This window comes from Muntiacus reevesi, chromosome 22 (assembly GCF_963930625.1).
Source record: "Muntiacus reevesi chromosome 22, mMunRee1.1, whole genome shotgun sequence".
Classification (NCBI taxonomy): domain Eukaryota; kingdom Metazoa; phylum Chordata; class Mammalia; order Artiodactyla; family Cervidae; genus Muntiacus; species Muntiacus reevesi.
This window is the reverse complement of record NC_089270.1, coordinates 48,579,331-48,705,054: the sequence shown is the minus strand read 5'-3', so window position 1 is coordinate 48,705,054 and position 125,724 is coordinate 48,579,331. Positions and strand designations below refer to the sequence as shown.

The 125,724-nt window shown below is 39.9% G+C and overlaps 2 protein-coding genes and 1 non-coding gene across 3 annotated transcripts; all 3 read left to right on the top strand.

Moving 5' to 3' along the window:
* The first annotated feature begins 29,979 nt into the window (after positions 1-29,979).
* LOC136152771 (uncharacterized) lies at positions 29,980-84,657 on the top strand. The gene is made up of 5 exons (XM_065914142.1): positions 29,980-30,064; positions 30,518-30,748; positions 35,798-35,899; positions 79,739-81,458; positions 84,619-84,657. Exons 1-4 carry the CDS (start codon positions 29,980-29,982, stop codon positions 80,191-80,193), a joined length of 873 nt encoding a protein of 290 aa, XP_065770214.1. The 3' UTR covers positions 80,194-81,458; positions 84,619-84,657.
* A 59-nt stretch (positions 84,658-84,716) lies between these two features.
* Positions 84,717-122,097, top strand: LOC136152994 (exocyst complex component 1-like). The gene is given in 19 exon segments (XM_065914612.1): positions 84,717-84,912; positions 86,710-86,937; positions 87,148-87,280; positions 87,863-87,975; positions 88,764-88,817; positions 92,693-92,842; positions 93,716-93,804; positions 99,353-99,456; positions 100,470-100,496; positions 105,550-105,713; positions 106,281-106,388; positions 108,444-108,520; positions 109,038-109,266; positions 112,819-113,002; positions 115,230-115,345; positions 115,347-115,430; positions 117,844-117,874; positions 117,877-118,037; positions 120,495-122,097. Coding segments are annotated over 19 exon segments (2,289 nt in total). The 5' UTR covers positions 84,717-84,828; the 3' UTR covers positions 120,648-122,097.
* TRNAG-CCC (transfer RNA glycine (anticodon CCC)) lies at positions 113,189-113,261 on the top strand. Its single transcript has one exon. It is a non-coding gene; the product is annotated as a tRNA-Gly (tRNA).
* Positions 122,098-125,724: the final 3,627 nt, after the last annotated feature.

The window sequence follows — 125,724 nt, the reverse complement described above, 5'->3', positions numbered from 1 at the left end:
TCAGTTACCAAACTCTGTATGCCTGGTTTGTGTAGTATTGATGAATTTACACTCTCTTTGGCTTATATAAAACTGAGAATGAGGATGAACGATATTGTATATATTAATAACCAAACATTAAAACAAAATAGACTTATTGCAGATCAAGACTGCCTCCTCCCCTCAGCCTACGATAGCAGATGCAGTTTCTACATAGAGAACATAGTTTTAAAATCTTATCTCAAATGTCCAAGTCTAACTCTTGAGAAAGATAGGTTTGGCACTAAGAGTAATAGCATTTTTTTAACATCCAATATCTTATCTCATCAATTATTTTAGTAAAGTTTGCTCTGCAACTGTATTCTCTTCATTCCCAAAATGTCACTGGCAGACTGTAATACAGTTCCTGAACCTTGATTCAAAGCTGGGCAGAAATCTCATGAAAGCTATTTTTTCCCCCCTATAATGTGTAACGTGTGGGTTTCTTGGCTTACAAAGAGACTTCAAGAAGGCATGATTCTTTAATAATATACCATAGAGAAAATGTTACTTAAAGTAAGCTTTAAGATAAAAATAATCTAATTATGTAATTATGGATAGAGAAAGAGCTCTCTGTGGTTAGCCTGGATCCAACTATGATAATATGATTTTCATGAAATTGGCACAGTTGACAACTGAGACTGCAAATGTTAGATTGCTCATCATTGGTGGGCTTTCTGTAAGATTTTAATCATGAACAGGCAATGACTACATCAAATACCACTTAAGTTTGAAATCAAACAGACTGTTTCCTATATTAAGTACAATTTAAGGAGACATCACCTTTGATTCATATGTAAATATCTGGCAAAAATCCTTAAGCTACTTGTTGACCCATTTTTCATCTTTGGTAGATGGGAGCATAGTTTGCCAATATAAGAAGCTACTGAATCGCATTGACTTAGGGATCCAATCCAAATCCAGAAGATACTTTAGTTTTTGATATTGTTTACATTTAGCAAAGCACAATTCCCAGTTTCTACCAGGAAAAAAAAAAGGACTTACAGCCCTCTCTATAACAAAGAAACATAAACTACTCAAAAGATTTAGGGAGCCAAAAAAGAGGGGAAAAAAAGCCTTCGAATTTCTTTTTGGTGCATGAAGTATACATAACTTTAAAACTTAAGGATTTAACTTTCCTAAATATATGCCTGGATTTAAAGATCACAGGGGGAAATGTGGTAAAAAAATAAGTTTGAGGTTTTATTTCAACTATATTATTTATAAAATAATTCATGAAGACTGATGATTTCAAAACAGAGCCGTGTCATCATTTTCTAATTCATGTAAAACAAATGGCAACATTTTGAACATGTGTCTGTCTTTCATAACATTATGCATTTTCCCCATCCCCGTAAAACCTCACTACATATATAACAGTATCTTTAACTAATGAAATTGCAGTCATCCAAAAAAATTGAGACAACTACAAACTTACTAAAAACTAACTGAATGGGTAATTTTTTCATTGGACATTATTTAAAAATTAAGGTTAGAAAAATATGAATTGGGGCTATTTTCCCTAGAGTCACACTATTCTAACCTGTATTTGTAAGGAATGAGAAATGTACGAAGAAATTCTTTCTTGCTCAAAGATTTACAATGAGGCAGTAACTAAGAAAGAATCAGTCATCTGTGGCCACTTTGAAGTGTCGCAACCTTTTAGTGAAAATGTTTATCTCATTGGAATGTTTATCTTGTTGGAATAAAAATGTGTGTATCTGGACACAAGAAAATTAACTGTGGATATAGAACAACTGTAGATTTACTTTTTGAAACAAAACGTTTTTAGTGAAGAAATACATATGCGAATAAATAGATGGTGGTCAAAAATATGTGGCCTACAGTTTAAAAAAATAGGGAAAAATTACTGTTCTTGTTTCATATTCGAGAATGGCAACCACAGATAAAGACAATTTGAAGCCTTTATTCCCCCAGTTCTGTCAAATATTTGGTTTGTTAATTTTACGACACTTCAAACAGAAGCCTCCATTGTATAACATTTCATAAAATAAAATTTCCAAAACTGATCTCAATTTATTTGTCCAGCAAACTCTGACTCTTTTATAAGTTGTAATTACTAACACTTTCGAGGACGGTTAAGTTTAAAAGAAAGAATTTCCACATATATGACCTGAATTTGAAGTTTTTTCCTAAATTAATTTCCATGGAAAATATATCACACATTGGAATATAAATTGATAGATTTTTATAGTTAACATCTATTCTTTTCAAAAATACTTCCTAGACTAGAACCAGTCAGTGATTTTCAGTTTTACCTCTTAGTGCCAGATAATAACCCTTCTTTTTTTTAAATTTTGGGAACACCTTACTATTGATTTACATATGGCTGTGCTGGGTCTTCGCTGCTGGACGGGCTTTTCTCTCATTGCGGTGTTCAGGGTTCTCATTGTGGTAGCTCCTCTTGTTGCAGAACATGGGCCCTGGACACTCAGGATGCAGTAGTTGCAGCATCAGGGCTCTCGGGCACAGGCTCAGTGGTTGTGGCTCATGGACTTAACTGATCTCTGGCAGGTGGGATCTTCCCAGACCAGACCCTGAACCTGTGTTTCCTGAATTGGCATGTGGATTCTTTACCACTGACCCACCAGAGAAGTACGACCCTCCATTCTTATCTTTTGACTTTGTCCAAGTCCATCCACATAACTATGCTTCAGTGAAATTTCACTTTCTTTTATATATTGTTCAATACAATTTATTTCCAGAGAGATACATAGCTATTTTTCCATGGATTAGAAAGAATGACTATAACATTTTTCCCAGTTTTTTTTTTCCACTTGATTTGTAAGATTTGTTTTGTGACTCAATATATTAAGTAGTTGTGACATTGGCCTATTAAAATCTAAATACTTTAAGGTCAAGCAATATTTAAAATAAGTAATTTCATTAATTCCTTAGCTTTTAGAGGAAAACAAGGTAAAGAAATAGCATTTAGAGTTTATATCAAACTGCCAAGGAAAGGCACCAGGCCTTCTCAAAGCCAACCGCTCTCCTCCATGATTAAAGTAAGATAGCTGACCTGTTAGTTCGGTTCCATTTTCACTTTTAGCAATGTCTTAATCGGGAAATTGCAAAACAATGTTGTCATGCAAGACTTCCAGGAGTACATCTGTTTCTAATGTACAGTGCATAATTTAATGACGAGACACTTCAGTGGTCTACCCACTGCGAATCTCAGTTGTTAAATATGTCTGGAGCAAGACATCTTTAAACAGTAGGCACTATTTTGGTACATTAATTTTCTCACACTCAGAAGCGGAAAATATAATTCTAACTGTCACTTTGTATGAAGCTCTGTTTACTTTAAAATGCTATTTAGAGCTTAAATGTCTTGTTCAAACTGATTAACTATAGTGGAATTTAAAACTTTTATAAAACCTATTTATTATGGTTAATGTTTTTAGAAATTTTTTCTCCCCTTTAGACTATAGTTTAAGAAACCTATCTAATTGGCAATGAAACACAGACTCTCAAGGCAAACCTTGAAAAAGATAAACCAACCGATTTCCAGAAGACACTAAAATCTAAAATGCAAGCCACAACTTGGTGTAGAACTAGAAGTGTAAACAGAGAAGGTAAACACTTCTCCAAGAGATTAGGAATGGAGAGCCAAAGCCTAAATAACCGTCCCCAGACCACAATGGCCTGGTGCTTACCAACAGTATCTTCAGTGATTCAGCTTGGCTAACCACACGCTTGCTAAGTGGTTTGGTATCCAACAAATCTCTTACAGTGTATAAGATCTAATGATATGTGTTTAAATGTGGGTATCCTGTTTAGAACTTGTCTGACCAGTATCCCAAAGAGATAACAAATGTATGGTAAGGGGAAAATATCCCACTGAAGAATTTACAAGTAGAAGAACTTTTATTAAAATTGTTTCAGTATTAGTATCAGCCTCCATTTTCAATTATAGATAGTACCTTGAAACAATCAACTCCACTCTTCATTTAGACTATCAAATAACTCCTGTATTCAGATTTAGTCCTAACCTATTTAAGATTGAAAAAATGTTTCCCAGTGAGATCTTATTATTATTTTATTTTTTTGCAGTAGTTGACTATGGGATAAATAAGACTCTCTAGCAAAATGTAATGTAAAGACTTTGAAGAGAGCTTTAAAATTAAATGAATGATTATGTCACTTATAACTGTGACATAACATTACAAGAAAAGTATTTGAACTTCTAACCCTTGAGTCATTGAAAACTATTGCAATCAGAAGTTTCTCCAGAGGAATTGAGAGATGACAGATGAAATGACTTTAGAGATTCATTTTGTCCTTGTTTCTCTAATTCAGGCTCTAACACTCCTATTTTTAAGGGCACCGTAAGGCTCTCCTACATAGACTGTTGCTTGTCAAATACCTAAGACATATAATTTTTCTGTAATCATGTCTTCCCCAATAATTTAAATTTTTCCTGATCTCCCTTCTCTGACTTCCAGCCACTAGGTACACAGAAAATACACCCAAATCTTTAATGAATGACTAAATTCTTACCTGAGAAACTTAATTTTGCTGGGAAAAGACATAATAAAATTTTCAATGAAATGTAGATTTATTTTTTAAATCATTTTCTTATTTGGGTGACTATTAAAGACATAAATTTGGATACTGTCAGCATGTAGGTGATATTTAAGCCAGTATTTGGATGAGATCTTAAAGGGAGTGAATGTAAGTAAAGAATCAGAACATCAAATTTTGAACTCAGGACCACAGCAATGAGAATCAAAGAGATAAGGAGAAGCCAGCAAAGGAGACGGGGAAAAGAATAATGAGTGAGGTGGCAGGAGAAAGCAAGCTGTGTGGTGACTTATAAGCTAAATGAGACCATCTAATCATGGAAGATGGTGTGATCAACACTGTCAAGTCATACAGTGAGACTAAATGGCATGAGAACCCCAAACCAGCCACTCATCTAGCTGTAATGAAGGTTATGTGTAAGCTCCATAATATCATTTTTTTTTGGTGGAGTAGTGGAGACTGGTAAAATATTAATAGAAGTTGGAGAAACCCATACAGTCATCTCTTTTTAAGAGTCTTAGTATAAAGGGGAGCAAAGAAATGTGATGGCAGCTGGCAGGGGAAGTGTGGTTAAGAGAAGTTCTTGTTTATGCACAGTAGTCTGTTATCTGTTATTCTCAAACTCCTGGTTGATCACTCCCCCATCCCTTTCCCCTTTGATAAACATAAAACAAACCATAAATTTGTTTTCTACGTCTGTGAATCTGTTTCTGTTTCATACACGGATTCATTTGCATTATCTTTTTAGATTCCACATAAAAGTGCTATCATATAATATTTGTCTTTGTCCTGACTTACTTTGCTTAGTAGGGGATACTATATTCAGTATCTTGTAATGACCTGTAATGCAAAATAATCTGAAGGATATACAGAATTGAATCACTTTGCTATACCTAAAACTAGCACAATATTGTAAATTAACTATATTTCGATTTAAAAAATATAAAAAAGAGAAGTTCTTGTTTAAGATGAGAGAAATAATAGCACAAGAGTAATCAAGAAGAGAGGGAAGACGATAATATAAGAAAGAAAGGAGAAAACTGATGGGAAAATGTCTCTGAGTAGACATAAGGAGTTTGATTATCTAGGCTACAAGTTGAGGAACTGTATTTAGAAACATGGAAGGAAGAGTAGGTGGGGAATATGAGGACAGATGCCAATGAAAATCTGTTCTGATTGCTCTAAATGTTTTAACCCGAGAGTAAGCATGGGAAAGGAGGAAAGAGGATAAGGTATAAAAATTTTTGGAAGAAAGTAGAATTAACGAACTAGACATATATTTTATGGCTGCCTAACAAATTGGTTTGAACATTATTTAAAAAGTTGCCTCTAGTTAAAGAAAATCCTTTCTCAAGATGAGAGAATTTTAAGAAGCCTAACTGTACTATAGCATTAGAGTCTGCATTCCTTTTATTTCTGTTTGATTATAGAATATTTAAACACATACACATAGAAAAGTGTTTCAATAATTATCAACCTAAAGGTCAGTCATTATTCTCTAGTTGCATATAAACTATAAAGTATATATTTAAAGTTCTACATGCTGTTAATATATACTATCTGGCCTTTTACAGAAAAGTTTGTTGCTCCATGATCTAGGCAGCTAACCTCATAGATCATGCTCTTATTTTAGCATTTGACAACTATTGTGATGTAAATGCCTACATCATGCAAACTACAAGACACCAATGTGATAATCACTGAAGTCAGAGCAGGAAAGACCTGCAAATCCACACATTGCTGTTTCTATTTTTACTATATAGTTATAAATCCTATAAGTAACTTCGCAGCACAGATAATAGCAAATTGTAGTTAAATCAGGAATTGATGAATTTTAAGAATGCATTTCTTTTGCTTTTAAGATTATTTAACTGTAAGTTTATACAATTTTAGTAATGGCTTTGTGCAACAACTTGCTCACGAGAGTACTGAGAATTTAACAATCTGCTTTCAAAGACTGATATAAGGTAGCTCCAGTTCATCACTTCTCTCATCCCCCAACCATCTTTTTTTTTTTTATGATGTATGAGGAGTATCTTTTTTTTTTTTTTTTTTTTTTTATTAGTTGGAGGCTAATTACTTCACAACATTGCAGTGGGTTTTGTCATACATTGACATGAATCAGCCATGGAGTTACATGTATTCCCCATCCCGATCCCCCCTCCCACCTCCCTCTCCACCCTAACCATATTTTTAGCTGAAGTCTTTGAGCTTTGATTTTGAGCCCCTAGTGGAGACACACCACTGCCCTATTGATAGTATATTTTATTGTCTGGAAATCTAGCTATGAATTAATAGCCTCAAACATTAAACCTTACACAGAAAAATTAAACAACCCAAATACTTCAGTCTGATTACAGTTTAAGAATATACGTAGTCGGCCTTTCCCAGGACTCCCAGAAGGGAGAATGACCCTCCTCACCTCGCTTTCCCAACCCACCCTGGCTCGCCTTTCAGCCCCTTTCTGCACCTCCTTTTCCCTTCAAGTGAGAAAAGTCTAGTTCCCAAGCTGCCGGAGTCGGTTCCCTCGCCCCTCCCGCTTCCACGCGGGTCTCCCCCCACTCCCCCAACCATCGTTACTGCCACCACCTGGGTCCCACTCAATCGATTTTTGCTGCAGGTCAACATTTATTACCGCAGTCCCCCCTGCAGGCAGTCCTGGGCAGGAAGCTTTATCTTCGTTCCTTTGGGGAGATGAGACCTGGAGTCATTTGTGCTGTCCCTGAAAAGTCGGTGGAACAGCATATGGAACGTGACTTGGAACCACGACTAATGGTAACCTGGTTTGGGGGCCCTTTCTCCGTTCTGGTTAGTATCAACAACCCAGCCCACTCAACCCTGCTTCTCTGGGCGGATATCTGGGTGGGGTTACTGCACCCAGATGCAACTTGATGGCGTCTTTCTCGGTCCTCCCGGATGAACTGGCACAGCCTTCTCCAATGTCACTTCACGCGGCCGCCCGTGTTGGATGGACCGTGAGTCTGACTGATACACCCCTGCATGTGGGCACGGCAGAGGTGGAGACCCTGCCGGCTGTCCCCAGCGCCACAGAAAGGGATTTGCCAACTGCCAGAGCCCAGGGCGACAGAGGACAGGTCACTTTGTTAGGAAATAAGATAATATCCAACAAAAGAAAGTAAAATAAAACCCTTCTTAGGCGGGCGCTGGGCCTCCGGGGGATGTTCATTCACAGGGCTCTCCTAACCTCAATGCCTCCACCCCAGCCTAAAACCCGTGAAATCACAGGAGCCACTCTTATCTGATGCGGCAGGATCTTGGTTGTCAGATTCTCCGACAGGGGCGAAAAACTCCGGTCTGCAAATTCAGGGCTGCAGCTCCCGGCGCGAAGCTCCCCTCCCCAGCCCGGAGCCTGCTTGCCTCAAGCGCCCCGCGCCCGGAGTGCCAGCCTGGACAGCTGGCCCGGGCCTTCTGGACCCCTGGATTCTGCAGGGCCACGCGGCCCAGCCCTGCGGGGGACCCGCGGAGCCGCCGCTCCACCCGAACGCGCGCCGGGGGGCGGCATCACCCTGGGCCTCCCTGCCGCCCGAACTGTGGCTCCGGCACCACTTGCTATTGACCACAACAGCTGCTTTATCTTGATGTTCCACTTTTTTGGCCGGCGACGTGGGAGAAGGGCGGTGGCCAGACGTGCCGCCTCGCACGACCCTGACGGTATTTTCAGAGGCACCCGGAGAAGCGGCGGCCCAGAGGGCAACCTACGCACCTCCGGGGACTCTTCTCGGCTCCCTCCCGACAACAAAACCGGAATCTAATCCGCAGCTGCCGCCGCCCCCCACCCCCACCCCGCCTCCCGCGGCGTGCCTAGCCTGCCTGCCGCCCCGGGCGAGCGTCGGACCCAGGCGGCCCGGGAGCCGCAGCTTTGCCCTCAGAGTCCCGCTGGGCCGAAGCGCCCGCCGCCCCTGCACGCGCCGCTCAGGGCCTGGGCGGCGGCGTCGTGGGCGGTCGGGCCGGCCAGGGCGCGGCCTCCCGGGTGCGCTTCCAGGGACGCGCGCTGGGCTCTGACCGCGGATCCGCCTGCTTGTCTGCCCTCTGGGAGTCGGCTTAGCGAGGCCCTGGCCGGAGGAGAGCCCCCCGACCCCGCCACACCGCATCCCCCTCACCCTCTCTGGGGCTTCTTCGCCTTCCTCCCAAGCTGCCAATTCCTTGAATGGGTCTTCCCTGGCTGCCTCCCTCCAAGCTGCCCCTCGAAGCCCCGGGGTTGAACATTAACCAGTCGGAGCTATAGAGTGGGGTAAAACATTACGTATAAAAATGAATCATCTATCAGATCCTGGGAAAGAGCACCTATAGCGAGCTCGGCGTCCAGTGCTGCCTCGGCCATGTTACCGGTCCGACGCACCGACCCTCCTGGCGGCCACTTCCCCAAGGACGGCTGCCGGCGGCCGGGGTCTAGTGGGGGCTGCAGGGCTCAGAGTTCCCGGATCAGTCTCTCTCCTTGAGGAGCCCAATGTCTACACCTTCTAACACAAGCTCACGTCCTTTCCTCCCACACTTGAGGTACACAGAAAGGTCTGGAACAGTTTTTTCTCTCTTCCAAAGGTTAGTGGGAGCAGCTACGGTTCCAGGAGGAGCCGCAGCCCAGGGGATCTGGACCGCCCAGGCTGAGCGGTTGATTCCGGAGATCAAGCCCCAGCTCCGGCGCCTCCAGGTGGACCCCGGAGGCAGGGCTGGGTGTGCAGGGAGCTGAGCGGGAGCTGGGCCCGAGTGGAGGCGTGCAGTGGGCGGCGCAAGGGGCGGGTGTCCGGTCCCGAGTCTTGAAACCGCGCAAGCCCTGGCCAGAGGTTTCGGGCTGAAATCCCAAGTTCAGATCCCACCGCAAGCCGCACTCGCCCGGTCCTGCCGTTTTCCTACTCAGACCTCTTGTTTCTTTAAACATACATGATAGATACGTGTTAGATCCACGTGCCCAGTCCAATGTACAGAACTTGCAAGAAGATAACAAGAGCTGGAGAAGCGGTGCACCTCCTGAGTTCTTGTGCCCTCACCTGAAAACGTTAGCAAATCCCTGAATGCAAAGGTGATTCCCTTTCTGTATGTCTGTCTCTGCCTCTCTGACTCCTTTCTCTCTCCCCGATTCAAGGAAAGAGATAAAGTGGGTACAAGCAGGAGAAAGATGTGATGTTACAAAAGCTTTCAGGAATCGCCAACCAACGTGCACAACAGTTCTTGAACCTCTTAAGAAGATTGGTTTATTTCTATGTAAAATAGCTGCTTTACTCAAAATAGAGTGCCTGACCCATAATAACCTCTCAGAAAATATTTTTTGAACAGGTAAACTTCCCTCCCCTCCCCACCTCCACCGTATGAGCTCATAATTTTTACTGAGAGCATTCACCCAAATCTTTGTGTCTGGGTGTGTGATAAAGTGGCTGTGGTGGTTTGGGTGTCTGGGGTGAACCCTGCATCATTCCATTACTCTCATGGTCGTGTCCTAGCTTCGTGAAAGGCCACTGCTTCTCCTTCAGTGTGTTCATAGTGATCCCGAGAGTTTCCAGGGGTGGGGGAGGGTGGCAGCTGAGACACGGGTGAACAAGGTTTTTCAGAGAGTCAGCAGGCATCAAGCATGTGGGAGTATTATTATGTGTATGTATTAGTTGGGTACTAATCAGTTCCAGAAGAAATGGTTTTGAATTTAAGATGTGGTTGCAGGATGTCCATTGCTTCATGCAGTGTCACAGCTCTAACTTCAGCGCACACGACATTCTTTGTGATGCCCATCGAGCAATACAGCCCACTTTATCATCACCCAGCTTTGTGTTACTCCTCTTCCCCCAAGACAAAGAGAATTGACTCAAATGTTCTAGCCATTAGCTTCCCAGAGAGAATGAACAGATCAAAGGAAATGAATTTTTTAAAAGATAGGAATCACACTCAATTGCCCTCTGGTGACTTGGAGATACAGAGAAACATAGATGGATAAAGGACATTTATTGATACTTTAAAGGATGCATATGGTGGGGGAAAGGGGCATTACTGTGCTCCAACTGTCTTCTCCCTCACCAAATTACCATGTTATCTGACACCGTCAATCTATTTGTGTCCTGGGTAACAGACAGTTTGACCAAGAGGTCATAGACTCACAGGGCTTGGGTGATTGGATACAAGTTTGACAAGAAAGGAATCTGGGTGAGGGCCACAGTGATGGCAGAGAAAAGATGAGGCCACAGTGGCTGGAGCAGCCTGGCAGCACCAAATCTCTGCTGGGCCTTGCATCACATGCAGGGCTTTGTCAGAGAACAGGGAAGTAGGAAGAGCTAACAGTACAGCCTCATCCATGGAATTTCAGTACCTCTCCACATCCCTTTCTTTGCCTTCCTACTATTTCCTGCCTTCTTCATGTATTCCTGTTTTGCTCTGGAGCCTCTCCCCAGAATTCTAGCTGCTACTGCAGCAAGTAACCTCTGCTTGTCCCCATTTGAGTTAAGGCTTCAGATTGTTTGTAGTATTTACTCTTCCAGATAGGAAATGTTTTATTTAATTGAGAGTCTTCTTGTAAACCATTTGTATTTATAAATATGGAGTGCTTGGGAAAACAGTAAATGTGTCAGAGCCAATACACGTGGTGTGAGTCTGTCTTTTCCTAGCATCAGAGGCACTGTGCACATTCTTGTAAAAAGCCGCGTTGCATCCTGGGTATCCTGGAAGGTTCACTGAGCACACTCCTTTCATCCCAGGCAGCATTAACCTCAGCATTATGACTACCAAAGTAGTAAATCTCAGTTCAGTTTACTATTCTCATTTTGGAAGCAGCTTCTCTGCCTTAAACTATCACTTGTGGGTTTGTACACATTGTAAAAATTATACGTTGCAGGAGAAAACATAATAGCCCTGTGTAGAGTTTATATGCTACTGTGAGTTCTCTGAATTTTTCCACTTAAAAAGGCATTTAATTTTCTTGTGTTATATCCTCTTGTTATTATCTTGGCAGTATTTGTGCTGCAAAAGATGCTTAGCAGTATTTTTTTTTAAATAGTAGTGTGTATATGTTAATCCCAAACTCCTAAGTTATCCCCCGACTTTCTCCTGTGGTAACCAAAAGTTTGTTGTCTATGCCTGTGGTTCTACTTCCGTTTTGTAAGTTAGTTCATTTGTATCACTTCTTTTTAGACCCCACATATAAGCAATATCACATGACTTTTTGTCTTTGTCTGTCTGGCTTACCTCACTTCGTGTGACAAATTCTAGTCCGTCCATGTTACTGAAAATGGCATTATTTCATTATTTTTATGGCTGAGTAATATTCCATTGTAGAAAACTTTTCCCCCCATATTATGCCTTTGTCAATTACTTTGTGGGATGTTTTAATGTGAGTTAAGATTTCAGGGGTCATTTCTTTTAAGCTTTTTGTGGGAGCCTGGTATAGTACTTGCTATATAGTAGATGTTCAATAAATGCAAATTGATCAAACAGTATAATTAAAACTTTGTTCACAAAATTAAAGTTCAAAGATATTAAAATGTTAAATTGTCATAAATTAAATCTCAGAGTAATTCTAATTGATCTCTAATCTTTTCTCAACAGATCAAATATGTAAAGGAATTCTATAGAAGAAATTTCATCTTAATCTTTTTTATCATCACTACTGTCATATTTATGTCAGCATTTTTAGGATGATGATGAATCATGTTTCTTACCAGAGTTCATAAGATACTTTAATGTAATGTTTAATGTAGATATTTTAATGTTTAATATATCTTTATTAAAATAAAAAAAAAAAGAATATACGTAGTCATAAAAGTGCCTCTTGCAGAAAAAGAACAATTTGGCTACCTCTGAAGGGTCTTTGAGATTTGAGAAGACTTGGTTGAGGGGAGGTATTGACGAATTTAAGAAAAAAAATATGTATTGAGACTTTGAAATTCTCTTTTTGCCAGCTGGTTAACATATGCACTTCACCACAGGTCTATCACAAGCAGTTTCCTAGGGTCCGAGTGAAGGCTGTGGGGTATGAGCTATAGTTCCACCTTCTACTAAATAACAAACACCATTGGTTTACCAATGAACTTGCACTTTCAGAGGCTGGTCATAGCCTGTCCGCCTCAACGTGGATCCTCAAGCACATCACTAGTACTTAATTGTAACTGAATATGAGATTAAGCCTTGGGACCATCTCTGGGTATAATATCACATAGACATTTACATATAGACTTTTTTTCTGTTTTCAATATGCTGTAGACTTTTTAAGGATTTTGTATAGTTCCAGAATAACTTTTGAAAAGTCTTAAGCTTTTCTTGATAGAAATAAAATAATGCTCAGAGTTCCTGAATTTCAACATTGGGCAGGTATATATGAGAGCAAGCAGCCAGTGCACCTAATATTATGGGAATGCAGAGCACAGTTGGAACCTGCAAGTGGAAATATCACTCAGATTTATCACAGGCTTGATTTATGGTAGGCATCGTTTAATTTACCCACATATCCTTCCACTTGTTAAATGTAGTAGACCAAATATCTGGGCTGAGAGAAAGAGTTAGTAAGTTCTTACCTTGGCTATATTTTCAGTAATTCATCAGACAAAAATGTGAGAAACCTTTCTACATTATAACTTATGATCCAGGAAAGTCAAGGGACAGTACCTTCATTCTGAAGACCTGACAAAGTGGTTTACTTTGATCAAAAAATGAATGAGACACTAAAATATGGTCATGGAAGAACTTAAGACAGGGAGGTGCTCAAACCCTCCCCGAGTCTGCTATTCATTCCAGCACCTGGAAAGAAATTATTCAAATACAAAGGAATGACCTGTGAATGGCGTTTCCGCACAAGTTCTGCATATGCTGCCTTGCGTTTTTATCAAGACGACAAATATACACCAGCGTGAGAAAGCAGATGCCTTTTCCCCCCATATCTTTTGAACATCAGTATTTCCCAGCAGTTAACTGCATGTGATAATGGCCAGCACACAGAAACGTTTTGATTTAGATCCAAACTCTTCACCCAGAAGCAGCTTTTTGTTGTATATTTTAAGCTTGGAGCTTTTGATGCAGATTTTATTATATGGCAGATCATTTAAATAAGAAGGCAAGGAGGCTGATTGAGGGGGAACTTCATAAGATGTTGGAGTCTCAAAGAATATTTCAGCTCAGAGGGATTTCTTTTTCGAAGCCAAATTCAGATCCCACCTACTGAGTTAAAGTAATTAATTATTAACCAGAGACATATTAAAATTACAAGATATCAGGTTGACAGCACATTGCAAGGAGCCTTAGGATTGCGATTTCCCAACCTAATGATGATGACAAGATAGGACTGAATGGCAAATTGCTATTGCTTTCAGTTGAAAATTTGAAAGTGCTATGCCCTGATCACTTGTTACAGAGAACTGCTATTCATTCAGCCACACTCCTAAAGGAAATCAACCCGGGGTCTTGTGTGGTGGCAGCTGAGATGTTAATTCACAAGACAGCAAGCAGAGAGAAGCTGCTAAGTGGCTCAGTGGGTTAATGACATGCTACAGTGCTTCACCATGGGAGACGTATGGGTTGAATTCTGGCATTGTTCACAAGTGAAAATTGGTCTGCCAATCTTAGCTTGGTCCCTGGTGGACGGTTGTCCTTGTCCTAGACCTCCTCAGATGCTGTCTTAATTTTCTGCACAGGAGAGGTTCAAGCCTGGAAGAGCAGGACGGTTACTTATAAGAGTGCAGTTGGTTTGGCAGAGTCAGAGGAGGAAATGGGCCCAATATCCTCCTCCTTTTAATCTGGTCCCTGCCAGTATCTCATTTTCACAAGCATGAAAATCCACTCGGGGCAGCAAAAGAAAGAAAGCAATAAACAAGGTCAATTTCCTTTCTGAACAAAACTACATTCCCAAAGAGCAAAGAGGGCTTAGCATTAATTTATTAAAAAGCGGATATTTGTTTGCAACAAGTCTTGCCCCCAGTTGAGGATCATGGAACCAAATGCTTAAGATATGGGTGGAACAGTCTAATGAAAACTATATACATCTGCTAGAATAATAGTATAATATATGACTGTGTATAATTTTTCTCACTATAATACTCATGCTCTTAGTATCAAGAGAATGTATACAGTATTAATAATTTTCTAATGTATTTGTGTATTTTAGATTATAAAGAGCCTTCCCTTTAAGAGAAAGACTTTCACTTAATTTACTGTCTCAGAAAAAATAACCAGGAATAGACATTTAAAAATTGCAAACAAAAGAAAATGATGAGAGAAAAAGAAACTTAATTAAAAACTTCATACACAAGGAAGTCAAAGGGGAAACAGGAGGAAATTACAGAAGTGGCTAATACTAAATATTTCCAATTTAGAAAATTTAGAAAAGGTATGGAGTAGAAACTAAAGCATTGAGGAGAAAATGGAATGAAATATAAAAAAGGATTAGGAAGGAATATCTAGAACAAAAAAAAGGTTTAATGTTTAACGAAAATTAGAGGTAAATACCTATAGAAGACTTTTTAAACTGGCACACAGTAAAAATTGAAATGTTGAAATCATCTTTGTGGATTTCAAGCTGTCCAGATATTCCAACCTCTGTAATCACTACTTTCTGGGATTATTTAATATACTCTTTCATTAATTCTGCCTTTAGCCAATTATTCCTTTTCAAATCTTTCAACTGGTATTAGGAGTGGCTCACGGAATCAATATTAAAAGAATACACGAAAGAGGGAGCTGCTACAGAAAGAATTAAATGAAGGTGGGATTTATTAGCATCATATTAAAGTAGAAAATAGAAGAAAAGCTGAAATGCAAAATTGCTTGAATAAAAATTTACTTTTAATTAATTATTTCCAGCAGCCATGATCCCTAAAAGATAGATGCATCAAGCCCACATTTTTCTTTCTTTGGAATTTTGGCTCATCCTTTCTAAAAACAGTCAATATCAGGAAGCAAACTCTATCCATTAGTCACTCCAGCAAGACTCTTTCATTCATTCATGGTCAATCTGTCCCCCATTTCCCACTTTCATTCCTCTACTCACAGCAAGTTTCCAAATGAGCTTTTAAAATTCTGTTCTCACATCAGTCTCAGCCCTCTTTGGATTGTCTCCGCCCTTTCAGCCTATTCAAGTCTAATTCATTTTATTTCCTCCATACAAAGGCTTCACTGGCGCCTGTGGTCCCTGTGGTCTCCTACTCCCATAACAATTACCTCATTAGGAATTGTCAGTTCAGTTCAGTGCAGTCGCTCAGTCATGTCTGACTCTTGGCGAACCAACGGACTGCAGCAACCAGGCCTCCCTGTCCACCACCAACCACCTGAGTTCCCTCAAACTCATGTCCATTGAATCAGTGATGCCATCCAACCATCTCACCTTCTGTCATCCTCCTCTCCTCCCGCCTTCAATCTTTCCCAGCATCAGGGTCTTTTCCAATGAGTCAGTTCTTCGCATCAGGTGGCCAAAGTATTGGAGTTTCAGCTTCAGCATCAGTCTTTCCAATGACTATTCAGGGCTGATTACCTTCAGGATGGACTGGTTGGATCTCCTTGCAGTCCAAGGGACTCTCAAGAGTCTTATCCAACACCATAGTTCAAAAGCAGCAATTCTTCAGTGCTCAGCTTTCTTTATAGTTCAACTTTCACATCCATACATGTCTGCGAAGAGCTGACTCATTGGAAAAGACCCTGATGCTGGGAAAGATTGAGAGCAGGAGAAGGGAACGACAGAGGATGAGATGGTTGGATGACATCACTGACTCGATGGACATGGGTTTGAGTGGACTCCGGGAGTTGGTGATGGACAGGGAGGCCTGGCGCGCTGAAGTTCATGGGGTCACAAAGAGTAGGTCAGACATAACCGACTGATTAAACTAAACTGAACTGATGGGAAAAACCATAGCTTTGGATAGACGAACCTTTGTTGGCAAAGTAATGTCTCTGCTTTTTAATATGCTTATTAGGTTGGTCATAGCTTTTCTTCCAAGGAGTAAGCATCATTTAATTTCATGGCTGCAATCACCATCTGCAGTGAATTTGGAGCCCCCCAAAATAAAGTCTCTCACTGTTTCCATTGTTTCCCCAACTATTTGCCATGAAGTGATGGGACCAGATGCCATGATCTTAGTTTTCTGAATGTTGAGTTTTACACCAACATTTTCACTCTCCTCTACACTTTCATCAAGAGGCTCTTTAGTTCTTCTTCAATTTCTGCAATAAGTGTGGTGTCGTCTGCATATCTGAGGTTATTGATATTTCTCCCAGCAATCTTGATTCCAGCTTGTGCTTCATCCAGCCCAGTGTTTCTCATGATGTACTCTGCATATAAGTTCAATAAATAGAGTGACTATATATAGCCTCGATGTACTCCTTTACCAATTTGGAGCCAGTCTTTTTTTCCATGTCCAGGTCTAACTGTTGCTTCCTGAGCTGCATAGAGACGTCTCAGGAGGCAGGTCAGGTGGTCTGGTATTCCCATCTCTTTAAGAGTTTTCCACAGTTTGTTGTGATCCAAATAGTCAAAGGCTTTGGTGCAGTCAGTAAAGCAGAAATAGATGTTTTTCTGGAACTCTTGTTTTTTCGATGATTCAGCGGATGTTGGCAATTTGGTCCCTGGTTCCTGTTCCTTTTATAAATCCAGATGGAACATCTGGAAGTTCAAGGTTCATGTAGTGTTAAAGCCTGGCTTGGAGAATTTTGAGAATTTCTTTGCTAGCATATGAGCTGAGTGCAATTGTGTGGTTGTCAGCATTTTGTGGGATTGGAATGAAAACTAACATTTTCCAGTCCTGTGGCCACTGCTGAGTTTTCCAAACTTGCTGGCATACTGAGTGCAACACTTTCACAGCATCATCTTTTAGGATTTGAAATAGCTCAACTGGAATTCCATCACCTCCACTAGCTTTGTTCATAATGATGCTTCCTAAGGCCCACTTCACATCACACCCCGGGATGTCTGGCCCTAGGTGAGTGATCACACCATTCTGATTATCTGGGTCATGAAGATGTTTTTGTATAGCTCTTCTGTGTATTGTTGCCACCTCTTATTAATATCTTCTGTGTCTGTAGGTCCATGGAATTTTTGTCCTTTCTTGTGTCCATCTCTGCACAAAACATTCCCTTGGTAGCTCTCATTTTCTTGAAGAGATCTATAGTCTTTCCCATTCAATTGTTTTCCTCTATTTCTTTGCACTGATCACTGAAGAAGGCTTTCTTACCTCTCCTTGCTATTCTTTGGAAGTCTGCATTCAAATGGGGATATTTTTCCTTTTCTCCTTTGCCTTTTGCATCTCTTCTTTTCACAGCTATTTGTAAGGCCTCCTCAGACAACCATTTTGCCTTTTTGCATTTCTTTTCCTTGGGGAAGTTCTTGATCCCTGCCTCCTGTACAATGTCAAGAACCTCCATCCATAGTTCTTCAGGTACTCTTGTCTATCAGATCTAATTCCTTGCATCTATTTCTCACTTCCAATGTATAATTTTAAGGGATTTGATTTAGGTCATACCTGAATGTTCTAGAGGTTTTCCCTACTTTCTTTAATTTAAGTCTGAATTTGGAATTAAGTAGTTCATGATCTGAGCCACAGTAAGCTGCGGGTCTTGTTTTTGCTAACGAGAGCTTCTCCATCTCTGGCTGCAAAGAATGTAATCAATCTGATTTCAGTTTTGACCACCTGGTGATGTCCATGTGTAGACTCTCCTCTTGTCTTGTTGGAAGAGGGTGTTTGTTATGACCAGTGTGTTCGCTTGACAAAACTCCACTAGCCTGCTTCATTTTGTACACCCAAGCCGAACTTGTCTGTTACTCTAGATATCTCTTGACTTCCTACTTTTGCACTCCAGTCCCCTATAATTAAAAGGACATCTTTTTTGGGTATTAGTTCCTGAAAGTCTTGTAGGTTTTCATAGAATTGTTTAACTTCAGCTTCTTCAGCATTACTGGTTGGGGCGTAGACTTGGATTACCATGATACTGAATGGTTTGCCTTGGAAAGGAACAAAATCATTTTGTTGTTTTTGAGATTACATCCAAGTCCTGCATTTTGGACTTTCTTGTTGACTGTGATGGCTACTCCATTTCTTCTAAGGGATTCTTGCCCCCAGTAGTAGGTATAATTGTCATCTGAGTTAAATTACCCCATTCCAGTCTGTTTTAGTTCACTGATTCCTAAAATGTCAGTGTTCACTCTTGCCATCTCCTGTTTGACCACTTCCAATTTGCCTTGATTCGTGGACCTAACATTCCAGGTTCCTATGCAGCATTACCCTTCACAGCATCGGACTTGACTTCCATCATGAGTCACATTCGCAACTGGGTGTTGTTTTTACTGTGGCTCCATCTCTTCATTCTTCTGGAGTTATTTCTCCACTGATCTCTAGTAGCATACTGGGCGTCTACCAACTTGGGGAGTTCATCTTTCAGTGTCCTATCTTTTTGCCTTTTCATACTGTTCATGGGGTTCTCAAGGCAAGAATACTGAAGTGGTTTGCTATTCTCTTCTCCAGTGGGCCACATTTTGTCAGAATTCTCCACCATGACCTGATTTTAAAGCAGCCAAAATCCTGCCATGGAATCCCCTATGTGACTTTAAATGGATATGAATTGTTTGTGTATATTTAGTTTCTTCAAATAAACTTAAGATTAAGTAACAACACACACAAAGTAGTTTTTCAACAAATAATTTGAGATTATATTTCTCTTTTGCATACATGTGTGCTCAGTCTAGTCCAACTCTTTGTGACCCCATGGACTGTATCTCACCAGTCTCCTCTGTCAACGGGATTTTCCAGACAAGAATACTCAGGGGAATAATCATTCCTTTCTCCAGGGGATATTCCTGACCCAAGCATCGAATCTGCATCTCCTGAATCTCCTGCATTGGCAGGCAGATTTTTTACCACTCAGTCATCTGAGAAGCCCATATTTCCCTTTTGACTTATATATTCATTTTGATATACCAGAAGAGCTAGCATACTGCCTTTCTCAGAGTAGTAATTTAATAAATATACCTGAAAAAATGCTCACTATAAAATAATTACAACTTCTTTTTCTTTGTTAACAGATTGTCCTCCCCAATTCTAATATTGAAGTAATTCAAAAAAATTAAATGTTTTTTTTTTTTATTAGTTGGAGGCTAATTACTTCAGAACATTTCAGTGGGTTTTGTCATACATTGATATGAATCAGCCATAGAGTTACAACAGTAAGCAGAATCATTAAATTATCTATTCTTAATTTGATGAGGACACATTTTAAAATAATAAGACTGCATTTTGATTTTAAAATACTTCATTCAATACTTGGAAAATTGGGATATAACTCAAGTACAATTTTGGATTCTTTCAAAACAAATTGTGACAAATTAAAATTCTTTAAGACCCTCCAAGACCCTTCCTACAGAGCATAAAATCAGTTTACATTTAATTTTAGGCATAGTAGAATGTCAACTAGAAATATTTATGCTTCAAAGTAGTTGGAAAAACAACATGCCAAAATATATCCCACATTTAGATTATTTGAAACACTGAGATGTTAAGAACCTGGAGCTCCACATTGGTGGGATGGTGGTCCATATGAATTCTTCCAGTCAAGTAGTTTTGAAGAGAATAAATAAGGGAACTACTCATAGAATAATTTTACTGGAATAAAAGAATGTTTGAAGAGCTACATCCCCATCCCTTCTCTGTGTTTTTTGTCTACTAATGCTTAAAAACTAATCAAAGCAGGAAAATTACCATGTTCCTCTTCACTTTCTCTTCCTCGTTTAGAACCATTCAGTCTATTTCTCCTAAAATAAAGGAAAGTCATCCTTTCATGTGATGGTCAGTTTCTTGAGGGGGGAAGAATGCTGTCTATGCCTGTCTTAAAGTTTAATGCTTCTCCTCTGATCTTTGATGCTCTGACTTTCTGCCCAAGAAAGAGAGACAGATGGACATGGACACACACACAAGAAACAAAGTAGAAATGACTGAAGGGAGAAAGGAAGAAACTCAAGGGGAAAGCGGTGGCCACTACTGGTACAATACATTTTGAGGGATGTATCAACAAGGGCTGCACTGTAGTTGTGGCAGGAGACAGCAGACTGAGAACACACATAACTCTGTCCATGGGAAAGCATTTGGTCTGGATGGATTGCTTCAAGAATCTGGTGTCACAAAGAAAAATGACAATAACAACAAAGACGTGAGCTATGAAATTTCCATACGACAAGGGAAAATAAATACGATTCGAGATGAGTGTCTATAGCCAAGATTACAGCCAGTGTGCTGGCACTCATCTAGATGTGGCACGCAGACTACAAGTGGCAGAAATTTATTCTTTTCAGCTCTCAGAGTAACCAGGGAGAACCTGACATATAGCTGGAACCCATGAGCACTCAAGTTTGCCCTGATTCAAATGTCCCTTTTCTATGTGTTTGAAGAACGATACCAGAAAAAAACAAAAGAAATGATAATAAAATTATTCACTATCCCTGTAGTAAATAAAATGGCATGATTTTCATGAAAAAGAAGGAAAAGACGATTAAGTATTTAATGTCTATATTTGTTAATGTTACCATCAATTCAAACATGAGGTTTCTGGATCAAGACAGATTGTTATTACTGATAGTAATACTTGTGTCAGTTCACTACACAACAATTTCTACCTTCTTCTGGGGTGACGCTATATGGACAAGCTGGTGTGTTTGGGTGTCACATAACAGGAGAGAAGCCATGAAATTAAGAATCAGGGATTCAATACACATGCTGTCCAGTTAACATCCTTCCTTCCTGAGAAGAGAAATGATTCTCCCTTATGCAAACAAATTCTCCCAGGGTAGAGAAAGGGAAGTTCCCTTGTGGGAAGTAAGTAGTGGTCTCTAGACGAACTGTAAGTCAAGTGTCTCCAGGTTTATATATCCTGGTATACACCCAAGGTTCCAGGTTTCCTTCCCTTTTGGAATGTAAATATATAGTTTGGGGAGGTAAAGTTCTCTTTATGGAAAGCACAATCACAGAAAACTTACCAAACTGATTACATGAATCACAGTCTTGTCTAAATCAATGAAACTATTAGCCATGCAGTGTAGGGCACCCAAGATGGACGGGTCATGGTGAAGAATTCTGACAAAACGTGGTCCACTGAAGGAACGGAAAGCCACTGAAGATTGTTGCATTGAGAACCCCATGAGCAATATGAAAAGCCAAAACTATGACACTGAAAGATGAACTCCCCATTTTGCTCGGCGCTCAATATGCTACTGGAGAAGAGCGGAGTAATAGCCCCAGAAGGAATAAAGAGGATGAGCCAAAGTGGAAACAGCCAGGTGTGGATGTGTCTGGTGGTGAAAGTAAATTCTGATGCTGTAAAGAACAATATTGCAATAGAAACCTGGAATGTTAGGTCCACACATTCAGGTAAATTGGAAGTGGTCAAACAGGAGATGGCAAGAGTGAACATTGAAATTTTAGGATTCAGTAAACGAAAATGGGCCGGAATGGGTGAAATTAACTCAGATGACCATTGTATCTAGTACTGTGGGCAAGACTCCCTTAGTAGAAATGGAGTAGCCCTCACAGTCAACAAAAGAGTCCAAAATGCAGGACTTGGAGGTGATCTAAAAAATGACAGAATGACCTTTGTTTGTTTCCAATGCAAACCATTCAATATCACAGTAATCCAAGTCTGTGCCCCAACCACTCATGCCAAAGAAGCTGAAGTTGAACAGTTCTATGAAGACCTACAAGACTTTCTAGAACTAACACCAAAAAAAAAAAAAAAAAAAAAATATCCTTTTCATCACAGGGAACTGAAATACAAAAGTAGGAAGTCAAGAGATACCTGGAGTAACAGGCAAGTTTGGCTTAGAGTACAAAATGAACCAGGCTAACAAAGTTTTGTCAAGAGAATGTACTGGTCATAACAAACACCCTCTTCCAACCACACAAGAGATGAATCTATATGTGGAGGTCACCAGATGGTCAATACCGAAATCCAATTGATTATATTCTTTCCATCCAAAGATGGAGAAGCTCTATACAGTCAGCAAAAATAAGACCAGGAGCTGACTATGGCTCAGACCATGAACTCCTTATTGCCAAATTCAGACTGAAATTGAAGAAAGTAGGAAAACCACTAGAGCATTCAGGTATGACCTAAATCAAATCCCTTATAATTATACAGTAAAAGTGACAAATAAATTTAAGGGATTAGATCTGAGAGAGAGAGTGCCTGAAGAACTATGAACAGAAGTTCGTAAGACTATATAGGAGGTGGAACTATATCCAAGAAAAGAAATGCAAAAAGACAAAATGGTTGTCTGGGGTGGCCTTACAAATAGCTGAGAAAAGAAGAGAAGTGAAAGGCAAAGGAGAAAATGAAAGATATCCCCAGGTGAATGCAGATTTCCTCAGAACAGCGAGGAGAGATAAGAAAGCCTTCCTCAGTGTTCAGTGCAAAGAAATAGAGGAAAACAATTGAATGGGAAAGACTATGGATCTCTTCATGAAAATTAAAGATACCAAGGGAATATTTCATGCAAAGAGGAGAACAATAAAGGACAGAAACGGTATGGATCTAACAGAAGCAGAAGATATTAAGAGTAGATGGCAAGAATATACAGAAGAACTACACAAAAGAGATCTTAATGACCCAGATAATCACAATGGTGTGATCACTCACCTAGAGCCAGACATCCTGGAGTGTGAAGTCAAGTGGGCCTGAGGAAGAATCACTACAAACCAGGCTACTGGAGGTGATGGAATTCCAGCTGATCTATTTCAAATCCTAAAAGATGAGGCTGTTCAAGTGCTCAACTCAATATGCCAGCAAATTTGGAAAACTCAGCAGTGGCCACAGGACTGGAAAAGGTCAATTTTCATTCCATCCCAAAGAAAGCAATCCCCAAGATGTTCAAACTACCACACAATTGCACTTAATTCACATGCCAGCAAAATGATGTTCAAAATTCTCCAAGCTAGGCTTCAACAATACATGAATCCAAAACTTCCAGATATTTTAGCTGTATTTAGAAAAGGCAGAGGAACCAGACATCAAAATGCCAACATCCACTGAATCATAGACAAAGCAAGAGAATTCCAGATAACCATCTACTTCTGCTTTATTGACTATGCACATGCTTTCAGTTGTGGATCACAACAACCTGGACCATGTTTTAAGAGACAGGAATACCAAACCACCTTACATGCCTCCTGAGAAATCTGTATGTAGGTCAAGAAGCAAGATACAACCAGACATGGAACAATGGACTGGTTGCAAATTTAGAAAGGAGTACATCAAGACTGTAGATTGTCACTCTGGTTATTTAACTTATATGCACAGTACATCATGTGAAATGTCAGGCGGCTGGATGAAGTACAAGCTGGAATCAAGATTGCCAGGAGAAATATCAATAACCTCAGATATGCTGATGACACTACCATTATGGCAGAAAGCAAAGAGGAGCTAAAGAGCCTCTTGACGAAGGTGAAAGAGGAAAGTGAAAAAAACTGGCTTAAAACTCAACATTCAAAATAAATGGATTTAAAAAAAAAAAACCTCAACATTCAAAAAAATGAAGATCATAGCATCCAGTCCTATCACTTCATGCAAGTAGATGGGTAAACAATGGAAACAGTGACAGACTTTCTTTTCTTGGGCCCCAAAATCACTGCAGATGGTACTGCAGCCATGAAATTAAAAGACGCTTGCTCCTTGGAAGAAAAGCCATGACCAACCTAGATGGTCTATTAAAAAGCAGAAGCACTACTTTGCGGACGAAAGTCTGTCTCGTCAAAGCTGTGATTTTTCCAGTAGTCATGTTTGGATGTGAGAGTTGGACAATAAAGAAGGCTGAGTGTCAAAGATGTGATGCTTTTGAACTTTGGTGTTCGAGAAGACTCTTGAGAGTCATTTGGACAGCAAAGATATCCAACCAATCAGTCCTAAAGGAAATCAGTCCTGAATATTCATTGGAAGGTCTGGTACTGAAGCTGAAGCTATAGTACTTTGGCCACCTGATGTGAAGAGCTGACTCACTGGAAAAGACCCTGATGCTGGGAAAGCTGAAGGCAGGAGGAGCAGGTGACAACAGAGGATGAGAGGGCTGGATGACATCATTGACTCAATGGACCTGAGTTTGAGCAAGTTCTGGGAGATGGTGAAGGACAGGGAAGGCTGACTTGTTACTGTCTGAGAGGTCACAAAGCATCGGACACAACTCATTGATGAACAACAAAAGCTTTCTAGATTTCTCACTAGAATGCCTGAAAGAAGTATGTATGGACAGGTTTATAAGACTATATAGGAGGTGGTGATCAAAACTACATATTGTCACACATCTTTAACTTCCATGGCTTGCTTATTAACTCTTGTTCCATTAATTCCTTGCTTAGAGGGCCCTAACCTTGCAGAAACATGAAAATATTTACTTGTTGGCAAAGAAAGAGAAAGAAAAAACTGAGGTAAAAAGATGGCAGAATACAATAAAAAGCGGGGGGGGGGGGGTTACAACAAGTAATCAAATTCTAGGAACTAACATAAATGTTAGTCTGAGCAAGACAACCTATAGTACTCATTCAAAACTGCGTGAATCAAGGTAGACCTGTGGGATTAAATATGAGAAGGCAGCTAAAATAATACAAAAGATGTAAGTAATGAGCTGAGGCACTGTGAAGAGAGCCCCGAGGAACATGAACTTGTATGAGAAGAAGACCATTGCAAGGATCCCAAGAGAGAATATCCATAGGACTAGAATAAAATCAAAGGAATCTGTAGTGTTACAAAAAGTAGAAAATTTTAAGATGAGCAGGACTGTCAAATATTCTTTTAAGCAATTTAACAGAGGCAAAATATTGCTACGAAGTATAATAGATAAGAAGATATTGGCTAGAGATGTTCGTAGGAACACAAAATGTGTTCAAGCTCTTTGCGGAATGATTGGATGGCACTGATGGGGTGATACAAATTTAATTTTGGAAAGTTATTAAGAGACAGGAAAGAGTAAATAAATAACTGGAAAAAGAAACTGTGTTATGCTGACATGTTTGAAACTTCATAAATGTTGTTAACTATATAATTCATAGAGTAAGGGTCCTGAGAAGGGCTGGAGATGGCATAGGCAGAAGCTATCAATGGACAGGCAGAAGAGTCCTTCTTTAATAATATAAAAAGAGGAAATGTCAGGCAGATATGTTCTTAGGTTCCAGGACAGAAATTTGAGAGACTTATCTTCAGATGCTTTGATTTTCTCCATGAATTAGAAGGTGGGTGATGAGGGACAAAATGGAATCATAATAAGAGTGGGTAACTACTTCAGCAGATGCTATAGAGAATTGAAGAGTGAAGAGTAAAGATACAAGGACACTTGGCTAGGCAGCGATAAATTTTGAAACCATTGTGTGATTGTTTTTTTAAGCATCACTCAGAAACCCAGCAATGGGAATAAAGAAGATAAAATGTTGAGTGTTCAGGATTGGTGTGTCTCAGTGTGTCTGTGACAGATGGACAATGGGTAAACAGACATAAGGATATCGGCAAGAAAAAAGGTTGACATTACAAATTTTCATGAGGCAATTTTGTTCCCCAGAGGACATCTGATAATCTTGGAGACATTATTGATTGTCATAAGAATAGGCTATGGGTGAAATAGCAGTTATTTTAAATTATAGCTCTGATATAAACTTTAGTACAAGGAACTAGTGGTCACTGTTGGCAGAATTGCCAGAAGCCCAACTTTAGGCTTGCCCTGACATTCAAAAGGAATTCCTTAGCTAAAATAGATCTAGGACCTTCCAAAATTGGTCTAGAAGTTCAGTAAGGAAGAAATAAACATGAACACACTTATCAATATGATTTTCCCACCCTCTGCGGGGCTCCCTTCTGGCTTCACTCTTTGTAGAAAGACTTGTACTTTTACAGAACTGTGGAGCTTTTGATGAATTTCTTCACCACCAAGGATCATGACTTTTTTTGTTGGTTTTTTTTTTTTTTTTCAGATTAAAAGCTCATCGATCATTTCTGTTGGATGAACCTCTCTGGTATACCATCTGAAGGGTATTAGGGAAAAAAATGTCATATTCCTCTAAAGACTGAAAAAGAAACATAATATTACTGATTCAACATGTTAGCTGTTTCGAAGGCAGAATTAAAGGAACATAATTTCAGCAGCTTCCTCTTTTCCTCTAATCCCAGAGTTCATTGTTATTTTATACACTGAGGCACTTTGGAACCTCTCAGATGCTTTTAATCCGGCACTTCCTAGTTGGCAATTACTACTTCATCCTCGGTCTTTATGTTCTCAAGAATTTGAGCTCATAAAACAACATTGTTCTTATAATTGTGGAAAAACCACAGGAAAAGAAAAATTCCCTGTCTTGATCAAGCCCCACTTGTGAACATTTCTATATTTATTATACTTATTATACTTTAACATGTTTTAAATTTAAGGTGGAATTGCACTCTCTTTTTGAAAAAGGGGGAGAAATCAAGAAATCATTCTCACTGAACTACACTGGGAACATACATTAAGGGGTGTAAAAAAATTAAAGCGACTCCCCATGTTGCAAAATGAAGTTTAAAAGGCGTCTGAACTAAAGCTAACATCGCATGCGGCCAATCCAATGCCCAGGCAGAATGGAGGGATGCTAACCATGCCTGCCTGCAGTGTCACAGGAGCCAATTCATGGGAGAAGAATGAAGGGACTTAATTAAAGGTGGATGATGTCACTTGAAACAACTTTTGGAGTGAGGTTAGGTCAGGGTTAAGTTCAATTCTATGAGGAGTCCCTCTATGCCATGTCAGTGGACAGTTCAAACAAAGTTGATAGAAGGGAGGTAAAAGCCAAGAAGTTAAAAGTCGCACAGTAAAATAAGTATCAATGTGTAAAAAAAATGATGACAGTTTAAAGCATTTTGAATGCTGAAAATGTTTAAGCAGGAGCATCAGAAACAGGCTTACAAAAGCTGTTAGACCCCAGTAAGGGTGGAGCTTTTATAAGATATATCCAATGAATCCTGGCTCTTTGAAAAGGGCTCCATTTCAAATGAGTCACTTACATACTTTCCCCTGCACATCAAGAGCACCATCTTAAAAGGACCAAGGAACACTAGAAAAATCTCGTGGATAGTACACATTTTAATAGCATGTTAAGATTATGTAGGCAGGGTACACGGTTGAGAAATGTGAATTTGATCTACATAAGTAAATGATGTTTGTAAAATAATTTTAAGGAAGAAAAATTTACTCTTGGTACTATGAATTTTGCCTAAAATGTTTGACAAACAAGATATATCAATGTAATAGTCAAGAAATATGTATTGATTTCCCCATTGATAGACATTAATATAATGTCTGGAAATGTTTTAGAAAATGTAAAGATGAAATGGACATGACCATATCTTTAACAAGTAAGAGAAACAGGTATTAAACAAATGGTAACAATTAATTTAGGTAGGCATAGATATAAGAAGTCTATAACAGGTATAATCAATGTCATGAGGAATGATAGGTATAATCAATGTCATGAGGAAAAATGATAGGTATGATCAACATCATGAGGAAAAATTATGGCCTCCTTCACCTAGGAATAGTAACAATTATATGATAGGTATAACCAAAGTTGTGAGGAAAAAAAAACAACAACCAGTATCCTTCACCTTATTTAGAATTATAAACATGGATTATAAGCCTACCCCAGTAAGACTGGTGCATCTAACCACATGAACCAGGTCTAATCACATGGTTCCTCTAACCACGTGGACCACACTCTTGTCTAACTTAATGAAACTATAGACCGTGCCAAGTAGGATCACCCAAGATGGACGAGTCATGGTGAAGAGGTCTGACAGAATGTGGTCCACTGGAGAAGAGAATGGCAAACCACTTCAGTATTCTTGTCTTGAGAACCCCATGAACAGAATGAAAAGGCAAAAAATATGGCGCTGAAAGACGAACTCCCCATTCGGTAGGTGTCCGATATGCTACTGGAGATCAGTGGAGAAATAACTCCAGACAGAATGAAGAGACAGAGCCAAAGCAAAAACAATAGCCAGTTGTGGATGTGACTGGTGATGAAAGAAAGGTCTGGTGCTGTAAGAGCAATATTGCATAGGAACCTGGAATGTTAGGTCCATGAATCAAGAAAAATTGGAAGTGGCCAAGCAGGAGATGGCAAGAGTGAACGTCGACATTTGAGGAATCAGCAAATTAAAATGGACTGGAATGGGGGAATGTCACTCAGATGATCATTATAACTGCTACTGTGAGCAAGGATCCCTTAGAAGAAATGTAGTAGCCATCATAGTCAACAAAAGAGTCTGAAATGCAGTACTTGGATGCAATCTCAAAAACAACAGAATGACCTCTGTTGGTTTCCAAGGCAAACCATTCAATATCACGGTAATCCAAGTCTATGCCCCAAACCGTAATGCTGAAGAAACTGAACTTGAAGAGTTTCTTCAGCAGAAGAACAGAAGAAACTTGAACGCTTCTATGAAGACCTACAAGACCTTCCAGGACTAACACCCAGAAGGATGTCCTTTTCATTATAGGGGACTGGAATGCAAAAGCAGCAAGTCAAGAAACACCTGGAATAACAGACAAACTTGGCCTTGGAGTACAGAATGAAGCAGGGCAAAGGCTAATAGAGTTCTGCCAAGAGAATGCACTGGTCATAGAAAACACCCTCTTCCAAAAACATAAGAGAAGACTTTACAAATGGACATCACCAGGTGGTCAACATTGAAATCAGACTGATTATATTCTTTGCAGCCAAAGATAGAGAAGCTCTATACAGTCAGCAAGAACAAGACCGGGAGCTGACTGTGGCTCAGATGATGAACTCCTTATTGCCAAATTCAGGCTGAAATTGAATAAAGTACAGAAAACGACTAGACCATTCAAGTATGACCTAAATCAAATCCCTAATGATTATACAGTGGAAGTGAGAAATAGATTTAACGGACTAGATCTGATAGACGAGGGCCTGTGTTTCTCCACTTCCCCCTCCAGCCTGTGACCCTGGTGCTTCTTTTCATCACAGCCCCCACTGAATGCTCAGGGCACAGCTGGTAAGTGAATAGATCAGAGGCTCCATTCCTCCACTGAGAAGCTCGGATGCTAGTAGGAGGAGGTATAGGCCAGGTCAGGGGCAGGGGAATGTGTAGGAGTGCAAGGGCCACTCTCCTCGTCCCCGCACTGGACACATGACCCCTTTGATGGGAACCTCTCATACTGCACACCCAGCAGGGAAAGCACAGCACAGACCCTACCTCTGAGAGACTTCAGGACACCAGCATTCCGTGGGCCCCAGGAGGGAATGTGAGAGGATCCACAGGAAGCAGGGGCTTTGAGAGGGACCTTGAAGAGGACCCTCAGCCTCCTCTTGTCCACTTCAGCCGGGGGGTGTCTCATTCGCTTCTCAGGACTCCTCACCACAGCCAGTGCAGATGTCCTGACCTTGATTCCATACGAGGTCCAACAAGGTGGTCTTTGCCTCAGTCCAAGGAGAAATGACGCATGTTTCTGTCACCGTTGCCACCCCAAGGTCCACCCCTCCCCTGACCCCACTGCCTATGCTCCCTTCCTCTGACGTATGTCAGTGTGTACTTGTGTGCACACGCAGAGAATCTGCTCCACATTGCCAAAATATCCTGGGGTCTCAGGACCTCTAGTTCCCACGGCAAACTACGTGGCAGGGAGACAGCGCTAGCCTAGGAGATCCTAACTCTCCCTTCATCTCAAGACTCTGCCCCTGCCGAGGCTGATTAGTAGTAACACACACACACACACACACACACACACACACACACTAAATAAAACTTCACAGGCTAAAACGTATTGACTGAAAATTTATAGAAGCAATAGATAAGTTTGGTACCTATTATCTGACTCAGGTGACCAAGTAGAAATTATTATTCTTAAATCTTACAAAGACAGAATCTATAGTCATGAAATGATGATTAGGATAAGAAAACTTGACATTTATTTTTTTAAACAACTGATATCAAGTCCAACACTCTAAGGAAATGTAAAGTCAGGATTTTCCAGCCAGGAGTCCTGGGGCTGACAAACGCCCCTCCCCGCCCCCACTGGGCCTGGAGCGAGTGCGCAGGCGCGAGAGGCTGCAGGTGCGAGTGCGCAGGCGCGAGCGGCCACAGGCGAGTGGGCGGAGGCACAGGGACGCCAGAGCTCCCGGACCGCTCCTGAGGGGAGGGAAGGTGGAGACTGGGTCGGTCCCCACTGCGAAAGGCCCCGGACCGGGGAGCAGGACAGACACGAGTAAGTGCAGCTCCATCCGCAGCCCCTCACCGCGCGCCCCCGCCTGCCCAACGGCCAGCGGCCCCCGACTCCTCCAGCCTCGGGGAGCGCGAGCCTCGCTGGGTCCTCGGGTCCGGGGTCGCCGCCACCGGCCGCAGGGTGAGGACCCCGGGCCGGGGCCCAAGACGGTCGTGGAACTGTGGGCGCCCCGCGCGCTCGCAGCCCTCCCTGCTCGGCGCCCCTCGACCGCGGGGGGCGGCCTCTGGGTCTGTGGGCGCCGCCTGGACCCGGTCGCCGCGGGCTCGCGGGTTCGGGAAGGGGAGGTGCCTCCGAGGAGCCCGAAGTCGGGGCCGCGGGGTGCGCGTCGGGCGCGTTGGGTCCGCGGGTGTGAAGAGGTCTCTGCTCCCGGATGCGCGCCGGTGATGGGGGCGCCCAGCTCGGGATCCTGTTCGCTGGCCGCCAACAGCGGGTGTTCAGATGGGACTCTGTGCTCTTTGCTAAAGCCTTCTGGAGGATAGGCTACAAAAGGTTATTAACGTTCACTTTCAGCGTTTTCAGGCTTTATTGACGTCACTGACTCTAAGAGCGCGTCTTGGAGGGCAGTTTGTGACATACTAACATCTAAGCAAAGTTTGAAATAAAACTATTCCCGCCTTTGTATGTTTTGGGGTATGGTGAAGAGTTTTTCTTGATTCCGTTAGGCTTTTCAAGCCTAACGACTTTTGGCGACTTTTGGCGGAGCTGCACTGCTCTTAAATGGTGACAGTATTGTCGCTAAGTCATGTCCCAACTCTTGGGACACCGTGGACTGACTGTAGCCCTTCAGGCTCCTCTGTCCGTGGAATTCTCCAGGCAGGAATACTTGAGTGCGTTGCCATTTGCTTCTCCAGGAGATCTTCCCAACCCAGGAATCGAAGCCGAGTCTCTGGCATTGTAGGCAGATTCTTTAGCAACTGAGCTACTAGGGAAGCTCCTAAGTTAAATGAGCATTTAAAAAATACTTCTTTGAGCAGTTACCATAGACGCTCAAATATTTGAGAATTTTAGTTATAGTAATGGGCGTGGTTTCTTTGGTTTTTTGTTTGGTTTGGGGTCTTTGGTTATTTTTTGTTGTTGGTTGGCTGGTTTTGGGATTTTTGGATTTCTTTGGGTCGGGGTAGAGTTTGCATCAGGAGGAGATGGTATCCAAATCAGGAGAAATGTTTATTTCATGGTGTTCTGGTATGCAGTGTTGCAGTTTAAAGTATCTAATCCTGGTTAAATCTCAGATTGGCTCCAGCAAATGGATATTTTTATTGAGAATAGTTTGGGTTTTGTTCTGTGGGTTTTTTATGTGCTTTTCTTTTTTAGTACAATCTGCTTATTTAGCATGCTTCAAATCATAATAGATTGTAGTTAACACTGGTGGTTGATGCAAGGAACAATGCTTTGTAACACAGAGATGGGTTGTCTTTTTCTACAGAAATTTGTTCTTGAGTCAGTAAATTTCCACGTAAAACTCTCAGGAGTGACTTTTGCTATAGCACTTTGGTCTCTGTAATGAGGAATAAAGCATATCATTTCACTGTTGAAGATAATGGCATATACTATAAAGATAGGCATCGGGTACATAAAAGGAATTCGAGCCTTGAGTTTGGTGAATTAGTGTCCTCAATGAAACGGCTTGTCTCTTCGAAGAGAAGGAGAGCGATAACCACATGGTGATGACCAGGGTTCTTTCCCTACCTTGAACACCAAGAGGAACGGGAGGAGACAGAGTGATTTTCAGAAGAACTGACGTTCATTTATCAACCACGTACCCTCGTTCCTTGCTGTTTCTTAATTCCCAGAGAAATTAAAAAACGTGGTTCCTAACCAGGATATTTGAATGGGAAAGGTCCTTTCAGTTCCCAGGCAGGTAACTGAATCCGTTGTATAAGCGTTCATCTGCCTGTACCTTGGAAGTAACACTGAGAAAATCGTCTTCTCTAATGGATGAAGTGGGCAGAATAGGAGGGTGGTGGAGCTTTTTGGGGCAAGTTTTCCAAAAGTTGGAGCAAAAGTAAATCAGTCTCTTCAAAGGAACAGACTCATTAGATACCAGCATTTGGGCCTTAAGGTCTTTTGCAACATCATGTAGCTTGTTAGTAAAAATACTCCAGACCAGAGAAAAATCCACGTGGTCAAATGCTTATTGGATGAAAAGTAATGAATGAAAAAGAACATGCTGAAGATTTTTAATATCTGGTATTTGACCCAGATCAGTTGACTGAGTACAAATAAAGGTCAGTCAAGAAATCTTCCAGAGAGAGAATTTAGTCATTCAGCTGTGATGTGGACAAGAAACCTGCTATTTATTTGTTAAAAATTAATCCCAACTAAAATACTTTGTTAATTAGCAATAAATATGGATAAACTGCAAGTAGTTTACTATGCTGTGTTTTCAAAGCAGGATCAAGGAATTAAAAGTTACTGAAGTTTTCTCTGGAAAGTACTTTCTCAACATTATTTTTCAAATATTGTAATTCTGATTGCAGTGTGTATGAATCTCAGAGTAAAATCTGTTGAGGAATTGATATTCTCTGAGGTCAAATGACTGATTCAGAAGAGCAGGGTTAAATTGGAGGGTAAAAGTGTCAATAACACAAATTGATATCTGTCATTTTAAATGTACTAGATTGAGGGCCATTTAAGTGGATCGTATAATTAGCATAATTGTGCGTATAATGGTTTATGCTAAATTACCACACAACTCCCCAAATTTCAGCAGCACAGCACTATGGTTCCCACATCACAGCCCTGGGTGGGTATTCACTTTGGGGAGACTGCACTCCTTCAGATGGTCATTCAGGAACCCAGACTCCTCCCATCCTATACCGTCTCCCTTCCCTTAGACCTCATCCCCATCTGCATCCATCAGCAGAAGGGGTCAAGAATATGGAGAAATGCATATGGAAGTTTCTGATGAGCCAGCTCTGGAAGGATCCAGGTCAGTTTCTCTGCTGCTGTTTTGGCCACAGTCCATTTCTGTGGCCACAAGAGAGACTGGGGATTCTTCCAACTGTTCTCCCCAGGAAGGGAGAACAATTAAAGTTGTCAGCAACTTTATGAATGTCAGTCATTCATTTCGATTTAATTCGTTTTCAAATCTTTATTGGCTGTTTGCCATACACCAAGCGCTGTGCAGAGTGTGACCTGAGAATTGGTTGAGCAGCATCTTGATCTTGGAGGAGTTGTGAATCCTCAGGAGAGAAGACAGAGTATGAAGTGCCTGCCATCCTAGGAGAAAGGGATTAAGAGAACCTGCTTTGAAAGTTCAGGGAATGATTCTAGATTTGAAAGCTGCCTGGAAATGATTGATTTGGATTCCACTTTCAGAGATGAACAAGATATGATTGTGAAAGAAGCTGGCATCAGGAGCCGTAGAAACAGGTCCTGCGATACAGGGTATCATAAAGAATATCATGTCGTCATTGTTCAGTTGCTAAGTTGTGTCGGTCTCTTTGCGACTCCATGGAACTAAGAACAGATATATCATTTTACAGCTAAAGCAGCTGAAGCCTAGAGTAGGAAGGTGACCATCCAGGTCAGGTAAAGGGGTTGAAGATCAGGTTTCAAGCTGAGAAAGAGTCCACGGGGACTCAGTCTGAGCAGTTCCAACACTGAAAGGAGACCACTAATGTTCTGGGAAGGCTGGCATCTGGCCTCAGTGTGGGATTTGAGACAGAGAGTGGGCCCAGGGGGAACTGAGCCTCCGCAGTGGGCAGAGGAGGCCACCCCATCTCCGAAAAGTGCCACTGACCTCAGAGTGGGTGGAATGAGCAGTGAATTCTAGTCCACCTGAGAAAGCAGTCCAATCTGAATAACTCTGAGTTTAGGTTTATCTTACAAACTTCTTAAGAAAGAACTTGGACAAGGCCAAGTCAAGTGCAGCCTCTTGAATTCCACACCCAGTATTCATTGGTGGAAGTGCTTAAACCCTCCAAGTGATTCCAGTATTTTAATTTTACTCTGTATTTAATTCCAACAGTCCTATGATTACTTAATGAGCAAATAACTGGAATCAAAAAGAGTGTGAATGTATTTTTAATGTGAGGACAGGTGAAGTGAAGCAGTCTGGAAGAGGGAACCAATAAAAAGGGATCTTGGTAAATAAATAAAGACATCGTTTAGAAATGGAGAGGTATTTGGAAGGAAATTAGTGCCTGACACCATACTCTGCTCTTTGCATGTTTAGGAGCTAGTTTCTGATGTTATTTTCACCACAGATCTCCCTGTGGTGAATTGTATTTGACCTCCACACTGTTAATCTCCTGGACACATTGTGAAATTTTGAGAAGAAGCAGGTATTAGAATTTGTCTTGAGAGCAGCTATAAACATTTCCTGGAACCCCTCTAGGGTAGAAGAAAAAGGAAAGGAAAATGGAAACAAGGGATAAAGACAGCTAATAATGTTGGAGATACCACTGGGATTTGTGGTCTCTTTTTGAAATGGCTTCCCTGGTGGTTGAGACAGGAAAGAATCCACCTGCAATGCAGAAGTCCTGGGTTCGATCCCTGGGTTGGAAAGATCCCCTGGAGAAGGGAACGACTACCCATTCCAATATTCTGGCCTGGAGAATTCCATGGACAGAGGAGCCTGGTGGGCTACAGTCCATGGGGTCACAAAGAGTCGGACACAACGGAGCACTTTCAATTCACTTTTTGAAACTAAATAGAAGAAGTCAGAACGTGACTGTTTCTTGATCATGGTTTGTTTTCATTTTTGTCTTTTTTTTCTTACTCCTTCATCAGTTATTCCAGTTGATAGAACATTATGTCATCTTCAGTTTCAGTGTGAGTGCTTGTCTTGCTTCCATTTGTATTATTCATGCAAACGTTGATTGAACTGATGACCCCAAGTCATCAAGGAAACATTAAATACACTGATGAATACATTTCTTAATTTTAGAAAAAATTAATGAGTGAAGGTTAAAATACTCTTCTTAAATTTGTCATTTAAAAAATTCTCATATGCATACCTCATTGCCCAATACTGCCAGAAAAATGAAGAATTCCTATGTGTTAATGAGCCTGTATATTTTTTTACAGGTATGACTATTACCGAGTGTAAGAGCCCAGTTTGCTGGCCATGTCCTGTCTCCAGGAAAGTTGTAGCTGCTGTTGTTTCAGGTAGTCCCTTGGGTACCAGAGGTGAGTTTATGAAGCTATACGACCTTTTACACTTATTTAAAAAAATTGAAGTGTCGTTGATTTACAGTGTTGTATGTCAGCTGTACAGGTAAGTAATTCAGTTGTGTGTGTGTGTGTGTGTGTGTGTATTCTTTTCCATTACCGTTTATTACAAGGTATTGAGTAAGTTCTCTGTGCGATACAGTGGGTTCTTATTGTTTATTTTATATATAATATGCCTTGCGTGATTCACGCTGGTCAGACAACATGATTATGTTCACTTCTGATATAATCTTTTTAGGTACAGCCTTAAAGTCTTTGATAAGATATTTTAAAATAATTTTAGCATGTGTGTGTTCTAATTCCAGTGGTAGTTATTAGAGATATGATTTTGCATGAAGTATTTCTCTTTTTGTTCTTGACCAATTAAAAAAATTGTTTTTATTTTCTGATTGGTTTGCTAGATATTTGTGACTACATTAAAAATGTTAACTTTTGTCTCATCTTAAAATACGATCTGAATTAGCAATGAATATTGTGCTATACATAAGGGCTGTGACATAAATCTAGTTTCTAACTTCATAAACACATAATCTAGAAGGGAACACAGACACATATGTAACAACTGCATTTGTTTACTGAGTGAAATAGTGAGATGGATAAAGTTCTAGTAAGCCTTGAACAGCCAAATCAGCTTCAGAAATAGATGTGCAGTTATTTTAAAATGTTTTAAACATTTTCCAGCTACATGCAGAAAATAGTGTGAAAAAGGTATGGTTTTTACTATAAACAATTTAGCATTTTGACATTCTGAGCATCCTCATCATGAAATTAAGTCCAGAAGGAGTTTTTCCCATGTCTCTTGAAATGGTCCTTGTTCGTCCACAACATTTCCCATAATAACAGAGGTGCTTCCAAGGGCAGGAAACGTCAACATTATTAAAGTTTCACAAAGCAAAGTCAATTTTAAGAATATGATGTCCCCAAACTGACAGAGGTCTTGAAAAATAATTTCAAGGGAGGCATAAATTATTTTCTGCTTGTCAAAGGGCAAAAATATTTAGGTTGAGCTAATGAATGGTTGAGTTTTAGAGTGGAGAATATCCTTAAAATATTACATAGATTTATACTGTCAGTAGATGCTACCTACATGAGGTTATTTGTATTTAAACAAATTTTAAAATTAAAACTGCAGTTTCTCAGTTGGATTTGCCATATTTTAAAGATGTTTATTAGCTACATGTGGCTAGTGAATACTGCACTGGATAGTACAGATACAAAACATTTTCATTATCATAAAAAATTCTATTGAGCAATACTAAATATATACCCAGATATTCATAGAGGAGGCAACCAAGTCTCAAGGAAGTAATAAAACTTCCAGAGGTCACACAGCTGTGTTTTTAAAGAAACGCATAATGATGCAAAGCAAGTAATAACAGAGGCATTAAAGAAACCCAGGAGGTTTCTGGAACAGATAAAGTAGAGTTTAACAGTGCAGGCTTAGTTGTTAGCAGGGTTGAAGCTCATGATCATTAGGACGACCTACCTGATTGAATGTGGACAGATAAAATTTTATGCAGTGAATTAAAAGCAGAAAAATATTTCAATTTCAATCAAAAGCTGCCAGCTCCATATTTTTAGCCTGTGCTGTGCTTCCAGATTATGTTTATCACTTTAGTATACAGGGCACCACTCAAACCAAACCCGAAGTTTGGTTTGCCTGGCCCCAAGAAATGAAACAATCTTGAGGGGTTATGGCTATATTTGAAAAGGTTGATTTTTCAATGCATCATGCAGACTGGCCCTGTTTTAAAAGGGACTCCTGCCACCACATAGTCGAAATGTGAACTCTTTTCTCACTTGGCAAAAGTCAAAGATAGGCCCTGCATTTTTATTATTTCATTAAAATCCAAATATTATTTTTCCATTTTCTACCTTGTTTTCATCACAGTGTGATCAACTGTGGTCAAGAAAGGAAAGGTTAGATTTATCAATCGAAGTGTGATAAAGGCCCTCTAAATAATTGAACCCTCAGGAGAAACAATCCTCGTGTATTCTTTTTCTGTTGCTTCAATATCTTCATAAAAAGTCATTTCAGTATGTTTGGTCCTGTAGCAGAGATTCTGTGAAGTGCTTATCTTCCTCGGAGGTCCAGAAAGCCTGTGAGTGTGTGGATAAAGGTGGGTCTTAGAGAGAGAGAGGGAGGATGGAGAGAGACTTGATGCTGAGAGAGGACAGTGTTCTAAAACCTCCTTGGGTTGAATGTAGGGGAGCAGAAATACCCATGAGTAATCTAGAGTAAAAGTTAAATAATCAAGGAGATGAATACTCTGAAGGAATATGGTAACTTCCCTCCTAGAAATAAAAGTTACCCTTATTAATTCTCTTCCTTTTGCCCCAGAAAAGCATTAGTTAGGTCTAGAGAGGGGTATTATTGCCAGAAATGGAAAAGGCAGTTTGAAGAGACTAGCCTGGAGCAGAGAGAGCAAGAAAGCTGAGCCAGTAGATGGAAAGCAGACTTCATGGAAGTCTCCAGCTCAAGTTCTGGGAACACCAAGTTCAAGTCCAAAAGGGCCCACATGGGAACTGAGGAAGACTGGCAGAGAGGGCAAAGTTACACTGAAGGTACAGTATTTATTATGGGATTGAACTCCTGAAAGGCCTTCCAGTAGCTTCCGATCTGTTCAAGAATCCTTCATGTCCTGCTGCTTCCCAGTGAGTGGCTCACAGCTTCAAGACCTCTTCTCCAGGCTAAAGAACTATTTGTAATATACCCTGCCTGTATTTTTTACTTTGGCAACCCAGACAAGGAAAGTTGAACAATTTTCAGATTCTAGAGCTTTTGCCCCAGCCCTGGAAATGCTGCAGACAGCCAATCTCAGCTAAAGGGAGCCACTTAGCCCAGGGTCACATCACCCCTTCGTACAATGCCCTTCATCCAATGACAGGTGTAAGAATATAAAAGTTAAGACATCCTCCTGAATTGGGACATCCCCCTGAAGGGGTCATCTCATTTTAAGAACTCTCCCCCAAAGGGTCACCTGAGGTTTCCTGAGGCTGCAACACAACTTTACTTCTACCTTTGCCCAATCTGATGTCCTTTTCTTCCATACGTTGTTGATGCCAAGAGTTGTCCCTAATTAATCTCTTAGACACTAATCACTGTCTCAGGGTTAGCTCTGAACATGGTGGCATTTGTTTATGATTTGGAGTGCATACCTAGACTTTAAAGTGCAGCAGTGCCCAATTGCACAAATATGTCTTTCTATTTCTCTCTCTCATCTCTGTTTTCATTTTCTCGCTGCTAGATTAGTCAGGGGACTCCCAAGTTCTTCATTGTGTCATCCTGGTACCAAGATTCTCCTGGAAATTATAAAGTTATTCACCTTCTACATCAAGTACTTCTTATTTTTTCCCTAGAAACATAAATCATCCTTAAAAGGAATTAGAGTGTCAAATCTTAAATATATTTTAGTTTCTCCACCACTTTATACATTAAATGCTTTTTCCTGGAGACTGCTTCTGACATTGGCGTTCACTGTGCTCTCAAACTGCCTAATTTGGAAGCTACTCCTGTTTCCAAATGCTGCCTTCTGCTGGTCTCCTGAAGTTCTGAAGTCTGCCCTGCCTCCACTATTAGGTATAGTTCAGTAGTTGTCTACCTCAAGGTAATAGGGTATCTTTTGGAAGCTTTATTCTTTTTCCATTTACACAACACACACACACACGTATATGATTACATATATTATATAATTCTAATACTTAAGCGTCTATGTGACCACAGCTTTATCTGCAGCCCACAGGTTTTGCTACAGTATATTTTCATTCAGTTCAGTTCAGATGCTCAGTCATATCTGACTCTTTGCGACCCCATGAACTGCAGCATGCAAGGCCTCCCTGTCCATCACCAAGTCCCAGAGTCCACCCCAACCCATATCTGTTGTGTTGGTGATGCCATCCAACTGTCTCATCCTCCATCGTCCCCTTCTCCTCCTGCCCTCAATCTTTCCCAGCATCAGGGTCTTTTCAAATGAGTCAATTCTTCACATCAGGTGGCCAAAGTATTGGAGTTTCAGCTTCAACATCAGTCCTTCCAATGAACACCCAGGACTGGTGTCGTTTAGGATGGACTGGTTGGAGCTCCTTGCAGTCCAAGGGACTCTCAAGAGTCCTCTCCAACACCACAGTTCAAAAGCATCAATTCTTTGGTGCTCAACTTTATAGTCCAACTCTCACTTCCATACATGACCACTGGAAAAACCATAACCTTGACTAGACGGACCTTTGTGGCCAAAGTAATGTCTCTACTTTTTAATACGCTGCCTGGGTTGGCCATAACTTTCCTTCCAAGGAGTAAGTGTCTTTTAATTTCATGGCTGCAGTCACCACCTGCAGTGATTTTGGAGCCCAGAAAAATAAAGTCAGCCACTGTTTCCACTGTTTCCCCATCTATTTGCCATGAAGTGATGGGACCAGATGCCATGATCTTCGTTTTCTGAATGTTGAGCTTTAAGCCAACTTTTTCACTCTCCTCTTTCACTTTTATCCAGAGGCTCTTTAGTTCTTCTTCACTTTCTGCCATAAGGGTGGTGTCATCTGCATATCTGAGGTTATTGATATTTCTCCAGGCCGTCTTGATTCCAGCTTGTGCTTTCTCCAGCCCAGCGTTTCTCATGATGTACACCGCATGTAAGTTAAATGAGCAGGGTGACAATAGACAACCTTGACGTACTCCTTTTCCTAATTTCCTAATTCTGGAACCAGTCTGTTGTTCCATGTTCAATTCTAACTGTTGCTTCCTGACCTGCATACAGGTTTCTCAAGAGGCAGGTCAGGTAGTCTGGTATTCCTATCTCCTTCAGAATTTTCCACAGTTTATTGTGATCCACACAGTCAAAGGCTTTGGCATAGTCAATAAAGCAGAAATAGATGCTTTTCTGGACCTCTCTTGCTTTTTCGATGATCCAGCGGATGTTGGCAATTTGATCTCTGGCTCCTCTGCCTTTTCTCAAACCAGCTTGAGCATCTGGAAGTTCACGGATCAGGTATTGCTGAAGCCTGGTTTGGAGAACTTTGAGCAATACTTTACTAGTGTGTGAGATGAGTGCAATTGTGCGGTAGTTTGAGCATTCTTTGGGATTGGAATGAAAACTGACCTTTTCCAGTCCTGTGGCCACTGCTGAGTTTTCCAAATTTGCTGACATATTGAGTGCAGCACTTTTACAGCATCATCTTTCAGGATTTGAAATAGCTCAACTTGAATTCCATCACCTCCACTAGCCTTGTTCGTAGTGATGCTTACTAAGGCCCACCTGATTTCATATTCCAGGATGTCTGGCTCTAGGTCAGTGTTTCATTATCATTCAATTAATAAAATTCTAATTCCTATTATGACTTTATCTTTGACATCCATATTTATCAGAAGTATGTTTTGGTTTTTTTTTTTTAATTTAATTTGTTTATTCAGCTGCACCTGGTCTTAGTTGTGGCTTTCAGGATCTTCAGTCTTCATTGTAGCATGCAAGGTCGTTTAGTTGTGGCATGAAAACTCTTTGTTTGTGGGAACCAGTTCCCTGACTCGAGATGGGATTCAGGGTCCCTGCATTGGGAGTATGGAGTCTTAGTCACTGGACCACCATGGAAATCCAGAAGTGTGTTTTTAATGTCCAAATATTTGATAAAATATTGGTTATACATTTTTAAATTTCTTGATTATTCTGAGTCTTGTTTTATACCCAGCATTCAGTCAACTTAAAAATGTGCCATGTACACCTCAAAATTTGTATGTAAATGTGCATTTCATTCTTGTTAATGCAGTGTTTTATGCAAATGTAGGCCAAAGATTTTTTCAATTTATTTATTTTAATTGGATATAGTTACATTAAGGATATTGTGATGGTTTTTGCCATAGGTCAACATGAAATGGCCACAGGTATACATGTGTCCCCCCCAATTCTGAACCTCCTCTCCCATTTCCCACCCCACTGTATTCCTCTGGGTTTTCTCAGAGCACCGACTTTAGGTGCCCTGGTTCATGCATCAAATTTGCACAGGTCATCTATTTTACATATGGTAATGTACATGTTTCAATGCTCTTCTCTCAAATCATCCCACTCTCATCTTTTCCCCCTGAGTCCAAAAGTCTGTTCTTTACATCTGTGTCATCTTTGCTGCCATGCATGTAGGATTGTTGGTACCATCTTTCTAAGTTCTCTCTATATGCGTTAATATAGAGTATTTGTCTTTCTATTTCTGGCTTACTTCACTCTGTATAATAGGCTCCAGGTTCATCCACCTCATTAGAACTGACTCAGATGCATTCCTTTTTATAGCTGAGTAATATTTCATTGTGTGCATATAGCACAACTTTCCTATCCATTCATCTGCTGGTGGACATCTAGGTTGCTTCCTTGTCTAGCTTTGTAAATAGTGCTGCAGTGAATGTTGGGGTACATATGTCTCTTTCAATTCTGGTTTCCTTGGGGTGTATAGGCCAAAGACTTTAACAATGGTATTCAGATCTTCTGTAGTTTACTGATTTGTTGTTGTTCTGAATTATTGATCTAGGTAATTTAGATTTTATTTCTAGTTAGTTTTCAGAATTTCCCTTCATATATTGCCTCGAAGTTTAGTTTTATGACATGTTCCTTGTAAAGTAATGGTTGGTGTTATTATCCTGTCTTATCTCCAGTGATACTTTTTGCTTTCAAATCTCCCATTATTTTTTTTTTCAGTTTTGCTTATTGTTTTTATGACATAAGTTTTGCATCCTTTAACTTGCAGTCTGACTATGGTGTCTTGTAAGGGGCATAGAATTAAGATTTTTGTTTGTTTCAAAAAATCTCTGCCCTTTAATGTGACTATTTACAGTTAACGTATCTTATTATAGACCTTTTACTCCTTGTTTTCTGCTTGTCCTTCCTTTTTATGTTCCTCTGGCTCTTCCTTTTAAATTCATCAAACTCCATTTTCCCTTTATTAGCTCACAATGCTTATATAGGTAGCAGTTACACATGCACCGTGACTTATTAGCTCTTTTACTGCTTCTCAAGCAGTGCTGAGACCTTAAATTTATTTTATTACTTTTTCCTCTTCCTCTTGTTTTAATGCATTCTAATTTTTATATATTTCATTATTACTCTTATGTGCAGTTAGATTTTATTCAGATTTATTCACTTACGCTTCCTTTCTGTTCTATTTAATTCCTTTGTCAAGTCCTTATTTTCCTCTATGATAATTTTCCTTCTGCCTGCGGGTCTCCCTTTCAGTTGGTTCTGATGAGAACATATTCTCTAAATTTTGTTTGTTTGCAGATTTCCTTATTTCGTCTTCCAAACAACATTTTCTCTGCCTCTAGAATTCTCAGTGAGCAGTTATTTTCTTTAGCACTTTCCATTATTTTCTAGTATTAATCATTTTTGCTGAGAAGTAAGCAGTAATCTTAATCTCATGCATTGTTGAAAGGTCAACTGTTGTTTTTCCTCTGGTTACTTCTAAGGTGTTCTGTTTTTCTTTGCTATTTGTAAATTGTACTCTGGTGGTGTTAGATATGGTTTCTTTATATTTACTCTTGTTGCGTTTTTTAGTGCTTGTTGAATTTATGGCTTGATATATTCTTTTTAGTTTTTGAGAACTCTCAGCTATTATTTCTAAATATTGTTCTCGCCCGAATCTCTCTCTTCTTTTCCCTTTGGACTCCAATGTAAACATATGATGAAAATGTTTACTGTGGCCCATATGTTTCAAATGCTCTTTTCTGTACTTTTTTATCCTTTTTGTTTTCCACGTTTAGTCTTCCTATTTTTACTGCTACTCTGTCTTCCAGTTCATTTATCTTTCTTCACCTGTGTTCGGCCCACTACTGAGTTTAATTTTGAATTCTGTCAGTTCAACTTTAATCAGTTTCTAGTTGTCTAGTTAAATTCTCTACCTTGTCATCTATTTTCCTGAACTTGGTAATATTTATCAAAATATATTTGAACTTTAATATCTAGGTCATCCATGATTCTGATTCTGTTTTTTATTCTAATTCTCCTTTTCTTGGGAGTCTTGGTGGTTCTTTGATGAACACCAGACTTGGGATATGACAAGTTGTAGAGAATCATAATGACATTCCAGTTGACCTTTGAACAACCTGGATTTAGATTGCACAGATCCACTTATATATGGATTTTTTCCCAACAACTGCAGCACTGCATGATCCGTGGTTGGTTGAATCCTCAGATGCAGAACCATAGATAGGAAGGGCCGCCTATCAAGTGACATGTGAATTTTTGACTGCATAGGGAGTCGGTGTCTCTAAGTCTTGTATTGTTGAACGGTCAACTGTCCTTTTTTCAAGAGAGAATTTCCTATTCCCAGGTAAGGAGCAGAAGGAAAGATCAGCTTATTGATCTTCAGTCATTGCACAAGCTTCATACTCATTTTCCTTCTTTATAGATGTTTCCATCAAGGTAGCTGTTTCATCAGCCTTCCTAACACACATTCACGTGGACACAGATACATATAGAAACCTCCAGTGTCCTAATTCATATCATTAGCCTTCCACCGGGCCACTATTCTTTGGTGGGTTCTGAACCTCAGTTTTATCTCCTCAGCATTACAAGACTCCTGAGTCTTTGCTTTGACTTCAGTTAGCTTTTGTTTGACTTCTTAACATCTTGCCTTGTCTACCTACGTGGAAAATGTGATAACGTCAAGGGACCACTGTTGCTGAATTGAGCTCGAGTCTCTGAATCTTTCCCATCTCTGGGATTTTGATCCTTAAAATTCTAGCTGCCTTGTTATTTCTAAAAGTCCAACCCTGCTCTCTCCTCAGTCCTCCAATATTGTCCTAAGATCTACTGGCTTTTCTGCCTCTTAGGAGCCATATTTGGTTTCTCATGCTTTTGATTTTCATCAATAGTTTCTAAATGACTGGATTAGATAAAGCATGTGCAGAATACTGTTCTTACTTCTATGAGTTTCTTTTCTATTTTATTTTTCTATGTCATGGCTACCTCATTAGCTTTATAATGCTCACAGTCAAATGTTGCTTATGATTTATCTGACCTTTCTAGTATGGTTTCCTAAGGTAAACTGATATAGTTGGAAGCAGAAGTCCTTACCTACTATTGAAAAATTCTGTTTTAGCTTTCTATGAATTCTTTGATTTATTTTATTTTGTCCCATCTTCCATCACTTTTTCCTACCAGAAATTCCGATTCTCACAGTTAATTTTAAAATTAAAAATTATAATTAAGCTAATATGTTAATAGTCAAGGGATTAATTTTGCTTTGAAGAAGAACACAGATTGATGAATGGAATATGGAGAATTTCTTAAGACCTTTGTCATTTCTAAGCATGGGAATCAGCCATCTGCACCATGATAAATTAGTCAGATATGTAAGGAAGCACTCATTATAAAATCAGCATTACTCAGTAACAATGTCAAAAGTTGCTTCACTTTCCTACTCATGTTACCAATTCCCAAATGTTCAATAGGAGCTTAGAATCATGAGATAGGCCATTTTCCATGTCCTATCTTAGTAACTATAATTGTTGGGAAAACAAAACTATAAATAAGGATTTGCTATGAATATATTCAAACCTTTTGTTCCTAAACATCTTCTAGAAGAAGACTGAAAAGTTTGACATAGAAACACCTCTTGATAAGTAAGAAACAGTAAAATTTCTCATAATAGTTCTTTTCTGATCCCATTATGTGATTCTCAGGTTCACACAAAATTAGTTTTATATGAACTTCACAAATCTTATTTTTACTATTAAATCAGTGGCCCCACTCTTTTGAAACATGGGGCAAAATAGTTGAAATTGGAACAATTTTCCAAAACCCAGGGCATATGACATATGTACCTATAGAACGCAATATTTCTGTCTGGTTCTGCGGTAGAATTTTTCATACCTGCCAGTCTAAGTTGACTATTGTTTTTACAGTGCGTTAGTAGAAATCAAATGGTAAATTCAGTCAAACAGTCATTTCATACATCAAAAAGAAAAATCAGTCAACACAACTGTCTGACTGAAATAAAGGAAGAAAACAATTCAAGGCAAACAGTTGTCCTAGGAGACTTGTATAGATGCAGTAGTGGTGTCATGTGCAGAATTAACCTTTCCCCACCTTTAACTGGAGAACATTCTGCCAGCCAATTCAGTCAGCTCAGATAAGCCTGAATTTTAATATTCCAGTCTCATCACTCTCAGTTGATGGTGACTGCGCTTCCTTCTCCTTCCCCTGTCACTCAGTGGAGAACGTCAGAGCAGGAGGACAGTGATATCGGCATACTGTAATGGCCTGCCCTGGACTCTACAGCTTCAAAGTTCTTAAGCTGACTCAGTGATCTTACAGAGTCTGGTGCAGAAGGAATATGTGAATTAAATTACAGACCGTTGACTGCCTTCTAGCACTAACATCCCTTATTTCTGGTTCTAATATATCACTAAATACTCAAGAAGAAATTTTTGAGTGTTTAGCAGAAATATGGCTCCAAAGCAGACACATTGAAAAGAAACATTGTCATCTATGATTGGTTTTAAAGTTGCCTTGTCTTTTACTCATAAACAGATTTAGTGTGAATTCAGTTTTGCTAAACCGTTAGAGAATCTTTTGGAGGGACGTGCCAACTCTTTTGAGTTTTTTTGCACTCTGACTTTTAAAGCAAGGTTATTTTTCAAAAAGTTTAAGGGTTACTTGAATACTATAAAGATTATTTGTATTTTTGAGTTGCCAGTTCTCTAGAACAAATTTGTGTGCTTGAAGTTCTTAACTGTAGTACCTAGATGGCACGTGGAAAGCAAGCAAAAGAGATGACTTTTCTGCTTTGAGAGACCTCTGCCTATCTTTGTAAGTAACAGGACTCATTCCTCATGAAACAATGTTCAGAAAGGAAGGAAAGGTAGTTTTCTTAGTTGAAGCTTATGATACTGAAGAGGACTCTAAGAATAGCTTCATAAAGAGGATCTGCGTAAAACAGAAGTAACCCTAGGAAACATGTATTTTCTGATGGACTCTTATCTTTGTGATGGTGAAAAGAGGATATGGCAAGGAAGTGACACTAATACTGGCGTGTTACATCAAGCTGTCTCCTGGGATGCAGGGGTAAGCACGTGGGACAATAAAAGCACTTGAGAAAGAGTCAGCTGTCAGCCATCCATCACCTAGTTTGTGAGCATACTTGTGCCTCTCCTCCTCCTTTCCTTTTGACCATTTTACTTTTCTCAGCATATTTAAAAGAAGGCAAGGTGAAAAGAGTGGGTTAACTGTCAGATCAGTCTCATTTTCTGTTTTATAGTACCTCTCACAGTTTGAGAACAGATAGAGAGCTTTGGAATAATGGGAAAAAAAGAGTCTCTTGGATCAGTAATAGACTCTCATGATAGTTGGCCAATCTTGTGCTCCTTTAGGACGCTAAATAGCAGGTGAATGTACCAACTTCTAATTCAGTAACTAATTGAGTGCTCCTTTAGATAATATACCTGGGTAAGGGGAAAAAAACCCTATTTTTCTTTACCTTGTCATAGCATTAATGGATGTTGGGGGGAGTCTGTGTTTATCTCTCTATCCATCTAGATATAGATACATATTTTGGATTTGCTAGATTTATTATTCCTGTACCTGTTTCCCCTCAGATGTATTCCCTCTCCCTTTCTTGCTCTGCTGACCCCTAGAAGCTACATACTGTTCACATGATTAGATTTAATGAGAATCCTTGATATGTAGTTGAGGAGCAGGAGGAAGGGAGAAACCAGAGTCTTTTTCTCTATCTTGATCTTGCTGGCATCTCTGGCAGGAATGTCTTCAACTCTTTGACTCCAGGTCCTAAAAAGCCTGTCAGCCAGGTGACCATAGATGCTGTCTTGACTCTTGGTGATATCACCTGTTTCCTTTGACCTCCAGCCTAAGAGAATAGTAGTCTTCTGTTGGTGATAATCTGTGGATTGCACACATCCCTTATTTGGTCTCATGGCTCTTCCATGACTGGTATAACCAATTCTCTGTACTTAATTCCCTTTAATCTTGCTTGTAAAATGGTTTTCTTTCCTTGGCTAGCCCCTGGGATACAATGGATAGGGCAGTTTTTCTCATGACTAACTCACTAATCAGTGAGGATCAACCAATTCCCAGTAACATTAATATCCTAATTTTACTAACTCATTAGCTGCATTTGACTAACTGTAATATCTGAGCCATCCTTAGAGTATCTTTAAGGTAGCATGATTTGGGGGGTCTTGAGAAAGGTTGTAGGACCTTTCTACCAACTTCATCAATTCTCCTTCCAATGTCACATGTATAATCATTTCTTAGTCTCACAAAATCTGAGGGATAGAGGGGGAATTATAACTCTGCAACATAGTTTCTGGAATCAGATGCAAACATTTAAAACATTAATCACACCTGTTTTTTCTAAGACAATATGAATATTTCAAATATTTGGCCTATATGAAACTTAGTAATAAATGCAGTTTATAATCAATGTCCCTATGAGATATGCCTACTGCCACATTTAATTTTTACTAACAAGGCATTTCCCCATGCAATAACAAACATGAATCATTACACAATCGTAGGGGTACAAGTAATGTCAGATTTTTCATATAAATACCATTTATTTTGGATCCAGACACAAACCACCTAGTTGGGCAAATGTACAGTATCATCTAATAGTGGGAAACCCTTCCATTGGTTTGTAGAAGAGATCGGAGGCTTCTTCTATACCAGAAAAAGTGAAGAGAGACTTGGTCCTCATTTGCAAAGGTCATGCCTGCCAATACTTTTTGATCAGACCAGGAATGATCCCTTTGAAGGTGGAGGGGATTCCAGAATATCATGATTTAGAATCCACTCCATAGACACAGCACGTTTAGAAATCCTTCCATACATGGGTGCCATGTTCAATTTGTAACCACTGTCCTCTGCTTCATCCTCAGTGACCTCACAATAGCTAGGGTCAGATCATCCTTGTTAGACCTTGGCACTCACTCTGTCAGCCAAGTGATATGCCAGCTTCGTAATGGACTCACTGTGAAACTGAAGCCACAGTGTAGTGTTTGCCAATTTCTGTAGTGGGACTGCTCCCATGGTGGTCAGTTTCATGTTACCAACATGATGTCAGTGAAGGCAGAGTTGGGAACAGATTTTTTTTATTATTTCCACCATACAAATTTAAGACATGTAAATAACCTCAAGAAAGAGCACAGATTATAATAAAATGCAGTATAATAATTAGGAAGTGATGAGTTTTGAATATCCGTTAGTATTGTTGTTAATAAAATTAGTTTCACAGTAAGTTTATATCATTTAAATTTTAATGATGACTGTATTTGACAACACAAAATTCCTGAAAAAGATAAGCAAGAGAATATGAGCTATCTGTAGTACACTACCATTTGTCTTTCTCTCCTTAGATTCTCTTGGAGCCTGCCAGGCTCCTCCCGCCATGGAATTCTCCAGGCAGTAGCACTGGAGTGGGTTGCGGTTCCCTTCTCCAGGGGGTCTTCCGGACCCAGGGATGGAGCTCAGTCTCTTGCACTGCAGGCAGATGCTTTACCCTCTGAGCTACCAGGGAAGACCTGGAGTGTCCCCAGTCTCCACACAGAAAGAGCCGTTGTAAGAACTGACAGCGTCATGGTCCATGGTCCTGGGTCTGATTTCTTTAAAGAGGTGTGAAGAGGATCCTGTCTACTATGCACCTTGTCACATGGAGAGTTAAGAACTAGAACTGTGGGGCTGACTGTGCTTCTGGAGAGAAGGGAGTTAGGGTTGGAGACTGTAGGGAAGCTCATTTTTATATGTTTTTGTGAGTACAGAGCAGTAAAACACAAAATGAAAATGGATTTATCAGTAGACTATTTCACTACGTAAAATTTTGACTCAGTCACCCTACTATGAACAATGTTCCTGCTGCCCCCAGTGTTTTAGGATGTCACAGAGGGCTCCCTTAGAGTGCTCCCTGACTAATGTAGATGCCAGGCACCGTAGGGGGCTCCCCAGCTGGCACTAGTGGTAAAGAACCCGCCTGTCAGAGCAGGAGACATAAGATGGACAGGTTTGATCCCTGGGTCAGGAAGCTCCCCTAAGGAGGAAATGGCAACCCACAAGAATGATAGTATCAAGAGTTAAGGGTGTAAGGAAGTGACTTAAGAGTCAAGAGGTGAACCCTTATGAATGAGATGAGTTTTCTTATAAAAGAGGCCCCACAGAGATCCCTTGTTTTTCCTGCTATGTGAGGATGCAATAAGAAGTCTACAACCCAGAAAAAGTCAGCAGCCAACCATGTTATCACTCCGATCTTTTGATGTACAACTTTCAGAACTCTGAGAAAGTTCTGTTATTTATAAATTGTCCAATTTATAGTGTTTTGTTACAGCAGCCCAAGTGGATTAAGACACCAAGTATTTGCTAAGAGTGTTTTTGGATGAGATTAAAATTTAAATCGGCATATCGAGTAAATCAGATTGCCCCCCCTAATGTGAGTGGGCCTCATTTAATCATTTGAATGCCTAAATAGAACAGAAAAGCTGACCTTCCCCTGTGAAGAGGGAATTCTGCCAACTTGTGTCCTTTGAAGTGGGACACTGACTTTGCTCCTGCCTTTAGACTCAAACTAAAACATTAGCTCTTCCTGATCTCAAGCCTGCTAGTTTTTAGAATGGAACATCATCATTGGCTTTCCTGATTCTCAGAATTGTGGACTTAGGCTTGAGTCTTCAGTTCTGACTTACCACCCTGCAAATACTGAGACTTCTGCATCTCTCTAATCATGGGAGCTAATTCCCTGTAATGAATGTGTTTGTGTATAAATATATACATATATTGTTATAAACACACATATATACATATTTATGCCCTATTGGTCCCATTTCTCTCGAGAACTCTAATGCATTGCCTGATATTCTTAATTTTGACTCTGTTGACCTCAGCACTCTATTATGGAACATGGTATAATTTTTATTTAGCAGTAATTACCTTATTGAATACATTTTTGAAGTAGGAGGAAAGATATTTTCTTTTTTGCAGCAATACAGATTTTTCTTTTTTGCTATAGATGTAGATCCCAATGATTATTTCAATTAGCTGATTTAGTATTGATGAAAATGATGGAGAATATTTTTAAACCAAATTCCAATTACATAATCATAAACCTTCACACTTAATTAATCATAGTTTACATGTTTGGAAAATTAAATCACTCTTAAGGAGCCTAAGTAGTTATTTATGTATACTATAGAAAATTACAGAGGCAGGAAATTTGTTGATACTCCTTTTAAGGTTCTTTTGAATTTCCAAAATATTTTATAAGGTTTAGGTTACTTTGAAGTAGGATTCGCATTTATAAAGAAGTAATCAAAGTTGAAAGAAGGAGCACAAAACTAAAAGTCAAGTCTCTTAGAAACTAACCTTGACTCTGACAATGATTAGCTTTTAACTAGTTCACAGCAGTGGATCTCACTTTCATTATGTATGAGTACTGGTAATAATCAGATAATATGTATGCTCTTAGTATTATTTCATCTATAGGCAACAGTGTGAGATAAGTTTCTTTGTTCTGACTCATCTAAACTCATCTTACTGACTTGGGTTTTTCTCATCCTACTTCTATGACCACAGAATGACTCCCTCCTCTGGCCAGACTGCACTAGGGAAAAACAAATCTGATATTCATCTGTCATGAGTTTAAATAATTTAAAAGGGATTCAAGTGTGATTGACTCTGTGTTGCTGCATTTGTTTTGCATTTTAACAAGACCGACATTTTTAGCTAAATGAATGAAACTCAAAAGTGGAATTTCAGATGACAGTATAGTTTGGGACAGAAGTTTTCTTAGCCATTTGAAGAGCTTTCAGGGTGATTGTTTATTTGTCTTACCTATAATATTGAGAGAAGAATGTACAAGTCAGGATTGGCCAAGAGATAGAGGAACTGCTGCCAACCATACTTCATTAATTTTTAATCAAGTATTATGTACTAGGCATTGTGCCGGTTCATAGGTATGTAGGGTTAGCGAAGATGGTGCATAGAACTTATTAACTACTTGTGCTTACTTGTGACCATGAAATCTACAAACTTAGAGAAATATTGAAGACCCCAGGCCCACAATGCCCTACATCGCATAACAGTCATCTATTCTTACTTGATAGAATTTGAAACACTGTTAAAAGCTGGAGGAAAGATTAGAACAATTCTTCATATCTTACTTCAGCCCTGAAATAACCTCCACATTTTCTCCTGTATCTTTCTTTCTTTCTTTTTTTTTTTTTTCCTGTTTTGCTTTAAGGAAGAAAGGGCACTTAAAACAGTAAACAGGGTGATTGAGATAGAGACAAGTAAAAAAATAGTATCAATGCATTTTGATAATTGATCCCTCAAATTGTACAAATAGTATGAGATAATTGTATAATTAAATTGTAAAATTGTATAAACGTGTATGAGATTAAGTTTAATTGAAAAGAGTGTTACTGAAAATGATTAAATACCGGTTAGCAATATTTATCTGCTACTATTCAAAGTCACAAGCTGGACACTAATAGTAATGTTCAAATTTATAATCAACAGTAAGTAATAAATAGACTAGAAAAAATTCTTTTATAGGACTTCTATAGCCTCTTAAATTAATTCACCAAAACTCAAATACTGTCCTTGATAGCATTGGAGATGAAAGCTTTACTTTTTAATGGGAAATCTGCATCTCATTGTAAAAATGGAACACTTCATTCCTGGTCTATACGTATTTTCAGAAACAGTAGTTTTTGGATTGCCAAATACTTCACATAAAGACAGTCTTGAAAATTCATTTCAGGCATAAGACACCTATATATATAGAAAGAGGACTATTAAAATGAAATAACCACTTCCTGGGACCAAAAGGTTATAATGATGAAAACTCTTCAAAGTGATACCTTTTGCCTTATGTTTTGCAATCCTAAGCCTGCAAGTACAAAAAAAGATTGAAGAGTGAGAAATAGATACAATTTATGATGATTATTGATATAATTGCAGTTCCTGGTACTACTTGGGTCAACTATCAAGGAGCAGGGAGAATTTCGGCAGTAAAACAGTCTTATCAGATTTATCAAATTTTTTCTTAAACTTGATCATTAGTGTCTCCTACATGCAACCATTATTACATTTTTCCTTTTGAAATTTTCCTGCTTTGCTAAGAAAGAAAATATATATTAGACTGGTAATATAGAGCCTCAAGTTTTGGTTCCAAGTTTGTGATTTGGAATAAGTCCTGTATCTTATATAAGCCTTCTATTGTAAAAGTAAAACTTCCATTTCCAAAGTTTTAGAGAACAATATTTACAGTGGGTTTAAGTTTATGAAGATTTTTTAAAAGTCCTATATAAGAATTCCCTCTAGTTTTGATTATATTGACATTTGATTATAAATTTAGAAGGTGGATCATGACCCCAGTTACCAGTGCTGGGTACTTTCTACAACACCAAGATATCTCTCACCTTGAAGATCAAAAAAGTAAAGTGTGTTCAATTCAGGTTGATCTGATCTGACACCTTGGTGTTGAGACTCAGGCTAACTAACATTTGTTAATGAATGTAAGCTGTCTCTCAGTAATGTGAGTAGATCCGTTGGTATTTAGATTGAGTTTAAAGTCAACCAGTTGGAATATATATTTCACAAAGTTACATGCGTTTGTAGATCAAATGATCCTGGGATTTCTATGACTTTGTTGTGAAATGCCTAACTGATAGAGCCTCAGAAATTACCTGTAGTTTGTGTAGGAGAACATAAGGACAATGTGGCAGATGTGGCTAATGGACTGATAATGAAAAGTCATACTTTCCTGAGCTTGTTTGCAGAGAGATGGGGCCCTGTGGCTGCTTCCCCCTAAAATGAATGTAAATGAGAGCAACACACACATCTTCAGGGCCAAAGCAGTTAAGGACAGATGCACCTTTCCTAAGGTCTCTTTTCTCCAAATACACAGTGAGAGGATCCCAAAGACTGAGCCGAGGACAGGATTTCTGAAGGCCGTTAAATGAGGAAACCCCACCTGGCCATTCAAGTGTCAGAAATAACATCTGTTGTGTGAAGGCACTAAACTGTGGAGAGTTGCTGGCCGTACTGAATTATTACCAGACCTTCCTAATACAGAATTTGATTTTTTTCCTTTTCTTTTTTTTTTGCTAGTGATAGCACTAACTCAAAGATATTTAAGGGCTGAGGAAGAATGATACCATCAGTTTGTTTGCAGTCTCTCAGTTTATATGGTTTACATTTATGTTTTTGTCCTGTTTATGCTGTTTGTCCCTACTGGGGAGTTGAGGGGCACAAATCCATAAAAACTTTACTGGAGAAACCGAGGGTTTAGGGGACTTCCCTTAGAACACATTGCCAGTGAGTGTCACAGTGCAGTGGAGATTTGTAACTCAGGCAAATGGATCCAAAGCCCACACTTTTCCAAAGTTCTTCAGCCTGAAAAAGCCTACAAGTTAGTTAATCCAAGAGATCCATGGTGGTACAGATGCAGTCTTAAGGTCCAACTATGTCCTTCCTTTGCAAGTTTTATTGAGGTGTATTCTATGTAGAGGAAAGTACAAATATCATGAATGTTTCATTTCAAAGACTGTGACAAATAAAGCACAACTGTGCACCCATCATGCAGATGAAGGCGGAGCCCTCCATACCCCCTGCACTGGTTCCTTTCAGCAGCTCCTCGCCTCCTTTAACCTAGAGACTAGTTTGACTGCATTGCATTTTATATAAATTTGGTAATATAGTGTGTATTCTTTGGTGTCTGGCTCTTGTTTTTTTTTTTTTTTTTTTGGCTGATTAGCGTATTTAAGAAAGCCTCACTGTTGGGTGAAGTGAAGATGATTCTTTTTCATTGCTTGTGTTTTCTTCTTGTTTGTGTAAATCACAATCTGTTAATCCATCCTTCTACTCACGGGCACTTGGGTAGTCTTCACTTTGGGTTTATTGGAAATAATCATACTCAGTGAGTCCCACATTTTCCCAAAGGAGCACACAAGTGACAGGACCAGAGGGCGCAGTGTCTCCTGCTTGCCGCCTCCCCTGCGTCCCAGCCCTTCACGTTTCGCTGGTCGGACTCTTAAAGGAAAGGGAACCAGAGGACCCTTGGCATCCACCTTCTATCTGATTTTACACTGTGTGTTTTGGTATTTTTACTCCTTGGATACTCTGTATAGGTTTACCTTTTTGAGTATGCTGAATGTAGGAAGTCTAATTTTAATTTATTCTTTATATACAATATTAAAACAGTTAATAAACATTTCAAAGTTGAAAATATCAATTTAGTATACAGAAAAGATCATTGGACTTTGAATTCTGGAAAAGTAGATTTAATTTCTATCTCAGGGACTTTGTTTCAAAAAAACCATCTTCAAGACTAAAATTTGCAATCTGCGTGATGGAGCTATATTCCTGCTGCAGAAACTTTTAATTGTGCAGATGTTACATTTGTGAATGCCTTTGGTAATCCTAAGGGCAGTACACAAATATTGGTCATTATTAGGGATAAACTTGCAAAGAAAGTGGGTGCTAAGTCTGAGTGTTCATAATAGCTGAAACAAATCTAAGGTCGAATTTGTTGAGATTTTCTTCATTTAATTTTCTTTTCTGTGTGTGTGTGTGTGTGTGTGTGTATGAATGTACTTTTAGGTCTACTTTTATTTAGTTAGACAAGAGAGTGAAAGAAAAAGAGAGAAGGGAACGCTATCCAGGAAAAATGAAGCTTAAAATTCTTGCCACAAACTAGACAGGCTCCCCACAGAGTGAGGTGTTACGGTTATGGACATCCGTTGCCCCCTCTCTTGGGACTCATAAACTGGCTAGATGTCCTCCAATTTCTACCCCAGACATAAAACAGCTCGGGTGCATTGTCAGCAGTGATTACACCCTCCCCAAGGGACCTGAAGTTTCAAGCACCCACTCCTAATCTCCCTGCTACAACAGAAGTCCCCTGCAATCAGACAAATTTGTAGGTCAATGAGTTGAAAATTGGTTGTCTTTAACTTTCTGATTTTTAAATACATTTTGTACAAATTGGTTCCAAGGAAAAGTAGGATGGGATGGTGAAAAATAAGAGCTGCCACCTTGCATTAATATTCACAATATTGTCGTCTACTTACTTTTGGTTTCTGGATTAATGTAGCTCTGACTTGGCTCCTGTCTCTGTCAGTAATAAAAAGATAATAAAATGGGTAAATGGAAACCAGAGAATTTGCAAGCTGTATGATAAGTGTGGTTTTTCATGTTTAAAAAAAAATGTTCATCTGGGAACAAACTAACTTAAAGATTTTAAAAGCCAATTTCAGCTTAGCGGCTGGGGTTTGTTTGAAATCTTAACCACTGACTGAGGTGTGACACTTACATTTGATACAGTAAATCTTGTCGACTGTTATTTTAAAGGACTGAAATGTGCTTTTATTGCAAAATCGTCTCAGATAAAAAATACATTTTTACAATCTCACTCTGTCATAAACTTTCATGTCAGGTTTTGGCTCCGCAATGCATGCGGGGGAAGCATTATACAGAAATAAGAAGGAGACATGTATAATATTTTATTTTCCATTTTAAGAGAGGAACAGAGATGGTCTTATACCATTCTTGTTATCAAAATACTAAATATTACATACTTGATCAGAAATGATCTGTAAGCATATCTCAAGTCATAAGACTCTTGCTTAGTGTTGCAGAATCGTTTTCTTAGTTTGATATACTATAATGTCATATATATAAGAAGTTCTGTGAAATGTGTTTATACTTTCTCTCACTTATCATATTTCCTGAAATAATTATTAAAAACTCCAGGCCAAAATTCTACAGGAGAGGGGAGCTTGATTTATATGATTCTCACACTAACATTTCAAAAAATTGAGTTTCTCAAAAAAAGTTTTCAATGAATTGTGTTGTAATTAATTAAACTGTAGATTTCTCACTATTATAAGTCCTATGATTTCAAGTTTAAAAGTACTTGAAAAGATTCCATTTATATGAATAAAACGTCTACTCAAGTCTGTGTTTGAGAATGGAAGGATACAAATTTGAAATGACATTGATTAGCACAACCATTGGCATATTTGTCAATAGATATCAATGATAGAAAACAAACTGGCAAGCAGTTTTTGTCTCAGGGCCATTTCTTTTTAGAATATATTATTTGTTTATTGACCTTAGAAATCTGGGCACACATTAAAGCTTTTAAACATAAAATAATGATGGTGGGAAAATTAATTACAAGGCATTGCTCACATGTTTCAAAACACCAAAATGCTATAATTCTCAAAGAGAAGTCCTCTGCCCTTAGCCTTAGGATTTTAGGGCTTCAGTGTATTTATATATAGGCATACCTCAGAGATTCTGTAGGTTCAGTTCCAGACCACTGCAGTAAAGCAAATATGATAAAGTGAGTCACATGAATTTTTTTGGTCTCTTGAGTGCACAAAAAAGTTATGCTTACACTATACTGTAGTCTAGTGTGCAACAGTATTATGTCTAAAAAAGTACATACCTCAGTTGAAAATACTTTATTGCTAAAAAATGCTAACCATCATTTGACAACGCAGTCTTGCCACAAACCTTCAATATGTGAAAACCACAATGTATGTGAAGCTTGATAAACTAAGCACAGTCAAATGAGGTATGCTTGTATGTGTATATTCACAAATAAAGAGGGTTGTTCATATTGTTCCTTCCCTTACACTGGCACTAGAAAATGCTCTTAGGGTAATTCAAACAGGATAACGAATGTTAAAGTGCTTTGCAAGCTAAAAAAAAAAAAAAAGCTTTGACTCCTGTGCCACCCCCCTGAGTTTGGTATACTCTTCACATCTGTTGACTTTTAGAATGACTTTTGTGATTATTTTTGCTTGACATGAGAGTCTCAAGTGAGCTGTGATTTCCACTTGATATGTGGGTGTTGAGCGCTTCCTTGGTGGCCCAGCAGTGAAGAACCCACTGATAATGCAGGAGACACGGCAGGAGCTGAAGGTTCAGTCCCTGGGTCGGGAAGATCTCCTGAAGAAGGAAATGACAGCACAATCCAGTGTACTTGCCTGAAAAATCCCATGGGCAGAGGAACCTGGTGGTATCTCTAAACAGTTCAACATGACTTAGCGACTAAATAGCAACAACAGCAGCAGAGGCCAACTCGTTCATAAGATTTCTGACACCAGATGTCTGGGATTTTTCCCACGCTGAATCTCCAACACCAGCTTGATATCCTTTATTCAGTTCTGACACTAACCAGCGGTAGCATAGAGGCTGCTGGTTAAGGGTTGTGAGACTGCCCCTCCCCCAACCCCTAACTTCAGATACTAATCACTAGTATAATCCTCGGGTTGCCTAAAATTTCTGACCAACTTGGCTGCAAATTGGAGGTTCCCACAGTACCCTCCCTGGATTCAGTAATTTGATCGAGCAGCTCATAGAGCTCAGGAAAACAGTTCACTGATTTTATATTTTATAAAGGTTACAAATGAAAAGCTGGATGAAGACATACGTAGGATGAGGTCTGGAAAGGTCTTGAGTGCAAGAGTCTACCTTTTATAATTGAAATGCGCTGTCCTCCACGCACGTAGGTGTGTTCACTAACGGGGAAATACTCTGAACCCAGTACTTTTAGGGTTTTTATGGAGGATTCCTAATGTTAGCATGATCACAAACTGCACTTCCAACCTTTTCCCCTCCTGGAGAATAGGAGATGGGACCAAAAGTCCCAAAGTTCTGCTCCCAGCTTGCTCTTTCTGGTGACCATCCTCCATCCAAGAGAACAGAAAGATATTCCTATCACCTAGGAAATCACAGAGGACTTAGGAGCTCTGTGTCAGATGGTCCCATCACTCAGTAAATTAACGAAAGTCTCAAGAGCTTTGTGTCAGGAACTTGGGTCAAAGAGTAATGATAGTATCTCTCTCTACAAGTCCAAGAGATCTGTGTCAGACACTGGGGCCCTGACCAATATATATGCATATATATAATGTTTGTTTCTTATTTTACAGAGGGTCTACACTGCTGAAGAATGAGACAGCTAGGCTTTTAATCTAGGCTTCCATGATAAACTCAGGGCACTGAGTTTTCTATCACATTAATAATTCTAAGGAGATACTAGCATCATTAAAATGTTATTTAATTATACTTTTTATTAAGACGTGTTAATGTGGTTACCGAGTGCTGCTGGATTGTTAATAAATAATCTTTCCAACAAGAATTTTATGATCATGATATACTAAATAGAAAAGCTCTTTAGATTTATCCATGTTATGATTTTGAAAAGTAGTCAAGTTAGGTATTTCTGATGTCAGAAACCCAGTAAGAGTAAGCTGCTGAATTCAAGTTAGTAAAGATATTGAGACATTTCTTATCTGTATGAACAGCAAGAATCTGAAAGCATAATTCCAGCAAATACACTCTTTGAGAATCAGCCCATATGTCACTAGAAGTCTTAATATTTAAGGTGAACTAGAAAATAAGACCAGAAAGATTTCATTTACTTCCAATCTAATTCAACAAACACTTATTGAACTCTTATTAAAGGAAGGTTCTGTTTCAGAGACTGTGCATATATAGATGAATAAAACGAAAACAAACAGAAAAAGCCGACTCTTGCCGACCTCATCCGCAGCGTTTATGGTGGTTGAGCTTGCGCTACGTAAAGCCTGTTTCCTCTGGTCTGCCCTACTTAGACCAGGACAGAGACTCTGGGCATCTGCATTTTCCCAGTGAAGATTAAGACCTCTGCAGGAAGAATCGACAATGATTTGCGGACCTGCTCAATCATTTCCTGCTGATTGCTATTGAAATTCCTTGGAGACTGACACTGGCTTATACATAGCTATCGCTATAGTCCCTACACACTTGTTGCTCAAAGTATGGCCTGTGGGCTAACAGTGTTTGAGTCTACTTGAAAAGTATAGATGACAACTTTTCTCTGTTTGGTAGAATTCACCTGTAAAAGCTATCTAGTCTTGGCATTTTGTTTTGGGTGCAGTTTTTAAATTATCTGTTCTGTTTCATTACTGGCAATTGGCCTGTTCCTATTTTGTATTTCTTCCTGACTCAGACTTGGGAAAATGTGCATTTCTAAGAATTAGTTCAGCACAGAGGGCCTTGAGACAACTCAAACTCTTTATTTAGTACTGAATTATGATTGGGTAAGTGTGTATGTTTCATGCTTAAGTGATTTTTATCCCACTTGTGTGTTCTTTTGGAGTTTAGATACCTAAATGTATTAATGCAGACCAGGTTATGTCCTGTACATTCTAGGTAAGCATTGTGATGTGTGTTTACTGAAAATGCCCAGTGCAGTCAGTGAGTTAGAATGCTGTCTCCTGCAGTAGCTGGTCTCTGTTAGGGTTCCATAACCAGTCCCAGCTGCAGCTTCTCTCAGAGTCACTCTGTCTGACGCTTCTGGAGACGCCGTGTGGAAACAGAGCTTCGGGCGCTGAGCTGTGTCTCCTGTGCGTCGTGGGCTCAGTTTTGTCCAGCTCTCTGTGGCCCCGTGGAGCGCTGAGTTTCACATGGTCTCAGTCCTTCCTCCTCAGATCGAGTGTGTTGTTTTATTTAAGATCGATGAAACATATCTCATTCCTGTCATCTATTATTTCCATTATCTAAGATACTTGAAATTTCACTTTTGTATTTCCTCCCGCAAGTGGTTAATTCTATATTTATGTATGCATTAACTTCTGAAAGATTTGCCTTCTTACAACTAGAATACAAGTCCCATGTATTTAGAGAACATTCGCTTTGTTAACCATTATGCACCAGTTCCAAAAACTTGACTCAACCTATAGTAGTTATTAAAACATATTTATTAAAAAAAATTTTTTTAAACATATTTATTGAATAAATAAGTACATTCCCATACTGTCAAATACCTTTAAACCTCTTTTAGGAGTAGATTACTTATCATATTATGAATGATTTAGTTCAAAGCCCTTCTACATGTTCCTCTGTTTTTCTCTTTAAAATGCTGTCTTTATAAAATGTGGCAAATTTTACTGCTTCTCTAGGCTGATATGATCCTCTGAGTTTCATTTTTCCATTTTAGATAATTTCTACACTAATTAGAAAGCAATGAAAAACATACTATTATTTTTAGTCTCTAAAGCATGAGACTGTAGTGCATTTGTTCTTCCACTATAGTTATTTTTAAAATAAAAGGCAGTGTTTCAGTTTCATAGGTTTCTCTTAACTGCCTGGTGAATGCAGTCATTCTTTTGGGAGGTACTTTCTGACATATACTTGGAGAGTAGAGTATAAGAGCCTGTCTTTAAAAACTCACTGTCCAATAGAATATAAAAATCTTAAGGGGTGTGCCAACAAACAGCCCCTAAAGATCAACAGAAAATCCTGAATCCAGTAAAGCTAAATTTATTTGACATATTGCAATAAGGGAAAATACACTATAGCTGTCACACTCTTGGTAACATCTCTGAAGGGGAAAACCGGGGAGGTGGGGAATAGTTGCATGGTTTTAGAATTTTAGAGAGTAATTTTCAGGTGAATCTTGCAAGAGAGGGAACCAGCTGGGACCGGGCAGAGTTTATGCTGTAACTGCTTTGGGTTGGCACGTACAGGGAAGTGAGGGTTTTGAAGTGCGGTGTGACAAGTAAGTCTCGTCTCCACAAGTCAACTGCTCTTATTTGCTCAGCCTTCTCTTCTAGGAGGGAGTATTCCCTGGAGCAAAAACCTAATTTTACTTTGCTTATTCTCAGTATTGTTTAACATAGTCAGAGGAAGTTTGCTCAGTCTCTGTATTGTTTAACACAGGAAGAGAAAATTATTTTGGCATCAGGTTTCAGTGCTTCGTTTTTGTGATTTATCAGCTTTGGCTGAAGAAGACTATTATCATCTGATCACATGATAAATTATATATGTATCACTGTTTGAGCTATCCAGCTCTTTGGGAAAGACCCTGATGCTGAGAAGGACTGAGTACCGGAGGAGTAGGAGACCAGAGAGGATGAGACAGTTGAACGGCGTCACCAGTTCAAGGAGTCTGAGCAGACTCTGGGCGATAGTGAAGAGCAGGGAAGCATTCTGCGGTCCTTCAGGGCACAAAGAGTAGGACATGATTGAACGACTAAACACCAGCAGCACTGTTTGATGTTATGGCTGTATATAAAGTTTCTGATAATAATCACTGCAGCTGTTTAAGATTTTCTTCTCTATTGGGGGGCAGGTAATTTATTATATACATATTGTTTGATGGAATTGCAGCCATGAAACAATATTTAAGACTGAAGATTAAACAATTGAGCACTACAACACAGACACATACTAATATGAATTATTATCATCAGAACTGTGGTTCACTTCTAAGCCAGAAATAGTCCTCATTCTTGAGAATAGATCAAATCCCACACCCACATTATCTCAAATTATGTATGGGTATTTCTTGTGTTTGTCCAGTTTTGGCATCAGGGTAAATTGAAATAATAGAATGAGTTGAGAAGTATTCTGTCCTCTTCTGTTTTTTAGAAGACTGTGTAAGGAATTGGTCGTGTTTTCATTAACTGTTTGACCATAAAATTCTTTGGAATTCAGCCTCAAAGCAATCTGTACACTGCATTTTTAAAAAATTGTTCATCAACTCACAAATCTACAAGTTATCTGAAAAGTTTATCTGTAAAACTCTACCTTTCCGTAGCTTCATCACATACTATGGATATTACCTTAGCACTTTATGGAGCAGTGTCACATACAAAACAAATCCCCTCTTCTTTTTCCTGAACGTAAAGTATTGTTGATTTGTTACATTGAACTCATAGTGAGCAGCACTATAAGTCATGCTTGAATGAAGCTTATCTAACACACATTTTTTCCTAAGAAGCACATCACAGCCGTCTTGTGCTTGTAGACAGCACTTCACTACACTTGAGGCCATTTAAAATAGCAAAATCACAAAAAAAAGCACGAGAACATGAAAAACTTGACACTAAGTATACGTCAGAAAAGAAACTTGTTCCGTGTGAGAGCTGAAATGACAGGGCAGTGTGTTGCCTGATTTGACCTCAGTTAGAACATGTTTTGGGTGACTCAGATGATTCATTACTTTTTATATAAGTTTGTAAATGACTGTGAACTTGCGCTGAGTGTCCGTTTGGGGGGTTACAAACACATTTTGCAAGTCGTCAAATTTGCAAATGCAGAATCCATGAAGAATGGATCCGTACGTTAGTATGCTCAATAGTGTCCTACATTTCTCCAAGGCTCTCTTCATTGTTCCTCATTCTTATTTTTTTTCTGCTCTCAGATTCTGTGATCTCTATCAGCCTGTCTTCGTGTTTACTGGTTTATTCTTCTCCTAACTCCCATTTCCTGTTGACCCCTGAAGCAGAATTTTTGTTTGGTTATTGGGCTTTTTGAACTCCAGAATTTCCTTTTGGTTCAACTTATCATTTCTATTTTTCATTGATCTTTTCTAATAGATGAGACATTATCATCATATCTTCCTTTAATTCTGTAAGTGTGACTTTCTTTAGTTCTTTGAAGGTATTTGTAATAGCTACTTTAGAGTTTCTCTCCTCAAAGTACATTTGGGCTCTCTAAAATGCAGTTTCCTTTGCCTGTTCTTTTAAATCCTGAAACTATGCTTTCTTGTTTATTTGCCTTTCTCATAGTTGGTACTTTTTTAGTTCCAAACTGGATATTTGATAATACATTGTAGCAGTTCTGATACTAACTCCCTATTTCTAGGGCTATCATTGTTAACTAGTCTACTTGTTTGTTGGCATTTATTTTCTAGTTAGTTGCTTGTTTTAGCTGAGTGAAATTAGTTTTTCCCCAAATGTGCAACCCTTAATGTTGAGCTTAGAGAGTGCAGGCTTGAGTATGACTCCTCCTACCCCACTGGGTTAAAATGGTTTTATCTCTGTCCTCTTTGATTATCTCTTTCAGTGAACTCCCTTTGAGGATACTGCTTTAGTTGCAGATGGCATATCTGCATTGGTATCAGATGCCACAGTTAGCCTATGCTAATTTCTAGCTGATTGCTCTATTGTTTTGACAACACCCTGGTAAATAAATTACTCTGAAGTCTGATCTGATTCTGCTTGAACAGAAACAATCTGATTCCAGTGCTTCTACAACTTCTGTAGGAGTTGTCTTTGAGGTCACATTTTAAGGCTTCCGCCACCCCCAGGAGGACCCTGCTACTTCTTTCCTCAGTTATTTCTACTAACCTTCTAGCTGTTCTGCCTTTTCTCGTATTGCTGTTACAGAGCTATAAGCCCCAACTAATTTACTTATCACCAAAATCACCACTGGTGATTCCAGTGTCCTTAGGCTTGAACTTCTCCACACTCCATTCAATATAAGATGAGTCCTCTTAAGGAGAAGTATGGAGTGCTCTGTGCTTTTAGGCTTCCTCTTCTTCCCGGGCAGAATGTACCTGCTACTGCTTCAGAGTTTAAGGTGAGGACAGCACCCTGTTTCTCTTGCAGAGACACCCATGTTCTATGAGCAGAGTTCTAGGCAAAGATACTGTATGGTCATCTTGGCTTTCTCCTCCTAACATGGAACCTCAGCTATACTCGTGTACTAAGACGAGGATGCTTAAGGTCTAGTATTCTCAGCCTGTCATGGCTGCTGTGGAACTTTTGTCCTACAACAAGGCCCAGGTAGAGGAAGAGAGCCTCTACCTTCTCAGTCATTTTTGCCTGAAATAGAGCTTTAGCCACATGAAGCTGGGAGAGGAAAGGATGAGAAATAGGTGGTCTGCTCCTCTTGGCAGATACCATAACCCTAGGCTTGGACTGTCATGAAAGACTTACTCCATCTTCTTAACTTCCCAAGCCTAGATTAGACCTCCTGTCACTATACCTGGGAAAGGAAGGGGGCAAGGCATGGTTCAGATGGCACTGACTCTGTTCTTCTAAAAGTTAGCAGATTTTCTTGAATAAGTATTTCTCCATTTGTTATATGACCTTAGGATGGCTTCCAGACATATTTAAATTGTTTTCCATACTTTGATCATTTGTTTTTTATTGGGAAGAGGATCCACAGAGTTCCTCACATCACTATTCTAGAAGTGCTTCTGACTTGACTTTTCTGGGATGTGTCACTGTTTATAACATCTTTGCATGAAAAGTTCCCTTGATATCTCTAATTTTCTTGAAGAGATCTCTAGTCTTTCCCATTCTATTGTTTTCCTCTATTTATTTGCATTGATCACTGAGGAAGGTTTTCTTATCTCTCCTTGCTATTCTTTGGAATTCTGTATTCAAATGGGGATATCTTTCCTTTTCTCCTTTGTCTTTCACTTCTTTTCATAGCTGTTTGTAAGGCCTTCCTAGACAGCCATTTTGCCTTTTGCGTTTTTCTCTTGTTGATGTTCTTGATCACTGCCTTCCCTGCAATGTCACAGACCTCTATCCATAGTTCTACAGCCACTATCAGATCGAATCCCTTGAATCTATTTGTCACTTCCACTATATAATTCTAAGGGATTTTATTTAGGTCACACCTGGATGGTCTAGTGGTTTTTCCTACTTTGTCCAATTTCAGTCTGAACTTGGCAATAAGGAGTTCATGATCTGTGCCAGAGTCAGCTGCTGGTCTTGTTTTTGCTGACTGTATAGAGCTTCTCCATCTTTGGCTGTGAAGAATATAATCAGTCTGATTTTGGTATTGACCATCTGGTGAAGTCCATGGGTAGAGGGTTCTCTTGTGTTGTTTGAAGAGGGTGTTTGCTCTGACCAGTGTGTTCTCTTGGCAAAGCTCTGTTAGCCTTTGCCCTGTTTCATTCTGTACTCCAAGGCCAAATTAGCCCAGAGACTTTGAAAGATGGGGCCTGACTGTTCTCTAATTGTGATATACATCTATCATCACCGTGGTGGTTTGTGAACTTGATAACAGCTGTGAAGTTTGGCACTTCCTCACAGTTAATACATGCCGGTATCTGAAATTTGTTTGTTCTGTTGTGGGATAGGCATTATTTAATTAAATAACTGTAATGTATGGATGTGAGAGTTGGACTGTAAAGAAAGTTGAGTGCAGAAGAACTGATGCTTTTGAACTGTGGTGTTGGAGAAGACTCTTGAGAGTCCCTTGGACTGCAAGGAGATCCAACCAGTCCATCCTAAAGGAGATCAGTCCTGGGTGTCCTTTGGAAGGACTGATGTTGAAGCTGAAACGCCAATACTTTGGCCACCTCATGCGAAGAGCTGACTCATTTGAAAAGACCCTGATGCTGGGAAAGACTGAGGGCAGGAGGAGAAGGGGACGACAGAGGATGAGATGGTTGGATGGCATCACCAACTCGATGGACATGGGTTGGGGTGGACTCTGGGAGTTGGTGATGGACAGGGAGGCCTGGCGTGCTGCAGTCCATGGGATTGCAAAGAATCGGACATGACTGAGCGACTGAACTGAACTGAACTGAACTGAAATTCATGCATGAGCAAACTGTTCAGAGTGAGAACTGCCTGTATAGCATATGTTGAGTAATGTCCCATGGTAAGAAACAAATACCTAGAGGCCTGTAGGATGAGAATTTGTATCTTGTTATGAGGAAGTCTTTCTCTAAGCGGAGTGTGAAATTGAGATATAAAGAAAAAAGAGAGTTGCTTTGACTTCAGAAAAATGAAAGAATTCTGCATAGCAAAAGGCAACCCAAATAGAGTTAAAGATAACTGGCAAACTTGGAAACATAAACATTTGATGATGTCTTTGGCCAGCAATTCCCTTTTTTCACCGTAGAATGAGGGGGAAATCTCAGTGAGCCAAACCTCATGAATCAATAGATAAGAGGTTAGACTAAATTTCTCATATGGTGTGGATTTAATTTTATGGAATGCAAAGTATCTTCCTGTAGGAAACACGGAGTATTAGCAGTCTTATCCAAATCCTTAGCAGTGCACGCAGGTAAACCTTGCGTAACTGTGTGATGGGTGAGTCTCTTTTCTGTTCTATAAGAGAGAGAGAACAATGAGCAGAATGTGTGTTTCTCCAGGGCCGAATTCTAGTATTGTCTCTGGACCACTGAGCTTTTCAAAAAATCGAAACGCACAGTCTCTCGCCAATCACTCTGAAACAATCAAGAGGGAAAGAAATGGAAAGGTTGATGAACTTGCCAGTCACCGTTGTGGTCCTGACTCCTGAAAATAGTGATGATGGGGAGGATGAGATGTCACATATCTGAAACTTACAGGGCATGAAGATTCAGATGTCCAGGGTGTAGATTCACATGGAGTAGGGAAGAATGCCTCTCATAACCTACCTCAGCTGAATTACTTATTGGGAATTGTTGATTAAGAAATGAGAGGATACAGGCAGGAGCAACTCCTGAAATAGTGCCTAAATAACTCAAATATTCCTAAGGAATCCTGCGGGCAACTGTGTCAGAGAGGAACTGACAAATGGAATATAATAAGCACAGAGATCATGCCCTTGTCAGCTAGCATACGGAGAGCATTACTGATCCTCAGCAAATTGCCGGGAGCCAACACACGAGACCCTACCCCTAAAGAGGCCATAGGGGAGAAAACCTGACGGGCAAGGCGAATCAGGTTTTCAGGGGTTTTGGAAAGCTGCCCCCGGCTCTCACCTTAAAGATGATATCTGTCTTTCTGATGCCTGCCTCAATGGACTACTCCCTAATTTCTCTGACACAGGCAGGAGGGCCTTCCCCGATCTCTTCCCAAATAAGAATCAATTTAGAATTTTAATCAATAAGTTTCCCAGGTGGTGGTATTTTATGAGATTATTTAGGGTGAAAGGAGTGTTTTAATTTAAACTCCTTTGCTGGTATTTTAGTTTGTTTGGCAAATGCGTTTAGGTCCTTGGTACTAATATGCATGATTGCTTATAATATCCTAATCATAAAACAGCATAAAGAACCTGATCACCTAAAGTCTTTAGTAGGCACAGAGCCCTTCGGGGGTGAGGAAGCCCTATGAGAGAACATAAAAATATTATTCTAAAAGTGGTTATAGTTAAAGATTTAGAAAAATAAGAGTTTAAATTTGTTAATTTTAACCAGGAATGCTAAACAGGGGCTGCCTCACTGGAGCTGCAGAGTCTTTGTGTGGTAAACCTTTTAGATAGATTTAACTGATAACTTCTGCAAAAGGATTGACCTTTGTGTTCATTAAAGAATAGATTACGGAAAACAGCTTTGCATTCACCTAGGTCATAAAATGTCAATAGGCCCCAAGGCCAGAAGATAATGTACAAGACCCTCATAAACAAAGAAGTATGCAGAAAACACCCTGGTTTCGTGAAGGACAAGCTGACGTAATGTTAAACTATCTTCCCCTTAGAAATGTACAAACTTAGGGTATAAAAGCTATGGTAAAAAATAAAGCATTGCCAGACTCTTCCAGACTCTCTGCACCCCCGTCTGGTCATTCTCTCTCTCTCTCTCTCTCTCTCTCTCTCTCTCTCCCTCGCAGACTTGGCCCTATCAATGCTAGTCTCACGTCTCTCTCTCTCTCTCTCTCTCTCTCTCTCTCTCTCTCTCTCTCTCTCTCTCTCTCTCTCTCGCCGACGCCGTTCATCCTGAGGGTATCCCCTGGATCCTGCCGAGGCTGGACCCCGGCAGCAAATCATTACTGATCCTCAGAAAAATGTAATGTGACTGGGCCTAAAACCTGGTTGGAATTTTCCATAGATGTGTGATATTGGAGATGTGTTTGCAGCTGCACTTGCCAAATCTCCTTTTCAAAGCACAGTAGGTCATGGCCAGAGGAGCAAGGGCAGCTCTGCTCGCTCTCAGGCAGAAAAGGATTTTAGAAATGTCAGGTTCTCTCCCACAAAGGAAGGGGTTAGCAGATTATGAATTGGTGATTAGTACAAGTGTCTGTGATCCCTCAACTAATTTCCATCTTGAAGCTGGGATATAAAGACTCAGGTGCTGGGTGGTGAGTCACAATCTCTGAATAGGTGCTTAGTCAGGACGGATGGGCTGAATCCGGGTCTCGGCATCTGGTACCCAGCTCTTTTTCCAGCAGGATGCCTTTAGACATGACCCTGACACCTTTGCATCCATAGCTTTTTGTTGTTGTTTGGTTGTTTGAGTATATAAAATGGTGATAACACTACTTGGTGGCATTTCCAATTAAAAAAAAATAGCAACCTTTCATTACTCAGTGCAAATCAAACAGGAAATGCTTTCTCTGCTTAACAATTTTCTGGACTCTTCTGCGCTGGGCCAGATTCAGAAATACACAAGTGAAAGATGAGACAGTACATCATGTTTTATTCAATTGGGTCTTGATACCTGTGTGTGACTCTTAACCAAGTAGTATGCAGTAGTTAAGGACACAGATTGAAATTGTTTAGAGTGTGTCCTAAACTCTGACTGCCAGGATTTAAACCTCAACTCTGGAGATTGTAAAACCTGGGAAAAATTGCTCTCCTAAACTTCATTTCCTGCAACCGAGAAACATAACTGTATCTTCCTTGTTGTGTACTGAATAATACCCTTGTCCCTAAATATCCATATTCTAATGCCCAGAACCTGTGAATGTCACATTAAATGACAGAAGGGATTTTGCCAATGGGATTAAATTAAGGTTATTGATAGGAAGATTCTCCTGGGTTACCTGGATGGGTACTCAGTCATCACTGGTGTCCTCACGAGAGAGAGGTAGAGGGAGATTTGACTCCAAAGAGAAAGTGATGATGAAGCTAGGTTTGGATTGATGCAGCCAGAAACCAAGGAATGCTGACAAGAAAACAGATTCTGTCTTAGAGCCTCTAGAGGGGGCATGAATGGTCCTACCAACTCCTGATTTCAGTCCAGTGAAACTGGTTTTGGACCTCTGTCTTCCAGAACCGTAAGAAAATGTGTTTCATTTTAAGCCACCAAGTTTGTAGTAATATTACAGCAACCGTACCGAACAAATGTGCACCTCTTAGGAACTATTACCCCAGTTAAGATGTGTGCCTGGAAGCACACTTAGTGGAATAGCGGCATGCAGCAGGTTTGCCATCATAAGCCATTCTTAAAAACCTGAATCCTTGGCTTTGCGGGATCATCAGATCCAGTACAGTGGTTGCCGTTTTTCTCCTTGTTCATCCTGGTAACATGTCTGGACAGCTAGTAGAGAGAGCTCTGTCCTTCTCCACAGGTCCTCTCACCTCTATTAATTAGAAGGAAAGTAAAAGTTGCTCGGTCATGTCCAACTCTTTGGAGACCCCATAGCCCCCCAGGCTTCTCTGTCCATGGGGAGGCTCCAGGCAAGAATACTGGAGTGGGTTGCCATACCTTGCTCCAGGGGATCTTCCCAACCAAGGGATCGAACCCAGGTCTCCTGCATTGCAGGCGGATTATTTGCCAACTGAGCCACGAGGGAAGCCCAAGAGTACTGGAGTGGGCAGTTTCCCTTCTTCAGGGGATCTTCCTGACCCGGGAATCGAACTGGGGTCTCCTGCATTGCAGGCAGACTGTTTCCCAACTGAGCTACCCAGGAAGTCCTAACGAGAGGGAAGAGGTTACTTAAGTAAGACGTTACTTAAGCCACCATCTTCTTTTCCTCTCCTTTATGACTCTTCATCCAACTGGTCTTTATAAATTTTAAAGAAAACAAAGTCATTTCTCAATGGATTCAGATACTACCCCAAATTAATATTCCCCAAAAGTTCTTATTCTTATTTCCAGACCTCATCACCAGAAATTCCTGAGCCTAAACCCTGCCTAGCTTCTAGGATCAGTCATTTTCTCATTTCTCCCTTTTCCTTTTAGTTGAGTCTTGTCATTTTTGTCCCTTCCCTAAACATAACTTGTAATAAGGTGACATAGCAAAGTGATGAAAGTATAGATGGTTTGTTTTAATCCTGGGTTTTTGCCATCTACTTACTGTGCGACATTGGACAGGCTCTTTAACCTCTCTGGGCCTCAGTTTCAAAAAAATAAGTCAGTATTATAAATAATACCTACCTAAGATTGCAATTGTGAGGATTAAATGGGCTTAAGCACTTGCTAAGCACTTAAAATAGTACTTGTTGTAGTGTAAGCACTGTAATTGTGCTTGCTAATAATCATAAGTGCAATTCCCAGCACATAACTTACTCAACTTTCTGTCATCACTTTGAGGTATGTATTTGATGAAATCAGTAAAATCATTCTGTTTCAAGGGGAACAGAAAAGTATTTTTGAGCAATTGTCCATGTGGCTATTTCACCACATTTAGTGTTTTCAGATTTCTGTACAACAGCCTGGGCTAGTCCAGCAGCAAATTAAAAATGGACAGAGCTTATGTTTTGCACCCTTTATCTCACTGTCCCCCCGCCTCCCCCACACACATCCCCATCTCTTTGGACATAAGCTTTCATTTTTCCTCCATGTTCTGAAAACCTACTTCTAAGAAAGTGTCTCGGTTCATCCATGTCGCCACAAAGTAGCATTGGCATATAGACACTATCACGTGTGAAATAGCTACTAGTGGGAAGCTGCCGGATAACCCGGAGAGCCCAGCCTGGTACTCTGTGATGGCCTGGAGGGGAGTGAGGGGAGGGCTGAGGTAGGCTCAAGAGGAAGGGGAGATACAGATATAGATAATTATATGTTTATATTATATATAATGTATATATTATATATGTATATATAATTATGACTGATTTGCTTTGTTGTATGGCATAAACCAACACAACATTGTAAAACAAGTATCTGCCAGTTTAAAAACCAAAGGTGTGTGATCTCCAACTTAGCGTGAATTTAAGACAAAAGTGCCACTTGTCTCAGAGAGACAACTTTTCAAGCCTGGTTCTGTTTCTCAAGGTTGTTTTGTTTTTCTGTCTCTCCTAGCCTTTCCACCTTGGGCAAATACGGGAGGTCCACATTGTGGCTCCAACACTTAGCACCCGCGGCGTTCTCCAGGCCCGAGAGGAGCGTCTGAGGGCGGCACCCCTGTCCCGGGGCTGCTGAGGGACCGCGCCCGGCTCCGTCTCACGTGAGGCGTCAGCTGCTGCTCAGGCAGCCCCTCGCCTCTCGTCACCCTGGGTGACGGCAGCGCCCGGTCCAGGGAGGGCCTGGGTGGGCTCAGCATAGGCAAGGGTGTTTCTGGATCTCTGAGAAGAAAATATCGGCGACAAGAAAGACATGCATTCATGAGTCTGGGATTCTCAAATCTTCCACAAGCCGCCTGCTAATTCTTGAGAGGTATATGTGGGGAAAATGCCCTGCTTGATAATAACGAGAGTTTTAGCCTGAAGTTCCACACAAAATTTCTAATCTTAAGAAATATAAGAGGCCCTAGGTGAGATCTCACTCGTGGCCTAGACCAGTATTGGGCACAGTATGGAATAAGGACTACCTGGCTCATAATGACCTGAAGTACTGGTTGAAATCCAGATTGTTAACTCTCCCACAAGGCAAGGAAATTAGGAGTGATGGGGCCAGAATTATGCCGTTTTCATGATCAGTAACTAGTGGTTATTTCCAGTCTAACCTGAAAGCAATTTGGTCTCTTTTCTTTCAGGGTCTTATGCTTCCTTTGGTCTTAGAGCTTCAAACTGAGGAGGGGGAGGGGCAAGGGTTCTGAAAGAGGAGGGGATCCAGGCAAGGAAACAGTGTTGCCTTTGAACATTTTAAAAATAGTTTATTCTGGGGAAATGGTTCAAGAGAACAAAAGAAGGTGGGTCAGATTTTAGGAGAAGTGATGACATTTTGTGAGAAAATAGCAGTTGAAGGAAAAAGCAAACTGAAATACAGCATGAGTTTAAACAGTTGATGATAGAGACAGAAGTAGGAGCATCATGCCTACAGAGAGGGAAATACAGTTCTACCATTCTGTTGTCCCCAGGACCGAGCAGAACTTAGTTAATTTAACTTACTGGTTTTCAACCCATAGCATCAACCTGTAAATAAAACACAGGACACTTTGTTGTGTTTGCATAACAAATTATAAATATTATCATCACAGGTAAAGCAAACATGCTATTGCCCAAAGGTGAGCTGTACAAGGGGAAAGACAGAACTGGGGGCAGAAGCAGTCTCAGGCATAAAGAAAATGATGAGATTAGAGTGAAAGTGAGTACTGTAGCTATGTCCTATAGCTAATATTTCTTGAGAGCTTCCGTGTGTTGGACATTGAAGGCTGCAGATGTGTTATTATTTGCATCATCACGAGCAACTCCACGCAGTGGTGGTTATCATCCAGTTCCTCATCATACAGGTGAGGAAACAGAGGCCCAGGAAGGTTGAGTAAATTGCTCAGGATTGCAGAGCTAATATACTGAAGAACAAAGCTTCCAAGCCAAGTGGTCCATCTCCAGAACCAAGGCTTTTAGCCACTAGGCTACTACTTCTCCCTTCAATAAAAGCCAGCAAAAATTGCATGGCATTACAGAAGAGAGGCAGCAGAAGTGATGAAATGAATATGATGTATTGGAGGGAAGAGGGATGAGAAGTAGTGGGGGTAGGAGTTTATCTTCCTGCCTCATGCTAGGGTGCTAAAATGGATCTACAATGGATACAGCAGATAAACATAATGTCTAGAATTATGGGGGCAACATTCCTGTGGCCAAAAACTGTCTCTGGAGAGGGGAACTGGGGTTAGAAAAGTTGAATTTCTGTATTTGAGATGCTATCATGTCCACATAGTATTTTCATAACAATATTTCCATTTATTTAGATGAAGCTTCAACTGTGTAAATGCATTAAAACATGAAATTCAAAATCATCTTTATATCTCATACATTTGCTAAGTGCTTGCCTTATCAGAATTGTTGTTTTCAGCTTTGAAGGATTTTTGTTTTTTAATGAAAAGCATTATAAATTTTAAAAGTTAAAAATTGTCCCTGGTGATGTTGTCCTGCATGGCCGAGAGAAGGTGTGGAACTATTAGAAGCAAACTGTATTTCAACCCTGCTTCTGGTAGGGAAGGAGAGTGTCTGAAGTCAGGCAACAGGAGCTTTGATCCTCTGGAGTCGGAAGGAACAACTTGGAGTAAATGAATCAGGCGGCAGGGTGCCGGGAGGAGGCTGTCGGCCTCTCTGTGATGGTGTTCTTTGTTTTGCAGGACTAATCTCAGAAATGTTGCATTAGGCTCAGTGCTGTGCATTTTTAGGCTGCAGTATTTTTCCATCTGTATACTTCATGAAAGCAAGCACTTTTATGCTCCCTTTAAAATGGGAATCTCCTATTTGAATTGCCTGGTGAGGACATTTGAAGTAATTCATTAAGCATACATACGCATGCTCTATCTCCATCTATGTAGCTATCAGTTATCCTTTCCCTACTCACCTGCCTGTATTAGTCTGCTCAGGCTGCTATAACAGAATAGCATAGACTAAGTGGCTTAAACAAGAGACATTTCACACTTCTGGGAAGTCTTAAGAGCAAGGCAGAAACACTTCCAGGTGAGTCCTCCATTTTTGGCTTGTAGATGGCCATCTCCTTGCTGTGTCCTCCTCACATGGTGGAGAGAGAAAGCTTTCGTGTTTTTTCTGTTTCTTATAAGAGCTAATCCTATCATGACAGCTCTACCCTCATGGCCTCTTCTAAACCTAGTTACCTCCTAAAAACTCCATCTCCTAATTCCATCACACATAAGGGGATAGGGCTTCAATATATGAATCTGTGGAGGGGGACAAAAAAATTGTCTTAACTCTCTATATCTGTTTGTCTATCTGTCTTTATGTGTAGAATAATAACAGTGGCTTATAATTCATTTCCCTGTGTTATTTTATCCTTCCAAAACTCTTGTGAGGTAAATTGGCCATAGGAAAATCACTGATTTCACTGAAACGTTTGAAGGTTGAATTAACTTTGTGATCACACAATCAATAAATGATGATGCCACAATTCAATCCACATCTTCTCCACCCTCCTTTCCTCTTCTCTTCTCCCTTCCCACTTTCTGACTTTCTTCCAGCCGCATTATTTACTAGCTTTTCCCTTAGGACATTGGTGTCCTTCTTCTGGGCCTTGCAGAGGTTATTCCCATTATCTGGAATGCTTTTTCCTCAGGTATCTGACTCAGTTCCCTCCCGCTACACTGTTCAAACTCCACCTTCCCAGTAAGACTTATCCTGTTCTACTGTTTAACTGGAACACCTTGTTTCTCTGCCCATACACTGCTCAATCTCTGTTGCGTTTGTTACTAGGCTTCCCTGGAGGCTCAGTCAGTAAAGAATCCACCTGTAATGCAGGAGACCTGGCCCGATCTCTGGGTCAGGAAGACCCCCTGGAGAAGGAAATGGCAACCCACTCCAGTATCCTTGCCTGGAAAATCCTGTGGACAGAGGAGCCTACAGGTGGGCTACAGTCCCTGGGGTTGCAAAGAGTCTGACACAACTTAGCAACTAAACCACACCTCCAGCTTGTCAGATAATTTACACTGATTTCTGTTCTCCCCTCTGACTACAGGATAGGCTACAGAGAGTCAGGAGTTTTGCCTTTATTGAACCTCCTGGAGGCCCAGCAAAACTCTAGGGTCTGCAAGAACTGGACACAGTTATACCTCTTATGTTTGGTATTTTAGCAGCCTATCTCAGAGCCAAGCCAGTTATTGAAGAGAATCTTTTCTGATACTTTAAGCAGTATGATCAACTTGAAGTAAACTTAAATTTTCAACAATTACAGAGCAGGCATGGACTCTTCCTTTGTTTCTCCAGACACATGAACCTGGATACAAAGTCCATCCTCTCTGGGTGAAGTGGGAACATACAGAGATGACTGGCCTAAGTTTCAATTGGATCAAAAGATGCACAAAAGAGACATTTAAACGTTTTCAAAAACGAAAACCATGAAGTGTGTTTCCTCTTCACACATCAGGGATTGTCTGGCCTCTGGTGTGGTTCGAGTGGTGCAGGGGGAGAGAGAGAGACATAGAGAAGTAAGGATGAGCTGCCCTGTCTCTCCCTCCTCTGGACCTTAGTTCTTCCTGGACTGTCACTCCTTACACTCAAAGCAGATTTCAGAAGTCAGCACACATGGTCATAATGTATGCCTAGCTCCACAACCCAGTCACTGGGACCCAGAAAATTTTGCAACCTTAAGTCTGCCTCAACACATCATGACTCATATATATCAATGGGTAAAGACACACAAACAGTAGTAGATTAACAGGAATAAGTTTTTACTTATATATAAATTACCTATATACATATTTGTCCATAAAGCTGGGAAAGATAAGTGTCCATTGAGGCAAATGGGTAGGGGGAGAGGAAGCAGCTAAAGACAGCTGTAGAACTTGCCAGTTCCAAGTGTAGGGAAAATATCCAGAAGTTTGGGTCGGCCAAGTTTACAGTCAAACCAGGGATGGCATAGTGGATGATACATGCAGATTACTTTCCATCCTCCACATGGAACTTCTCAATTCTGGTATGTAGTTCTGAACTGGGCTCAGATACTTCTCAGCCTGCACGACACACACACCCACCTTCCTCACCCATGCACATACAACACACACCTACTCGTGCATATCGCTGAGCGTGTGGTCCTTTGGCTCATTGCTGCTAAAGGCAACATCGTGCTCCTCCAAAGTCAGAGGGGTGCCCTGAGTTGGGGTCCCAGGAGTTCTGAGTGCAGACATTCCTCTCTAAATATATATGGTGCTATCCCCCATCGTACTACGTGGGTTTGGGCTGGGGAGGCCTGGGTGCTTTGTGTGAATGGGACAGCAGAAGTGTACCCAGTCACAGCGGGTGAGGTGCTGGCCCCCGTCACCCGCTCTGTGCTTTGCATATATGAGTTCCGAGCCCAGTGGCAGGTGCTGACACTGGGGCCTCCCATCCGAGATGAGATGTGGCTCCTTCCATGTGTTCACCCATGGTGTATTGGCCAGGTGGGTCCCAGTTGTACTGATGGGAAGTGTGGCTACCAGGTCCTCCATTCCTGGGAATGATGACGTTCCCTCCTATACCACCACCACTTGGATCTTGGACAGGTGGACCCCTTGTGTTTGGAAGTCAGGTGGAACTTCTAGTGGGTTTCAAGCCAGGGGTGGGTCTCACAGTTGCAAATCCAATGGATGCAGTGTTGTTCTAGTGAAAAGTTGAAATTGACTTGTCCCTTGACACAAATTTCTTCTTCATGGTGATGGGATTTGTAACTGTAGATTGTCTACACTCATGTGGGTCCTGGGTGCAGTGATGGGAAGTGGTAACACCCCGACCTCTAACCATAAGGATGGTGGTTTCCCCTGCCGTGACTCTACCACCTGGACTTGGCTGAAGGAGACCCCAGGCGTTTGGATTCAAGTTGGAACCAGATACGTGCCCGGATGCTGGGATGGGGGCTTGCTGTTCCTACTGCAGCAGCCAGCTGCAATGAGATGAGCCCAAGGTGATCTGGCCACAGTAGGAACACAGGTGGTGCTGGGTGTCCCACACAGTTCTGTGCAAAAGTGAGGTGGGCCAGATGCTTCTGAATAAGTGAGGCCTAGGGCATTCACACCAACCCAAAACTCCCACCAGCCATAGAGGCTGCAGCCCCATCAACAGTGGGCCTCATGTGGTACTAGCAAGACAACAAGCTACTGTCTCCAGGACTGGGCACTGTGGTATCCATTCCAAAACCAGAAGTAGCAGATACATCCCTGGGGAAAATACCTGAGCTGTAGACAGAGGGCGGCTGCATGTTGATGGTGGTGGTGGAAGACAGGGGATCTGGTAAACCCGAATCCATTATCCTTCCTCTGGGTGGCTGGACTGCAGAAGAGGTTAGCTTTTCATCTTGTGCTAGGGCTAATGGGTTTCCCAGTGGAATAGACTTGTTAGGCTTCTTCCTATTGTTGGCCCCAGATGTGGGTTCAATGGTGAGTTCTGGGTTTCAAGCTTCACTTGAAACATGGGTACCTCTGTTGACCACGTCCACAGGTAAATAAGTCGAGGCTCGGGTCCAGGCATCGCTGCCACTGGGTGCTGTGTTCTCAGAACCAGGAAGAGCCATGTGGTATGAGTAGTGGTTGTCCTTGGAGTCAGAGGTAGACTAGAAAGTAAAGTCTGAGGAGGAGGTGCATCCATAGCTTTGATGTCAAAGACTGGTTTGACATCTGTAGAGATGCTGACTGCTGAAGCATAGATAACTGCCGAAGCCATAGGTGGGGGGCTGGGGGAGGCAGGAGCCGAAGCCATAGATGGGGGTTTGGGGAAAACAGGAGCTGAAGCAATAGATGGGGGGCTGGGGGAGGCAGGACCTAAAGCCATAATTTGGGGACTGAGGGAAAGAGCCAAAGCCCTAGAGAGGGGGCCAGGGAAGACAGGACCAAAAGCTGTAGATGGGGGGCTAGGGGAGAGAGTGGGCAGAACCCTAGATGGAGGGATGGGGAAGACACTGGCTGGAGTCCTACACAGTGGGGCCGGGGAAGACAGGACCCAAGGCCGTAGATGGAGTTCCAAGGGAGACATTAACCAGAGTCCCAGATGAGGGCCCGGGAAAGGCAGCAGCCTGACCCCCAGGTGGGGGCCCGGGGAAGGCGGCAGCCGGAACCCCAGATGAGGGCCTGGGAAAGGCAGCAGCCTGATTCCCAGGTGGGGGCCCGGGGAAGGCGGCAGCCGGAGCCCCAGGTGGGGGCCCGGGAAAGGCGGCAGCCTGACTCCGAGTGGGGGCCCGGGGAAGACGACAGCCTGACCCCCAGGTGGGGGCCCGGGGAAGGCGCCAGCCGGAGCCCCAGATGAGGGCCTGGGAAAGGCAGCAGCCTGACCCCCAGGTGGGGGCCCGGGGAAGGCGGCAGCCGGAGCCCCAGATGGGGGCCCGGGAAAGGCGGCAGCCTGACCCCCAGGTGGGGGCCCGGGGAAGACGACAGCCTGACTCCCACGTGGGGTCCCGGGAAAGGCGGCAGCCTGACCTCCGGGTGTGGGCCCGGGGAAGATGGCAGTCGGAGCCCCAGATGAGGGCCAGGGAAAGGCGGCAGCCTGATATCCAGGTGATGGCCCGGGGAAGACGGCAGCCGGAGCCCCAGATGAGGGCCTGGGAAAGGCGGCAGCCTGATAACCATGTGGGGGCCCAGGGAAGGCGGCAGCCGGAGCCCCAGATGAGGGCTCGGGAATGGCGGCAGCCTGACCTCCGGGTGGGGGCCCGCGGAAGACGACAGCCTGACCCCCAGGTGGGGGCCCGGGGAAGACAGCAGCCGGAGCCCCAGATGGGGGCTTGGGAAAAACAGAGGCTCTCTGCTGCCCATCAGTGGCTGCAAATGTAGGGTGAGGGTTGGTTTGGGAGTGAAAGGCATAGTTAAAGATTGAAGCAGGGCAGGAGACCGTCGGCACAAATGGCGCTGGTGGTGTCTGGTCTCCCTGCAGTGCGTGTCTGCTCCACCCCAATACCTGGGGGAGACTGAAAGGTTACAGCATGAGCCGGGGGAGTAGTGTCCATGTCAGTGACGTCCTGATCTGAAGGAGACAGGAAGGTTACACTTGGAGATGCTGTGACTGTGGTGGTAAAAGGGACTCCAGTAGAAGTTGTAGCAGGGGGAGCGATGGGGCGGTCTGGAAGAGGGGTGAGTAAGTATGAGGGAGGGGGAGAATCTACACACATGGGTGTTGGGGATTCATTTTTGTCGGAGGGTGGCTGGAAGGGGAGGGTTGGGGTGCTCAGGGGTGTGGAGAGGTCAGAAATAGAAGGTGGTGTTGCTCTGACTGCACACGCAGTGCCCGCATCCTCCTTGAGGGCAGTTCCCACAGTGGGATTGGAAACTGGAGGCAGAGCATCTGCAGGACTAGCAGAATGAGAGTCCACGGGGGCTGTGTGTCTTGCCACCCGATCCACATAAGGTGTCAGGCAAGGTGGAAGGCCAGCCAGATTGGGGAATCTGGAGGACAGGTCGGCCAAGTTGGTGGTGGTAGGAGGGACCTGCAACGTGTGACTGACCGGAGGCAGGGAGCCTGTGGTCCCTGGGGCAGGCGGGGCGGCGCTGCGGCGTCGCATGGCCTTCCTTGCATCCCTCAGGATTCTGTTCCTCTGACGGTCCCTGTTTTGTTTCAGGGTGCCCCGGGTTTTGGCGCGAGTCATGGCTGGAAGCTTCGGAGGCGGGGGAAGGTCACTGCGACCCCAGGGCAGCGGCAGCGGGGGCGGCAGTGGCCCCAGCAGTGGCGGCAGTGGCAGAAAAAGCGGCGGGGGCATCGTCCTCTTGCGGGGGCGCCCACTGCCGGCGGCTCCCAGGGGAGAAGAGCTTCTCCGCGGGGTGTCTGAAGGTGGCTCACGCTGCAGCGCCTTCCCGGACATCGGTGACTCTGGGCAGCCGGGTTGGTGGTCTTCACCCAGCACCACTTCTCCTGGCCTCTCGGGCAGCAGGCTGCAGCGCGGACTTGGGGCAGAGAGCACCGTGGCCAGGGGGCCAGGCTGCGAGGGAGGCCGGCCGTCTCCAGCAGTGCCGTCTGAGCAGATGGCGGGGCTTTGGGAGGAAGGCTTCGTCCGAGACACCTGGGCTTTCTCACTGAAGTTGCCTCCTGGGTGCCCCGGAAGGAGGTTTGGAGGCTCGGGAGGGCAGTGGAGGGGCGGGAGGAGCCCGCCGGTCTCCTGGGGCCTAGGTGTCATTGTCATAGCCCCGCTGCGGTCCGGACTCATCTTTCCGTTGTCCTCTCCTTCGGCCTCTGTGTGACCTTCCTCCTCTGTCACGCCTTCCCTTTGATCTTCCTGGACCATGGCCTTACTCTCCTTTGCGCGAGGAAGTGGGCGGTGACTGGTTGGTACCGGCTTCCCAGCCTTGGCTACCTGAACAGGTAGCTCAGGGAGTGAACGCAGGAGAGTAATTTTGCGCCCCGGTGGAGGAATTCTGACGGTTCTCGAAGGTCCGAACATCATGGAATTGCGAGTGGACAGGACGGGCTGCTGCTTCGGCCGCTCCCTCAAGTTCGCCAGGGGTAGCCCGCCCACACGGGAGTACCCAGCCTGCTGGATTGGGTACCACCTTTTCGGCATGCTGTAAAGCCCGGACGATGAGGGCACTGGATCCTGGTTGAGCAGCCTGCGACCAGGTTGTAAAGCAGGAGCTGGGGCGGCGGGGTGACCCCGGCCAGATGTGGTGGCACCCCGAGGGCGCAAAACCAGCGAGCGCCGGCCCAGCGGGCGCCGGCGGCGGAGCACAGAAAGAAGTTTACACAGTAAATTGCCCGTATAGGACAGATTGTGCGCCAAATAACCCGAGAATAGAGTGTGAAACTGGGAGAGCGTCTCCCTAGCTTCTTACTCCTCTCGCGGTCAAACACGCCCTGGAGGGAGGAGGACTCAGCCTGGCAATTGTGACGCGTCCATGGTATACTTGTCACAGAGAAACTGCAAATTCCGGGGCAAAGGGCGGGGCCCAGTGCACGACCCCTCCCGGGCTCTCTAGCCGCTGAGACCTCCCACTGTGGGTGGCAGGTGTTTGGCACCAGATGGGCCACCGTGCAGAGACTCTTCAGGACCGTGGGGGCCTCCTTCTCCAGAGCTCATCCCATCTAGCTCCTCATCATGCAGCCCCCTTGGTGCCTGCGTGTGTATCTGCCGGCCCTTCCCTGTCTCAGAGACCTGTGCAAAGCTGACTGCAGGAGCCACCCACCCTCCCGGGGGTGGTCCAGCACCTGTGGGGACCTCTCCAGCTTCTCTGCGAGGCCAGGAGCCAGGAGCAGCTTCTCCGCCGCGGCTCCTCTGCCATCATCACCAGCCGGAATGCAGAGCCCTCACCTGGCCAGGTGCTGCACCCCACCACGTCCTTTTCTGGCGGGTAAGCCTCTTTCTTCACTTCTTTTTAGAAATTTGGTACAACAGTTAAATCTTAGACTGTTCTTCAGGGTGTGCAGATGGTAATGGCTTAGCCAGGTTGTGACCCAAACCTGCTCTGGGCTGTGGTGCCTCCCCGCCATACATGCTTCACGTGTTACTGTTCTTTTCTTGTCCTCCTTATGGCACTTAGCCCTAAGTGTCATACCTATAATGAGTCTATATCCTACCCTGTAGGTTTTCGTTTGCTCAATTCATGAATTGATCACCTGCTGCGTTGGGTTCTGATCTCAGAAGAGGCAGGTTAAGGACCACCAGTTGTCAGCATAGCACCAGCGGAGGTTTTCCTTTTGGTATAGTTTGAAGGATCCAGATATGTAAAGATGATAGTCTAGATAAATCATGGGCTTTCCTGAAAGAAACTTACCAGTGCATTATTCTGTATGGATTAGAAGCCTGTTTCTGTGGCCTTCCTGGAGTGTGTCCAGTAAGGCAGCTCATTCATGTTGAGAAAGCGAACACATCACTTATTGCAGCTTCATAGTGGAGCCCTGTGTCAGCTTCAGTCAGTCAGTACAGTTTGGTCACTGTGAGCATGTCAGCTGGGTCCACTCTTTACTACCATATATAATTCTAAAGATTCTTATGCCCAGGAGAGAAGTCACACTCTTGGGTGTCTAGGACAAGGGAGACATGTTATTATTCACAAGGTAGAAGCTTCAAAAGAATAGGAAAGAACTGAAAACTCGTAGTCTAACATGGCTTTATCGAGTTTGAATCTTGTTTCTTTGGCTTACTTCATTGGAGTGTTTTCTTTCTCCTGGGCTGACATTGTGTGTTACACAGCAGGCATGTGACATGTAGAGGTTTCAGAACCCAGAATTGTATTGATCAGTGAAACTTTATTTATATATTTTAGTTTAAAATCTGTTTAAAATAACACTGGACATAATTCATATATTATAAATTAGTTTGCCCTCTGCTCTTGAGATTCTTTTTATAGTATGTCAGAGTAAATTTGGACTTCCATCCCCAAGAAGAGTTGAGATTGGAGGACACAAAAGGTTTTTCTCAGACCTAAATTATGTCTGAAAAAAGCGAGAAATATCATAAGCCCTATCTGACCTCTCTAAGAGCAGAAATGATTTACAGCTGTGGCATTTAACCATAATTCCTTGATCTCATTTGAGAAGAGTTCAGTAAGGAACAATCTCTTCATTTTTGTTTCTTCCTTATTTTCTTGTCTTGCTTACCAACAATCCATTGTAATCCATGGATCGATATGGCAGCAGGCTGAGTGGTCTCTGGAGCTCATACAAGTAACTTTTTTCCCTAAAATAACTTTAATTTCCTTTTTTTTCAGCTCCTCTTCTTTCCTTGCCCTTTGCTATAACCAGAACTCACCAAAAGCTAACTGGCTTTGTGCAGACCCTCCTTAGGACATTCTTTCCTTAGTTATTTTATTCATCACTCTGTTTCATTTTTTGCCTTCTCGAAATATGTTGAAATCTTTCTGTAGTTGATGACTTCCACAACCTCTTGGCTTTTACTGGCTTATTAATTTTGGTATTTCTACACTTTTATTTAAGTATGGTTTCAGAAGGAACAGAAAGTAAATATGTGTCCTAGTCTGCCATCTTGAGCTGAAAATCCCTGTCAGTTTTAGCATCCAGCATTCCCATGGGGGTGGGGCGGGGACCTTGGCATTAATAGGTGTAACACTCAAGATTTCAGCTTTTCTTGGGCAGTCACTAAGGACATAGTATGTGGTAATTTCTAATGGGAAAATAATAACTATTTCATGGAATTTATTTGAGGATTACATTAGATAATGAACATACAAATGCTTTCTAAAGTTTCAAAGTCCATAAAAATGTTTCTTGTTATTGATTTGGTGCTACTTCAGTTTTACTTGACAGTGATTTATGACCTTGCTTATGTGAGAAGATGCCTTCTGAAACAATTATGATCATTTAAAATATTTGTTTATTTTAAATGTTTACTTGTGTAAGGAGCTGTGCAGAATGAACTGGGCATCCCCTGCCCCCTAGTGGCTAAAAAGCTGCACACAAAACACTTTTAACATTTCCAGAGTGACTTGGAAAGGGCTGAGAGCTGGGAGACGCCGCTCTAGGGGACTTGCGTTTGTGTACTGCAGTCTGTAATTGCCTGTGCCGAAAGTTTCAGCCCCTCTTTTTTTTCTGGCATGTTATCTAAAGCTGGCTAATTAGCATTCTTAAGAGTAGATCATTTGTTACTTTGAATTAGGTGTGTTTTGTTCAAGGACAAGTTAACATATGTCAAGTCATGCTGAATGTAGATTCTCATTTTCATACAAAATAATGAATATCTAAAACACTTGGAATTTGTGTTTTAAAGCGTGTCCTGTGAATTGTTGAAAATCAGTAACTTTGTTTCGAGGTTTATTTAAGGGTAAAATTATTTTTTTCATTTTATCTCTCGATCTCAAGATTTATGTAAAATCCCATATGCTGAGTCTGTTCTTTCTAGAAAGTGAACTGAAACATTTATCTAGAAAGCATCTCAGTTCTGACCTCCTGGTCTTTTGTTTTGAAGCAGGAAGACAGCTGAAATTTTTGTAGTTTTACACAGCCATGATGTTGTTCTTACTATACAGATATTGAGAAAGTTTCTATTAGCTGATCCTTAGAAATTTTATAAACACATGTGAAAAATTTTTACAGAGAGAAATGGAAAGTTCAGTTAATATTTTCATTGCCCAAAATAAATTATGAATTGTAGATACATTTTTAAAATTTCAATTGAAAGTTATTTGGAGGAAAACACAAAACATAACAAAGATAAAAAGAACAAAAATAACAGAAGAAGGTGTTACCTGGAAAAAAAAGGAAAGCAAATTGTTCCTCATGTGTCCTGAATTATAAGCATTATTGTATTAGAGCAACAGTTATCTCAGGTAGAGAAAAAAAAAGGTTAGGCTTGTACACGTGTTTCGTTTCCGGTTTTATATTTGTTTTATAGTTTAATTATGTTTTGGGAAAGTGTGACTAAGGCCTGTTTTAACACAAGTCAATAAATTAGACTGCATGCTTTTGTTATAATAGACATGTTAACATATGCAGTTCTTCATAAAAATAAGTTTTTTTTCATATATTTTGAATCATTTTTTTCCTATTTTTCAGCCTCTAAATGTGACCTGTGCTTATAACTGACCTTACCTGTAAGTACAATGCTGTTGTCCTTCCTAGTTTTTTACTACTTTATTTTTAATTTTTACCCTCTTTTAAGAATCTGTTCCAAGTGGAGAAAATCAGAGTGTGACAGGAGGTGAGGAAGAGGCAGTGGATGAATGCCAAGAGTTAAATGCAAGAGAAGAGCGGGATATTGAGATAATGATGGAAGGCTGTGAATATGCAATTTCTAGCGCCGAGGCCTTTGCAGAAAGGTTGTCCAGAGAGCTGCAGGTGTTAGATGGGGTCAGCCTTTCTTGTAACGTGTGGCTAGTGATGTGTGGTAAGCTGAGGAGACTGGTGATGTTCATATTCTGCTGCCGCTGCCTTTGAGCCTAGACGGTGGGATCGTTGCTGTCTTTCCCTAGAAGCGCATCACCAGCTGCCTCCCTCTGTCTTTCACTGTTCTTGGTCCAGAGACAGAACCATTCCTATTAGGCCAGTGAAGGCAGTTGGCTGAGGTTCTGGATTTGGGGAGGTTCTTGATATGAAGTGATGGAAGTAGAAAGTAGCCAACCTGAAACCACCCTGGGGGTTGATTCCCCCAGCCTCTGGAACACTTCAGAATAGTTCAAGGCTAGAGAATATAATTTTTGTGGTTTGGGGGGAAAAAAATAGGTACAAGTTAGAAGGAGAGAGAGTGAGCTGAAAGAAGCGAATCCTTTACCCAAAGAGAGCAAAATAGTGTAGTGAAAACAGGAGAGCCAGGGCAAAAGGATGTTTGACGACTCCTCTGAACTGCTGTGGAATAGATGCTGTTTATTTGTATGCACATATCTGAGCTTGTACCTACATGTACATCTTTAGGAAGTAAAAAGCTACAAGTAGCACCTGTCTTATGAGAAAAATCTAAAATGAGAGTGTTTTGTGAGGGGGGTGTCGTTTTGTTAGGCAAAGTATGAATTTAAGAAAAACTCTGAGAATAAGGAATGTTTTTAAGACTTAAAAGAGTGTTGGCATTTTATACATGAAAGGTACAGAAGTTGTAAGGTTGAACTGAGGTCCAGAGATTACACCAATAGCCCAAGCTTACAAATTTGTAGAACTCTCTGGAAGTAAAGCCTAGAAGAGACTTCAAGATGTTGAAGTGAAAATTGTCCTGGATCAGTTCAAGTCACAGCTCTGCTGCTTAAGATTCAGTGGGTCAGAGCTCTGCTGCTTTACAGTTGGGCTGCACCTCCATGGGAGTTATTATGAATAGTATATAAAATAACATGTGAAATTTTAGCATCACCCATACAATGATATTATTTTAACTCTTTATCCAAATTTTTTCCTCATATCATGTTATCTGCCTTCTTAATGTGGCTTTGTGGTTTGTATTTTCTAGTTAATGTTGCCTCTGTGTTTCAAGTCATCATATTACTTTGCAGTTTAATTTTGGGTTTGAAAGCTTCCATATTTCAGGGAATTGAGAATCAATAGAGTCTTTAGAAAATATTAATAAGGGGTCGGTGGTTTGTTGCTACTTTGGGAAAAAAAAGTAGTTGCAAATGAAAGAGAAAAGAAAGAATATTGTAGAAGGAGCTATCTTATGGCAATAGACTCTTGCACATCCTATTAGTACAAATCATGCTACAGTTATAAATTAGTTCCATGTATCTGTTAAAGACTGGCATGCTACTGCTACCCTCTTAACTAAGGTATTAGCATAGGTGATTATTATGCTTTTGTTTAGGATTTTACATAAATGTTGCAGATTATAGAAAATGTCTATAGTTGATAGAGCTGGAAGCAGCGTCAGAGATGGTATAACCTAACGGCACTAATGAGAGTCCACCATTGCTGATGATACATCATGGCGCATGTTCTAAATATGCGGTATTGAGATCTGGTCCCTATCCTCCACATAAGGGGACGTGTGCTTCCCTGAAATACTGTGTGAAAAAGTGGAGTGTAAACACAAAGCAGCCAATTAAAGTAGACGTGTCGATGTGTGTGTCAGCCTTTGTTGCCGCTGCTGCTGAGTCACGCTGCTGTCAAAGATTTATGGATATTTCATTTGAAGAATATGAAGTATTACTTCTCTTTTTAACTGTGTAGGCCAACATCCAGTCTATCATGGCCTCTGAAAAGCAAGTCAACATCCTAATGAAGTTACTGGATGAGGCTCTCAAGGAGGTGGATCAGATTGAATTGAAACTGAGCAGTTATGAGGAAATGCTCCAAAGTGTAAAAGAACAGATGGATCAGATCTCCGAAAGCAACCACCTCATTCATCTCAGTAACACTAATAACGTAAAACTCCTGTCTGAGATAGAGTTTCTTGTGGTAAGCATGGTTATAAACTACTAACAACAATTAAAAAAAAACAAACCTAATGATCTCTAAAGCCCATTTGCAAGTATTTTCTAGTTTCCTTAGGAGAGCAAGATTTAAAAATACTGAAGTTTCAAACACCCAGTAATAGGATTGCGTAGCATCTTACCTGTAAACTTCCTAAGAGTACACAGACAAATGGTGTGTTTATTTACTTTCCAGAGCCACATGGACCTGGCCAAAGGTCATATAAAGGCACTTCAGGAAGGAGATCTTTCTTCTTCCAGGGGCATTGAGGCCTGCACCAATGCTGCAGATGCCCTGCTGCAGTGCGTGAATGTAGCTCTTCGACCAGGTATGACCATAAAATCTGCCCAAGAACCTGGGACTAAGCTTCTGACTTAGTGTAAAGCTTTTGACAAGAAGTCCATGAGGCAGGTGGTTTAGGGTTAGATTATTAGCTATTGAAACAAGTTTCACTTACTCTCAAACATAATTTATATTGGCACGAAGAACTTGTTCATTTCAGTACCTTCTGATTGACCATCAGTGACTCTACGTTAACACCAGCATTTTTCTTCAGCGCTGTTCACAGGACCTAGCACAAAGTAGATGCCGTAAGGCTTTGCTAGACCAGCGGTTCCTAAACTTGAGCTTGCATCGGGATCACGGCTAGGGGCCACCGCAGAAGCAGTAGGTCTGCTCTGAGGCCTTAGAATCCATGTTTCTGACCGTTCCCAGGTGAGGCTGAGGCAAGACCGCAGCGTGAGGATCGCTGAGTTACACTGTTTTTCCCCCTTACCTTTCTTTTATAAACACACGCATAAACCAGCAAAAGGTTGAGTTCTTCAGAACTGAAATACGGCTTCTGTTATAAATGCACTCCTTAGACATCCGGGAGCTCTTTAACCCGTTGAATAAGCTGTCACGATTTCAGGCCATGACGTGCTTCTGGCAGTTCAGCAGCAGCAGCAGCAGCGTTTCAGTGATTTGCGAGAGAATTTTGCCCGGAGACTGGCCAGTCACCTCAACAATGTTTTTGTTCGACAGGTAATTTTATCTTATTATAGTACTGGCATGTTCCTGTAGCTTGAAATGAAATGGTCACAGAAAAAAAATTTTAATGTATTTAATTGGGAGCACAATATGTTCCTTTCTATATTTATTTGATTTTAATATTTTTAGATACGTGTGTATTTGCTCATAGATGTTTTGGGGGCCTCAGTGGTCTCCTATGAAGACAGTTCCTTTTAGCCAAAATTCCCTAAGTTTTAAATAATTGTGCTTGCATGTTACATATACCCCATTTAGACAATCTTGTTTCTAAAAATAAGTCCAAACTTGTTAAGTTTTTAATGTTTGGCCTGTTTTATTTTTCAGTATTTTCAAGTGAGAACAGGGACTTGATTCCATGTTTTCAGTATTTCATTGGCTCCATATACTTATAAATATGAGAAAAATGACTAACTCAATTGTAAATTCTAGTTGATTTACTCTTATAGAAAACCTTTATCTCTATTTCTATGTGGAAAGGGTGTTATAATTAAGGTTGTGGCAATGATATAAATGTTACTGTTAAGTATACCTTAGAGGGATTTGACTAGAAGGTGCTTTTTTTAATAAATAATAAATTAGACTTAATATTTCTTGAATAAATTAGGTGTCATAAATTAGATTTTGTGTATTTATGATCTCTTTAATAGGGATTTGGGGCCAAAAAAAAGTTGAGTGAAATTTTGTTCATCAAGAAATGCTGACTGATATTCCAGGTTCTTATTTTGTTTTCACTTTGTAGTATTCTGAAACAATTGTATTTACTCTATTTTATTTCTGATTAGTTTACTCAGGCCCTCCTTCAACTCTATAACAGGTCCTACTTTCTTTCCGTGCCTGTGAGTACATCAACTTTGGCTCCAGCTTCTCCGATTCTTTTTTTTCCCCTGTAAGGTTTACTAAGCTTAATAGCAGCAGAATCTTTATAGTTATAATTTACTGATTTGAGCTACCTGTTAACCATATTTGTGGCAGTTTTTTTAATGTCCCATAACAGAAAGTTTATTTAGATCCAAAGGCATTTAATCTCATTCTGCTTGCCTTTCTTTCTGTCATTCTTTCATTCACTCACTCACTCCTTTATTTGGAAGTCATTTGCCAAGTGATTAAAGATGCATTCCAGACATTTCATTGGAATAGATGAGAGGCTGATTCTTTGCTCTAGTTGCTCACGATCTAGAGAAGGGCGACAAACAGACTGAGGGAGGGTGTATGTTATGGTGGTACCATGGGAGTAAAGGAAGACCAGCTAACTAACCGCGCAAGGGGGAAACAGGGGAAGACTCTCTTAACATTCCACTTGACTTGAAAAGCTTCAGGAAAAAAGTAAACCTAGGAATCACATAGGAAATACTAATGCACATTTTTCTTACACTATTATTTCAATAATATCTATTTTTACACAATTCCCTAGTTTTTTTAAATTATCCTCTTGACAGGCTATAGTCCACATTTGTAAATGGTATGGAAAATACCAGTCAGTAAATGATAATCCTTTCTCCACCCTTAATTGTTTGTTATAACATGCTATTATTTGTGATTTTTGCTTCCTTGCCTTATAAACTAATGGCTTTGTTTAAAATGAATGCATCCCAGTTCTGAAAATCTAATATGCATTGTTACATGTGAGTAATGCATGTTAAAAACCAGAATGTTGCAACAACCTGGAATGTGCTGAAGAAGATGAAAGACAGTGTCCCAAGTGCAGAAAAGAGATTTTCTGTGTGTTAAATTGAATACTTCGTGTCACCTAGCAAAGAGTTGGGAAACAAGGGGATTTCTGTTCCTGGTTGTGGGACACACGGGGAAGATTCGATTACCGAACTGGGTTACATGTCTTTGTTCACCATCAAATTTTGATTGTGTGTCTGATTTGTGTGTTACATTGTGTGACAGGACTCACTGTCCTCCATATGTAAGAGTAAGAAATGGCTGCTACCCTCAAGATGCTTGTGAGGATGTGGTAAAGGTAATGTACTTAAAACTCTACAGCAGTGTATAGGGGCTACCTTAGGGACACCACAATGAAGTGAATGTGTCAGTAAAGCAAGTCACACAAATTTTTTGGTTTCCCAGTGCATAAAAAAGCTATGTTTACACAGTATTGTAGCCTATTGTGTGCAATAGCATTATGTCTAACAGAAGAATGTACACATTTATTTTAAAAATACTTCATTGCTAAAAATTGCTAAGCACCCTCTGAGCCTACCATCTGAGTCATCATCTTTTTGCTGGTGGAGGGTCTTTCCTCAATGTTGAAGGTGCTGGAGGACCAAGGCAGTGATTGCTGAAGATTGGGGTAGCTATGGCAATTTTTAAAAATAAGACAAGAGTGAAGTTTGCTGTAATGATCAACTTTTCCTTTCTCAGACAATTTCTCTGTGGCATGCAATGCTGTTTGATAGCATTTTACCCACAGTAGAACTTCTTCCAAAATTGGAGTCAGTCTTCTCAAATCCTGCCACTTGTTTTATCAACTTAGTTTATGTATTAATTATAGTCTAAATCCTTTGTTGTCATTTCAGTAGCCTTCACAGCATCTTCATCAGGAGTAGATTCTCTTTCAAGAGACCAGTTTCTTTGTTTATCCGTAAGAAGCAACTTCTCATCCATTAAATATCTGTTAAATGAGATTATAACAGTTCAGTCACATCTTTAGACTCCACTTCTAATTCTAGTTCTGCTTTCTACCACATCTATAGTTACTTCCTGTACTGAAGTCATACCCCTCAAAGTCATTCATGAGGGTTGGAATCAGCTTCTTCCAAAACTCCTGTTAATGTTGATATTTTGACCTCTTCTCATGAATCATGGTGTTCTTAAAGGCATCTAGAATGGCCAGTCCTTTTCAAAAGGTTTTCAGTCATCATTACTAATTTATTTATCTCTAATAAGAAACTTTAAACAATGTCTTAATTTTTAAAGTATATAAAGAGTAAAATTCTTAGCACGATTGAATTCTAGATATGATAGTTATCTATATTATTGATTGAATTAAGCAATTTAAGTATTTTTTCTCCTTCCTATATATTTTGAAACCAGTTTCTCTTAAAATCTTTCTGTTAACACTAACAATATTTAATATATCCTAATAGTCTGAAGGTAATAATGTTTTTATATCAGTGAATTTTCACATGATGATGATCTGGAAATGCTACTTACAGTAGAAAGTTTTGAATAGTAATATATGTAGAAGAGCTTTGTAAACCGTAAAATTCTCTATAAATGTTGGTTCTTCCATTTTGCAGGAGAGATGAAGGTTTTTAATTGAAGAGTTTTCCTGACATTAAATTAAATAGTACAACTTAACATGCAGTGACCTGAGTAAACAGCTATAGAAGAACATAAACCATGATTTTGAGTCTTGAATTATTGAAAAAATTAATGAGGAAGGATAATGGAAATATATCTAATGTTATTATTAATAAGGGTAAAATATTTGGAAAACATTTATCAGCAATAACAAGTTTGTCAAATACTCCTTCCTTTTAGTTAGTGTAACTTAATTAAGGCACAATTTGGAGACATTAGCAGACTTAAAACTAATCTCTCTCTGTGTACAGTATCTAATATCTGTGAGTCAGTGGAATCTCAGTCATCCTTCTGATGTGGTAAACATTTCTGAAATGTAATGTTTGTAATGACCTTCAGCAGTTTTTGAGTCTGGTTAGAATGGTTTTGTTTGGCATGTTTTTAAAAGAAAACAGAAGTGAGACTCACATGGCTGAGGTTCAGATTCTAGCCTTCCGCCTGTGTGGCCTGTGTGGATCACTTAGCCCTTTGAATTTCAGTTTGTTCCGTTGGGTCAGCTGATCTACTGGATCCATATACTCTAGAACAAAAGTCAGGATGCATCGTCTGCCTCAGGCTGATTGAAAACGTGCTCATTTATATAAGTCATGTCAAGGATTAAAAACAAAATTATATAGTTGCTTCTGTAGAAAATTAATGGAAAAATTAAAATTACATTATTATTAGGGGTTATCCTGGAAAGGGCTTCCCAGGTGGCTCAGTGGTAAAGAATCCGCCTGCAGTGCAGAAGACATAGGTTCAGTCCCTGGGTGGGGAAGATCCCCTGGAGGAGGAAATGGCAACCTACACCAGTACTCTTGCTGGGAACTCCCATGGACAGAGGAGCCCGGCAGGCTACAGACAATCTATTGGGTTGGCCAAGAATAGGATATGATCCAGCAACTGAGCACTGAGCGCTGTCCTGGAAAGCCCAGGAAGCAGTCATCTGCAGTCCTTCCTAGTTCTGACATTCTGTGTCCTGTGCATTTTCACCTGCTGTTTAAATATCGTAGACTCTAATGGAGATATCATAGATGGAGACAATTTGTTTTGAATGACTTCCCCTGTTCGGTGTGTGTTTCTTAGTAACAGTTTATATCATGATATTTATTTGCTTAGTCAATTGTAAAATGTTATGGGAGAGGTAAAGTTGATTAAACTATTCATTCTCAACTACTCTAAAAGATAAAATGAGTCGACTTATCAGAGAGTCATTCTTGTGTGTTTATGACTATTTTATGGTGGTGGTGTTCAGTTTGTATACACAGGATGATTAAAAAAAGACAAGTAAGTACTCGGTTCTTATATTTCTATGTTCTGTTGTTTTTGCTTGGCCATGCTTGATCATTATTAAGGATATTTAGTTACAACAATGTTTCTTTATACTGTCAGTGATAGTTATGTCCTTATTTATTCACTCTAGGGTCATGATCAGAGTTCAACTCTTGCTCAGCGCTCTATTGAACTGACTTTACCTAATCATCATGCATTTCATAGAGACTTACTCCGATATGCCAAGCTGATGGAGTGGCTAGAGAGTACGGATTATCGAAAATATGAGGGACTAACAAAGGTATGGATTTGACGTCAGCTACTCACTGAGTATAGAGCATTATCTTTTAGAATCGAGAGGTCGTGTGTTCAGTTCCGCAAGTGACATTTGAAGCACTGTTGTATGTTCTTAAAAAAGCAGCAAGTAGTTGAATTTCTTAGTGCTCATTAGCTATGGAAAACATTTTTTTTCTTTTTCATTTATTTTTATTCGTTGGAGGCTAATTACTTTACAATATTGTAGTGGTTTTTGCCGTACACTGACATGAATCAGCCATGGATTTACATGTGTTCCCCATCCTGATCCCCCCTCCCGCCTCCCTCTCCATCCCATCCCTCTGGGTCTTCCCAGTGCACCAGCCCTGAGCACCCGTCTCATGCATCCAGCCTGGGCTGGTGATCTCTTTCACCCTTGATAGTATACTTGTTTCAATGCTGTTCTCTCTGAACATCCCACCCTCGCCTTCTCCCACAGAGTCTAAAATTCTGGAGAACATTTATTTTATGTACTTAGATGGAGAACAGCTAAAATTTGAACTTCAGTATAGTATTAGGCCATACTGTAGCGTGAAGCATCATTTAGTTTAGTTAGTTAAATAATTATTTCCTGAGTTGCTTTATGTGCAATATAAAAACTAGAGAGTATGAAGTTATATTTTCAATGAGGCATTTGCTTTATAAGAACCTGTAATCTGTTCTTTTAAGCACATGCAGTGTGCCTCTTTATTAAGCAGACATTCCACTGTTCCAGGCACAGAGGAACATGGGTATTTCTGTTCCTGATTGTGGGACACACTAGCTGGAAAAATTGGATTATCATATTATGGTACATTTCTTTGTCACTCACCAGATTTTCACTGTGTGCCTCTTTTGTACTCACTAATCCATATGTAAGAATAAGAAGTGGCTCCCACACATGCTCCTACTTCCAGAGAGCGTCAGGTCTGCCTGGGAAGAGCAACTATCCTTAGCAGCCGGCCAGAGGTAAGTGCTGAACTGGATATGAGTTTAAATGTATAGCATGTTAGAGAAAGGAAATTCATGACCTGTAGCCACAGGAGAAAACTTCATAGAAAACATTGGACTTGACTCTTTTCCCGGGACTTTAAGAAGACCAGCCTGACTGAAGCTGAAATTCCATATTCTAGAAGAGTGAGAAGTTAGGTTGAAAAATCTGAGTCGTGAGTCCTAGCAGCATTCTTCAGACACAGGAAGAGACTTGATAGGGGAAACTAAGAACCTAATACAATAATGAGCTGAAGTGAAATCTTGGACGAAGAAGATGATAGTAGGAATAGAGATTATAAGTCACAAGAGAGAATCCCAAAACAAGGGACAGGATGGTGCCAGACTTGTGAGACGCAGAGATTAAAACAGTGATAAATACCACTTGGGCTTCCCAGGTGGCGCAATGATAAAAAAAAAATCCACCTGTCAATGTAGAAAATGCAGGCTTGATCCCTGGGTTGGAAAGATCCCCTGGAGAAGGAAATGGCAACCGACTGCAGTACCATTGCCTGGAGAATCCCGTGGAGAGAGGAGCCTGGTGGCCACAGTCCGTGGGGTCGCAGAGTGGGACACGACTGAGTGGCTGAGCACACACACACACGGATGGCCACAGCTGGACAAGAAAGAGCCATTCACACGTTCCCTTAGCAAACGCGCTGAGCATCTGCTGTGTGCTGACACTGTTGTATGCACGAAAGAGAACGGCGCTGAAGGAGACAGGCGAACACTTGCCTGTTCAGAGTACATATTCCAGTGGAGAAGGACCAACATAAAAGTCAACTTCATAGTCTGCTGGAAGGTACTGCTGAGAGCTCTAGAGAAAATAAAGCAGGGAATGCTAGGACATCAGAAAGGTTGCGGTTTCAAAAAGGGTGGTCCGAGAAGGCAACATTTGAGCACAAATTTTAAAGATAAGCAGGGGTGCGCAGTGGGAATTTCCGAGGAACGCTTTCCCAGCACAGCACAAGTGCCCCAAGGCAAGAGCAACCTGGAGCACTGGAGGAGCAACCAGGCCGTGGTGGTGGGAGCACGGCGAGTCAGGTTCAGGATGGGAGGGCGGGCGTGAGAGGTGCGGTGGGGGGCGGGGGGCGGGGCAGGGCAGATCTGGAAGGGACTGGGCACCGGTGTTGGAATTTGGTTTTTACTTGCAGAGAGATGAGGGAGGGGTGTTGATGGGCTTTGAGTAGCAGAATGACATGCTCTCATTTAGTAAACGGCCATTGTAGCAGGAACCCTTGGGCTCAGGACTCTACTGTTGTGTTGTATTCTGATTAGTTTTGAGTCAGCAGAATTCTGATTTGGAGATAGTTTACAGAAGAATATTTGCATGACTGGAATCTTTGCCTTCTGAAGTTTTAAGAGGATTAATACTGTATTTTGAATGATTAAATATCGTTACATCTTAAGAGTTTTGTGCCAACAAGTGCTTTGTCCCCTAGTGAATATTCAAATGAGTAAAATAATCAATAATCTTTTTGCCTGATTGTGTTCTCAGTGAGTATTATTGCCGTATCTTTATATATATGTAGCGTCATGAATGTAATTTAAAGTGAAGAAGCAAGCCAGTAGCCAGTCTAGTGCTGAAGTATGGAATCATTCTCTGCTCATGGTATATTTTCAATTGACAGTATTGATGTGCTTTTTTAAATGAAATTATCTTATTTCCAAAGAATCTTGCTTTATCTTGTGTTTGAACTTGTGACAGACCATGCAGTTTTATGCCTGATAATCTAATTTGGTTGCTCAAGTGTTTTCAAAAATAGGAATCTTATTAATATGACCAAGAAAGGAATGAAAGGAAATGGAAGGAAAGGAATGAAAAAAGGAACCTGACAAATCAGTGTTTCTTTGGTAAGAAATAATAATTAAATCCAGATGCTATTTGTACTTGATCCTTTCCATGTAGTGTGTGCTAGTGGTAAAGAACCCGCCTGCCAATGCAGGAGACATAGGAGATTCAGCTTCAGTGTCTGGCTCAGGAAGGTCCCCTGGAGAAGGAAATGGCAACCCACTCCAGTATTCTTGCCTGGAGAATTCCATGGACAGAGGAGCCTGGTGAGCTCTAGTCCATAGGGCTGCAAAGAGTTGAACCTGATTGAAGTGACGTAGCACTCACCTTTGTACTTGGTTATTTGTACCCAGCTCACACTTTTTGGCAGGACCAGGAAAAGCTTGTCTTCATTTCTTTAGGGAAAAGAATAACTAGGCCCTGCCCCAACTCAACTTACGGCTGAATCTAAGCAAACCCCTGATTTGGGGGTGTATGTAATTTAGAGCCTAAGGAAAATAGAGGTGCGTTGGGCATGTAATAAGCTCGGCTGCCCAGAATCCCTTCTGCCTAGCTGGGGCAGTAGAGCATGTAGAGCAGTTGAGCAGGGAGATGGTTTATCCTTGTTTAGGTAGGAACAATCTTTCCTCTCCCAATAGCCCCTTGAGGCCGACAGTCTTTAAGACTGCTCACACATTGTCTCAGCCTCAGTCCTATATTTGTAAATATAGAAAATAAAACATGGTGTTATCTGTAAGACTCTAAAGTGAGCACAAGAAAAAGTTGGAAATACTGCCTGAGATAACAGTATTTAAGCTCAAGATAGTTGGATTTTAAGTTAGGTGCTGTATACAGGATGCTAAGAGAAATACTCCCAGTGAGAAGCTTCTCTCTGAATTCAGTAAGTGAATGAGCTGGGAGTCACGCCTGTCTGTGGGCTTCCCCACCTGTGGGTTCTGTTGAGAACCTGGGGGAAGGTGTTCAGTCATTTCAATTGTATTGAAAAAGAAGGTGATTTTCAGTAGTCTGCTCAAATCACTGTTTTAAAAATAGCGACTGTTTAAATTGCTTGGGTAGTAGTGTGCACTTAGTTTGGGTATTGGAATGCAGTCTGTTATATTGAGTGAGTTGAGTAGAAATCTAATGAAGATTTTATGAATTATAAGTTGGTCAGCCATTTACATTGATTTCCAGTGATCAGTGTTTTTGTGATAATTTAAAATTCAACGAATGAGATGCTGAAAAGTGAAATAGCTGAACGAAATAGGAATAATTTTAGTGTCTTTTTAGCTTTAGATTTGCTTTTAAAGCTACACACAATGATCACAGGAAAAAATTTCCTATTTAACTTTCCTTATGGAGAATCTGTGGGAAATGTATGTGGCATGCAAATTGGAAAAAAGAAGGCTCTATATTATGTTTCATCCAAAAATTTTTTATAAGGACATATCTATCAATAAAATATCTAAATATATATAAATATATCTAATATATTTTTATATACTTATAAAATAACTTAAAAAAATCAATAATGAACTATGAGTCAGTATACAAATAATTTAAGTGATATACCTTTGAAAGTTACATCTGATGTTTAAAGCAAAGTAAACTGTTCTAAAACTGGATGTGTTTGAAATTGAAGTGTAGATTTCATGATAAATTTAAAAGAATAACTAGGCATAGGAGTTTTTCTGCTGCGGATTTATTTAAATTTAGTGAAACTCTACATAAGGCATTTAACATAGGATTTGGAAAAGTACATGGCCTCCCACTGTTGACTCTTTCGTCAGGGTATAAAATATTTTTGTATGATAATAAGCATAGATGATGAGGGAATGAGTTTGCATGTTAAATAATAGATGTTTTCATTTGAACTAGAATAAATTTTGTTTTTTAAAAAGAAATCATTTGATTATGAAAACTGTAAGATAAGGTAATTAAATTCTTATGAGAGTAACCTATTTGGGGCTAATTTACTACCCCATGCTGGCAAGGTATGGTAAAACTCAGTGTCCTGCTTCAGTGTCATTGATCCTGTCTGTTGGTATAATAATTTTTGAAACAGCATGGCATTATGGAAGAAGAGTTAAAAGATTCCCTTGTTCTTTAGCACTGTAATTTTACCCTTAGGAAATTATTCCAAGAAAGCAGTTCATTAGAGATGAAAAGCTTGTTGTAACATTGTCTATCACAGCAAAACATCAAAACCAATTATGTAGTCTGTGTTAGGAGGTTGGTTTACTAAACTGAACATCAGCAGAGCATAATACTGTGCAGTCATTAGCATATGACCTGGAAAAGCGTGATTGTGCTGCCCCAAACACCCAGTATCGTATGAATGCAGCTATGTTTAAAATACATGAAAGGTAATGTGTAAATTACCATCGGATCATTGAAAAAGCAAGAGAGTTCCAGAAAAACATCTACTGCTGCTTTACTGACTACGCCAAAGCCTTTGACTGTGTGGATTACCAAACTGTGAAAAATTCTTCAAAAGATAGGAGTAGCAGACCACGTTATTTGCCTCTCAAGAAATCTGTATGCAGGTCAGGAAGCAACGGTTAGAACTGAACATGGAACAACAGACTGGTTCCAAATCAGGAAAGGAGTATATCAAGGTTGTATACTGTCACCCTGCTTATTTAACTTATATGCAGAGTACATCGTTTGAAATGCTGGGCTTCGTGAAGCACAAACTGGCATCAGGATTGCCAGGAGAAATATCAAAATCCTCAGATAAGCAGATGACACCAGCCTTATGGCAGAAAGTGAAGAACTAAAGAGCCTCTTGATGAAAGTGAAAGAGGAGAGTGAAAAAGTTGGCTTAAAACTCAACATTCAGAAAACTAAGATCATGGCATCTGGTCCCATCACTTCATGGCAAATAAATGGGGAGACAATGGAAGCAGTGAGAGACTTTATTTTGGGGGGCTCCAAAATCACTGCAGGTGGTGATTACAGCCATGAAATTAAAAGAGGCTTGCTCCTTGGGAGAAAAGCTATGACCAACCTAGACAGCATATTAAAAAACTGAGACATTACTTTGCCAACAAAGGTCCATTTAGTCAAGGCTATGACTTTTCCAGTAGTTATGTATGGGTGTGAGAGTTGGACTGTAAAGAAAGCTGAGCACCGAAGAATTGATGCCTTTGAACTGTGGTGTTGGAGAGGATTCTTGAGAGTCCCTCGTACAGCAAGGAGATACAACCAGTCAATCCTAAAGGAAATCAGTCCTGAATATTCATTGAAACAACTGATATTGAAGCTGAAACTCCAATACTTTGGCCACCTGATGCGTAGAAGTGACTCATTTGAAAAGACCCTGATGCTGGGAAAGATTGAAGACTGGAGGAGAAGGGGACAACAGAAGATGAGATGGCTGGATGGCATCACCGACTCAATGGACATGAGTTTGAGCAGGCTTCGGGAGCTGGTGATGGACAGGGAGGCCTGGCATGCTGCAGTCCATGGGGTTGCAAAGAGTCGTACATGACTGAGCAACTGAACTGAACTGAAAGTATAAAAGTGAAAATGTGAGTGTGATTATTCAACTTCATATTTTTACAAACTGTTAATATTATGATGCCAGTTCAGTTTTTTTAAAAGATGGAAAATAGCCTTCTTGTGTCCTATGAAATGCATCAAATATTTTAAGACCACAAAATTGAAAACAAGCACAAAGGATATGGGGGGATTGAGAAATGGAAATTGTTATACTTGTTTTATTAATGAGTATGTGTTGTTTTCACTTTTAAGAATTGCATGGATTATTTATCATGACTGTGAGAGAGAAATTAAAGATGTCTTTGAAGTTGCAAAGATCAAGATGACTGGCACAACTAAAGAAAGCAAGAAGCTTGGTAAGCTTAGGCACCTCAGTCCCCTTGTTTTCTCTTCTACTAAAAATTATTTATCTGTGACACATAATTTTAAGACTTTTTAGGCAAGGTGGAAGGAGATGCAATAGAATTAGTAAAAGAATAAATCTAATGCATTGGTTTGATTTATAGGTTTTTCATGGAACAAGTATGTCTCTAAAGCCTTATTTTTACTAATTAAAATTCTGCAGTATGTGAACTTGACAGCAATTGTATATACATGCCGTGTCTAATAAAAGTACAGCGCAGACGCGGAACCCGTAAATACGGAGGACCAACCATGGGACTTGAGCATCCATGGATTTTGGTGTCCACCACTGGTGCTGGAATCAACCCTGCACAGACACCAGGGACAGCTGTGTATAGTCACAGCAGCAGAAGTTGGCCAGGGAATGAAGTGCAGTCTGGAGAGAAAGTACTAGATTAAGAGACAGATGTTGGAAGTTCAGTTTCTGATTTCCTAAAAGACCTTTTGTACCAGTTGGAGGCAAGTCTGTGATCTCTTAAGTCATTGCACTCCACAGGGAAGTGAAGTGATGCCTGGCTTCTTACTTGTCACTGGCTATTTTGAATCAAAAAGAAAGTTGCTAAGTGTTTTCTCCCCTGTGAAGGGGCTGTAAAAATGTCACCAAAATTTCTCCTGTAATTATACTTTATTTTTCCAAAGAGTTATTTTTGAAACAAGAGGGGTTTTTGTTGCTTCTAAATATGTTAAATAAACAAAAAACTTGATTTAAAAGGATAACCAGTGAAAGTATCAAGTTGCAAGGAAATGATTTGCCAAGGCCACGTTCTGCTCTTGCATGTACCCATCTCTGGACTTTCTGGATGGAGTTCTGTGCCTGTCGGAGTCAGAACCTGGCCTTAAATGGCTACAGTGTGTCCTCTGTGTCTGCATAGCTCCCCTTTAGAACCATGAGTGTAGCATTTGCTTGTTGAAAGGAGCCTGTGCCCTGATTGAAATTGATAGCTCGTCTTTCCATTCTTTTCTTTAGGACAAAGAAGACTATCTTTAGTAGTGGGTAATTATTTTGTGATTCACTGGTTTGTGGTTTGTTTTTGTTTTTAATACAACACTAATATATTGGTGATACTAGTTCCGATTTTTTTAATGGTTTGAATCTGTGTATTGCACTTTGGTAAAGATACTGATAAAAATATTGGGACAATAGGCTTTTGGAAACAGAAATGCTAACTCATCCTAAAGGTTACTTGTTCTTAAACGGTGTGTTTATATCCTTGTTAATGTTTCACCATGGATATGTTAAATTGAAGAAGGAATTCATAGGGCCTGGACTCCCATCTCAGGCCTGTCCGTGCTGATCCTGCTCGGCTGCCTCTCCAGTGGACTCTGAACTCTCTGCTTAGTGCCTGTGGGAACGACAATGGAAGGATAAGACCCCCTCCAGACAGGGGAATCTTGAAGATCACATCCAGGTTGCTCATTGCCTAAGAGGAAGCATACCGTAATCACCCCTGTCTCCGGACAGGTCATAAACTTTTCCTGTATCTATCAGGATGTAATCACAGGCTTATCGATTATTAACTGGTTGGAATGTAACTCCAGGCTTATTGACTATTGACTGTTTGAACACACAACACTTGAATGATGGGGTTATTGTAGTTGTATTTACCCTACCTTTGTTTATGTAAGTCTCAACGGAATTGAGGTGGTGGGTTTGGACACGTACACATGGGGTAGGTGGTGGGGTTTGGACACGTACACATGGGGTAGGTGGTGGATTTGGACACGAACACATGGGGTATAAAAGATTTTCACAAATGCTGGACGGGGTTCTTGGCTAAGAGGAGACTCTGCCTTGGGCCCGCCGGTGTAATAAACTGCACTCCACTATCTGCATTGTCCTTCTGAGTGAGTCTGTTTCCCGGAAAGCGTGGCTATAACAAAATCAGTTTTTCTTTTTAGTAAACAACATATTAATACAGTTACATGTTTAATGTTTTCATTTAGTATATTTGTCATCACTTGCTACTGCAGTAAAAGGGAAATCTTTCTAAAACTACCTCCTTGGGAGGTTATTAATGCCCCTGTCATAATATTAATTTATCAAGCTTAAGATTCTCATTGAGATAAATGACATAATTGGAATATAATTTAAATCAAATACAATACTATCTTAATGGTATCATTGCATTAACCTAAAACCTTAATTTTTTTTCTTATTTTTTGAAATTCTTAAATTATCTTGTTAAAAAATTTTTAATTAACCTAAGACAAGTTTAGAAGATACTTTTAAAACAGGGTTAAAATTACATCTCTCGTATGTATCCATTAAGTAGTAAGAAATAGGAGAGTAACCAAAAAATTATAGTTTCTATTACTTTGATGTTATCAGTTACAAGAAAGGAAGAACTAAATAATAAACAGAATTCAGAGAATAAAAACTATTTTGTTCATCTTTGAAAATGTAGCTTGTTGGTCAACATTTAAAAATAAATTTCAAGTTAAATACAAATGACTTCAGAAGTTCTAAATAGATAGAATGTAAACTTTTTAAAGATACCTTTTCAAGGATTCGAATTATGTTTAAATCAGTTCTTAATAGTAATTACAGTTAAAAGAGAAACCTAAAATTTGGGGAAGGTAAATTTTCAATGGATCAAAATTAAGGAATTATGAATAAAATTTTAAATTTGTTTTGTTTTTTCCTTGCTCTGAAAATGCTGCATCCGAGATACTAATAAAAATAGAAAGTCAGTGGCGGGCGGTTAAAAAAAAAAAAGAATAGAAAGTCAGATTGAATGTATTTTACAAAAGGAAATTGTGTATAGTCATAGAGATTCAGGGGAATTCTCTCTTTTTGAACCATTCTTTACTCAAGTCTTTAACATCTACTTAGTTTAGATAATTTAAAACAACGTTAAAATGCCAGTAAAGCACTTTTTCTTTGTGGTAAGGTTTTTATAAAACCTTTGCCTTTCTAAGGTCAGAAGGTTACCCTGATACTCTCAGAGGTGTGGGATTGTCCTCCCGAGATTGATACTTTGGTGTTTTGTTTTTCTTCTGTATTCCTCAGATGTACTGAGTGAAAAGACAGGCAAAGGATATCTAGTAATAATTTTTTAAATTGCCCATTTTTTTTCTTTTTACTACTAAGATAAAACACACAAGTATTAGTTGAGTCCATTTACATAATAACTTCCTTATCTTTAGTAATCCAAAACTTAAAAAATGATATGCCAAACACATTTTTTTCAGTGTTTCTCCACTGAAATTAAGAAATCTTGTTGACTCCAAAGGGAGTCTTGAACACAAGACTACATTCAGTCCTGAGTAGAAGATTCATTCAGTAAATGTTTATTAATTACCTATTACATGATAATTGCTGCTCGATACTGAGAATGCAGCAATGAGCAAAGACCCTACCCTCTTGGTGCTTGTACTCTAGCAGAAATTGTTTAAGGATATTTAAAATTTACCAGAATATTGTTACTTCTTGCTGATAAATAATATAGACTTTTTTATGAGCCCAAATAGAGCACTAGTAGTATTTATTAACTACTTTAAAAAAAGAAAACTATATGCAGAATTAGGCTTTGCTCTGAAACTGGTGAACTTAGTAGAGCGACACCTTAAGATCGCCAGCAGGTACTGTTCAGATTGACAAGCTAGTAGCTCCAGTGCATCCCCCGCTCCTGGTTGCTGTGTGTCCAGCCTTATCATTTCATATTCCTTTAAACTTCAGGCAGACAAGGCTAGGAAGATTGACATGTTTTTGGTGTGGCAAATTAGTAGTTTATACTCGAGCTTTTGCCTAGCAATAGCAACTATCACTATCCCTGTTTGGCAGGAGTTGACACCTTGTTTTCCGTTTCTTAAATATTTCTAGAGTTATATTCATTAATTTTCTGTTTTATTCTATAATTTCTTTCTTTGCCATTCAAGTTAGATTCTCATTTGGGTTTAGAATGTTTCACAAAACGATCTCTACAATTGATCTAACAAATACTAAAGAGAGGTTTTAGATAAAGGAAATGCCAAATGACCCTGAAAGAACTCCAATTCCCACATTAGACCTGTCTCTCAGCTTTACCCTTCTACCTACCCATCTCCCAATAATTAGTGTTTTGATACATGTGTTTTATTCTCAGTGTTCACAGAGCCAGCTAAGTTACTAAACAGTTTAGCTTATTATTTCTAAAATGGTTTTAAAACTCCACTCATAATTTTTTTTATCAGAGGGAGTATAAAATTATTTAGTACAGTGGAGATTCCTTCCAAGAGCTTTCAGTGAATACAGGATTGTTAATGCATTTAATGTATAAATGTGCAAGTTCATTCTATTAAATTTTCACTGTATTAAATTATTTACTTGAACTCTGTTTTCTTCAGAAATCAGAACTTGGAAGTGTAGTCTTTAAATTTAAGTACATCAGCTTAGGAGACTTAAAAGTGTGGGGGAGGTTTACAAATGTAGATATTTTTACCTGAATATTTGCATCAAATAGTACATTAAAAGACTAGTAAAGGTTTTTCTGTCATGTAATTTCTCAAGCAGTAGCTGACCAACTAAACATATGTTGCCTCTCTCGTTGCTTGGTGCTCCTGGTTCTTTGCATGTGTCTTTTCAACTAGAGCTTTAACTTCCTCTTGTGCGCGGTTTGTGCAGATTGCAGCTTGCTAACTTGTCTTTGTCTGTGACGCTTGCAGCCTAACCCGTCGCAGCCACACTGCCTGGAAAGGCAGTGCTGTCAGACGGGAAGCCGAGAGTGGGCGTGCTCGGCGTGTCAGCAGGTGCTCTCAGTGCGTGTGTGTGTCTAGGAGCCAGTCGTTCATCCTGGAGAAGCTGCGCCAGAAACACTGCTTGCTCTGGGTTGCCAGGGCTTGGCCAGAAAGAAAACCAACAGAAAGGAAGTGGGATGACTGCATCCAAGAAATGTGTGGCATGGTTAAACATGTATGGTGGGTAGTCAGAAACTTATAAAAAGTCTTAACCGTTATACTTTTGTTTTCAGGCTGTGTTTAGAAACTATAAAATTTCTTGTACGTATGGTCAGATTTTGCATAATGAAACCAAAGTTTGTCTCTAACTAACTGTATATCATATTTGTTGTTGTTATTTTTTACTTTACATATACAAATATGATTTGTATATCATATTTTTTATCACTTATTTTATTATTTGTCCCTTCTGACCATCAGTGAATAATACAGGTTTAGCTGAGAAATAGTCAAGAAGAATAAAAATGTTTTACTGTTTAAATTTAATTCTGAATAGAAACATCACATTTTCTTGTAAAAATAGAATCCTTTAATAGTTTGGTGTATGTAGGATATTGTGCAGACATATTGTTCTCATTTTTCCTCATAGCTATGATAGATACCTATGTTTATACCTAAACTCAGATGTCCCATATTAATATAGTTAACTATGTATGTGTTATGTTAGTTGTATTTTAAATACAACAAATATTCAGGGTTTTGTTTTTGTTGTTTTTTTTTTCTCTCTTCATTTTGTTTAGTTTTTAAAAGAACTTTAATCAATTCACTTGCTGAAAAAACAGGAGTGTCTGAGTTCAGGAATGTATTAAGTTGAGTCATGTGTAATTGACGTTTTTAGTAGGACAAGATTAATTGAGTGTTGGTAGTTTCATGTGGTTCAGCCTAATATGTTGATTCAATGTAGAGGCAAATAATATTGGAATATGGCAGTTTTTTTCTAGAAATACAATCATTATGTTAGCTAGTATTCTAGGGGGTCAGTGACTTTCATCCATAGTCATGTCTTCTGAGTGGAAAAGAACTCCTCATCTACTTTTGAAAAATCATCAGACAACTGTGATGAGAGTGGGCAGGGCACAGTGTGATCTCTAAGATCCCTTTCAGTCTTATTCTGTGATTCTGTATGATTTCACCTATCTTTACATAGGCTCAGAAGTAGAACACAAATCTTAATGAAAGAGGAAGACACTCTACATCCTCTTCATGTGGCAGAGTTGTGCCCTAACCCATATGAGCCCCAGAAGAGCAGGACAGCAGAAGGGAGCCCTGATGGATGCCATGAACCTTTCATTCGTGAAGGTCACAGCTTTTAAAGGTTTATCATTTCCCAGGTCTTCACGGGAGTTCCGGGAAATTAACCGGGTCTACTTCCAGTCTAAATAAGCTCAGTGTTCAGAGCTCCGGGAACCGCCGGTCTCAGTCATCTTCCTTGCTGGACATGGGAGACATGTCGGCCTCTGATCTCGATGTTGCCGACAGAGCCAGATTTGATAAGGTAAGATAAAATGACGCATGTTTCTTAAACATTACTGTCAGTTTTCTAGCACCAGTTTGTTACTGCTTTAATTGTGTTCAAAGATTTGGGCTCTATTGACTCTTTTAATTAACCGTGTCTTACTTTCCATTTCTGAATCTAAAAAAAAAAAAAATAACTGGTCAAATGGCAACTGAAATGTGATTCATCAATTAAATGACATAACAGCTTTATTAAAATTTGTTTTAAATCATAAAGAGCTTGCATTGTCAATCCAGTTATTTGAGTGACTACAAAGAGGAAACAAGTTTTATGAAGCTAAATTGTTTAAATAAAGTTTTATCACTCTGTTCCTCTTTCCAGATTCCAAGTGAGTAATTGTTGTCAGTTTTGTTTTAGGTATGTTCTGACCCTCTTATGCCTCATTAGTACTGCATTGTCCTGTCAATCTTGGAAGTATTTGTTTGGGGGATTCTATTAAGATTATAGATAAAGCTTCCCTGGTTGCTGCAGAAAAGTGATTAAATGTGGAATGTTATTTTAAGCGTTTTGTTCAGTTCTTTGTAGAATCATTTTGGTTTTCTTCAGATCTTTGAACAGGTACTGAGTGAACTGGAGCCCCTGTGTCTGGCAGAACAAGACTTCATAAGTAAATTTTTCAAACTACAGCAGCATCAGAGTATGCCTGGAACTGTGGTATGGGTGACATTTATTTACTAGCGCATATTTATGATCTGTATCATAATTAGCATAATCATTATATTGTCATAATTTTAATATCAGAACAGAAAAAATTTACATTGTAAGGATTTTTTAAATAATTTTTATCATATAAGATAATAAAAAAAAGGATAGTGTTTGGGCATCTAATCTAATATTCTAGACTATCTTAGGCCTAAACATTCTCCAAATTGATGAGTGGGGGACATGTCTGAGTTTACTTGGCAAAAAATATTTTTAAAAAGCAAATTTATTGTTTTAGTGATCAAGAAAAAGTAAATAGAATTAAAAAATTAAAATGATGTTTTAATGTATATTTGTTGTTATTTAGTCACTCAGTCGTGTCTGACTCTTTGCAACCCCGTGGACTGTAGCCCACCAGGTTTCTCTCTCCATGGGATTCCCCAGGCAAGAATACTGGAGTGGATTGCCAGTTCCTTCACCAGGGGATCTTCCCAACCCAGGAATTGAACCCGTGGCTCCTGCATTGGCAGGCAGATTTCTTTCCTGCTGAGCCACCAGGGAAGCCCCCATGGTCTTAAAAAATAAATGAAAGCAAGCAAGAGAAAAATGGTGAGCCTCAAATCAGAATCTTTCTTATGGCTTTCTTACTATGAGACTGAGAGAGTAACAGGCGGGAAGGCCAGGGGTCTCCAAATGGAGGAATGAGGCTGTAAGTGCCAGACATTTTTATCTCTCCTAACCGGCAGAAAAGAACAAACCAGCGATCTGTTTTTCCTTCTCTATACAAAATTAAAAGGAGGTTTCTCCTAACATTCTGTGTGGCCATGACACCTGGTCTCACCTAAAGCTAACTACTCCCAAACCTTGAGTTAACCAATACATTTCTTTTTCGTTTGGAAATGTTGTCTCAAGCTATGTTAATGAACCCCAGACTCCATCTTCAAGTTGGTTCCCCCAAAGGGCCTAACTTAACTTGTTCAGGTATTGTTCCCCTAATCTATGTAAACGAAACTATTTGTTGGTACAAGATGCAAGTCAATAGTTTTATGGCCTGGGATGAATTATCTGGTGCCATTCTAGATTTTATGACATTCCTTTCTTTTCATTAACAGACTGTGAGTGACTATATACCATACAGCTAAAGACTAGGAGGGGGGTACTCTTTTGCCCCCTTCTGATGCCTATGTCAGAAGCTTTGTCTATCTCCTTTATACTTTAATAAAACTTTATTACACAAAAGCTCTGAGCGATCCAGCCTCATCTCTGGCCCCGGATTGAATTCGTCTCCTCCGGAGGCCAAGAATCCCGCGTCTTATCGTTCAGCAACAACCTTTCAAGACCATAAACTAATTATTTAATCCCTACTTTTCCTCATCTATGTAATGGGTATAATAATGCCTATTGAACATGGCTCTCTGGTGGCATAAATGTAAGAAAATAAAATGAGCCATTTGCTAGAGTATTTTAAAGAACTTAAAAACACAATGCAAATCGAGTGATTTTTTTAAAATTAAGATGATCTTTAAAAGAACTAACATATAAAAACAGTGCTCAAAATTAAGTCTTTCAGATGGTTAGGGGGTTTGTTCTTGTAGATGGTAATTGCTAGTAAATTTGTTAGTTTCTGTAAGAACTTCTGACAGCATTTTTTATGCTCAAGTTTTATTAGGATGATTAATTTTATTACAATGATTTTAATTTTCAAAATTCTCCCTTGAACATGTCCCTAGATATTTTCAGCTTTTTATTAAATTGTCCCCTCGTTCCTGCACTCCCTCTGAGTCTCCTCTACCTTTCTCTCCCGCCCCACCCCCCCCCAAATGTGCTCACAAGCAAACACAGCTTCTCATTCTCAGATAAAATCTGAAAACAAAGCTTCTCCTGAACATTCTGAAGCAACATGTTAAATTATATAATTTCATTGATAATACTACCTTTAAAAATCATTATTTCTCATCATACATTCTCTCCTAAGAATTTGGAGACTGAGCAGGCTATTGCTATATAAACTAAACTCTTCAATTTGTTAGCCTTTTATTATGTAAAGTATCTGAATAATTTTTGCAGACTGAAGCAGAGGACACAGATGGAGGAACTTTGTCACAGCAACATAATGCTGGCACATCGCTGCCTGTTTCATCTGAGTATGTGTTTGTTACTATCTGTTGTTTATTGTGAAAAAAAAGTAAACTTTCAATTGAGCAGGAAGGAATGCTGCCCAGTGAGGAGTCCAGATTACTGTCCATAGCTGACAACACTCAGAGCACCGATCTGTGTGCCCAGTGTGTTACAGAGCTTCTCAATGAAGTAAACTTGGTCCCCTTTATAGCTCTTTGGCTTTTCTTTGCTCTTGTAATCACACAAATGCAGTCAATTTTGATGTTTGCTGGTAGGAAGTTGCATTTGAATTGTAGTGTATTTCTCAGAAATCACAAAGCACATTTCAGGACCCAGTTCTACAAAGGACGTTATTTTGAGTGATAAAAATGCAACCTCAAAAAAATATGTTTATGTTGGAAACCACTCTAGAATAATTAACTATTTGGACAGTGTTAGTTGATATATCAAATTTTAGTCATTTGTGTATACCGAGTGGATTAAAGTTAAAGGTAAATGCACCTGAAGCTTGTACTAACTATTCTGTTTTGTATTTCTGAACAGGAAAGATATGATCCGCCAGATGATGATTAAAATATTTCGCTGCATTGAGCCAGAACTGAACAACTTGATTGCATTAGGAGACAAAATCGATAGCTTTAACTCCCTTGACATGCTAGTCAAAATGAGTCGCCATGTGTGGACTGCACAGAACGTGGACCCCGCTTCTTTTCTGAGCACTACACTGGGAAATGTTTTGGTGACTGTCAAAAGGAACTTTGACAAATGTATTGTAAGTTGGGTATTTTTTTTTTCAGTAACTTAGAACTCTTAACCATTGCAGAGTATGTGTGTGTGTGTGTGTGTGTGTGTGTGTGTGTGTGTGTGTGTGTGTGTGTGTGTGTGTTTCAAAGACTTCTGGCTTCCCACCAGGGGACCTACTGTTCCTGTCCCCACGCCTTGCAGCAGGGTATTGGCTGCAGTGTCCAGGAGCAGGCTAGTGCCAAGTTGTGTCCCGTCTACACTGTGAACCATGGCCAGTCCTGGAGTGGCTGACACAGAGGCAGCAGCGATTACACCCGAGATCCACTAAGTAACTGAAATCCCAGGTGACCAATTAGTGACCATAGATTTAATGAAGCAACTGAAACTTGAATTTATTGTTTTTCTTCTTTTAATATATCACAATAGGGTAATTAATATTTGGGTTATTTTAATTGATTAAAGTATTTTTTTCAGTTCAATAGCTTTAATCATATTGCTTTAAGAATAAATTGTTCTTATGACAACTTTTGGTAGTTATCATTTTTCTCCTAATAGGGAAAAAAATCATTAACTTTATTTTTCCTGTTAGGTTTTGGTAAGCTGATAGATATGAAGAGGATTGGGCCAGGTTCTAAAAAGAGTTTCATTTTATGAATATATTTAGTATTAATATGTAAAAATAGGTATTTATCATCTGAATTATTCTACTATGTAACCTCTAAGTTAAATCCAGTGCTTGAATAGCCATAGAATAATGAGTGAGTGAAAGTCACTCAGTCATGTTTGAGTCTTTGTGACCCCATGGTCTGTAGTTTGCCAGACTCCTCTGTCCATGGAATTATCCAGGCAAGAATACTGGAGTGGGTAGCCATTCCCTCCAGGGGATCTTCCCAACCCAGGGATTGAACCCAGGTCTCTCGCTTTGCAGGCAGATTCTTTACCGGCTGAGCCACCAGGGAAGCCCATAGAATAATGAGAGAATAATAAAAATATTAAGGGTGATTAAAATCCACTTCATCTTTTATACTTTTTAAAAATAATGCTTACTGATTTCTGAAAGTTTAAAAGCCATCCGTAGAAACGTAAATGTCACCTCAACAGACTTGTTAACCCTCCTTCCCCACCAAATGATTGCACTGGCATTTGAAATATTATGAAATTTGGCCACTTATCCTCTTCCCTGCCCAGCTTTCTTCAGAAGTGATGATAAACCTGTAAGGTCTGATTGTAAGCTGATTGCCAAAAAGAAAATAAAGAATTACTAAAGTCTAAGATAGTGAGTCCCATGTGACATAGAATAAGAATAGCTAGAACATTAACCATGAGAACACTGTACATTTTTAGAATATGAAGATTTTCTTGCTCTTATCAGTGAATAAAGCTAGTATATAAAACTTTAATATAATACCTCTCAATCCAGTTGAATGTAATTGTTAGAAGTGTAAGATATAATAGTGTCAGGGAGATGTAGACATGGGTTCAAATGAAGTGCTTAGCACATTGCCTGGTACAGAATAAGAGCTTGTAACTAATTGCTTGTAATGGTGATGATGATGATGATGATGATGACAGTAATGAAAGTGAAAGTAAAGTCGCTTAGTCGTGACCGACTCTCTGCGACCCCATGGACTGTAGCCTACCATGCTCCTCCGTCCATGGGATTTTCCAGGCCAGAGTACTGGAGTGGGTTGCCATTTCCTTCTCCAGGGGATCATCCCGACCCAGGGATCGAACCCAGGTTTCCCACATTGTAGGCAGATGCTTTACCATCTGAGTCACCAGGGAACAATAGTGGTAATTAGTAATAGTTTGCTGAAGAATGTTCGTGTTCCTCTCAAAACTGGGAAGTGAAGAAATTTAGTTAAATTAACCTAGACAAAGGTATAAAGTCGTGTTTTTTCCCTAAATTGCATGTATTTCTAAAAGATGGACCTTGTCACTAAAGGGAAGAGGATGGTTCCTTCTGTTGGTTATCATCAATCTGTTTCTTAATTTAAATCAAGTCTTTTCACAGTGTCGTCAGTTGTGTGTGCTCAGTAAGTGTTACATGTTTTTGGTACTTGGGACAAGATCTGGACCTAAAGCATACCTTGAAAGAGTAGTGAATGGTTCTCTGTGTATTGAGCCAAAGAATGAATGTCAGACAACTGCAGAAAGTGGAATAGATGGTATCTGAGTTTAGTACTTTCATCTGGTGGCCAAGCCCAAAGTGTTCTTCAAGGAACGGGGCTAAAAAGATTAGCCTGCCAAGAACTAGGGATAAAATTAGAAACATATCAAGTACTACCAAGCTGGACACTGCACTCCAGTACATTTCTTACCTGCATTTACTTTGCTTTTCAGGATTCCTCACACTACAGTGATGTGGTTTTGTACCCTTTAACCTTTGAAAATGGTATGATCTGGGTGTCTCTGCCTCATTGTATAGTCTTGCCTTCTTTGTCATAGATTAATTAACCGTATAAGGATGGGTTTATTCCTGGGCGCTCTGTTCTGTTAATGTACATGTCTGTTTTTGTACCAGTACCATATTGTTTGATGACTGTAACTTTGTAGTATAGTTTGAAATCAGGGAGCATAATACCTCTGATTTTGTTCTTCTTTCTTGAGCTTGCCTTGGCATTACGATCTTTTGTGTTTCCATACAGGTTTTAGAATGATTTGTCCAATTTGGATTCCTTTTATTTATTTTTCCTGTCTGATTGCTATGTCTAGGACTTCCAATACCATATTGAACAAAAGAACGGTTACTTTTCTAATCTCTACATGTCATATGGTTTTCAGGTTATACCCCCAGAATCTCAGCACAATGAAATTTTAGGTAGGAGTTGAAAATGACTCAACACTTGGGCAGTGTACTTCTTACTGGGAATAGAACTAGATCCCCTGGAAGTACACAGAATCATAATTGATTATTTTGAACCAAAGTGACTATGTTCTGTCTATATGTCTATTTGTTACTTTGTATCCATCTTACACAAGTACTTTGCTATACTGATTTAGAGTGAATGACTAATAGGTACATGGAAAACTATATAATGCAAATCCACAGTAGAAGTACCTGTTCTCCTCTGTGCTCATACCCCCAAAACATAGAACTTCTCTATCCAAACAAATTTTAGGCTGATGAGATTTGGAAATGGTTGTGGTTCTCAACTTGACTATATAGACACCAACCAGAAATAATCTTGAGAGATCCTGTGTGTGCTCTGGTATCTGCTCTGCCCCAAAGTGGGCAATCATTATATACTTACCTTTTATAAATGATAGAAGTGTTCATTGGTTGTTTTTACTTGAAACAAAGACCTGAGGTTCACAAGCTTTGAGTGCATTTTGTTTTGAATAATTTGGATTTTTTCCCTTGATTTTAGTTCCTTCAATGATATCTATGTACTTTTTAATCTCTGGAAATAGTTTTTCATAGTTATCCATATTGTGTTAATCTTTGATTAGTACATGTCCGAAATGTTCTAGGTATTAAATTACATCATGCCTTTGTGGTATATATATTTACTTTTAATTGTACGTTGTTTCTAAGTTGCTTAGCTATTTTTCTCCCTTGCTTTCTGCCTAACTTTAGAGTAACCAAATAAGGCAAATGGAAGAAGTAAAGATCTCAAAGAAGAGTAAAGTAGGAATTCTCCCGTTTGTTGCTGAATTTGAAGAATTTGCTGGACTCGCAGAATCAATCTTTAAAAATGCTGAGTGTCGTGGAGATCTAGATAAAGCATATACTAAACTTATCAGAGGAGTATTTGTTAATGGTAAACTTTTGTTACATTATGAAGAAGTTTTTGGTGGTGGTTTTCCTTATTTCTGGTGTTTTTGGTCAGTTGTTTTCATTATTTCTGATTAAGTTAGAAGTTGGGAGACAGATGTGTTCATTATTTTCCATAGTCTCTAGTCTTTTTTAAGTTTTCTGAAATTAAAGATTTCTTAAATTTGGGACTTCTCTGGTGGTCCAGTGGCTAAGACTCCACACTCCCAATGTGGAGAACCTGGGTTCAATCCCTGGTCAGGGAACCAGATCCCACATGCAGCGATGAAGTCCTGGCACAAGTAAATAAAAAAAAATATATATATATTAAAAATAATAATAATAATGATAAAGATTTCTTAAATTTGAAAAACAGTGTGTAAAACCCTTTTGTATTTACCAGGAACTACTTATATTTTAGGGTTCATATGGGCTATCAGTATGCAAAGTTGAAATTCATTTTTTAAACACAAAAATGACCTTGTGGATTACATTCGCATTTTAGCAAGAGTCTTCTTGAGCTGATCAACAGTGATGTCTGTATGTGTGTGTGCTTAGTCAGTCAGTCATGTCCGACTCTTTGCAACACCATGGACTGTAGCCCACCAGGCTCCTCTGTCCATGGGATTCTCCAGGCAAGAATACTGGCACGGGTTGCCGTGGAATCAGCCAGGGGATCTTCCCAACCCCGGGATCAAACCCAGGCCTCCCACATTGCAGGTGGTTTCTTTACCATCTGAGCCACCGGGGAAGGTCAAGAATACTGCAGTGGGTAGCCTATCCCTTCTCCAGGGGATCTTCCCGAGCCAGTTACTGAATCTGGGTCTCCTGCATTGCAGGCCGATTCTTTACCAGCTGAGCTACCAGGGAAGCCCAAATTAATGCTAAAATAGTGTAATTCATCATCTAGCTATGTCAGATCACACAGTTAAGTTACAGAAACAGTGTGGATGTGTTTAATTTGAAATAAATGATCTGACTGCATCAATTCAGGAATTTTTAAAACTAAAAAAAATGACCAAAGTAGAATTATCTCAACAGTTAGAGATAATACATTTTTGGTGGAAACAGGTTTAGGGGAAAGATGATAAATTACATGATTGAATGTTTATATGGTTGATATTTCTTTTAAAATTCAAAGTAGCTTTGCGTTGTCTGATTGTAAAGTAGTATATGCTCATTACATACCCCCCAAAATCAGCAAACTGACTTTAAAAATCAAGAAGAAACTAAAGGTAATTTGTAATCTCATCATACAAAGGTTAACGTTTAATTTTTACCTGTGTGAACTTTTCAGTATATCTCTCTCCCTGACAGACATGCACATATTGTGTGTTCTGTAATTTGAAACGTTTCTCACACCTTACACCCTGTTTGGAACCTGCTAGACTCTGTGATTCTAGTGTCTGTCCTTGTCTCCTGATACAGATAACCGTAGTCACTTCTGATGATTACATAGAGTTCCATCTGTCATTGTTTCCTTAGCAGATCTTCTGTTAACAGGCATTTGGTTTGTTTCCAGTTTTCTGTATATTTCTGTATATTGTCCAATAATTTCCCTAGGATCAGTTATTAGAAATAATTCCTGGGTCAGAAGTTTTGTGTCTGTTGAGTTTCTGCCAAATAACCACACAGAAAGATTATACCTGTTTGGTCCTTTGAGTGTTTGGTGAAAGTTTCTGTCACATCTGCCTCGAGACCCAGTATTTCTCGGTATTATCAGTCTTGTTATCCTTTGTTAACCTAGAAGGATATAAATCAGTTTTGCTTATGGTATGTTTTACTTCCAAATTATATGTTAAGTTTATTCATCTTTCTCTTTATGACTTCTCAGTTTTGGGCCATTCTTAGAAAGTTCGTACTACCACAGAATTATTTCTTTAATTAGGTTTATTTTTCTTAGTACTTACAATTGCATTCATTTATTTGCCTTTGACATTTTAAGCACTTGAACAGTTTAGAATTTGGTTGGCTAAAAGATGTGAAATAGGAATCCAAATTTAGCCATATATATATATATACACATATATATATATATATATATAACTGTTTTAGAATGATTTTTTATTTAGGTTTAGGTCGATCCTTCAATACAGTATGTTTTATTTGATTAAGTCCAGAAATGTGCTTACTTCTTAAAGTTATAAATGAAAAGAATCATGTAATTTTTCCATAGCTAAATGTGGTCATAGTCATACCAGGTCATCGTTACATTTTTTCCATTTTTGTTTTAGTGGAGAAAGTAGCGAACGAAAGCCAGAAGACCCCCAGGGATGTCCTCATGATGGAAAACTTCCACCATATTTTTGCAACACTTTCTCGTTTGAAAATCTCATGTCTAGAAGCTGAAAAAAAAAGAAGCCAAACAAAAAACCACAGATCACCTTCAGTCTTATGTCATATACTCTTTAGGACAACCTCTTGAAAAGCTAAATGTAAGCATATTTTCATTCAGTATATTTTTCTTGGTTTTGAACCTGTGTTTAGATGTGAGTAACACAACAGACATTTAAATTTGCTCATTCATTGGTGGGTGCAGGAGGATAAGGAAGGATGGACTGAGATATTGAAGCTGCTCAGACACTGCTAGATGTTTTATATACATTATTTCTTTTAATTCTTGTAAACGATGATGTGGGGTAAGATAGCATTATCCTTGTTTTACAAATGAAGAAACTGGAAGTAAATAAAAAGTTATAGTAATTGACAGGTAGCAAAGCAGGGGGATTAACCATAGATTTAGCCTTTTCCATTATACCAGTCTTCCATTTCTTACCTCGTAAATGGCTAACCTTTATCCCTAGCTCAGATGAAGATTTTGAAAATTCTATCAAGATAAAAAGAAAATAAAAAATTGTTTTATTCATTGCCTTTTCTTTATCCTTCCTTTCTTGACTTGTCATTCCCCAGAGCAAATCTGATCTTTAAACATGAGAAATGGTAGTTTTAGAGAACTTTGCAACATAGTAGAAGCTTAAATGGACCCTTCTAACAAATTAGGTCCACAGTGTGATTCGTCATCTTTGTTTTGAAGTTAGAGTCAAATAAAAATTGTCTATCTGTTGTCAGCAATTCAAATGCAGAACCAGTGCCTTGTAAACTGAAGAACAGGCAGATATTCCTTTAGGGTAAAGGGTCTGTCTCAGACCTAAAGCCTGCATGATGCGTAACTGCAACATAAAGGAACTTCTTTTGAAATCAAATTTAGAGCAGACACATTGATAAATCCTTTATTATGTAACATTGTTAGAGAAGCTCTAGCCAATGCAGTAAGACCGAAACATAAAGATATATGGAAAGAGAATCATACTGGAATGGACTGCCATTTCCTTCTCCAGGGAATCCTACCACCCAGGGGTCAGATCCGGGCCTCTTGTGTCTCCTGCTGGCAGGCGGAGTCTGTGACTGCGCCACCTGGGAGGCCCTCGGGCTTACAATCACCTGTGTGTGACCTGTGGGAGTTATTTCATCTGGTAAAGTAAAGTAGGTTTTTTAACCTAGTCAAGGTATATATATATATCAAAAAACAATTTGTTTCCTATATGTTATAATAACCAATTAAAAATCTGTGTAGAAAAATAAATACATTAATTAAAATCTGTGTAGAAAAAAAATTTAAATATCTGGAACAGATTTGTCTAGAAAATTATTATTAAAAATGTAGTAATTTAATGAAGAATAAATAAATAATTGCTAAGAAAATTTTAGAGAATAGTAGAGAGGGGATTTGACTTGTCAGTATTAAATCATGTTGTGCTCAAGTAAAGACTTGCCAATATACATGTTAAAAAACCACTTACACTTAAAAGGCAGCCTGAGAAGAATATTTATAACAGTACAAGAGTCAGTATGCTAAATATAAAAGATCTTTTTAAAATCAATCAGGAAAGCACTAGGATCCCAATATATAAATGGGTATGGGTTCTGAATGTACTTACTGAGCATATGAAAAGCAGATAAACTTCATTGCTAGCTGAAGAATATTGAAATAAAATGACAAATAAACCTTTCTTACCTTTTTTTTTTGGCTACACCACTTGGCATGTGGGATCTTAGTTCCCCATCCCCGTCCGTCCACCGGGGATCCAATCCATGCCGTCTGCATTGGAAGGGCAGAGTCTTAACCACTGGACTGCCAGGAAAGTCCCCCTTTTTCACTTTTCAAAATGACAAAGATTTTTCTTTAATTATGATAATGCTTATGATAGTATGATAAGATAAAATAGTGTCATATACTGCTGACAGAAATATAAAGTAACTGAACTTTTCTGGGAAGCAATTTGTGTATATGAAGAGTCTTCAGAATGCTTAACAATTACACTCCTCAACTGAAGAATTATAGTCCTAGAAATTTATGCTGGACAGTCATCAAAAATGTGGGTAAATACCTATGTATGAAAGTTATTTATAGCTGTATTTATAATAGATTTTGTTTTTGATGAGTAGATTTTGCCAACTTCAAGAGAAAAAGTAAAAAATATTAAATACTTAATACTGAAGGAATGAATAAACATAGTATAGTCATTGGACGGAACATGATGCAGCCATTAAAATTTATACTTTGGGAAAAACATATCAAATATTAAATGGAAAATATAGCATACAAAATTAATCTCATTTTCATACTCACACATCAAAAGACTAGAGGGAATTCTAGTCTTTTGACAGTGCTTATCTCTGAGTAGTGTGATAATAGCTGATTATTATTTTATCCTTTATATTTTCACACACTGTCTGATTTTTACACAGTGGATATATACTAGTTTATAATCAGATTTTTTTTTTTTTTTTAATTTAAGTGGTAGTGAGAGCCGTTCTTAGCCGTTGTTTCTTTTCATTTCCTTGAAGCATTTCTTTGAAGGTGTGGAAGCTCGAGTGGCACAGGTATAAGAGAGGAGGAAGTGAGCTATCAACTTGCGTTTAACAGGCAAGAACTCCGAAAAGTTATTAAAGAGTCTCCTGGAAAAGAAGTGAAAAAAGGTCTCGATAACCTCTACAAGAAGGTTGATAAACATTTATGTGAAGAGGAGAACTTACTTCAGGTATGCTTTAGTTCTCTTAACCTACCTAGATTGCACATCCTTTTATATATCTATTTTCCCCTAAATATTCCTCTAGAAATGCTATACATTTTCTAATTTTAGTGCAGGAGGAAAGCGCCATATAAAATGCAGACAAGATTAGTAAATTGTGAGGAAAAAAGGAATATTTATACAAGTTTATATGGCTATCTCTGTGTATTTTATATTTCTGTGGTATCATTTTGAGACATTAAGTTGTTTTGCTTTTGTTTGGGGACGGGTTTTTCATGACTTTCTGTGTTTTGTTTTAGTTTGGAAGGTAGTAAGGGAATGGAATGTGGAGTGATTGTGAGCATGGGAGCCTGGATATGGGTTCATAATCTGCCTCCAGGTAAAACTGCCTGGTTTGGAGCCAGTTAGTTCACCTCTCTGAGCCTCAGTTTCCTTATTTGAAAAGCAGAAATAATACCTGTACTCTCTAGGTGGGCACTAATATTATTGCCATTGCCATTTTATACATGTGAAAATCAGAGCTTGGAGAGGTAGAGTAATGTGACCACGATCCCATAGCTAATGTATGATAGAGTCAGGTTTAAACCTCAGTTAGAGATGAGTAAGAATCACTCTTGATTTTAGCATCATGGAAGGCTTCATGAAGGAAAGCATTTATGTTAGTCTCTGGAAGTCAGATACTAACTTAACAGATAAAATAGAAGTGGCATTCCCAGTGGAAGAAATACTGTGAGCTAAAAGATGAGAAGCAAAAAGTGTAAGTAAAGCTGTTTAGTAAAATAGTCTTAAGCTGACTGTTAGGAATTTAAGGTTTGTGACATTTAGGATTTACAAGGAAAAATCCTCAAAGAAGGCACTCTTTGAACTGGCAGATAGAAGTGGTGTTCGTTCATAGTACCCGCCCTCACCAGGTTGTCATGAGACTTAAATAGAATAATACGTGCATAAAGCCCTTTGCACTGTGCTGATGTGAAACAAGTCGAGTAAGTGTAGCCTATTGACAGCGCTGCCGTGTCAGTGTGTGTGTGTCAGGTTCTGCCTTGATAGTTGTCTAAGGTTTATTTTCTGATGGGACTGTTCATTTGTTTACTTTTTCTTGACTGAAGTACAGTTGATTTACAGTGTCGTATTGATTTCTGCTTATATCTGTCAGCAATTTAGTTTCCACTTCTAGACTATAGATCCCTTTGACTGCTCATGATTAGTCTGACTCATCTTGGTGTTCTCCATGTCATCAAGAAGTGTTTTGCATCCTTAATTTTAGATAAATTAAACTTTCATCTGCTGTGAAGTTTCGTTTAATCCTTAGTCTTATTTCATACATAGTAGTGCATAGCCACATCTGTGTTGGCTATTGGAACAGATACAATAACAGCTGAAATGTAATAAACATTACTGTGTCAAACACTGTTCTGAGCACTTTACATACATTCACTCATTTAATCTCATTTGAACCTGTGGGGAAGGTATTATTATCACGACCCAGTTTACAGATAAGGAGGGCCTTGAGGCACAGAAGAGTGGTGTAACATACTCAAGGTCACTCGAGGAGTTACGAATCTTCCTTCAGGATGTACATTCTTAATTGTTGTTGTTCAGTCGTTCAGACGTGACTCTGTGACCCTGTGGACTGCAGCACGCCAGGCTTCCCTGTCCTTCACTCTCTCCCAGTTCAGCTCCGTCGCTCAGTCGTGTCCGACTCTTTGCGACCCCATGGACTGCCCAGAGTTTGCTCAAATTCATGTCCATTGAGTCGATGATGTTACCTAACCATCTCATCCTCTGCCACCTTGTTCTCTTCCCACCTTCAACCTTTCCCAGCATCAGGGTCTTTTCCAGTGAGTCGGCTCTTCACATCAGGTGTCCAAAATATTGGAGCTTTAACTTCAGCATCAATCCTTCCAATGAATATTCAGGGTTGATTTCCTTTAGGACTGACTGGTTGGATCTCCTTGCAGTCCAAGGGACTCAAGAATCTTCCCCAGCACAGTTCGAAAGCATCAGTTTTTTGGCACTCAGCCCTCTTTATGGTCCAAGTCTCACATCTCTACATGACTACTGGAAAAACCATAGTTTTGACTCTACAGACCTTTGTCAGCAAAGTGAAGTTTTTGCTATTTAATATGTTGTCTAGGTTTGTCATAGCTTTTCTTCCAAGGAGCAAGCATCTTTTAATTTCATGGCTGCAGTCACCATCCACAGTGATTAACTATTATGCTATCCTGCTGCTAAGTCACTTCAGTCCTGTCCGATCCTGTGCGACCCCATAGACGGCGGCCCACCAGGCTCCCCCGTCCCTGGGATCTCAAGGCAAGAACACTGGAGTGGGTTGCCATTGCCTTCTCCAATGTGTGAAAGTGAATTATGCTATCCTAAATGCTTAGAATATGTCTTGACAGTATTTCTACATTCTTGTTATGTATTGTTTCCTCTTGCAGTTTAGCGACTCTCATTTTCATTTTGTAGGTGGTGTGGCACTCCATGCAGGATGAATTCATTCGCCAGTACAAGCATTTTGAAGGTTTGATAGCTCGCTGTTATCCTGGATCTGGTGTTAAAATGGAATTCACTATTCAGGACATTCTGGACTATTGCTCCAGCATTGCACAGTCCCACTAAACCTTATAAAAGAAGAAAAGATAAATGAAAAGAAACACTCTGAGTACACCAGACACTATTCAAAAATACCAAGCAACCGTTTTGAGAACTCCGACTTGAAATTTTACGTATTACTTAATGTCAGATAATTGGGTAATGTGTGCATGCTCAGTTGTGTCTGACTCTTTGCAACCCCATGGACTGTAGCCCACCAGGTTCCTCTGTCCATGGAATTTTCCACGCAAGAATACTGGAGTGGGTTGCCGTTTTCTTCTCCAAAATGGATGATGCCATACCACATATATTCAAGAGGAAAACTACCAACGAGTGTGGCAGTTTTATTCACCCAGTAGGTTGTGTACTAACTTAAAGCATTTATCTCTTCATAAATGCCTTTATCATTTTCTTACGACTGAACAGAAAATTTTCCTTTATTGTCTCGCTTCTTGTATTTGAGAATGGTTATCCTATATGTAATTCATTGAGAGTTCTTCAGCTTTCAGTAATTCAGTATTGGTTACAAATCATGTAACTACTAAAATACTGTATCGAATTTTTCCTTCTGAATAACTATTGTGTATATGGATAAGGGTCTTGTGAAGATCAGTTGTAAACTTGAATTTTGAGGATCATGTGATTCTGTGTAACAGTCTGAAATACATTTTCCAAAAAGTTGAAATGTGGTAATATTATTCTTAAATTTATCATGTGCTGTCATTTGTATGAAAGCAAGTCCTTATAAAATCAATATAGAAGAATTATTACATGTCATTTATCATAAAACATAGTCAGTCAGTGGTACTCAGTGAAGACTGAATCACTGCCATAAAGAGACTCGTGTCCTTAATGCATAAACACAAAGACCCTGTCAGTGCAGCGGGTTCACTTTTTTGACATTTATTTTACTTTTGGTTACGTCAGGATCCTCACTGCAGCCTGTGGGCTTCTCTCTAGTTGTGGCGCTCAGGCTCAGGTCCCATGGCCTATGGGATCCCAGTTCCTGGGCTAGGGATCAACCCGCATTCCCTGAATTGGAAGGCGGATTCTTAGCCACTAGGCTGCTAGGAAAGTCCCTCTACAGTTTTAATAGCAAAAAATTGCAAATAATCCAACTTTCCATTAGTAGTAGATGGATAGATTAAGGTGTATTCAGTATTTGCCAATAGAGTAGTGAGAATTAGTGAATTTTATCTACAAAAAATACTGCAGATGAATACCAGGAAAATAATGTCAGGTTTAAAAAAAAAAAGTCACAGAATATATATCATATGATTCTATTAATATAAAAGTTCAAAATAAACAGTATTTAGAGTTACAAGTGTTGTATAACTGAGAAAAAGCAAGGAAATGATCATAAAATTCTAGAGTGATTAGGGAGCAGGAAGGGAAGATTATGGTATCTAGCAGGGGCAGGATTTGAAAGGTATGTTATGTTACTTAAACTGGGCAGTGGCTACATGGATTTCATTGTACTATGATACTTGATACCTTACACATACCTTATAAATCTTATTTTAATTTAAAATTAAATTTAATTTAATTAAATTTAATTAAATTTAAATTAAATTTAATTTAAATTTTAAAAAAATTTGTTTAATTTAAAACAAAATCAAACTCATATGTGTGTGTATATTCTTTATTGACATAGGAAAAAACCTTAACATTTGTAGATGATCTGGAGACAAAGAAGATCCAAGGTTGGTTGGATTGCTCGAGGTTCAAGCCAAGTATTTTCAGAGCTGATATTCCACACAACAGTGACCTCCCTCTCCAGAATGTTACAGATTTAAATATATTTAAACATCTAAAGATCAAACACTGTCTAATGTTTGTGTTAACAGACCAAGTTAATTTTACCTGAGGTGGTATGACTCTTATTTAAAGAAAAGGCAGATAGCAAAATACTTCTTAGAAAAGAATCTAGAAAAGTAAGCACGTCACATAACAAAATTATCTAAATAACTGGATAGAAATTTTGAGAAAGTAAGATGTACATGATTCCTATTAAAGATAAACATTGGTTAGTTAATATGTCTCAGTTTATATTTGTGTTAGTATCTGTTTATTCTAAGGAATTAGAAACTAAGTTTAATACAGCTTTTCAAAATTAAATAAGATATTTTGAATGAAGACAGAAAAGGCAGTGGATGACTGATCAGCTACAATTTTCTAGATCTTAGAGATATGTAATATTTTGTGCTACAGATGGAATGAGAAGAGCAACATATGATAACTTAGAGAATATAAAGAAATGAAAAAGTGCTGAGAAAGCAAAAATGGCTATGCCAGGAAGGTTAAATATACAATGGTGTCTAGGAAGTAAGATTATTAATTCTCATAACTCTATGTTCTAGGATCCTCTGCATCTGCAAGTCCCCAATTTTAATGTACATATGAAACAACCAGGAATCTTGTTGAAATGCAGGTTTTGTATGATCTAAGACTGCATTTCTAGCAAGATCCCAGGTAATATCAGTGCTTCAGGCCTATAACCCACAGCTGAAATTGCAAAGTTTTACAGTGGTATCAGTTCAATTCAGTCGCTCAGTCATGTCTGACTCTGCGACCCCATGGACTGCAGCACACCAGGCCTCCCTGTCCATCTCTTTTGTTTCTTTAGGTAGATATACTCCTAAGTATTTTATTCTTTTTGTTGCAATGGTGAATGGTATTGTTTCCTTAATTTCTCTTTCTATTTTTTCACTGTTAGTATATAGGAATGCAAGAGATTTCTGTTGTTAATTTTATATCCTGCAACTTTACTATATTCATTGATTAGCTCTAGTACTTTTCTGGAAGAGTCTTCAGGGTTTTCTGTGTAGAGGATCATGTCATCTGCAAACAGTGAGAGTTTCACTTCTTCTTTTCCAATCTGGATTCCTTTTACTTCCTTTTCTGCTCTGATTGCTGTGGCCAAAACTTCCAACACTATGTTGAATAGTAGTGGTGAGAGTGGGCACCCTTGTCTTGTTCCTGATTTTAGGGGAAATGCTTTCACTTTTTCACCATTGAGGGTGATGCTTGCTATGGGTTTGTCATATATAGCTTTTCTTATGTTGAGGTATGTTCCTTCTATTCCTGCTTTCTGGAGAGTTTTGATCATAAATGAGTGTTGAATTTTGTCAAAGGCTTTCTCTGCATCTATTGAGATAATCATATGGTTTTTATCTTTCAATTTGTTAATGTGGTGTATTACATTGATTGATTTGTGGATATTAAAGAATCCTTGCATTCCTGGGATAAAACCCACTTGGTCATGATGTATGACTTTTTAAATATGTTGTTGGATTCTGTTTGCTAGAATTTTGTTAAGGATTTTTGCATCTATCGTCATCAGTGATATTGGCCTGTAGTTTTCTTTTTTTGTGGCATCTTTGTCTGGTTTTGGAATTAGGGTGATGGTGGCCTCATAGAATGAGTTTGGAAGTTTACCTTCTTCTGCAATTTTCTGGAAGAGTTTGAGTAAGATGGGTGTTAGCTCTTCTCTAAATTTTTGGTAGAATTCAGCTGTGAAGCCATCTGGTCCTGGGCTTTTGTTTGCTGGAAGATTTCTGATTACAGTTTCGATTTCCGTGCTTGTGATGGGTCTGTTAAGATCTTCTATTTCTTCCTGGTTCAGTTTTGGAAAGTTATACTTTTCTAAGAATTTGTCCATTTCTTCCAAGTTGTCCATTTTATTGGCATAGAGCTGCTGGTACTAGTCTCTTATGATCCTTTGTATTTCAGTGTTGTCTGTTGTGATCTCTCCATTTTCTTTCTTTTTTTTTTTTTATCTCTCCATTTTCATTTCTAATTTTGTTGATTTGGTTCTTCTCCCTTTGTTTCTTGATGAGTCTGGCTAACGGTTTGTCAGTTTTGTTTACCTTTTCAAAAAACCAGCTTTTAGCTTTGTTGATTTTTTCTATGGTCTCTTTTGTTTCTTTTGCATTTATTTCTGCCCTAAGTTTTAAGATTTCTTTCCTTCTACTAACCCTGGGGTTCTTCATTTCTTCCTTCTCTAGTTGCTTTAGGTGTAGAGTTAGGTTAGTTATTTGACTTTTTTCTTGTTTCTTGAGGTAAGCTTGTAATGCTATGAACCTTCCCCTTAGCACTGCTTTTACAGTGTCCCATAAGTTTTGGGTTGTTGTGTTTTCATTTTCATTCGTTTCTATATCAAGAGGCCTTTTAGTTCCTCCCTGCTTTCTGCCATAAGGGTGGTGTCATCTGCATATCTGAGGTTATTGATATTTCTCCCAGCAATCTTGATTCCAGCTTGTGCTTCATCCACCTCAGCAATTCTCATGATGTACTCTGCATATAAGTTAATAAGCACAGTGACAAAATATAGCCTTGACGTAGTCCTTTCCCTATTTGGAACCAGTCTGTTGTTCCATGTGCAGTTCTAACTGTTGCTTCCTGATCTGCATACAGATTTTTCAAGAGGCAGGTCAGGTGGTCTGGTATTCCCATCTCTTTCAGAATTTTCCACAGTTTATTGTTATCCACACAGTCAAAGGCTTTGGCATAGTCAATTACAATGGTGTATGCTACATCATTCATACCTCTGAACAAATTAACATAATTTGGGGGTTTTGTTGTTGTTGTTTTGTCTTTTGGAAGACAGCTGACGTGTGTGCTTGTGGCTTTAAGAGTTCTCAGCTTTTAATATTTGGCAGCACCATGATATGGTATGCTGGTATGCATAGGTCCTGAGTTGTGTCCAACTCTTTGCAACCCCATGGGCTGTAGCCTACCAGGCTTCTCTGTCCAAGGGATTTTCCAGGCAAGAATACTGGAGTGGGTTGCCATTTCCTTCTCCGGTGCGTGAAAGTGAAAAGTGAAAGTGAAGTTGCTCAGTTGTGTCCGGCTCAGCGACCCCATGGACTGCAGCCTACCAGGCTCCTCTGTCCATGGGATTTTCCAGGCAAGAGTACTGGAGTGGGGTGCCATTGCCTTCTCTGAGTACTAAGTGCATTTAGGAGCAATTCATATTTTGAAAAGAGGAAGAAAAAAGACAGTGGGGCGGATGAAAGGGGGGAGAGGAATATATGAAAAAAAGGGAAATCAGGTGATAAGAAACAATGGAGAATATAGCAAGCAAGACAAACATGAGTCTATG

What these genes read in the sequence shown, in the direction of transcription:
- LOC136152771 (XM_065914142.1), top strand. Translation starts at nt 29,980, where the DNA reads ATGACGCATGTTTCTGTCACCGTTGCCACCCCAAGGTCCACCCCTCCC. An exon ending in GCTCCCTTCCTCTGACGTAT is followed by an intron (nt 30,065 to 30,517) that starts GTCAGTGTGTAC and finishes AGGATTTTCCAG; the next exon opens with CCAGGAGTCCTGGGGCTGAC. An exon ending in GGGGAGCAGGACAGACACGA is followed by an intron (nt 30,749 to 35,797) that starts GTAAGTGCAGCT and finishes ATTTTTTTACAG; the next exon opens with GTATGACTATTACCGAGTGT.